Here is a 144,179-nt window from a genome sequence, read left to right on the forward strand (position 1 = left end):
TCTTTTACATGCAAAAAGCCCTGAACTTTTCTCTAGGCTAACACAATTTTATTTGCTAAATTGTTATGTTTGAAGGAAGACAGAGCCCTGAGATGGAGTGACTAGAGACTCTGTATAGGTTTAATTACCCCTCTAAGCATAAAAATATTAAGTGCACCTGAATACTGATAAGTGCAAATAAGTAATTTTGTCAATGAAAATGTCTAAAGGAGACTTGTTTCCTGCAGGATAAACAGCTTCATTGAGCTTCTCATACATTTATACTGCCCAGTAGCAGAGACAGGTGCTTTAACTTACCTTTTTGGTGGTCAGTTTTTTGGGGTGAAGGGAAAGTGGGGGGAGTTTGTTGTGGGGTTTTTTTTGGCAACAATTTTCTTTCCTTTTGGGCAGGGCTTTGTCTCTACTATTGTCTCTCAAAGCAGCTGGGAGACAAAACTTGCCCCTGTAGTTTGGGACCAGGATCACTGGGTACCCCTAAGTCTTCCAAGATGTCTATGCAGGACTGAGACTCTCTGATAGCCTCCTCTGGTTCAAATCCCTGGAAATGCATGGAAGTAAACGGTTCAATGGCAACAAAGGCTTATTCCATACTTGGGTAGGAAGGATAATTACAGATATTTTAAGAACTGCCTGAATGTTTCAGAGTAGTGACTCATCCCCAGGTTCTTCTGTGCAACTGGTACATTTTTCTGTCACAGCTATATTGCAACCGGGAAGAAAATTTAATTCTGTTTATATTTGTGGGTGTCTATCCCTGTAAGGCTTAGCCTGCCTTAACAGTGTGTAAATACTGCTGAGTAAATAACAAATGAAAGGTGAGCCTGGAAAGACAGTGTTCTATTAGTCATTAAAAAGCTCAGACACCTGGGATAGAATTTTCATGAATTGATTTTCTGAGACACTTTCAGTGAATGTCAGTCATCCAGAATGCTGATTTGATAATAGTTTGGATCTATTTCAGATACCTGTCTGCAAATCAGACTGAAAAACTTGGATTTGGAAGGAGAGGGAAATGAATTATTTCAGAATGTTCATCTAGTTATATTTTGGTTTAATATTAACTGGAATCAGTCTTTTCTTTTAACAATATGATGACTCCCCTCTACTCCTCTCTTGTCCACACCCACAGATATATTGGAGGTGAAAAGAAAAGGGAATCAACAAAATATTTTGATCTTTCTGTAAGGATTTTGCCATTAAAGAAAAAAGAAGATACCAAAAAAAGGTGACAGTGTGTGTATGTATCTGTTCTCCCCTCTTCTTTTATGATCCCATTTCTCTGAATATATGTCCAACCCAATCCTAGAATGGTTTGAGTTGGAATGGACTATAAAGATCATTTTGTTCCAACCCTCCTTCCTTGAGCAGGAACATCTCCCACTAGATTAGGTTGCTCAGACCTTCATCCAACCTGCCCTTGAGCATTTTCAGAGATGCGGCATCCACAGCTTTGCTGGGCAATATGTTCCAATGCCACATCACCCTCACAGTACAGAATTTCTTGCTGATCTAAACCTACCTTCCTTCAGCTTAGGGCCATTCCCCCTTGTCCTATCACTACATGCCCTTGTGAAAAGCTCCTCTCCAGGTTTCTTGTAGCCTCTTTGAGTACTGGAAGCTGCTGTAAGGTTTCCCTTTGGAGCTTTCTCTGGTGAGGTCTCAAAGGGCAGAACCCCCTCCTTCACCCCGCTGGCCACGCTGCTCTTGATGCAGACCAGGGAGAAGTCGGCTTTCTGGGCTCTGAGAACACACCGTCAGCTCATGCTGAGGTTCTGCTTCACCAACACCCCCAAGTCCTTGTCCTCAGGGCTGCTCTTTTTACATCTTCTGCCCAGCCTCTACTTAGTGTGCCCCCCACACTTGCTGTTTCAGATTTTTTTGCAGTGTAATCTTTGCAGCTTTGTTTAGTATCCAGTTACAATTTCAGGCAGCTTTACTCCTATCTGAGATTAGTTGAATCTATATTTTCTTATTGTGGATTTCTCTTTTCCCTAGTTTTGGAACAAAATTGAGGCCCCTGAGCAAAATGGTCTGTGAGGAGCAGCTTGCTGCTCTCAAAGAAATCATTTGATAAATGGAGTGATAGAAGGCTTCAGGGGAGTGCTCTGTCAATTTCAAGAGGAATAAAGTGTGTTTAATTAAAGCAATCTCTGTTTAGATTAAAATAAATCATTTGGTGCCAAGGGTGGATTTTTTAAATGACTATGGGATGCCATTCAAAGGAGATGCAGGAAGCTGATATAGTACTTAAAACTCTATTTCCTCAGCTCATGATCGATGACTTAGATGATATACTCTGCCAAGAAAATGTTTATTAAACAGTATTCGACAGCACACCAGTAATTGGTAGGAGATGTGGTACTGAGGAAAGAGCAACAATTCTGGAACAGGGAAGTTCAGGGGACAGAGACTTTGCAATGCATCAGAGGACTGACTATTTTAAAGTGACAACCCATGGACTGTAGGCTGCCAAGTTCTGTCAGCACTGTAATAGTTGCCAAGAGAAGTGTCCTGCAGTTAGACAGCTTCAAAATATTAGGTCTACAGATAAAATTTAGGAGTATAACTACTCTTAATGAGCTTGGAAAAAATTAATGATCCTGCCTCCAGTTGTGAAGGCACTTTTATTGGTGCTTCAGTCTCTCACTTTTAATTTCTTTTCTTCTCTGAGTTTTGCTTTTTTCTTTTTTTTTTTTCCTTTTAGCCAATAACTTGGCTCAAACCCATTTTGATATCCCAAATTATTTCTATATCTTGAGCTGCACAGCAGAACCTAAAACTATCTGAGCTCTGCAGTGGTGGGAGCACCTGCTGTCTCAGAGCTTTCTCCCACATACAGCTGAACATTCCCCATGATGAAATGCAGTGGGGAAACAGCTGAACAGCTCTCCAGAACTGATGAGGTGATATGTGATGCTGGCGATCAGGGAGAGTAGAACAATTTGTAGCAGAAACAAGCTTTGAGGGACAGAGCTCTCATGTTGGTGCATGCCTCCATGCCATGTAATGAGGAGCAAAAACTAAAATTTCTACACAACCTGGAGTTAGACATCTTGGCTCTCCATGTTCAAGGAACGTAGGCAACAAAATAAATGAGGATAGTCACGATAATACTTTTTACGGCTTATCAGGAAGACACAACTTTTGGTTTTGTGACTGGATGTCTCCTTTCTTCTCCTTGACACTAGGTTAGACTTAATCCATTGCTCTTTGTAACATGTATATCCTGAAATGGCTCATCTGGCTGTTGAACTAAAGGTTTTCTTCATCCAGAGAACATGACTGATGAGGCTGGCTCTAATATAGTTTTGCACTGCTTCTGTGAAATAAACACGGAGCTGCTGTTGCTGCTTCCTGTGTACTACGCAGAACTACTAGGATAGATACAATTTTGTCAAGGTTCTACAGCTCTCCTTGGCTTCATTCAGCACTGAAGAAGCCTTTTTCTTGTTGGCATGTAGCATCCTCTGGCAAAATGAACAGTGAACAAAGCTGAACCACTAGGGTGAATGTTGTCTGCTCAAGGTGCAGTTAATTTTCAATCCCAGATTTGAAGGTGAAACACTAACCTGAGTTTGGCTAGATTCCTGATGTGCTCAGTACCTTTGAGAATTGAGTTATTACACTTCAAATATTTGTGCATGATTTGTCTTTAATGCTCTCCAACCGTGGTTTAGTTTCTGAGGGTAATTATAGTGGAAATCAGGTGCTTTTTAATGAAAAATACAGGACAGTGGTGCTGTGGATTATTTTTTGTATAGAGACTTCCTTGGTTATGCTGTTTAATCCCTCTCGTAGTTTAGGAGTAGTAATCCCTAATTTAATTCTCCTGCCAAGATTCTCTAAACCACGCTGCTGCCTGTTCACTCTCCTCCTTCTCTGCTCCTGTGGAGAGGAGGCCTGGAGACACAGAAGGAAAAGATCACAGGCTGAGATAAGAACCATTTATTGGAAATAGCAATGACAAAAAGAAATGAACAGTAACAGCAGCAGTATTAACAAGCGCATGCATGGATCCTTCCTCAACCAGCGAAGAGCTGTGAAGTTTAGTGATCACCCCACTGATTTTGATTATGCAATTATCTGTGCATTTTAGACTCTTCATTTTCTTATATAGGAATAGTGCTCTTATAATTTTACAGTAAAATCATTTTTTATGGAGACATTGTAGGAATAGTTTATCCCCTGAAATTCTTTTAAACTTTAGTATTAAACATTTGTAGGACTGACATTCTAATATTGAAACCAAAATGGCAAATATGATGGCAAACTGCTTTCTTCTGACTCTCTCTGGTTTTGACTTCCCAGTCAAGCCCTCCAAGATGATCAATTCGCTGTAATTTGTTTTCTACAGATTGGTCCATTCTTTTCCACAGAAGTTTCTTGAGTTTTGGGTTAAAAAGAGTGTGTACTGTGTATTTCTATATTAGTGCCCTCAGGAGGTTACTTGGTAGCAGGAAACAAGTGTCATGGCAACTGAAAGAAATGCCTCTCTCAAAGCTGCTAGCCCAGCATGGTTCTCCGTGCGTGGCTCTTGCCACTCTGAACTGCCATTAAGAAAAGTGCTCCTTGGGGTTTTGTTCATTGTTTTGGGTTTTTTTTCCTCCCCTGCAGCAGTCTTCAGTAACTTTCTTCAATTCTTGCTGCTCACTCACTCGCTCACTTTAAAATTAGGAAAAAAAAAAATCTTGAAGTTAAAAAATGATGGTGAAATAAGAGATGTAAGCAAATAAAAGCTGTGCTGGCCTGGTAGGGAAAAAAAAAAAAAAGAAACAAGGATTATCTGGAAACCAGTAGGAAATATTGATTTTTCAATTAGGCAAAAATAATTTTAGTCCATCTAAAAAAATCTATAAATTAACTCTTTCCCCTTTGCCCAGGCAGAAATTGAACCAGCAGGAATTCTCTCAAATTTCCTAAAGCTTTCCTTTAGTGTGTGTCCTACCTACATGTTTGATTTCCAACTCCTTCATCTATGGGTTTCTTAGTGATTTTGCAAGAAAATATTCAAATGCATATTTAAAATATTTAAAAGCAAGGCTGCAAAGCAAATCAACACAGACAATCTTAACTAGTCCTTTCATTGGTACAGAGATAGTATGTTGTTAACCCTTTCTATCACTCTCTGGGTCAGTCTGCATTGTGGTGTTTGAATTAAATAACTGAGGTCCAGAGCAGAAGAGTGTTTGAATGGGCTATTTACATCTACTAAATATAAACCATTACCTTTGTGGCAACTTGCTCATTAACTGATGGCTCAAAGATTAAGAGGAAGGCATAGCTGAAGAAGTCCTGATGTTAACCTAAGTGCAGTGAATTCTGAGTTGAATTAATACATAATCAAGCAGGCTAGAATCACAATGAAAAATCATTGCTTGATCATGCAATTCTACCAAGTTTAAGCCATGTTAGAGTGCTGCTTACAGTCACAGGAGACAGATGGAAAATGTTTGGTTCAGCATGGCTGGAAGCAGCTGTGAACACTTCACAGAATTGACTACTGAGTTGGAGGGTCTTTGTCTTGTCAGCAAAAATTATGGATGCTTCTACAACTTCAAGATCTGCCTGGTGCAAGCATTTGCAAATCCATTCACTTTTGGTCAAATACTTTTGCAATGGAGAGCAGGGTTAGGATGAACTGACTATCTGTTTTGATGTTCTGTTTTGAGCAACTGGATGTCTGCAGACTATCCTGTCTGCCCATCCTATGGTTTTTCACAGGGTGAGTTACAGATTCACAGAGGTGGAACATGCTTCTGGAAATCATCTGGTCCATAATCCATAATCCACTCCTCCCATGCCAACTGGATCAGAGAGGGGTGTTCAACTACAGGAGGCTGCTCGGAACTGTGTCCAATCTAATTTCAAATATCTGCAAGGACAGACATTTCATAACTTGTTCTCATGTTTGGTCATCTTCAATGTAAAGATGTGTTTTCTTAGGTTCAAAAAGGTTTTCCTGTATTTCAGTTTGTGCCAGTTGTCTCTTCTCCTGTCACTGGGAGCTACAAATAAGAGTCTGGATCTGCCTTCTTATTTCCCCCTCAGGTATTTATTATACATTCATCAGATCCCCCTCAGCCTTCTCTTCTCCAGACTGAACAGTCCCAATTCTTCCAGGCTCTACTCATATATAAAACAGAATGGAATAATCTGCCTGTTGAAAGGGACCTACAGTGACCACCTAATCCAGCTGCCTGACCAATTCTGGGCTGACCAAAAGTGCAAAGCATGTTATGAAGGTCATTGTCCAAAGGTCTCTTCAACACTTTCAGGCTTGGGGCACCTCCCATGTGAAAGAATGGATAGATTCCAGTCAGTGGGGATGCCCCTAGACTCTCGAGAATTTTGATAGATGATCAAGAGAGGTCCTGCTATATAATCTGCTTGTTCTTGCATTACTTTGGAGGGAACTCTATTAGGCCAAATAGACTTGTAGATATTCTCTGACAGAGCTGATGACCCCTGACAATTTCAATGTCACTGTCCCGTGGTCCTCTGGTTCAGGGGCAACCCAAACTCTATGGGTATGAAAAATTTAGCCAAAGATTTCATCTAATGCTTGCACTTTTTCTTCATCCCTTTAAATCAGATACCTGTCTTCAAGAAGTACTTGTCCAATGTTTTCTTACTATTAACACACTTTAAAAAGCCTTTCTTATTATCTGATACAACACTGTCCAGCTTCAATTCTAACTAAACTTCAGCCTTTTGCACCTTCTCCCTGTATAATCAAACTACAGGTCTGTACTCATCCTGTGAAGCCTGACCTTGTTTTTGGAGATGACTGCTTCTTTTCCTCTTGAGCTATGGGAGGAGCACCCTGTTCAGCCAATCTGGCAGCTTCTCCTACTTGCTTGACTTCTAAAGTGGAATTGCCTGCTCTTGTGCTTCTGACTGGTTCTGAAAAGCCGACTAGCCCTCAAAGACCCCTAGGACCTAAAAGGAGATTCCCAGGGTACGCTGCTAAACAGCTCTCTGAATAGCTTATAGTTTGTTGTTGTGATGTCCAGGGTAGAAACTCTGCTGTCCTTTTTTTCTCACTGAAAATTCAGAGCTCAACAAGTTCATGATTACTGTGAGCTGGGTAGGCAACCACCTACCATCACATCCCTCATGAATCCTTCTCTATTTACAAATAGCAAGTCTAGGAGGGTATCTTGCCTAGTTCGCCTACAAAGTACATGTGGCAAAAAGTTATCTCAAACAAACTACAAGAATTTACAACACCTGCTTGTCACATTAGGGTGATGTTCCCATTTGATGTCTTGGAATTTGAAATCACCTCTAGGGACAAGGGCTACAGAGCTGAAATTTCTCCTAATTGCTTACAGAGTTACTCATGCTCCAAGACTGAGCAATCTTCATGGCTATTCACTAGTCTCAGTGCTCCAAACTTGCCTCCAAAGTAGAGAGGAAGGAACACCTACCTTGACCTGGTAATGTTCCCCTAATGCAGCTCAGGGTACTGCTAGCCTTCTTTTCTGCAGGGGCACATTGCTGCAGTGTGTTCTACTTGTCCTTCATTACACCTAGGGTCCAGCACGTGCTCGTGAATGGGTTTGCTCCTGCATAATAGCAAAACAGCCTGATTTATCAACCACTCCTCCTAATTCAATATAATCTGAAAACTTGCTAAAGTTGCACTCTTTCCCATTATTAATGAGACTTGTCATGAAGAAGTTCAATTGTATTGATCTCAGAACACGTCTCTTGGGAGCACCAAGCACTCTCTCCAACTGGACTTAAGTGCCACTGATGACAATCTTGTGAGTCCAGCAGTTCAGGCAGCTTTCAGTCTACTTCTTGGTCTATTTACCTACCCCATAATTAATCAGCTGTCTATGATGTCATGGGAGACAGTGTTAAAGCCTTACTAAATTTGTTGCAGGCAACATCCATTATATCCCATTATCCCTGCTTCCTTATCCAGCAAGCCAGTCCCATGACCTTGCAATGATGATTGGAGTTCATCATACAGCGATGTTTGCCTACTCCTTCAGCAACCATGAGTACTTCCCATCAAGTCAACATATGTTCAACTTGTGTAAACATTCCCAAACTTGATCCTTCCACATCAAAGAGATGTCTTCTCTGTCCTTATGAATTTGTTGGTAATACTGGAATTTCGGAGAAATTGCAATGCTTTGCCTTTTCACTGATATCCAGTTCTAATGTCCATTTAACTGATGAGATTCCTGCTGTTTGTATCAAGCAGTGCTCATCAGAATGCTCTGAAATTTTAGAAATCTATTTAAACAAAGGAAATAATGGATGCATTCCCCACCCTCCTTTGCAGAAAACGCTCCAAAGCAATGAGTTTTAGGTCCACTCCATTTAATTTGGGTTAGGTTTTTTGGGCAAGTGTGGCAGTGGTGAGTTGATGCTTGAATTCAAGGCTGAAGGAGTTTAAATACAGCTAAACTAAGGCACTAGAAGAACCAAATTTTGAGGAAAAAAATTAAGTGGGGGGATATGTGAAATCTAAGTCCTACCAGTTACAAAAGTGGAGAAAACTGCTCAATCAATATGGTGGAAAAGAAATTAAATCCTCTGCTAATCCTCTGGTCATCTACATCTTACTAGATTATTTTGTTTGTTTTTTTCTTTGCCATTACTGTTTAGTTGGGGAGCAAAGAGTTAAATGTATGTGCTGGGAAGTCCAATAAAGCTCTTTCTGCAGAATTAGCAGTGTAATTCTGTTAAATCTGCAGTTTACTGTGAAAAGTGGCACTTCTGCATGCTAAACTCTAAATCCAGATTAGAAGGTGCTCTTGAATAGTGAACAAATCCTGTTAGAATCATCCTACCCTGCTTTACTTTTATGGAATTGAGTGGGTAAATTCATCTCAAAATCTTATGTAACTTTGCTTCTGTGAATGAAAGGCAGCTTGAACAATGGTAAAACATTGCAATTGTTCTGGGGTTTTTTAGTGTGTTATATTGGTACTGATTGTACCTTTATTCATCTACTATGATCTTGAGTTTTCTGCTGTCAATATTTATTTGGTTCTGCGTGTAGTGGTGGATCTCTACAGGGTTTGAGAGTGTGTTTGTGTTTTATTTATCAGGATAATTATCATGATTGTGTTTTGGGGCTTTGGTTTAGGTTTTTTTGGTCATAATAATATACTTCCTTGTAATGACATTAGTAAATTGCACTTACCAACTGGTCTATTTGATTATAAATATTTATCTACATTTGCTAAATCTGCTATGATTTTTCTGGCTATGGCAAACCTGTTTGAGCTGCTATTAAAATTTTGAAAAACCTGTATGGAATGCAGTAGCAATAACAAGCTCTATGGTGAACTAGCAACTGACAGGCTATCTGTCTACATTTTCTGTGTGTAGTTAGTTTCTTCCCTCCTTTTTACTTTATTCTTTAGTCTAATTGTCTGTGTCAGAAATAGTTTAGACTGCTGGCTGTAACATGGAAATGGAAGAACTGTAGATGGACTTTTGACACTGTTGTAATATTTCTGGTGTGTCTTTGAGGCTACTGTTTGACTGGAAATTTTCTTTGCAAAAAATGATACCTTTTTAATTCTAGATGCTTGTTTAGCATATGATAACTAGTGTGCCTCTTGTTCAACTTTTTCTCTTAGGTCGGAGGAGAAGATTCTCAGGGCAACCTTATTGCTCTCTATAACTATGTGAAAGGTTGTAGTTCTGTGGAGATTCAGTCTCATCTAACAGATGACAAGATCACGGGAAATGGCCTCAAGTTGCACCTGGGGAGGTTTAGACAGGATATTAGAAAAAAATTGTTCACTGGAAGGATTTTCAGGCATTGGGACAAAATGCATAGGAAAGTGATGGAATTGCCATCTCTGGAATTGTTCAAAAAGCATCCACAATGTGGCACTTGGGGACATGATTTAGTGATGAACACTGGGATCCTGGGGTTAGCTGTTGGACCTCATGATCTTAGAGACATTTTTCAACCTTAATGATCCTGTGATTCCACTACAGGCATGTTATTCTTATTTTAAAAAAAGGCCTACACTTAAATCTTGCTAGGAAAAAATCCATTTAGGAAGAGGGGTGATTAGTGGTCCATTCCTCAGGCAGCCTTATGTAGAGATACACTTCTCTTCACCTCCTTCAGGAGGCCAGTGAGATGAGACTGACTAAATGTCATTCAGCTAAAGGCTGCTGTGCTGTAATGTGTCAGTCACAAGCTTCACATGAGGCACTGAGTGTCCATTTGCATCCACAAACAAAGACAAAGATTTTTTCTTCTCTACCACATGCTAAACTTGTCTTCATCTCTCACCTGAGCTAGTTAGTACTGTTTTCCTTCTCCCCTGGTGATTTTCAAAGTTCTTCCCAACCTCTGTTTAATAGTTTATTTTTAACCAGTTCAAGAGTGTTGTTCAGGCTCCAGACACAGCTTTCTACCTAAAATGATCATTGAGACAGCTGAGGGTAAGAGCACGTTGATTTATAATTTACAGGAAGTGTGTATTTGTAGGTGTGCTGATGAATAGCTCTTTGGAGAGAATAGAAAAGTATTAAGTTTCAAACAGAGTGCTGCCTTTGCTAATATAAGTACAAATACAAGGCTTCAGGAAGTATGATTTTGTATTCTTTCCTTAATTAAAAGTGGAAAAAAAATTCCCTTGGGAAGAGAAAAATATTGGTAGATTCAGTTAAGAGAGTTTCTTTACTTAGAGCACATCTAAATTATTCCTAGATACCAAGGTGATGTCTGAATTTTACTTCACTTCATATATATGACTTTATAATAATTACAGGAGCTGGGAGTATGGAAACTGCAGCATGTATTGTAAAGCAGCTGATGTAAAAACAATAAAATCTCCTTAAAATTAAAATATGCCTTTCTCATGGGCCACATGAAATAGTGTATTCAGCTGCGGTATTTCTCCATCTCAAAGTCTGGAGGAGCAAACAGATGAATAATAATTATTAAGAATTTCTTGAAGCTTAAGTTGAGAAAAACTGAATGTAGGCATATGGAGATATGGGGCAAGGCATGATAGGAGAAGGATGAAATCTCTTCCTCAATCATTTGACTCAAGTGAGGGCTCCTTCACTTTGCTGGTGCCAGTTTGGGATCCTGCCACCCACCTAATTAGGTCTGCTCTATTCCTTTTTTCCTGGTGATCTGTAATGATGCTGGGCTGGGCCAAAGGGCAGTCTCCAAATTCTGTCCCTTTGTTTTGCGCCTCAATGAGACAATCCTTTTTCTGTGGCTGACAATGGAAATAAGCAGCATATTAAGTGGCATGGCATGGCTTTGCTGTGCTGCTGTCTTTCTGCAACGTATTTGGTATTTGTAACAGAGTTGCAGTCAACATAAAGGGCTCTGAATCATGAACAATTAAAACCACATTATACTTCAGCCACAATTTCTGACTATGAAATTGTTCATGACAGGTTGCAATGGGCATTCCTCTTGTGCTCCAGTAAATGCATCTACTTTCCTCTTTTTTTTTTACCCCACAGTAACTGGAATGGGATTATCTGAGAGTCAGATGCTGCTGCACAGGGCTTCACTTTACTCTCATAATCCCCATCATCCTCTAATAAGATTGCTTCAAAACTAATGAGAACCTTTGACTGCAAGTCTCATTAACCCACTCTGCCTCAGGTGCTTATTAAGCTTTCTCATCTTGTTTGTTTGACTCTTGAGATACAGAAGTGAGGAGTGGAAAATGGTGTAAAAATGCTGTAGTGAACTTTTTTAAAATGCCCTGGCTGTGGGAAAAATAACAGATGTCTCATCTCATTGCATCTTTCAAAACAGAGGAGCTGTCAGTGCCCTGATTTATTTTAAAAAGGAGGAAATTACCTGAGCTACAGAAATGGGCTGCTGACACCAGCTACACTCAGACTAGACTACCATGGGACAAATTAATGAAAATAATGCTGTGGGACAATTTACAGTATAGCCCTGATCTAAAAAATAAAATTAGACAAGGAAGAACTGGTGCAGGATGGAACAGGAATACATGCAATTTTGTGGCTTAAGAAGAGAACAACTTCAAACATCAGTGTCCCACGCTGGGAGAGGGAGGTGTGGGGTGGTGGAACAGAACAGAACAGAACAAAAACTCGTGATCCCTGGGAAAGCAGGATATCAGTATTCTCCGTGCTTGATGTGCTATCAGTATCTGCCATGCTTGTATTCTTACTTTTGTCAGCTTTACCAAGATATCGTACAGTGATGATGGACCCTTTACAGCCTCGTACATTATGTGTAAGGCTCTACTAAACAATTAGTTGGGATATTAAGTGGTACTACAAACATTTGAGGCCAGGAATTTGATATTCTACAGAGTATTTAATCAGTTTTCTTTGGCTAGCAATGGCATTATCCTTTGTCCGCTGCCTATATGTCTCTTACAAAATTTACTAAGTGTTTTCTGCATTAGCTATATCTTATTTACATATTATATGAGAAAAAGTGAAAGTTTAATTCTGTCAAATATGTGGGGGACAAATATTTGAACTCTGAAGATAAAAAGCAAAATCCCAGTAGGACCAGAGTTAAAAAGTGAAGTGTCCCCTGATTTTATAATGCCGTCCTTTCTGTTGAATATTGATGGTTTTCCCCACACTTCTCATTGAAACCTGTGGTTTCCTGTATTATTGATATCACTGTTGGAACCTATGCTATGTTAGGGTCTATGTCTTCTCTGGCCTGTGAGGACACAGACTGATCCTGTGCAATTGTTTTTGTTTCTAGATGAGGTGAAGATGTATCACCCACACAGTCATGTAAGAAGTTTTAAATATGTGTTTTCTCACCTGTGAAAATGGGTGCAACTCTTAGCAAGAATATTGTGGAAGTAAATGTCTACCACGTAGTACACTAATAAGAGGAGTGAAACACTGAGCCCTGAGTGTTATGACAGGTCTTTCAAAAATATTATTTCAGTTTTGTAGCTTGTAGTTCCACAAGTTTTCCTTGATCAGCCTCCACAGTTTTTGTATTATGTCCTTTTTAGTTTATTTATAAGCATTTCTTTATGCTCATCACCATTAATTAGACAGCAACTACTTGTAGCCAAGAATCAATTTATCTAGCCGCAATTTATCCTGACTAAAGCAAAAAAAAATTAGAAGTGGAAGTTGTATTTTTAAGCACCAGATGATTTAGTTTCAGAGGTCTTGATCAAATTAAATGGAGGATCAAATTAAGTGCCAACTAGTGACTAAATTATACTGTAGACACTGTACTTGCAACAACTAGTTTTCCCATGCAAATGCTTATGAGGTGAAAATGGGTAGTTATTTAGAGCTGTAGCAGCTGTGTCCCATATTTTTGACTCTCTTTTATTCATCTGTCCCTCAGTCACTTCAGAGGAAATGCTGCTCCTCCAAGAGACACATTCAAACTGCCCTAATGCAGCAGTTTGATCTCTTTCCAAGAAATGCCATACAAGTAACGCAGTCACTGATTCCTAACTGAGGCAGTGACTAAGAAAAGCAAGCACATCAGAGCTGCTGGTATGTGAGCTATACAAGTGGCAGGAATAGAAAACATAGACAGCTCAGCAGAAGCATTGTATAGCTTTTCCTATCAAATACAGCAAGAATCTCTTGTTCACAGACTTAATATATATAGTTTTAAAGCAATGCAAATTTTGTCAAATAGCTCAACATTCTTCACTGCAAAGTGTAATTGATTTAAGTGCAGTATGGAGTTCTGTGCCTTTGCTGGGAGACGGAATAAGCAGAAGAAAATGAAGTATGGTCTTGTAATGTGAGATATTAAAACCAAAACTGCAAATGGAGAATAAAATGTTTAATTGAGAAGTACATTAATGTCCACAGTGCTCTTTTTCTGCTCTAGTTGCGCATGAGGCACCTCAGGCCAAATGCCATCCATGGTGTGCCTGCCTCTCTTTATGCAGTCATGTGGGGTCAGGCAGAGTCAGTAATTAACAGCTGGTAGAATGAAGTCTAATCAGTAAGTCCTGACAGCCATTTTGCACCAAGCACTTGAGACAACTCTATGCTCTGTAAAACCCTACTGAAGAAAACTGAGTGCTTCTCTCTGACTCCAGTGGCAGATTTGTGTCCAGAGATATAAGGAATGTGAAATCTTCCTTTTAATCTCCCATGCCTTCTCATTTTTCTGTTCAAGTGGAAAATCCTGTGAATCAGCTGAGTCAGTGTTTTCAGTCTCCAAAGGTGTCTTTTGTCACCTACTCTGCTGGTTACTTATGGAAGAGTATCTTTCTTGTGAGTCAGCTGAGATGGAAATTCCATTGCCATGTTGGCGTGGCCCTCTCTTTTAGCTGTCTGTTAGAAAGTCAAAGGGATGATAACATGACATACCTATAAAGAAACTTTGAATAAATCAGTCTTGCTGTGAGGGCTAAATGTAGCATATTAGAGTGAGATTGACCAAGAAGTTTTCATACAAGATGGGAATCCAATGGCCAGTGACTCTCTCTCCTAGTCCTGTGAGATCTCAGATTTGGGTTGAGCATTATTTGGGGTTCATCATCTACACAGAGGGTTCCAGTGATCACCAAGTTCTCCTTCCCTTCACCCACCCTTTCTTGACTGTCCTGGATTGTAGACAGTGCTGTTATAATAAGCAGCCAGCCTGCATGAGATGGTCTGTGTCTGATAAAGGAGGTTTCAGATAGGAGCAGCTGTTCCTTTCTGACATATGTGTGTTGTTTGGAACCCACACGTGATGTTTCACAAGTGCTCAGCAGAGAACGGCAATTAGGGTAAATGGAGAACAAGGCAGAATCACTGTGGATTTGCAGCTGATGTGTATTGATTTAGGGAAAATAATGTTGAATTTATTGCAAGAGATGACAGTATAAAAGCAGGATAGCAAAGTTAGCAGAACTAATGGCATGTGTAATGGGTTAGGAAAGAAAACGGTGAGAAGGGAGAGGTGTGATAATCTTTCATGTTCAGAGTAACTTGATAATGTTCCTCTCAGTTTACTTTGATAGTTAATCATAGTTTAGAATGTTCTTGGCTTATTTGTGATGAACCTTACAGTAATTGCTCAGGAAAATTGTAAAATATAAAAGGGACAACATTTAAAAAAGTATATGACAACTCTTACGCCCTTCTGGAATTTGGATTCTTGTTATTAGGAGAATATGTATGGTAGTCAGTAAACTTATTTAATGGACACATTTTTATTTACTGAGTTTTTCCAATGCTTTTCTTAGCTCTGTGATGTAAGTTATACATGCAGTGCTGGTACCTAAAGTGTGATGCAGACATTTACTTTCTCAAGTGATAGAAAGAAGGGGACAATGCCTTTCACATGTGGAGAGCTGCTGTTTTATAGTAGCTTTCACTGACCTGTAGTACAGCTGTGAAAACTTTTTGGTCATTTTCTTTGGCAGAGAAATCAAGTACATGTGGGTTTTCATGTCTGTCACCAAAATCTGAGTGCAACCACTAAGAGACAGCCAAATTTCACTCTTATGCTTTGTCACTGTATTGCTGACTTAATGAACATTGCCACTCTCTCCAGGCACCTGGGATAGCCAGAGGGTTAAATCCTAGCAAAGACATTTTTCCCCTAATTTCTTAGATTTTTGGCATTGCTTCTGAAATGTTGGCAATAGACAGCCTATGGTTTTTCAAATTGCCCACTCTCAGCAGACATCCTGATTTAAGGTGACCAGCTGTTCAACATTACTCAGGGTCCTCATTAAAGCCCAAATCTGCTGGACTCATCATTACACTCAAGTTATGGAGTAATGTTATTAGTAATGCAAATTGGAGTTGAATCCAAATGCTTAAACTTTTGTTCAGGGTCTTAAATTTTAATCACACTTCTCCTCAGCTGAAATATCATTTTCATAATGTTAAGGTTTATGCAAAGTAACCTATTATTTATTGTGATTTTACTGAAGATTGACATCAAATTAACTCTTAGTTAACAGTCAGTTGTTTTAATATGGTTATTCAATTGCAGTTACTTGAGAGATAATAGTGAAAGGAGTGTGTATGCTGCTGCTTATATTGCTGATCATAGGTTTTTTAATAGTAAAAAATCAGCAAAATCTTAGCCTATGGATTAATACCCCTATATTAGCCCAGACATTATGGAAGTGCTACTGGTATGTCTGTGATATTGTTGTTAAAGCTAAGGATTGTGATTATTTGTCATGCAATTAGTAAAAGTACAAACTGTCTAGCTAAGATTGCAGCAGCGGGACAAGGCAGTCAGCAACTTGCTGCTCTGGGGACATCAGGGTATGTTGATTAATGCTGGACTGCAGAGAGAAGTGGGTATGAATTAGTCTCAATTCACTGTTTTACCACAGCAGTATCAGGATGGCACTAATGTATAAGGATTGTTTTGCGGAGAAAAGAAGAAACCTCACAACTTGTAAAAGTTGTAAAGCCCGGTATGTTTTTATTACGACGCGCGCCGGACGCAAGACTCCCCAAAAGGGCATGCGTACCCTGAAGATTTCAGACCTCCTTTTATCCCCCTTCCAAATGCATATGCATACAGTTTCACAATAAGTTCATACATATTCATCTTGCATGACACTTAGCACTAATTCTTCTTTATCGGAGGAATTCCTAGGTCGGGGCAGATTGACCTCGTGGTTTTTCTGTTTTTCTTTCTCTGTCTCTTCGCTGTCTCTGGAACGCGGCCTCTCCTTCAGCTTTAGCTCCACAGACCCTTCACCTCTCCCAGACACTTCACCTACTCTGTCTCATTCCCCCCTTTCCTAGGAAATAAGTAAATTCTTTTACTTAAGGAAAATTTCCACGACAATAAGTGTCTTTTAGCGCTTTACCATGTACATTCGACAAAGAGGTTAGTACAGCTATTCGTTGTAGCATCCTACAGTTCTAAATTAACAATATAATAGACAATCTTAAGCTTATCTCAACTAATATTAGTAAAACTACAATGGGGTGACACAACTTATCAAAGATTCCATTTTGCAGTTGGTGATCACCCAAAGATCACATCTCACCAGTGATTATCCGTATTTTATTCTTTGTAGAACTCTGGTTATTTCTTTTGTACCATGTTGGACAGTAATTAAGGTTTTCTTTCCACTTTCTCGGATTTCTTTCAAGACTTCTAATAGGTCTTGGTGCTTAATTAATTGTTTTACCAATGTAAGGTTCGCCCCGATAGGGGTAGGTGGTAGTCTGTGATACATTGTGTAATTGGCTGTAATCAGCTGGTGGGATGTTACTGGTACCAAATACGAAAAATCACACCCAATAATCTTAACAAAATTACAAATACAAATACAGAGATTAGAATGGTTTCTACTAGACAGAATAACATCATTGCTATTAATTTGTACAGCAGCACAAGCAGTTCTCAAACATACACCCTTTTCCAGTATATACGAGCACAGTTTTCTGGTCAGTGACTGGATGAATTTCAAAGTGACAAATACTCTGTTCAATGTCCAAACACATCCTGGGCATTAGCAGTATTGCTTTCACAAATGAATCCCATTTGTTCTCTAGTAATGCAGGATTCTAAGTTTACTACCTGCCACTTTTCATTCATCTTTTTGTGCCCACACTCTATGTTCTGAAGGATAGAGTGTTGTTTCTTCATGGTTTAATCTTAGGGCAATGATGGGATGGATAACATAAACAGTGGCATTACATAATGTAAGCACAAAGGCAGTGGCCACATTAGAAATAGGATCATAGGTGAAATTCACCATAATCCACCAGGATTAAAACTTCCTTTCAAAATCAATTGCATTATCCCATTCAATTTTCTGAATTTCAGCTGGAAAATTACTTTCACCCCTTTCCTATATGATCAGAGCTGCTGTTGCTTGTATCCATAACTGTGCTTGTATACAACTGAAAGCTAAAGACACATTATCTTGAACTATACTAAGTGCTTCTACTATCAATTTGTGGTCTTGGTCCCCGGCCTGTTCATACTTCTTTACTTTGGCAGTACTTTTGAAATCTGTCACTGGCTAGTTCCTAATGCCAGTAGAGATTACTATAAAGGCTGCTTCAATTTTGTTAGGCTACCTGCTGCAGCAGCCAGTTTATTCATCAGTATTTCTGAATCAATTCTATTTAAAACTCTTAATCTTGTCCCTAATATGCCAGTTAGATGTTTGTTATGGGGAACAGGAACTGTTTTCTGTCCATGATCATCCCTCCCTGCCAGAGGGATGTGCTGGGCTCCTACTACAAATTCAGACACACTTCACAAGTGTATCTGACAGAGGTTTAGGTCATACTTGAGACAGATGTTTGTTCTGAAATGTAGAGACTTCAGGGAATCTTAACTTCTTTCTCTCCCTCCAAAGCACCTGATTTCCAGATGTGTGGCAAGCAGGAATGTCTCTCCTGCTCACCCACTTTGCCCTTAGCTAAGATCAAGCTGTGGACTGTGTTCAGGGCAGAAGATAATGGAGGGGAAATCTTGAGAGAAAAGCCTAAATTCATTGCAGTGCCTCAGAAGAAACTGGGATCAGGTTTCTGCTATTTGAAACACTCAGCACAAAAGTGATGCTCAAAATCCTACAGCCTGCTGCTGAGCTCTGAGGGGGTCTCTCTCTCTCTACCTCTTTTAAGCAGAATCCAACCACCTCAGACTGGGACAATCACTGATCAAATCTCAGTAGGAAAAGGGATAGCTATAAATAAGGAAAATCACCTTATAAGGCCCCGCTGTGGTAAAAAGTGCAGTGTCCACTTTGAATTCAAATGAAAATCTGACAGTAACTTGAGCTCAAAGGCAGGTCACTTCTACAGGCTGTGTCAGGGTGAAATTACACCAACAGTCTGATTCACTTAGGTCATCACAGACTTCCTGGTGCTCATATACACCAGGGGAGGTTCAGACACTAATTACATCTGGTCTCTCATAAGCCATCTTATTGATGACTAAGCACTTTACTTTGATTTCTTCTCTTCAGATTCCTTGAAGTGTTTACAGCTCCTGTTCTTGCTATTTTTACTGCTCACATACTTGATTCTGTGGATTACTACAGTAGATATGTTTAATATAAACCTTCTTTATCTCAAAAGGTTTTCCTATGGATCCAGTATACTGATTAAATGCCAGGGACCAAGGCCATTCAGCATTGCTTTGGGTAGAGGTACTCTCTAGTTCTAAAACTTCAGTTATAATTCCATACAAAACAATTCTGTACACTAAAGTATGAGCTACTCCCGACCGCAATATACTCATTTTGCCCGAATAAGTTTTAGTCTCAGTTCATTGTCTCCTGGTGTCACTCCTGAAGGGGCTTCTGGGCCTTCTTCACTCGAGAGTGATGGATCCAGCATTCTGCTCCTTGATTTTGATTGCAGTGAAGGTGGTGAGAGGTACTTGCAGTGGTCTCTCCCACTGTGGTTCCGAAGTCTTCTCTGTAAGAGACTTAACATATACATCAACCCCAGGCTATCCAACTCCCTGCTCCGAGTTCCAGCCACAAGTTTCTCAATTACTCTGAGCTGTTTGCTTAATGCCACCATGTAAGTGGACATTCTGGACATTCCCCTTGTATTCTATTGTCTTCTATAAGGCATTCCAAAAGGATTCAGCATTCCTTTAGCTCAAAAGGTTTAGTTTGAATTTGCAATAGTGCTAGTGGAAGAGCTTCTTGCCCCAGTCTTACGATTTGCTGCTTAATCAAATGATTCATTCTCTCCCCCTGGCCGCTTGATTGGGGGCAGTATGGGGTGTGAAGTTCTTAATCTATGCCCAGATGGCTACTAATCTGTTGCACTATTTTGGAAATGAAAGGTGATTCTTTATCTGAGGATATTGTGGCTGGAACTCTGAAGCGTGGTATTATCTCTTGTAAAAATGATCTGGTCACCTCTTGAGCTTTGACAGTTCTGGTGGGGAATGTTTCTGGCCACCCTGAAAATGTATCCATTAATACCAGTAAATACTGATACCCCCCTTTCCTTGGGAGTTCTGAAAAGTTGATTTGCCACTGCTATACAGGCCCATGGCCTCTCCCAGTCTGACCAAGTTTTGGCCCGGGGGTATTTTGAGGTTAGTCTGGAGGCAAGGATCACATTATCAGCTCTCTTGAGTGATAGTGGCATATAGATTCCTGACAATGATACAACAGTCTTTTCAATCAGATGTGTGTTCTAGAAAGCTTGTGGGAATTACTACTTCAAGGTCAACACTTCATTCCAGTGCATTCTGTATCACTCGCAGCCTCGGTCATTTCGAGAAAGGAGCTACACTCTATAAAAGGCTTTAAGTAATTAGGCCCTAGTGTGTTTTCTAGTGCCCTTCCTTCACTAGTAACTACGAAAATGGGAAGGGATTACTAGCTCTCTTTCAATGGTAGCCCACCCCTTGCAGTTGTACGTCTCTTTTGATTAGTATTATTGTATTATGGCTTACTTTCGAAGAAAATCTGTACTTCACTCTTTGCTGCTTTCTTTGCCTCTCCATCCGCCAGCTCATTTCTTTCCTCAATTTTAAGCTCACTCTCTGGTGTGCCTTAATATGCCTTTTCAGGTAGCTGAACTGCTTCCAGCAGCTGGATTGTCTCTTCTTTCCCTGTGAGGTCAGCAGTCCCCTCTTCTTCTAGATGGCTCCATGTGCATGCACAACTCTGAATGCCTTTTGCTGTTTCTAAGGCATGGGTCCATGCATTTATTTCAGCATCCTGTGCAGAGGTACCTGTTGGTAAGGGTCCACACTCTATTACCTCTCTGCAGGTAGTCACTGTGAACTTTGCAATGTCGCTTTCTTGTCAGTGAACCAGGTCTCTGCATCGTCCGGAGGAGTGTCCTTTAAGTCTGGGCGGCTGGAGTAGGTAGCTTCAGTGGTCTCTAGGCAATCATGGTGTACTGCTTCTCCTTGATTCCACTGAGAAAAGAAGCTGGGTTGACAATATTAGTCACCTCATCTTGCTCTACCATGATGGCCTGGTATTTCAGAAACCTCTCTAGTGAAAAGCCAGTGGCCACCCTTTACTTCCAGTACTACAGACACTGTGTGGGACACTAGCACAGTCATTTTTGTCCCAGGATAAACTTGTGTGCCTCTTGAATGTTCAGCACAACTGCTGCTACAGCTCTGAGGCAACCTGGCTATCCTTTGGCTGTTGCATCTAGTTGCTTAGAGAGGTAAGCAACTGCCCTCCGGTATGGACCCAAGTCCTGAGCCAATATTCCCAGAGCAATTCCTTGCATGGAAATATAGAAAGAATGCTTTACTTACATCTGGAAGTTTCAAAGCTGGAGCCGACATGAGGGGACTCTCTAGCTGGCGAAAGGCCCGTGTGGTGTCTCTTGTCCACTGGAGATCTCAGTTCCCATTGGCAATAAGAGCATAGAGGGGTCTGGAGAACAGTCCACAATCATGAACCCACAGCTGGCACTACACTGCCATGCCTAAGAAGGTTTGGAGTTCTTTCGTTGTCTGGTGTTCAGGGTTTGGCATAGGGCTTCCCTGCCTTAAAGTCTACTGCTCAGCACTCACTTCTTACTCCAGGTAGATTACCTTCTGTTTCACTACCTGTGCCTTTTTCTTTGAGACTCTGCATCCTTGGAGTCCTAGGAAATTCAAAAGGCTTACCGTCCAGGCTTCTCTTGCTTCCCTCGTCCGAGTGGCTACTAGAAGACCATCTATGTACTGCAACAGCCTCCTTTCCTCTTGTGGAGCTTCCTGGGACTCTGGGTCCTTGCAAGCTGTTCTCCAATCGGAGTGGAGAATTTTGAAGCCTTCAGGCACATGGACTGTGTGAGCTTGTGTTTGAATGCAAAAATGTTCTGGCTGGCTTCATGGATAGGGAGGCAAAAGAAGGCATCTCTTAGGCCTAAAACAGTGAACCAGGTTAGCTCAGGTGTTAAACAAGTTAGTAAGGTCTATGGATTTGCTACCACAGGGTACAAATTCTGTGTTATCTTATTGACAGCCCTTAATCCAGTACTACCAGTTATTGGACTGATTCCTTCCTTACCTTCCTTTTGAGGGTACTACTCAGTTCTCACTGGTTGTGTTCTTTCATTAAGCTTGATGGGGGAGCATCCCATGGGGGAGCATCTTTCACTCTCCCTGGTGCAGCAGAGGCCCATACCCTTGAAAACACTTATTTACTTATTCTAATATCTCCTTACTAATGTCTTTCTTAATTTCAGTGTCTGTTAATATTAAGCCTAACATCTTTATATTATTTGCCTCCAGAGTAACCTTTCTCATTTGAGAATGTTTAGCAAATTGAGCGAATTGTACAAAAGCTTTTAGGTACACATAGTACACATGTTACTTTAAAGGTTTGCAAAAGTATGCCTTTTCAGACTGGCCAGTTGTTCATTCCCCACACTACAACATAAACATTCTCCACAGGTACTAAAGCTTTATTTAAAACTGAACACATGACCCTTGTGCTGACAAAAATTCTTCCCTTTTGGGAAGGTTACCTTTACCCCTCCTCCCTTACCTTGGGAGGAAGCCTTTACAAATCATATGTACTCATTTTGCGAACTGTGATTGCTTCGCATTTCAGCGTGATAACCCTTGCCTGATTTCATACGTTGCTGTCTTATGCTGCATGCTGAACAACATGTTTGATTTGCTTTCTCTTTGCCTTGTTTTCCTTTTCAGGGGCCAAGACCAGAGAGCAGTCTGATCTCACAGTCTCTTTGTCATTCTGGGTGATTTCTTAAAACAAAAGACATTTCAGCATACAAAAACTATCCCATTTATCTTCCTATTATAAAACAGTACTAACAGCAATGAAGCACTATAAATCTTTTTATTATCTGAGCTGCTCTTACTGGCAACCTCCTCCCAATGAGCCCCTCCCAAAAGGGGCTAATTTAGGAACCTGTTTGCTCTGGTCAGTTCTTATTATTTATTTCTCCTTGCCCTATCCCGTTTCTATTCAAACCTTTTTACAGACCTTCACAGTAGTTTCTCAGTTTTCCTCCTATACACACAGCTCCAGGTGGCAGGTATCAGATGTGATTCCCACACACAAGCTCTAAGACCTTAGGTTCTGAATCCGCTTGACCAGAAACCTTTAATTTACACTCGGGGCGTGTACCCTGACACTTATTGGAACAGCAAAACAGCAATACCAGTGTTTCTCATAAACACCGCACTGCAATAATACCTGCACATCCAGCTTTTGCCCACAGGCCATTCCCGTGTTCCCTGGGGAGACAGGGCAGCCAGAGCTGTCCCTGTGCCCAGGGCGCAGCCACTGTCACCTCACACAGCCTGCTAGCCTCTTGATGTACCAAAGGCTCCCCAAAATTGCCCGCAAAGGCTGGCTATTCTGTTTATTACAGAGAACTTTAAATCCTTTCAGCAGATTGTTTCCAGTAAAGACTTACTGCAGTACCAACCGAAGTCTCATAAATCTCATAAGTCTCATTAACTAATTCATCTCATTCATCCCTTCTATATAAACTCTGTTTTACAAAATATCAGTCTTTTCTAGTTCTCTTCTTGCACAATCTAATTAAGCATTGTGTCTACTTACACTTGTTTTGCTGCTTTGCAAAAGGGCTGTGCTAGTCACAGCCAAAACTCTGATATACCTGCAGACACAGACACACGCACTCACTCCCCCCCCCCCGCCTTATCTCAAATTCACTAGAGCCAAGGCTTGAATTGCTGTGAGGGGGAGAATTCTTGGAATTCTTTTAACTCACTTTATCGAAGTTAAACATAAATCACCGTACTATAGCTCTCCTATGTAAAATGCTACTCTTGTTGCAACAAAATCTTAAAATCTCCACAAACACCACTATACAATCTGAGAATCAAATTACCACAATGCAGCGGAAGAAAATCACCACACAAAATCACTGGGGAAGGGCATATTTCTCAAAGTGCTCACTTTTCTCAACACAACACAGCACACCATAATTCGGCATTTACTCAAATCAATTTTTCCTGGACACAATCAAAATAACAGCACACAGTCTAGAGATCAAGTCCAAACATCCAAGGCAAAGGAACTCTCTAAGCTCATACTCACGGTTAAAATGTACCAAATCTACACAAATCACTACATTCAAACACGATAAATACCATCACTGACATTCCTCCACTCACTTCTCTGCGGGGCACTTCTCTCCCTGCCCCCGCAGCCTGCTGCAGCCGGCGCCTCTGGCCTCACTCGGCTGCTTCAAACACGGGGAGTACTGACCCCCCCGCACTGTAGGGCACTGTACATTTACTCTCTTTTATACACCATACACATATCACCTGCACGATCACAAACACAGTGCACTGGCCACACACATTAACCATACAGCAACACAGTGTCCGGACATCACACACACACACAAACAAAACACACGGGCTCACCAGTTCTGCTCCATCAGAACTATGAATCCTCAATACACACATACACGGGTTCACCCGGCTTACCCCCAAAGCCGCTAGCGGTCTGCTCCATCAGAACGACGAACCCGGCCTCTAATACAGCTGCTCTATCAGCTGAACCCCGTTTCTAATACAGCTGCTCTATCAGCTGAACCCCATCTCTAATACAGCTGCTCTATCAGCTGAACCCATGAACCCAGACGTCTCTGGGTGGTTTACTCCCTTTCTCTCCTTCCTCCCCCCCCTGGGGCCCCATACATACCGTATTCTCCTCCGCAGGCCAGCGGGTCGTTGTCTGTCCTCGCAGGTGGCAAGTTGAGACAAGCGGAGCCCACACCAGGAAAAAATCCTGGGGCGCGCCATGGAGGTCCGTCTATCCCCCCTGCCCCGCGGGGACAGAGAACTCCTGCCTTGGCTCGCCAAAATGTTTTGCGGAGAAAAGAAGAAACCTCACAACTTGTAAAAGTTGTAAAGCCCGGTATGTTTTTATTACGACGCGCGCCGGACGCAAGACTCCCCAAAAGGGCATGCGTACCCCTGAAGATTTCAGACCTCCTTTTATCCCCCTTCCAAATGCATATGCATACAGTTTCACAATAAGTTCATACATATTCATCTTGCATGACACTTAGCACTAATTCTTCTTTATCGGAGGAATTCCTAGGTCGGGGGCAGATTGACCTCGTGGTTTTTCTGTTTTTCTTTCTCTGTCTCTTCGCTGTCTCTGGAACGCGGCCTCTCCTTCAGCTTTAGCTCCACAGACCCTTCACCTCTCCCAGACACTTCACCTACTCTGTCTCAGGATGGTGTTAGAGTTTGGCCTGAATCTGCTACTTTTTCAGGATTTTGTGAAGTGCAGCCAAAACTTATATTAGAAAAGTATTTAATTGACATTTTGCATTAAAAACAAAAAATCTGAACAAACTAAAACTAGAAAAGGTTTCGTGTTCCAAACCCACAGACGTATATACCAGAAGTATAACACGTGTAGAGGTGGAAGGACCTTAGTGGGATCAAAGGTGCAGTTTGGCTAGGTTTGTTGGACGGGGTGGTTTTGTTTTTTTAATGTTCGCACTGCATAAACAGTCAGTAGGAAAGAAATGGTATTAAAAACAGTGTTTTTAATGATTTTGGTTTCTATGCTGTTTAAAGTAACTCTTCACTTATCTTCATTGTTCCCCAAATACATCTCTTGTTCCAGTCTGAACATAGCCAGACAAAACTTTAAGGTGCTGTGAATTTAATATTTTTGGTCTACTAAATTGAAATGCCTTCTGTCAAATTTTTATTCTGTGTGTGTGTTGATCTACAGTCAAAACAAACTTTAATATTCTCTCTGACAGCTAAATACCCTGAGCTTTTCTGACTGTTCATTACACAGCGTGTTTTCCAAGTCTTCCATAATTCTTTAGGCTATTTTTTTTATAGAGTCATATATTGCCAGATTATTTTTTGGTAAGTGCATCAGATCTGAATTCTTATATAATGCTTATTACATAAGGCACATAGGGCTTGGGTCTTTCCTCTGTGCTTCAGAATAGATCCTGTAAAGCATCTCCTTTGACAGCAAGTTTAATGAAAGCTTCTTCTGGAATACTTAGATGTCCAGAACTCTGCAGCAAAGGACTTTGGATGATAAGCCTGGAAATAGAGATTGTGTGGTTGTATCTAATACCTAGCCAGAAGTCTTTTTTTAGAATATGAATTATTTTATTCTTGAAGACATGGGAATATTTAAAATCTATTTAGGATGATCCAAATGTGTTGCTTTCCATTCTCTGTTTATCTGTAAATTTATTGCCTAGAATCTGGGATGCCTTTCCCTTCCCCTGAGTAGTGGATTTAATATCTAGGAAGTATGTTAGGTCTTAGAACACATCTCCAGAAATGCTGCTGTTCAACCGTGGCTCCACATTTAAGACAACATTTTAAGGGCTATTACTTTGGAAGATTTGAAATTGTGTAATGCATGGCATGAAGATCTTGCATAATTATAATTCATTAATTAAGGTCAAATCAAATCCTTTACAGAGATCTATTACGTTAACAAGTCTACCACCTATCAGCAAAAGCTCATTTGAAAACAAGATTTAGAATTCATAAGCCCATGTTCATTGTCTTTGATTGCATTGCATTCCTTTTAATACCTAACAGTGCCATAAATTAGTCATTTCATTATTTATTGGGATTGGTGCCAGGTCTACTGATTGCTGATGCTTAACTAGTCAGCCCATTTGCCTTTGTGAAGTATTGTTCCATCACTGCTTTATTTTCTTGTACTGTTAAACTTTCCATGTCTCCAGAAGCTACTAAAAATCTAGTTCTGTACTTCAGGTTACTTCTCAGCCAGCTGTTTTTTGTATGACTGCATACATTTTGTAGCTTCTCTTTTTTTTTTGCTTTCCTGAGAAGTTTATATTTGAAATGTTAAACTGGAATTTACATTTCAACAATAACTGAAGATGATGCAGAAGTATTTGGTTTTCTTTAAGGGATGCAAATACTTTTCACTATTCCTTCACAATATTCAGGAGAAAAATATTGAATACTTATGCCCTTTTTTATATTATCATCCATAACTTGTAATCCATAGGCACTATTACTGAGAAAATTTGCGTACTTGTTGTGTTTAGAAAGTCTTTGAGTGCTAGTCAGAGAGGTACTTTTATGTCTATTATTTGCTACATAAAATTTCTGTTCTTTCCAGCTTTTAATTCATATTCAATGTTATAACGCTGTCATCTTCTTTGTGTGAGTGTGTGTGTATTGACAGATTTTTCTAGTCTCTTTAAAAGTGACTTCTTATTCCAAGTGGTTTTCATTCAGAACAGATGGATTGTGACTTTTGGGGACATCTCCTAGTTGTTTTAAATCATCTTTAGCTATCTTACTATAAGTTGCATTTTTTTGCCCCTTTAGGGTGAGTAGACTGATATTTATAGGCTTGACAAAAGGACACATTACAAATGTTACACTTAGGTTATTAAGTTTCCCTTTTACACCTGTATGCAACAAAATAGTGACATCTGACTTTAAGAAATGGTTAATTCTCTTGTTTTGGGAGTTTTTCATCCACCCAGATGATGGCTGATGTAGAATGACCATGTATGGGATGTGAAATATTTGTGAGTCAGATATTTTTTCAAGTAAAATAAGTAAAAATTGCAGAATGTTTTAGTTCTAATATTCTAATACCTCTATAAATTGAGGTTTAGTTTGTTCTTCTTTGCAACACCTTACAGGAGAACTTTATGCTGTACTCCGGTCTACAGTGGTGGTCTGTAGACAGGCCACCTACTATCTTAGATGGTGGTCATTTATCTGTAAATGTTTGGGAGCACTAGGTGCAGAGGTGAGATGGACTTGGAGAGGAGCAGTACTCCCCACTTTCCCTTAACAGCAGATTCCTATTGGTTGCTTTTAAATAATTAGATTTTAAAAACATTCTACTTTTAATTCACTGATTTTTGATGCTAACTAGTTGTGTTGATGTACATAAGGCTCTCTTGTTTCTGTAAATGAATCCTCACTGGCAGTGTAGCCATAATTTCCTCTTTTTCACGCCATATCATTGGTACAGTGTACCACTGTGGCCAATTTCTGAAACATCTTATGACACTTACTTTTCTTCAAGAAGTTCCCTTAAGAGCATATCTGTATTTCTTGAGTACACATAGACTCAAAGAGGAAAGAAAGTTAATCCTGAGGGCAAAAAGCCCCACTGATGTAATGAAGAGAGTGGATTTATGAGCTATCAGTATGCTCTTGTCCTTGCAAGTTTTCTGTGTGTAAATAAGAAGAGGAAATTCAGGAGATTATATTTGTTCAAGTAGATGCTGATTCAGACAAGAACTTAAGTGTGTGTCTCATCCTCAGAATGCAAGAAGGCTCATCTCTATTCAACAAAGCTTTTATGTCACCACTTAGAGACAGGCACATGCTCAAGTGCTTCCCCAAAATAGAAATGTAATTATTTTCAGTGCTTTGACTTAAAACACTTTGCTTAGGCTGGCACTTGTCATGTCCTCAGTAATCTATTCCCGATTACTAAGCAAACCCCTCTGTCCTTTCCAGTGAAGGGTTTAAGGCTGAGTTTTACAATGCACATACCTGTCTGTGCCTCTGTTTACAGTAGTGAACTTCAATGATAGATGGAGAGCTCAGGTGGGGAATTGCAAGCTATGGTTAGCAAAACCCCTGCTTGCTTTCCCTTTACCTGTTTAATCAAATCTATTACCAGACCTGATGGATTTTTTTTATATCAGTGCTTGGAAATAGCCTTTTTACATATTAAAAGTGCTGCCTTTGGAAAATTTTTTCTGTTGTTTGTGTTTTTTTTTCCCTTTTGTTCATTTCCCTTTTTATTGTGTTTGGGTTTTATTGTTTTGTTTGGGGCTTTTTGTTTGTTTGCTTCTTTGTTTTATTTTTCTAGTTGGGTTTGATATAATATTTATGTTGTTGTCCTCAGCTGGATTATTCTGGAAGAATGGAACTCAGCTTAATTGCTGAGGCTTGTATGCAACAGGGCAGCGCTTCTATTCATTCCCGTGGCAAATTAAATTTAGTAATGTGGTATTTTTCAAAGCCAGCTAAGGTGATCTGAGTAGCTTTTCCCTCAAAAGTGTCCAAAATAATTGGATTCTAGAAACAGTCCTTGTGGATTTTTTGGGGGTTTTTTCCTTTTTTTTTTTTTTGAGGTTTCAATCTGTCAGAAGTCATGTCAACATCAAAAAAATTCTAGGTTGCAATAGGGGTAGAGACTCCTTGGACAAGATTCTGCTTCTGGAAAAAAAAAATCTATATACAGCTACTTCTTGTAACGTAGAAATAGAGAAAGAATGTGGAAGAGCATTTTGCTCCTACAACAGTTTTTTTAAAAAAATCAGTGTCTTATGAAACGTAGTCCCCTAAGACAATAGCAATGCTGTAGTTCATATGTTATATTACAGAGATAATGTGTCCTCTCCTCTCAATGTTATCTGGGCAATTAGGGATTCATTAAGTTTTGTTGTTTTTCAGCATATAGTCCTTAGTGAATGCATAGCTCCCATTATTTTTAGGGTGAGTTCATACGCTTAATCCCATGTGCTCCACATGTTTCTCTGCTCTTTACATTTTTAAACAAATAGGTTGACTTGTTCTTTATACACGTATGCTGCTCTGTGCCCCTGTGAATGCTGTGTGTCTCTATGGTCTCTCGCAGACCACACAAAGTATTTCTAGCACTGTCATGATTGAGTGGTAACACACTTGTAGCCTTTAGCTTGTAAGCCTCACCCAAAGGCAAGTCCATCAACTCCTGTTTGATGTGAGCCAGTATATGTCTGTATGATCTCAAGTGGCTCCACAAAAAATGTTTGTATTTTGTTGAATTCCTGCTAATATTTGCACATGTTCTTGCAGTATATGGCCTTGTCTGCACTAACACCAGCACTTTGTGCAGGCTGCAGAAGCATCCAAATTTGAGGAACTTGACCATGGAGTAGCCTGGAAGAAAGGCGATGACAGCAGTAAAGCCATGAAATAGTGCTGAGGATCTGAGATTAATTGTGTCTTACCTTTGCCTTCCCCTGTGCTGATCTTTATTTAAGTCTGTTTAGGAGAGATGAGTGCAAATGCTTGGTGTGCAGTGCCACTATTGAAGGTATCCTAACCCAATTTTCCGTTGATAGTTCACTGCCAGATTTTGGAGGTCCCAAAAAACAACTAGGAAAATCAGGCCACAAAATATTATTTGGCTTAGCAGCAGAATTAAAATAATATTACTTTTGAGGTATTAAGTTGATATATTTGTCTTCTGCTTCAGGGTGTTCACCCATCTCCCTGCTTGAGTTCTTTGCTTAGTTTTTCAATGACTTCTATTTCTTTGATATGTGCAAAGAACGGTCTGGGAAGATTGTCCTTTTGGGATAGAAATTCTTCTGATTGTGAAAGGAGATGATGGATGTTCCATTGCCTACCCATTACCAGTGAGAGAGGAAGAAATTACTAGAAGCACAAGTGTTTTTCTTTCCCCAATCTCCCTCCAACCTCATCCTGCTGGATTTCTGAAGGTGTTTTCTCCTCCAGAGGCCTTGGATTGGGTCAATGGGCAAGTGGGTACTTGCCAATACAGGGAAATGGAAATCCATGTTACTGGAGGTGCCTGTCAGGCTCACCCACCTGACAGCAAACACCTTTGTTCAGATTACCTTATTACTGCTGGACTATATAATTTCCAGCCTGCTTTTCACTACATAACAATGCTTTATAAGGCATTTTGGGTGAGTAAGAGTGGGATGAAGGACACAGAGGACAAATGACACATCCAGTTCTTTTACTGGAAAGGAGCCTCAGTCTCAGGGTTGCTGAGACTGTTTTTTTCTCTTAATTCTGGTTACTGTACTGTTTAGAGACTGCAGGTTCTCCTTAGCCTTTATGCTCACATCCTGACAAACCACCAACAGTGCAGAATGAGGAAAAATTCCCTTCTTTCTCTTGGCCATGTTTCCTCTGAAAAAGACTTGATTTTTAGGTTATTGTTATGATACCATGTTGCCATTTGTTTGGTTTTGGCTTATTTTTGCTCTTTTTTTTTTTGTTTGCCTGTTTTGGGGGTTGTGACTCTAAGCTCTAAGAAAAATCAACTTGAATTTAGGTTTTTATGCCTAGGGCCCAAAACATGTTCTTGTTTATACCTGCAGAAGAGCATACACAAGGAGTGGAGTACTTAGCTCATTAGTCAGGTGTTTAGTTCCATATCACAGCAGGTGAGACTTGGACCCAGACTTTTGTTTTTGCTTAAAGCATTATTTTTGCCAGCCAAACCCTCCTTCTGCATCAGTCAGTGAGACAAAGGGTTTGAATTTGTTGAGGAAAAAAATAATATTTAACATATTTTCAAATCAAATAATGGGAAACCCAGCAATTTTCACTGAATTTGGTTTTAGCAAAGTTGTAATTTGACCATGGGCATTAAAAATAATTTCTCAAGCATCAAAGGCTTGAAATCAAAATATGTTACACAGTGCTTTCCTTTTAGCTCCACATAGTAAGGTTGCAGCTATTTCTGCCAATGCAGAACTTCTCTCCTGAGGTCTCTGATGTACATGAAGATTGAAGAGAAGGCATTCAGATATTTCCTTGTGAAATGTCATCATTGCAGCAGGTTCTAGCTCGGATTATTGGCCTGGAGAGATGATCAGTGTGGATCCTTATTTCACAGTCATTTGAGACTTAAAATACTGTGCAGATTATAAATTAGTTGGAAGGGTGAATGGAATAGACATTCCATTCACCCACTCCAAATCTAGATGTCTGTGGTCATGCTAACACAGCAATTCACAAATTACACCATGCAGGATGCAAGGCTAGATGGGCCATAAATTTCAAAGGCCCTCAGTGGGATCTGTTTGTTTTAGATTCTTAATTATGGCAATTTTTTTTTTTTTTTATGATACAGTGAGTTTTTTTTGACTCACTGATGATAGACTGAGTTTAGAAATACAGACAGTTATGTGTGCTTGGTGTCCTGGATGGGAACACACTCTGTAGCTATCCAAAATGAGAGATAGTTTGATGTCGGAATTGGAAAATAGATATTGCAGGCATGAGATATGTTCCAAATGAGAATCAATGATTCTCAACTAAGCACAGGCTCACAGGCACAGTTAGGACAATAAACATCTATGAAAATCTGGAGGGTGTCCACGTCAAGCAGAAACAAAGTGCTATCTAGGGTAGTCCACAAAATATAATGAAATAAAATTTGGCAAAGCAAAAAAAGTCAAACTGAAAATTGTAGAGGATAAAGGGACATTCACTTAAAGAAACTAGCACCACTTTTCACTTACTTTGAGGTATTTGATACTGGGCTATCTAGTTCATCAGAAAGAATCTAGCACTGAGTACTTCTGAACAGGTATACGTTTAGCATTCTGTCCTCTCAGACACAGACCTTCTAACTGAGGAATATATTCTTTCCTTTAATGTGAGACAGCTTGGGTGAACAGGGGAACCTTTTGATTGTGGAGATTTTTAAACCCAAGTTCTGAAAGATTTCACTGTTTCTCTATTTTTGGTAGGCTTGTAGTTAGCAGATAAGTACATAGTTGCAGAAAGGAAAACCTGCTGAGGAGAGAATAAGAGGATGCTGACAGCTCTTTACTGCTCCTTGAGCACTCTGCAAGGTCCAATGTGGCCTGAAGAGAGGTTTTTTGCTAAAATGTCAAGCCCTACTCCTGCTCCTTTTCTTCCTGGCTCTCGGCCTCTTGCCCAGGTCTTCAGCCACACATCAGAAGGCTGAGAACAGGTGTTGTGCTGAGAGAAAAAACTGCTGCTTCCCACTCTGCCTCTTGTAGCCCTCTGTTCCCAGAGGGAGCTTGCATGCAAGTGATGCATAAATAAAACCATTGAAGCTTGGGCTGCAGGTTACCTGCTTGTTTTTCACATCCTGCTGAAATTCTGGAGCTCCTCCTTTTCATCTTTGCTCTCTTGGGATGGGAATGTTAAGTCTTGAAGACATGAGGCTGCTACTGCTAGTTGTTGCTAAAACAAAAAGCGAGAAAATTGTTTCTGCCTTCCATATTTATCAGGCACCAGACCCTTAATAAGATAGAGCCAAACACAAAGACCTTTTCTGCTTGAATTCAAGGGATCCTCTCTGAAAGTTGCAACAGATTTGAGTTTTTTCTGTGCATGGAGGAAAAACAAGGTGTACACGATAAGCTGTGCTTATACCTTAGCTTGTCAGAAAAAGATAAGGTCATTCTGGCTGTTGTTAAAGGTCAAGAAATGTAACATGGGTAAGCATAAAATGTTTAGTGTGACTTCAGTCTGGGACAAAGAAATGAAGCAACTGAAAGAGGTCCCCTTTTGTGAAGAATTAAATGCTGGAATACATATTCTGTAAACTGATGTTTACAGAGTTGGCAGCGCACACAGAGGGAATTTCTTTTTCTAGGAGACCCAAAGAGGATGCATCAGATCTGTACTTGTCAGGCATCAGCAGACTTATAAAAAAATTTTATGAAATTTGACAACTATTGCTAAGAGTGGGGAGTAGTGGGATGTAAGTAGAGTGATTTAGTACCAAGTGGAAAATTATACAGGGCCTTAGAAATGCAGTCATATGCAACTTGTGAACCGGTAAACTGACAGATACCAAAATACCCAGCAAGGGGCACCATTACTGAAGAGATGCTTTTTAAATGAAGCTGTGAAAATGCCAGTATTCAGTCCAGATCTGCCTGTTCAGCACTTTTATTGGTGATCTAGAAGGTAAACACAAGGCTGCTACTGAATTGAGGAGCAGTCAGAAATGCACACTGGGAGAGACAGATGAAAGACTTCGGTTTATCAGAAAGCTGTCTAGGGAACATATGCAGTGTAGTGTATAAACACAGAGGGGGAAAAATGAGTTCTGAAATGTGTTTAGTGTAGTGAGGGAAAAGGTAAAGATAGATCTAGTGGCTGAAAGATAAAGGCCAACAAATTTAAAGAGGAAAAATAAGTGTGCACACAAAAATTCTAGCAAGGGGTTGACCGCTGGAACAAATTAACATGAGTAAAAAGAGCATTCTGTCTCTCTTTACATCAAAACTGTCTGTAAGATATATTTTTAACCAAACAGAATTCATTGGTCCTAGGGTATATGTGGACAGACTGTAATATTATTAGATATAAAGGTGGACAGGGTGCATAATTCTAAAACTTCTTTGGAACAGTAACTGAAACAATAAACCACTGCCTGCAGTGGTTTAAATTCAGCATAAGTCTTTACTATTCACTTTGTGCCTTCCCACAGCAGTCTGAAGTGGTTATGCATTGCAGGAGAATCCCATCAATTTAAATGGCACAGCAGTGCTGAGTAAGAAGGAGGAGTAACACAAAATATGGAGCTTTCTTACCCTTGCCCTGGTGTCTGCATTTATGCCTGCCATTGTGGGGTTTGGTTTCGAGTCAACAGGTAGTTTGTAGTTCCTGAGGCCAGATTTTCTAGCTCTAACGACACTCATGTGCCTTTGGTAGTTTGAAGCAGACTCTTGCAGAGTGTTCTCAGCTTTCCATGAGAAGAACTGGAGCTGTAATGATGTAGCATTAATGTAAGAAGCTCTGTTTTTCTTTTTCCTTCTGTTATCCTTACAGAAAAATCAGTCTGCTATAAGGCAATGAAGCTTTAATCACTCTTTAATTACAATGATGCATCAAGAACTTGTTGAATACCATCACATAATGCTTCATTAGAATGAGGATTAGTTGTTCCTCAAACAATAAGGAGCTTAAATATCCTTTTCTACAGGAAGCTTTGTCTTTAGGAGGGATGTTGTAATAAGTAGAATATATTTGGTATGCAATGATGTTTTTCTGACTAATAATAAATGTCTCATTTTCTTCACCTTTTCTGGGTCATGGTTGTATTTTACAAATAATTCAGTTTACAGCATGTTATTGCTTGTAAAATGCAATAGTTTGTCTCTCAATGTCTAGAAGAGAAGACAAACCAGTAAAGTCTCTGTTTGGAAACTTGTCTTTTGCAAGCCGGAGAGCTTATTTGGTGAGCTTAAAATGCCTTGCAAAAATGGGCTGCCTTCAGGAGACGCAAAAAACCTCAAAGTCCAGGGATGATTGGAAGGAGAGTCCTGTATTTGCCAATTAAAGCCTTCTCACAGCCTTGGGAAGAAGAGAAAGAAGTAGATAAGAACATATGCACTTGCATGTCTGTCTCTCTGCTGCCATAAAGGCTTTGACAGAATTAAGTGAACCATAGTGAATGTATACCATGGAAGCATCTGCTCTGTGGTTTCAGCTGAATGCCCTTCATTTCATTGCCTGTTTGCTTGTGTGCTATGATTTCATGGACTGGCTCGGGTTGTTCACCCTCCCTTGCAGGCAAAGGATGCTTCCCTCAGCACAGCACTCAATGCCCTTCACAACAGATTGACTCCCCTGGAGAAACACAAGGGCCATTCAAGCACAGGTGATACAATGGAAATCTCATTCTCATGGTTTTCTGAATTGAAACAAATTGCCCCATTTCTAGTACAAGCGAGCATTCCAAATAAAAATATTACATGGAGAGGCCCAGTCAAGAATAGATTATGTTCTTGAATTACGCAACTTGTAAGAAAACGAAAGGAGGCTGGCTGGGAATGTTGCTGTAATCCTTGAAAGAATGAAAGTGAAACTTTCTCTCTTTTCTCTCTCTAAGTATCATACTAGCTTTGATATCTGAATGTCAAGAGGGAAAAAAAAAAAAACACCATGAAACTAAAGAGGAATGAAAAAAATAGAAAAAATTAAGATGAAATCCTGACTTTTCAAAAATCTCTAATGTAAGTAACACTAAACTTCTATTGTTTCTCTCTGTGTGGTCAGTCCTCCAGTTATATTTAATTGAAACCCTCTGAGAAGCTCTTGTTGTTTTGAACATGTTTTTGATTGCATCTTCTGTGAAAAAGGAGTATCATGAGCAGAACAAACATGAATCTAGAGGAAACAAAAGTGCCATTAGGGCTCCGTAAGAAACGACAGCTCTCTGAAGTTTCTCTGGTCATTTCTCTCTCTTCCTATCAACTAAGGAGAAAATTCATTTATCTTGGCAAAGGAAACACTTCATCCCTTCTGTTTTGTGTAAAGAATATAAATAACAAAAACTTTTGAGGAAAGTGGAGCAGCAGTTGTAAAACTGTCATTAGACCCTGGCGCAGCTATTTGTACCCTGGTGGGCCACTTCTCAAGGTCCCCCAATCTACTGTAGAAAAGACAGACAATGGAAACTGCAAATACAGGGAGGTGAGTTTGTGCATACAAGGTAATTCAGTCAAAGCAATTAGACAGTCTCTGCCTGGGACAGGAAGCTATAAACATATAAACAATTAAAGATACTGTGAGCTTTGTGGCTGTTATTTTGTGCAGTTTAGCAAACATGCTTTAAGTCTATGTGTGTGAAAAATATTCAGTTAAGTGTTTTTATTCTTCATATTTGTCTGTTCTTTATAGGCCAAAGCAGTTTCTTTTCCTTAAAAGAAAAATATTAATTGAAAAGCTCTGTTACACCTGTGTGGGTTAAAGGAACACAAGTGTTCTTAACCTCAAAAGTTCAAAAAGTGTTTCTATGTTGTGGTTAATTTTAACTCACCATTGCTCTTGAGACATTGCTCTCGAGTATATTGTTGATGGCCCATATCAAAACAGACAGACAGATTTTGAGTATAGAGAACTTGAAATGTCAAGGAGAAGAACTAAGGATAATTGTTTGTTCCTATGACTCAGGCAGATTCTTTGTGGAATACAAGCAGGTATCCATCCATGCCTGAATATGCTGCAAATGCTATTGCTGAATAATTATCCTTGTGGCTTCTTTTACACACTAAATATAGAAGAATGGAGCATAATACAAATTATTTAAAAAGCTGCTCCATTTCCGTTTGGGAGATTCTTTCCTGCTAGTTAGTAGAAGCAGGAGGAAAGGTAAGTCTTGTTGAACCCAGGAGAAAATGTACGACCAGTCAATATTGGTGTCTTTGAGGTGGTTGGAATGTGATTTTTTACATGGAATTCTAACAGTGAAATCTACCCTTGACCACATGTTCCATGTGTGCATGGATGTGCCTTCATGAGCACAAGTATGAAAATGCCCAGTCTAGATTAGATTTCCCTGTCAGGAGAACTGGGTTTTAGGAATCCATCCAGATCTTTTCTTCACCTTCACAAAATCAATTTCATTTTGATGGCGACAAGACACGTCTTCCTCATCCATGTAGATTTTCCATTTTGCAATCTGGGATATATCCTTTCCTGATATGTAAAATATTACTCTTAGGTTTAGACTAAATCTTTCTTGAAAGATTCCCAATACTCAAGTAGTCAGTTATCTTTCCCCTACTCTCCTGAGAATATTTTCTTTTTTATTATTTTCAGGTAGGAGAGAGACAATTTCCTTCTTTTCCAAACTGTATTTCCTTTATCTGACAATATGGAGGAATTCTGTAGAGAAAACTTAATTTAAAAGAATTGTCTGCACATGAATTTAAAAAGATGTAGTAAATAAACTTTCAAAATAATTTTACATATACCAAAAAATAGTAATGAACTTTGATTCGCAGAGTTTTATAGTAAAAAAATTGCATACACACAGACATAAAAAATGTGTCTTATTTTGTCAAATAAGCACACACATTAGCAGATGAAGTTTGTTGTAGACTACTAGTAGTGAGCAATAGATGAATTATCTTTTCTCGATGTACTTTAAAACTACACAGGGGAACCTGCTTTATAAACTAGTTCACTGTAATAATGAAAACTCATAAACAATAAAGACATTGTGAAGCAAATCTTTACTTTTCTTGGAATGAAATGCCCATTTTTGAAGACTTTATTTTTTTCCTTATTTGAAATCCCAATAAACTTTATGAGAATGTTGTTTCTGAAATTCTAGTTCTGCAAGAGAAATGAGAGTACACATTCAGGTACGATTTATGTGATCTAAAACCACATGCACTTCTTTTTTCACACTTTGAAAGTTATTTTTAATCTGCAGATAATAGGAATGCTAGAAACAACCTCCAGAAAATGGAGACAGAACAATATTTTAGTTTCCTTTGTAAAAAATGGTTTAGAAATAAATTGTTCAGTAAAATCTGTGCACTGAAAACAGATTTTTTTTTTTTCCCCCTCTGATATGAATAGAAAGATGCCTTCAGTGTATGGCTTAGAATGGGACCCTTACTGCAGTCTTCATAATGGACTTGTTGTCAAGGACCTCTATTATGAAGTTGGATGCTTTCACAGCTAAAATGTCTCCTTTCTTTATTATATTTCAGGTCTTAATATGTGATTCATAGCAATATTTTCATCACGTTAGTATTTAAATACAAGGAGACTTTTAACTTACACTTTGATTTCAATGCTTACAAAGAGTTAGGCTGTATTTTCCTCTTGAGTCCTTGTGTCAGATAAAGACTTACCCTAAACAGAGGAGTGGCAGATTGAAGAGATATTCTGTCATTGATGTTTTGGGCTTTTATAGCTGTTCTCCATTCTGTCCTCCTTTTCCCCTGCACTCTTCAGGAGTCTCCAATGGTGCTTTTCCTTGTGGCTGGCTACATGTGACCATGCACATCATGTGCTCTGGTCAGTGCTCTGTGCTGGACTTGCAAGGCTTAAATATCTTGTGAGAAGAAATTGTGAGTGGCAAGTGGATTTTACTATCATAATCTCTAATTTTCAGGATCTTAAGTAATCATTTCCCCTTAAAATTGAGGCTTTAAGAATTAAAGTGTTTAATAGAGAAACAGAACACTCAGTTCAGAATATGTGCTCTTCTGAACAACTCATGACAGATTTATTTAAAAACACTCAGGAGCACTGCATATCCAACCTATGGCTATAGGGTTTGCTGCTTCTTAATAGGAAAAATGGGTTTTCTTAAGATTCATTTAAAATATAGATATAAATGCAATTGCTATAGATTCTTCTAAAATTTTTTTATTGCAAATTCTTGTCCTTCAAAATTTTGTTTTTTTACAAATGTTTCCATTTCAGACTAAAATAAATACACAACCTGTAATGTTGCCAATGTGTTAAAACTATGATTAACCTTGGTACTAATTATCATAGTATCATAGAAATGTTTTGCCCCCTTGGAAAGGGGCCTCTATATCTTGTGAACACACCTCCCTCCCATCCTCCTCACCATGGGCAGGGGTGTCTTTCACTAGGTATGGCTGCTTAAAGCCCCAGTTCTTCCAGCTCTGGTAATTTCTCTAGCTAATGCAATCCACTATCTCACCACCCTCAAAATAAAAAAGACTAAAAAAACCCAAAAAAACTCCTCCTTATATCCTATCTAAACCTAGGACCTTACAGTTTAAATTCCCTTGTCCTGTCACTGCAGGCTTTGGTAAAAAGTCTATCTCTTAAAAACCCTCTTTATATGGGGGTCAATGTGAAACAATTTTTCTAATGTTAGGAAAAAATGAAAAGGAGCAAACTCAAGCAGCCAAATTTCAGGATAGGAAGATAGGAAACATTTAGCAAGTCTGATGCATAAAATACAAAGCCTAGCTACACTAATACTTTTGACCCTGTTTCTCAAAAATCTGTTGGTAGAATTTTTTGACTGCTGAAGATGATACATCACCAGATTTTTTGCTATAATCAAATATCTTAAGTTCTTGGCCACGAATTTGAGTAAATTAATAAATTAATTTCTTTAATTATATATAATGTTTACAATTGTCTTTAGTTATGTATACCTGAATAAAGAGAAAAAAATATCAAGGTTTCTGCTGAAAAGTATTCTGCTTCTAGCAAGGTTACCTGGAAGCTTTTGACTTAGTCTTATTCTGTTTCAGTCTAGTAATATTGCCAGGGTACTGAAAAAAATGTCATACTGTGACATTACTAGTGGTTTATATTTCTAGCTGTGCTCCTATTTTCATCATTCCTTCACCTTCATCCTTCTGAGGACTTCAAGGAATGAAAGAAAATCTATAATTGGTTCTGTATCCATTAGCATAATTATACAGAGCAGACTGTGTAGTTGTCTTAATATGCTGTCCATACTGCAGCAACTGCATTTCAACTATAAAATGACTACTCTGATCTTTTAAACCTTTGATAAGAGGAAGCATAATTACTGAAGTATTTCTCTGTGATCTGGTCCCTCAGCTGTCTTTGTTCTCCAGGAGACATGGTTAGGGTTTTTGTGTTAGAAGATGGTCATACTTCTGTTATAGTAGCCCCTAAAATAAATACTTCCATGTTTCTAGTAGTTTTCCAGTAGTTCTTCCCTAAATATTTCACTTTTTCTCCCCCTAAATGTGTTTTATCCAGAATTTTGACCTCAGGTATTATATTAGACCAAATTCTTACTTGCTGCAAATTGTGTGGAGAATAGTCCAACAGTCTCATTTACTGTTCATTGCATTGAGAGAGACAAGATTGCAGATTTCAAAGTAAAAGGAGAATCCAAAATGTTGTGACAAGCAGCAAACATGTCCATCAATGTGGATATGGCAGCTCATGTTCTGCTTGCTGGATAGTCAGGACCCAGGCTGGGCACAAAGGAAAAAAGGTGTGCTCAGGAGAATTCAGCTTCTTAACTGGCCTGCAGTTTGGTGGGCTATTATTTGATTCCTTCAGAAAATTTTGCCCAGATGTGTTGATATTGTGCTGTCTTGTTTTGTTTTTCAGGTTTTTGTTGGATTTTGTGTTCCCCTGGCGCCCCTGTGCACCCCAGTTTGCCTCCACAAGTCATAGGACTTTAACATGACAGTGAAGCAATGAGGGCTTTGGCTGCAGTGGTCTGCTTTGTAATTTTACATAAGTGTGCATCACCATTCCTTTCTTAATTTTTTTTTTTCATTTAGGGATGCAGTAATGACACCACCATATACCTTTTTATAACCTCACAACTCTTGCAAAATTTAATTGTGGAGTACCTCTGGTGCGCTGCCAGAATTCCCTGAGAAGTTGGCTCAATGATGTTTTTGTCATATTTCCTGTAAACTCCATACCTAGTGCATTTCAAAAGTTCCAAAATGAACATAAGAAAATGGTACTCGGTGCAGCTAAATTAATGTTTTCCTCCATTACTGTGCAAAGTTTGTCGTTTGCTGTATCTGAATACAGAAAATATATTCAGAAACTAATATGTAAAAAACATTATTTCAGAACTGGGTTGCTGAAAAGCAAGACAAAGGAAATAAAGTGCTAAATGGAGAAGAGTTAGTGGATCAAAACTTCTTTTACCTGCTGAAATGGTCTCCAGTTCTTATCTTAGGTGGGGAGAGTTTCAGTTATAAAGAATGGCTTCATCCTAGCACCAGTCATCTGTGGTACTTTGGTGATAACGGCAGTGTCTGCATGATACATGATCTTTATCAACTTTGTGCCTTTTCTAACATTAAGTTACATTCTCAAGAGTAATTTCATGCCATTAATATCATCACTATCACCAGCAGATCTTTATTTGTGAATGAACTGAAATTGAAGCAAGTGCTTGTATAATTCCATACTTTTTCTATTTGTAGGTCACAGGATTTTTTTGTTGTTGCTCACTGCTTGCTTTCAGGCAATGAATCTTGTTTTGCAGGGGTGGATCTGGTCTTGCGTGAAGTTCTTTCAGCTTTGCAGTTTGCAGTAGTTCCTGAGTGAAGCAAAAAAATGTTTCCCTTTTCTGCATTGCCTTTTAGGATTCAGGTAAACTGGAGCTCTAGGACTAATTCCCTATCTAACCTCTGTCTTGTAGGAAACTCTCGCTTTATATATAGACTTGATGCATCGCTGTATTTTGATAACTCTTGTTTCAGTAGCTGGGACACTGAATTAATGCAGTATATAGCTGTTAATTCTCAAAAATATCTCATTAGTAGCTAAAAAAAAATGTTTTAATTCAGACACAGTACAGGCAAAACATAAGCAAGAAAGATAGCTCATATGCAGTGGTGTTGCAGCATTGACTCAATTGTTTTCTTTTCCTCTTAAATCTGTTATTCATCACTACTGACATTCTGAAAAATGAGAAAATTATGGCATAAATAATGCTGCCTCAGTTAGTACTCCCTTACCTATACAGTTAATAAACATTATTTTTTAAATATTAAGCTTATACATTAAATACTTTATATGTTACATAAAGTGTCAAAGAAGGAAGGAGGTAAAATTAATTTTTCATTATAGAATAAAACAAGGACCAAATTAACGTTGCCTGAAAATACAGTGGGTGATGGAGTATTATTTAGCATTGGGAGATCAGGAAAGCTTTCGTAAGAAACTCATTTGCTGACTTTTTTTGTAAAAGAGTTGTTTTGAAAAGTAGCTCTGCAAAAAAAAAAGGGAGCAATTTCTTCTTAAAATAACTGATAATTGGAAAAAGATGAGAAATTGACTTGACTCCCTTATTAAGGATTACTTGTTATATACTGGCTAGAAACTGCAAACTGTATATCCAACCTCAATTCTTCATCTATAAGTGGTTTTTTTGATGTGTTTGAGAATAAGCAGTACCTGTATTAACATTTTCATGGGGAATTTTCATTGGGATGTGAGATGACTTTTACTCTGTGTTTCATGAAGCTTTTAATTTTTGTGCATGCTAATGATGCATTTTGTTAGATTTCTTTGGTTATTTTCCATATTGCACACAGAGAAGGAAGGTTTTAGTTCCATGCTGATGTTCCCAGCTAAAACCTGAGGACTCCTAACATGCTGCTGTTTATCACGTCACTTAGTGTCACTTTCAATGTGACAGAAGAGTACAGTCCCTGAAGGACCTTCCCACACTTCATTAACATCCACTAAAAACCATTAAAAATATTAATGAGAATTGATTTCTTCAATAAAAAGAGTGATAAAGATTAAATGTGGACCATCAGATAAATGCCATGAACAACCAGCAGTATCAGGGATGAATCTGTGCAAACTATCACCTTTGAACATTAGTGTTAAGTAGGAAGGCTTTGAGCTAGCCATAAATTTCAATCCAGATGAAAGCCTACACTTACAAACTAACTCAAGCAAATGTGTAGTTTAGAAAAGACTCAGACGTTTATACTTCCAGTCACAAAATTGCAGTTTTAAGTTTTTTCTGCCTTTTAATAGATGTGTTTGTTTGTTTGTTTGGGTTTGGGTTTTTTTTTTTGTTTTGTTTTGTTTGGGGGTTTTTTGTGCTTTGGTTTGGTTTTTTTTTCCCAAGTATGAGCATTTTATAGCTTTTTGTATTAGAAATCCTGAGTTTTTTATAAAGAAAGAGGAAGTCTTATCCCCTGTTCTTGCAGAGCCACCAGCACACAGTGTTGGGCTCCTTACCTGGTATTTTCTGTCTCTCTTGTATCTGAAACAAAAGATGGTTGTAACATGAGGTGGACTTGTTGCTCCTGAATGAGAATAGAAGTTGGGTAGCACCAGGTGGCTGCTTTGTTCACTCGCTTTGCTGTTGCTGTTCTTTAACCATCTGACTCAACACGTTGCTCTGTTGGAAATACTGGATCTTGACTCTCATAAATCATACACAGAGATATTTTGTAAATTTTTAAGAGGTTTGTTCATGTGCTAAACTTGCATTCTCTTTCACCCTTTATGTGGTGTACCTGGAAAAGCATGTTCTCTCTTCTGTAATCAAAATGTCATCTTCATGCAAAGGAGTCAAATGTAGAGAAAGTTGGTGGGATTTGGCTGTACCATTCTTTCGGTTTGCTGCCTGTCTTGCTGAACACTGTGGCCAGAAACCACTGGCTAATAGCCACAGATCCTAATGTCTGCCCTTTGTGTTCAGGAACTTGGACAGAGACAACCACTTCTGTTGCATTGAGTACCAGTCCCACAGGAAACAGAAAACCATACTGACCTGAGAGGGGAAGATTCTGTGATTCAGAAGTTGTGCTGATTCCTTAATTTTCCCCAAAAGTAGGAAATTCAGTAGTGTACAACCCTCTTCTGAAACAAGACAAATCAGCCAGGTAGGCTTTCTCTCCTGAGGCTGTGAATGTTGTTTCTGAAACACTCATGTCCTCTGCTGTCCTGTATAACTCTTTGTTCATGTATGCTGCTAAATGAAAAACAAGAAACACCTAGTAAATTGTTGGCCCTCTGTGATCAATTAATAATCGTTACTTCTTTCCAAAGTGGCTGCAGACTGTACATCAGGGATCTGCATCGATAGCAAAGAAATCCGTCAGTGCTACTTACAGTTTGAAAGCTCTTTGCTGTTCATTTGTTGAGCTCCTGGAGTGCTTGTTCCTTTGCATTCCTCAAGTTTGTAAGATTCCTTTAGAAAAACAGAGCAGTCTGGCTTAGGTGCTTGTAATGGTTTGTGCGCTATGTCTGATTTATACATACAGCATTCCTGGAGGGGTCTATTATCTTATGACTATTAATGATCTTACTATCTTTTGGCTATTAATGATGTTATTATCTTACATACAAGCCTGTCCAAGATAAGAAAATGAATAACTAGGTAACTCCCAGTGCAAATAATTTTGAACATCTGTCTGCCCTGAACATCCAACAGCCATGGTTGAAGTAGGACGTGAGCTGGCCCAAGGGAACTGGGACCAGTGGCAGGAGTTTCAGCAATGTAGAGTCTTGCCTGTGTTTTGAACAGCTTGCTGAAAACTATGGATAGTGTTGGTCTGGTACCAGCCCTAACAAATTAATTGTTGTATTGCAGCTGTTTGTATTCATTATATGTCCATGTGTTTTGTATTTAGAAGGTGGCAACCTTAAAAAGACCTTGAAAAATTTCCTAGTCCATGCTTCGGTCCCTGAGGCAGATCAGCTATGCCTCAATCTTCTCTAATGATGTCTGTTTGTCAGGCCTGTTGTCAAAAACCCCTCCAGTGGTGGTTCTGCCAATGAACCCACACAACCTTTTCAGTGTTTTTCTCTCCCTACTGCTGGAAAGATTGTCCTGAATTTGACAGCAAGAGAGGTTCATGTTGAGCGTAACTATTGCTGTTCATTGGCAGCAATGGAAAATTATATATAAATTTTTGGAAAATATATATATATAAATTATTGGAAAATAATATATTTTCTTGTTCTTTGCAGCAGTATGTAATCAACCTGGTAGATGTTACCAGCCTTCCCTTCCTTATATTGGGCAACAACAAGTCCTTCCTTGGGGGGAAGGCTTTGCAGCTGGCTGGCTTTTTTTTACCTTTCATACAAACTGTCTTCTCCTTCTTGAAAGATGGTAGCCAAACACACAAAGAGCCTTCTCAGTCCTGAGCAAAAGGATAATTTTCTGGTTTTCAGGCTCTCTTTCTATTTTCAAGTCGAGATGAAGACACTCTTTTTCAAGAACAGAATGAATTTTGTACTCATGGGCATGCTGTAATCCTCAGATCCCTTTCCAGAGAACTGCTGCACTGAGACATACTCCATCCCATATACTCCTTTGGGTTACAATTGTCTTGGATGTATGGCATTCTCTGTTTCCAGATCAATTTATGCACCTTGATCTCTAATGCTGTCTTTTGAAGCTTCTCCACCCTTGATGCTATTTGCTAAGTAAATTCTGGAACAGAATTAAAGAAGATAACATGAGTTTCAAGGCACACATAACAAAGCAGCAAAGTGATCTCATTGCAAATAATTCCAAATATTTCCAGTAGAGCCTGCTACTGATCTAGAAGCCCCAGTGTTACAAACCAAAATTTTAACTTAATGTATTTTAGTTCTGTGGTACAACAGGACCCAAGAGAGCTCATTTTAACACTTTGCTAAGCTCTTGATGATAAGTTGTGGGAAGCAAAGATGTTCTTTTTTCCAGCATGAAAATTCCCCCATGTACACTTTGTGACAGTAATGGGCTTCCCTTGTCTGATGTATAAACATGCTCCTTTTGGGTGGATGGTTTATAAATATATGAAAGCCATATCCATACAGAGATTGATTTTATTTAGTTTCCTGGTTAAACTCCTTGCCATGCTCAGCTGTGCTGCTGACTACCTTTTCCAAGAGGATAAACTATAAACAGAGAATTTACTTCAAAAAAAAAAGAGTTGCAAGTGAAAAAAATTTTCTTATATCTGATATGTGGAGAAAGATATGTTTCCCTTTGAAATTAGGATGTGGGAAAGACATATATCTAGTAGAATATCTGAAAACAATCAGCTCTTTGTTTTTAATTGAATTACAATTTTCAGTCATCAGGGGAAGAACTTTCATACTGATCTTGATTTCTTACTGCAAAAAAACAATCGACTTTGTAACCCGTGTGAAAGGTTCAAAGCTGAGCTGACATTTACTATTGTCTTACTGTACTAAAGAAACTTTTAAGCTTGTATTGGGACATCATTTTTAGTCGAACAGTGATAGACATCTCAAAAGAGTGATGGATGTGTACTTAAACTACTGGAGAGCAACTATCTTCCATGAATTTTACATTCAGTGAGTCATTTAGATGACCAAAGAATGGCACCTTGGCTGGATGGTCTCTACTGTATAAAAGGAGTAAAGAAAGCTTCTTTGTAGTAATTATTGTAATTAAGATTGGGTATTTTTACTAGGAGGATAAACAACTTGACATCTTAAGGAACCTGGGTTTTTCCTTTGGCAAAAAAATTGTCCCTGTGTAACTCGCATGGCCAACATCCTAATACCTTAGTGGCTGAAGTGCTACTCAGAAATCACCAGAAAAATTAGAGTACCTCTTCAACATACAGCAAGTTGCAATGTACTTTTTTAACTCTCAAAGTTTAGCAGTCCTTTAGTGTAATATGTACTACAGCTTTTTTTGTCTGGACTCCGATAGGTAAAAAAATCATTTGTTTATTTGCTTCTTGGAATTTTATGATGGCATGGGAATGGCTAGTTGACAGAATATAAAAACAGAGTTCTGTGTGTCCAAGCATTTGGATCTCGTTATTTCTGCTCAGTATTAAAATTATTATCCATGGTAACTAGCTTCTGCTTCTCTATGCAGGCAATAGGTAGGCTGAGGTAGAATCGAATCGATCTCTGAAAATGGTGGTAGGCAAGAGACAAAAGTGCTTGCTTGGAGTAGGCATGTACTATGACTCATTGAAGCTGTCACTGGTGGGAAGAAAATTAAAAGTGTATTCCCTCTGCAGAGTTGACTAAGTTGAAGAAATACACAGAAGACTAGAAAGAAAGTTTTAAAGCTGCTTCCCTCCTCCTCCTCCTTTTCTTGCTTCACTGAAGCAGTGTGGTATAAGTGCCTTCTATTTCTTGGTATTTGAGTTTACCTTAGAGAATTGAAAGAAATAAAGCAAACCTTGGGTTTAATAGAACTCTCCTTAATTCTTCCACATATTATAGACTAATAGTACTTTAAAATAGTCACTTGGAATGTTAACGGTCTTAATAACCCATTAAAGAAAAAAGTCCTAAACTACCTCCTGAGAAAGATGAGTTTTACTATCAGTATACAAATATCCATCTTCTGAAGAATTTTACTTTTAAAATTAAGGTCCTAAACAGGTGGATGAAATTTAATAAAAAGTAGATATCTAGCTATAGTGCTTAAAAAACCAAACAAGCAAAACCTTTCTAGTTTAAACAATGTAGTCAGTATCTCAGGAAACAACAGCCTCTCATCTTCAGAATCTGAGAATGGACAAGAGCTTTTACACCATCTACTTCCCTTCAGTAGAGGTGCTGTGAAGTCATTCCTTGCTGCTAGAAGCTCTCAGTGGGCAGGGTGCTCTGCCTGTGATCACAGACACAGCTGGGCCCAGTTTGACTTAGCAGATGAGACTAATGCCCAATATCCTCATCATGGTAGATGCCCTTCTTCTCTTCGTGCCCATAAGAACTTGGGGGTCCCAAAGTGTTCATCAGTGTTTTTTCTTCCAGTCTTAAGAGCTCAGTTTTCTATTTTGGATCCTATAAGGAGGTCATGAGGAGCTTTGACTTGGAAAGACTTGTCTCTCACCTTGACAGGTCTGCATTATAGATGGGAGCAGCGACTTGCATCTGCAGTGTTCAATGGGCTGATAACTCACTGAGGCTCTTCCTGGCTTAGGAGTTTAACAGCTGCTGCAGATCAATTGCTGGACTATTTGTTTTACTAAATTGCCCTTCTGTCTTCCATATCACCCAGTATCACAGCGAAATGCCATGTTATTATAAACTGGCAGAAGACTGTAAAGCAAAGAGTGAAAATGTATGTGTATGTAGTTTCTTTGGTTTTACACAATAATTTCAAATGAATGTGAAGAGAGCACAAGAGGTTGGAGTTGAAAGCCTGTTATGGAGAAAATATACAGAATGTGCTTGTGACTCTGGACATAGCTTTGTTCTGCTGGCTCAGTTCTTGGAGAAAACAACAACTTTTTATTGCTGTATTAACAGCATTAGCTGTTACCCTGAGCAAATCTTTATTCCTGACACACCTGGCCAGTGGCTGAAGCAATATTTTTATACTTAGTCACAAAGAATTATTTGTTTGTCCAAAAAAAAAATCCCTCCTGTGGTGATTTACTATTTGTTGTTTTGGTTTTGCTGCCTTTTTTTTTTCTTGTACTCTTGGGTAAATAGTAAGCTTCTAAGGAAAACCACAAACTACCACCACCAAAACGTTTTTCCTTTATTCAGGGAAAATATTAGATTCTTATATATCTGACCCTTTATTTTGATGCCGAATTTTGCCCCAAAAGGCGAGAATAACTGCCTAAGAGACTCAAGTAAGTCAACATAGACAGGAGGTATTTTATTACGACGCGTCGGAGAAATCACAAAGGGATTTCTAGCTATCTCATGACAGAAGCAAGCTTTTATACAGTCTTGGGTGCAGGGTTACATCATATTCATAAGAGGCGTGGTGTGGGCGGAGCGTGGGCGGAGACATCTATTTTGAGGATTATTCTTGGTGGTCCTTCCGGTCCTTCATCGCGGGCAAGGGTCTTCTGATGAGTCTTCCTCTTTAAACTTTTGAACTCCTATCCTAATATGGTCAATTCCCAGTGTACTTGGCTTGGTTCCCATGGCTTGGCACGGCTCTTAGGGTCAGTTTGACATTATTAGCTCTGATCATGCTTAGCTTGTCAATTCCCTTATCCCTATCTCTCTTTATTGTTTGCCCTGCTTACCAAACTTCAAACAGAAGGATCCACCAGGATTGCTTCTGGATTAATGAATAACCTATCATACAGCATTATCAATAATTCCAGGATTGCTTCTGGATTAATGAATAACCTACCATACAGCATCATAAGCAATTCCTGAGTGTGGATGGGGGCGAATCCCCTTGTACCTAACATGAGACCACCCGCCGGTGATATGGGATATGGCTCTAGTGTTAGGGGTCGCGTGAGTAGCTAATGGGATGGGAATGGGATAGGACTGCTCAGGGTTGATTTTCAGTCTGTGGCTCTGCCTAAGCATTTTGATAACAAAATTATGTTCTTGTGCAGTAGTAAAATGCTGATCGGATGGGCAGTTTGGGGCTTCAATTTTAGAGGTAAAATGCAAAGGAGAGAAGTGAAAAAAAAAACTCTCTAAACCTTGAAAACATGAATGTATTTTGCATATAATGAAATCTGCAAACCTTTAGAAAAAAAAAATTTGATTTAAAACTTAGACAAAGATATTTCACCTAACTATACCAGCAAACAGAACAAAGATTATTATTATTTTTTTTTTGATGGAAAAGGAGGCATGGCCAGCAGGTTGAGGGAGATGATTCTCCCCCTCTGCTCTGTTCTCATAAACCCACCTTGGAGTAATGGGTATTATTCTGGGGCTCCCAGTATAAGAAGAGTGGGGACGTGTTGGAGGGAGCCCAGAGGAGGGCTAGGAGGATGATCAAGAGCTGGAGTTTCTCTACTATGAAGAGGACAGCCTAAGAGGTTCAGCCTGGAGAGGAGTAGAGTCAGGGAAAACCTTGTGGCAGCTTTCCAGTGTCTGAAGGGGCCCTGCAGGAAGGCTGGAGAGGGACTTTTCACAAGGGTGTGCAGTGATAGACAAGGGTAAGTGGCATTAAACTGAGAGTAGAGTTCAGTTAGATTTTAGGAAGAAATTCTTTACTGTAAGTGTCGTAAGGCACTGGATCAGGTTGCCCAGAGAAGCTGTGCATGCCAAGACCAGGTTGGATGCAGATTTGAGCAATCTGATCTAGCAGAAGCTGTCCCTTCCCATGGCAGGGTTGTTGGAACTAGATGAACTTAAAGATTTCTTCCAACTCAAACTATTCTGCCATTTTAATTTACTGTATCTGGCTATGCTACTGACTAAAGGTGTTCTCATTGTCTGTTTCTGCCCCTATGTCCAATAGACCATACTGATCCAGTGGTTCTGTCATCAGCACTCTTTTGTGCCTTTGTGCTGCTGGAAAACTTGTCATTTTACCACTGCCTCTGATGCTGTTGGCTGATGAGATTTCTGGCCCAAAGTGTATCAACATGAGGAATCAATGCCCAGAAGCAACTACCTCCTTGTCTTTAGCTCTGCTCTTCAGTGATGGCACAATAGAAAGCCATTAGACCTTCTATGATGTAGTGTTACATAATCACATATTTGCCTATTTTTGGGTCTTCTTTCCTTTTGACTTTGTGAGTTCTTGCACAGAGTGACAGGAGTACTTTCTGTGAAGATAAGGGCCTTTTCCAGTACAAAGCTGTGTTACTGTCAAAGATGGAAGTGTACAACCACACAAGGACTTTGAAGGTGCTAGAAGAAGAAACGGATGTGAATTCTGTTTTGTTAAATGCTTGGAACTGATGTTGCTATTTTGTTATGGACTCCCTCCTGAATCAGTGTATAAAATTTTGTGATCATTAGGGTCCATTTTAAAATTAGAGCCTTACAAGGAAAACGGACACTGGAAATGTCGGCTGTGTTTTTGCTTTTTCTATGCTAGAAGGTAGGGACAGTGGGTATCAAGATAATTTTACATCATGCAATCAAGAAAAAGAAAAATTAAAAAGAAAAAGGTGCTCATCAGTTTTGTTTTCAAAGGAACCTATTTCACGTTGAATTGTCTTTGAGTTATACAATGCAAAGAGGGTGAGCTGGGGACATGCATGAAAGGAGGAATCAGCTGCTATACGATACAGTTGGCTGTTTCCTAATGTTTCTTAATGAACAAGAGAATGAGACCGGGCCTTAAAATAGAATTTGGGGGAGGGAGGAGAGAATAAAGTTCCCTAAAGTATAATTAACTAGAGAGACACTTTTCTATACTCATTTATATTAATCTTCAAAAGTAAGACTAAAAGTAGGAGAAAAATACAAAGGAACTAGGGTGAAGTAATTTTCTCTACTTTCTTAACACTTACAAATTAAGTCTTGCTTAAAAATAGGAAAAGAAAAGAAAATGTTGACTTCAAGGAAGGGCCTTCAGGGCAACAATATAAAATTATATGGATATTTAACTGCTCTGTATCATGGTGCCATAATTAAGACAAAGTACCTTACAATTATTCTTCCTATGAGGTTAATGCATACAGTGAGTTTGAATTAAAAATTAATATATATTAATTTTAAAGATTAAGAAGAACCTGAAATCACAAAAAAAACAACTCTCAAAGGCATATATTATAAATAGATTAACAGTATCAGCCTAAAGATGAAGAACCTTGTTAAACACTGTCTCACACTATAGATAGTCTGACAATTTGTTTGCATATCTCCTTCTGTGAAGACAGTTAGCAATTTTTGTAATACTAGACCTTTTATCAAAGCATTAATATACTTACAAAACAGTGAACTCTCTGTATGTTTTTGTACAAATTTCTGAAATGAAGATGCTGAGTGAGGTAACACAGAGCTTGCCATGAAATGAGAATTTTGTTATAGCTGTCTAACTCCAGCGTATGTAAAACATTTTCTGAAGGCTCAGCATTAGGTTTTGTGATGAACCATGCACCTCTGATTGTGTGTCCTCACCATGTGCTCCTGTGTTTCAGAGCGGTTACGCCACTGGGTGTGAGCACACAATTTGTTCAGGGGTCTCTGGTTTCTGTGTGATCCTGGAGCTCTTACACAGGTGAGCTCAACTCCCCAGTCTGCCACACTTGCTTGAAGAACTTCGGTGCTAAAAACTTCAGTCAGCCTGACGCTCACATCTACTGTTAGCAGAGGGCAACAGCATCAAATCAGTTCTGACAAATCTAAATGTAGGTTGTTGAACTCTTATCAGGTCATGTCTGGTTTTGAACATCCTATATAGGAAGAATGTGTGTGCCTGTTTTGGAAGACTTAGTGCTAAGTATCTTCACTTAAATCCTCCTCCACTGGCAATAATCTCCTTCACTTGGGAGTTGGCTGGCATCACTGTGCCAGCTCTTTGTCATTTTTCACCAACTCATGCCTATGAATTTGGGGGCTGCTGGAACTAGACAGCCTGGGGTGTTAGACAGCTGGCAAATTATGATTTCTGAGTGTGTTGGAAGAACCTAAATGGTAGAATTATATCTATAAAAAAGTAAAGAAGTGTGAAAACTTTGGAGAACTTGGGCCAAGTGCTCCAAGTGCTCTACTGAATCAAAACTTTGGCATTCACTTAAAATTTTGTCCCCCAAGTTTTTAGTCAAAGATTATGGCTTCCTTCCCCAGCCTGACATCTTTCTAAACTTAGAAAACTGTTTCTAATGATCGAATGTATGCCTAATAGGACAAAATTAAAGTTCAGGTTGGAAGTGGTGTATCTGCTCTCCTATATCTCAGTTTGGTCTGTTGCACTTCCAATTGAAAACATTTAGAATAAGATTCCTGAAACTATTTCTGTGCTAAGAGTTTGTCACTTCTAGAGATTCTGGTGACACTGTCTTATAGTGAATATCACCCAGATAATACTATGAAGATAGATGAAAGAAAGAAAGAAAGGAAGAAAAAAATACAGGGTTCTCCCACTTGTTTTGCTGGAAAGATGAGTGCTTGTCTCAGTGTGGGTGAGCAGAGAACTTCATGGAAGTTTCTGTCATCGCTATCTGCAGTGATGAATGACAATCTTTGTTAAGTGTGCTCTCTGAACTAACTGAAGGGAATCAGCCCTACCATGACAAGACCCTTCTTAACAAGGAGCTACAATTATAGTGAATATGGGATAACTTTTCACTTGGGTGTAGCTAGTTGAGGTCAACCCTGTCACCTTCATCTCTGGAGGATTTGATGCAGCTAGGGAAGATAAGCTCTGGTGTGAGAGACGTATGAGTGTAACATTTCACTCTTGTTAATGACACAAAAGTGGGAAATTGGGGTATGCCTTAAGTGCATCTTGATTTAGGGACCCTAGCTTAAAGAAACCGAACGCTAAAAAAAGCATGACTCTGGATTTGGTCCATACATTCATTCCTTTTAAATACAGCTTGCCTCAGTTGGTGGGGAAGAAGAGCTGCCTCTTTTCTCCCTGCTCAGTAGGTTGCTCTAGAAGCTGTGAAACTGTTCAGCGCTGCCCTGGGGGAGTGTTATCTTGCTATGGAAATGAATTCATAAATTTGACATTTTGCTGGCAGCGACAGGTGGTGTCTGTGAGAGCCTGACTGGCTGCCATCACTTTGCCTGATGGATTGACTCCCATCACTGCTGAGCCAAAATTCATTGATTTTGTTCTTGCCCTTCCTTGGGATGACCTTCTCAAGAGGGAGACTGTACTGATTTTATACTTCACCCATCCACACCTTTCAACTCATCCCTGATCCCTTTTGTTTATTTCCTTTTGCAATAAGTCAGCTTCTTTAATCTCTTCTAATTATAGATTGAAGATAAGGGAGGTAAGTCAATGGGCTGAATAGAAGAGCAACGTGTACAAACAGAAGCTCTTAGACAGAAGAATCAGAGGTTGTTCCAGCTTCCCATAGTGTGGCACTGATGCATTGTCAGAAACGTTGTCCCCATAAAAATCCTTATGAAGAGGAGAAGGTGGGGCTGGGCAGGACAGGGTAGAAGCAAAAACCTTTAGAGTGAATTCAAGATCGAGTCAATTCAAATGTTGGTGTGTGGTGCTGGGGGGACTGTTACTTCCATTAAAAACAGCAAGAAAAAGTCGATTTAGAAAAAGGGCAGTGCTAAAAACATTGCTTGCAGTTTTAATCAAGGCTTTTGCCTTTCAGGGTCACCTAGTGGGGATGGTGCAAGAGGGCTTTGCTACCCTCCACAGTAGATACCATGCTACCTTGAACAATTTTAGTCTGGTAGCCTGACTTTAACCTAAATCAAGGTAAGGAGATGGTCTGAAAGCAGGAAGCATCTGGTGTCTGGGTGCTGACTTGGCAGGAGTACATACAGTGGGAACTGCAACTCTTTCTCAAGTTTTTCTGGTAGTAGTATGTCTGCTGCTGTGACAGAATCCACGTTTTACCTAGAGACAAATGAATGCTTATAAGAAGGGAGGGTAAAAAACATGTGAATTAAAAAAGAAATCTATTTTGTCTTTATTTTTTTCCTATTTCTTTAAAAAACACTCAGATTTAGGCAAGTTGTAGCTTAAGTTTTACCATCTGTTAAGTGAAAGTAGTGATGCCTGCCAAATCAAGGCTTTAGGTCCTGTGTCTGCCAGGGATCTGAGAACTGACAACGTGCAACTACTATAGCTGTTGTAACTACACTACAAATAATTTTTAACATATTTTTAAGCACCATATAAAATGTGTTGAGTTTAAGCCTGCCCCAGTCTGGTAAAGTTGCTATTTTGTCATATGTCAGAAATTTTTGAAGCAACTTCTTCATGGAACAAGAGGGGTAAGGGAGGAGGCCTGGAATGGAGGCTGGGGGGGGGGGGGGAAACCTGGTCAGGGAGGGGAAGGCAGCACAAGACAGAAGAGAATGAGAGATATAAAACAGAGGGAAAAGGGATCTCTTTCACTCCCCGATGATGGGTTCCTAGTCCTTGACTTTGGTTAAAAGGAGTTTGTGTGTGCCCTGTAATGGTGCATAGAGAAATATTCGCAAGTCTGGATATGAAGAGCACTGAAGGATGGTGTGTGGGCAAGGAACTTTGGGGTGCTGTTACCAGGGAGGAGAGTGCAGCTCCACCTCTTACCATTGAGTTGTAATTGGGGGGATATGGGGGAAGGTGCATGCTTCAATGTGTGTCCAGAAGGGACAGACAGGGCAGTATGGAGCCTCTCTTCTGCACAGTGTCAGGAAAAATGTTTGTAAGCACACTGTGGGAGAATGGGTGGATGAGAGGAGTCCTGAGGCTGATGCACCAGAGGGGTTAGGACTCCCAAGGCTCCACTGCCTGTGCTGCTTGTTATTCTGATCTCTGCCAGATGCAGAGGTGCCAAAATCCCCTGACCAAGGATGTTCTCCTGGGACTGCCAGTTCATTGTTGCACAGTGAGGAGGTGCAAGATGAGACACCTACAGTCAGGAATGCTTTTCCTCACTGAACACCCACTGACTGGTCATTTCTGTCACATACTTGCATCCACTGCTGCTTCTTGGTTTGAATCCAGAGCAAAAGGCTGTAGCTCACTTTTTAGTATCTACTGAGTCTTGCTGACTCAATGATGGTGTAGAGCTGGGAGAGGGATTTCTGTAATCAACTACTTCATTTCAGCACATGGTGGTAATATTTTTCATGTGGCAGTAGTTTCAGAATTCAAACCCTGCTGATATTCTGCTTTTTCTATTTTTTTTTCTTTTTTTGTTTTTCTTTTTAAAATAATGGCCTGAATCCTTTAATTCTTTGCTGATAGGATGCTTAGTATGGTACAAAACCAATTTGTTAATGACCAAAGTGTGGTTAGCCAGTTCTTTCAAATCCCCAGCATAGTTCAAGGAGAGCCTAATGTTCTACTCAGTAAAATGCTCTGGCTGTATCAGCTTTACCTTCGTTGAAAACCTGTAAACACCATATTGCAGATGTTACATTCAATTCAACACAGTCTGAAATGATTGACAGCATCTGCTTCACAGAGGCCCAGGACAGAGCTAGCATAAACACTGTGTTACCTTGTGCTCAAAAAACCTCCAGCATGTCACTGGGAACATCATTTGAGGGAGCCCATACGGTGTGGAGACTTTGATTGTGTTGTAGCTGCCTTCAGAATGTACTTTTTGTAGCTAAGGGACACAGCATTTCCAGTCTTGGGGTTTCATTAGATTTCTTGAGCAGCCTGTCTCCTCCCAGCCCAAATATAAAAAGTTCCTCTGACAGCAAAGTTGATAAAACTGGAGAAAGTATATTTCAGTTTGTGCATTAGAGACAATGAATAACTAGTCAGTTATTTATAATTTATGGTACTTTCTAAAGGAAAAGAGAGAGAAACCTAACTTTTAATTAGAAACTTTCCAAGGAGAGAAATAGTTGCCTGTTTGCTGGAAGAAAAAAAATTCTGGCTTGTCTACATGGGCAACTGCTAGCAAAGTTTTTCTTTTTTGTGAGAAAAAGCAATGTAAAATCCTAACTAACAAGCTGATATGGCATTTCAGTATAATGAAACCTGGTGGTTGATGTGCTTGGGTCATCCATACCTGATATTGTTTTTCTATTCCATACAAAACCATGGTTAAAAAGTAAAATTATTTGTGTTTGTATGTGGGGCAGTGGGAAAGTTGCAAGGAGGTTGCCTACTTGTCTTCTTGCTTTTGATGGGGAGAAGAAGGTAGCAGGGGGGGACACAGGAGTTCCTACCACATTCTTCATGGAAGAGTAGAGAAGCCTGGATGTCATGACCCCATCAGCTTGAATAGGGGGGATGTGGGATTGGATGGGTGAGTGACTAGCTACATATTCAACAACAGGAGGGGATATTTGAGAGAATTTTTTTTTATAGATGAGATTTTTTTTTGTTGTAATTATAATTAAAAAAAAAAACCTTTGACCTAGAGAGATGTTTGCCTCCCTGGACATGGGAATAAAGGAGGATAGAGTCCTGCTGGTAGAGGTCTTCTGCAGAATACTTGTTTTGAAAGAAGAGTCTAGCAGATCCAGTGGATTTTTTGAGTGACTCTGAGCTTTAAAAGAGAGCATTTGCCTTGTGATTCTCTTGATCATACAGTTCAGCTGAAAATGAATTACCACAGCAAGCTGTAAAGTAGCATGAGCAAACTGGCTGAATGGTATTTGCTGATTTTCCTAAACAAGTAGAATAGAAATTGTTAGAGCTATGTGTGAGCTGACCTGGAAATACACTGAATGTGGTATGTGGAGGTAAAGTTTGGAAATGAGGAAGAAATTTAATACTTGACTGGGGGAAAATAAAGATCTTTAATTACCCAAATTGTTTAGGTAGAAAACTTATTCCCAGATAAAACAAAATGTATAGGTCTTCCTGGCTTCATGGTTAAAACTGCTGTAAAAAAACAGTTTTACAGCTTCAAGTAAGGGAGTTGAGGGACCATCGGGCCAGGCACTGTGATGCGGGATACTCTGGGTGAAAGAGAGGGAGAAATGCTCCAGGTCTGATCTGATGATGCTGTATCTGCTGAAATCTTTGGTGCTGATAGCTGAGTGCTTTGATGCAGTTTGAAAGCCCAGCTCCTGCAGCTCACATGTGCTCCTGGTCATAAGGCGGTTGTGCTCCCTGGGGTGCTGAGAGCCGATTCAGAGAGCTCCAGTGACCTGCACTACTGTGGGAGCACAGCCAAAATGTGTCTGATAGGGCGCAGAGGGGAAGGAGTCCCCTTGCAGGGTCAGCAGTGCTCCTCATGGGCATGCCTGCATAACCAAAATACATGGCTAGGCACACACAGGGTTTCCCTGGGCAAGACAAAAATGCCGTGGGGGCCCCTGTATGGTTGTTGAAATAAATGCTGTTCAGCACCCTGTGAAGACAGAATACCTTCTCTGGGTCTCAGAAAATTGTCACCAGCCATCACTACTTAGGTGATGCATTGCTTCCTCTCTCTCTCCATCACAGAGCATTTTGGCTTTTTAGAGCAGAGATTGCACTTTGTGTCAGCCTGATGGAAAGGTGAGCTGTTTATCAGAGGAACTAATTCTCGAGATTTCATTCTGTCCTGTGTGAGACAGTAAACTTAAGAGTGTAGAAATCAGGTAGGCTTTTGCTAGAGGAAGAATCCCTAGTTTCAGCTCTGTGGGTTGAGTTTTGTTTGTTTTGCCCAGTGGTTTTTTGTTATCTTTATTGCATTGCCTCAGTGGAATACACCTATAGGCTCTGCGTGTGCAGGAATATCTGTATATGCTTGCAGCAAGATTCATGACAGGCATTCTAATAATTTTAGGGTGCTCTGGTCATTTAGATCCATTTGAGGTAGTCAAGAATGTGTTATTTGTCACTTGGAAAAATTCTCCTCTGTGAAAAGTTATCTTGCTGGCAGGTGAGGTTGCCAGAGTAAACATACATCCTAACTTGCTCATCTTTTTTCCCCCCCGAAAAACCAACCCTGAGTGGCACATAAAAGGTACTTGAAACTTCAAAGACCTCATCTGCATAGTTAAACTGACCTTTGTTTTGCTTTATGATGCTAAAGCAGGGAAGGCAGAAGAATTTTACATGGAGAATCTGTCCTGCAAAGTTTTAAATTAATCCAGACTGCTCAGAGGCAGGATAAACAACCAATTGTTTTGTATACAATAGATGCATTCAACAGGATGTAATTAACAGCATTTTGAGGGGAAGAAAATAAAATCTTCAAAACTATATAAGTCACCTATTACATTAGGTTGATCATTGGAAGATTGTGTAATACTTGGATTTTTGCTTTGTTTCTCTAACAGCAGTTTTCTGGCTAGAAAATGGACAAAAATAACCATGAGGATAACATCAACTCTGAATTTGCATGTGTAAATTGAGACTTTCCTCACCTCTGTCTCAGCTCCCCAAATATATATACATCCACTGTCTCTCTCCTTGCCCCCAGCTGTATTTGTCTGGAGGTACCAGTTGCAAAGAAGCTATGGGAATCCATTTCTAATTCTGCCAGGCAGCAGGAGGAGAATTAGCATAGTGACTTTCGTTATGGGAAGCAGGAGGCACTGAGGATCTGGATCCAGAATTAGACGTTTCAGTGAACCTGTATAACAAATGGAGGGCCCCAGAGATTTACAGCTGTCTAGTGATAAATTGCTCTCCCAGTTTTTTTCTCAGCAGTTTTGGACTGTAGTTTCAATCTAACACAACAAAATAAGTTAGCTGGAGTCAAGCAGATGCCTTTGAGTTAGGCATGCAGGGATGTGGGAAGGGCTGCAGAAGCTGGGCAGTGTGACCCTGGAGCAGCTGCAGCCATGGATGTGTGCCCTGGGAGGGTGCTGAGCACAGGCAGCTGTGACTGAGGTGAGGTCAGTCTGTGAGTCCTTCTGCCAGCAAGAACATGAGGTCTGTCAGAATGAGGTCTTGCTTTGCCCATCTGGGGACCTGCAGCTCTAAGCATTGCTCCCACTTCTCTCTCTGGTCACAGATAATTCCCAAGGTCTTTGTTCCCCTTTCACCAGCTGCAAAGTGAGGAAAATATCATTAGCTTGTCTCACAGGCCTGGAAGATAAATTCATTAATATTTGTGAAACGTCAGATACCATAGTGATGAGTGCCACACAAAAGCCCATGAGGAAATTAATGATTAGGTATTCAGAGCAGGGAATGGATGTTATGCAGTAAATAAGGTGAGACTACAGGTTGAATGAAGAGGATGAAAAGAAATATTGAATAGCAAATTTAGTCCCAGAGCAACATCCAGCTTGTGCACTGATTGAAGGAAGGGTTGTTAGAAACTTCCTATTTATAATTGCATAATAAAAATGGTATTGTTCACATGTATACCAGAGGTCTAAAGTAAGGTCACATGTAGAGCATTAAATGTAACATTTTCCTAATATTTGATAGTTTATTCTGTATCCAAACTTTGTTTTAATGCATCTCTTCAGTTTTTAACCTAGTTCATTTTGGGAAAGTAATAATATTTCCTGAACAAAATATATTAGGAACTGATATTTCATTCCATATGTATTTTGGGATGAAAAACATGGTACATGGAGAAAACATGTTGCCCTATAACAGTAGTGAAAATTGATTTGAATATGTAGTGAAGTGAAAATTATGTCATCACATGCCCTTCCAGTAACAAGGAACAGGATAATCTGTCAAAGAACCAGACTATTTAAACAGACTAGAAGTAAATTCCCTGCTGGTAACCACAACCTTGAATTTAGCACCAAAGGAGTTTAATTGCTGTAATCTGAGTGTCAAAAGTTGACACTTACTAGGCAAAGATTATTCTTATTACACAAGAGGAAAATCAGCTATTCATGCATGTTATAAAGAAAGAAAAACCTGGTTATGTTCTGTTTGCTGGGTAGGATAGATAATTGTGGTGCTGCCAGTTTCCATCTCTTATTCCTATGGATGGGATCCATATGTACATCCACTACAAACGGCTAACCTCTCTTTGTCACAACAGTCATTCCAGTTAACAAATTTAACAAGCCAGCTTCCTTTTGGAAAGGGTATTATATCTAGATAAATAGCGTCTGGATGCACTATTGAATTACTTTCCTTAATGTTTTTTAACAGTATGTTTGCTGGAGAGTACTTGACCAGCTATGGCAGCAAATATTTTTTGTTGAATAAATTTGACAAATAGTGGTGAAATGTGCCTAATATTTGATGAATGTAGTTTGGCAGGCCCCTCTTCCTTAGTAGATTTTTAAAGCCTTTTAATTCACTTGGAATGATTCCATTCTCTTTATTCCTTTTCTGATAAGTGCATTTATAGGTTATAATAAATAAATCAATCAAGCAATCCTAGCTTTATTCCTTCATCTTTACCATAATTGTCTTCTGAACCTGTTTCTTCTTCCCCACTTGTGCTTTCCTCTCTGAACTCCATGCCATGTTTGCTCTCTCCTCTTGTATTTTTAATATTCTTCATTTCTTCCCTTTTTTCAAATTCTTCGTCCCTTTGTAAAACCAGTGACTCTTATCTCTGATGAGCTTATTTTGGAAAGGTGCCATGTACTTCAAAAGTGTTAACCACTAGGAAATAATGGTGTTGGCAGTAGTCAGGAGCTGTATTTAGATGTGAAATCACTCCTTTCACTGCAGGCTTCTGGTGAAGAAGGACAGTGAGGTCTTCATGATGGTCATGAGCTTCTTGGATATGTTACAATACTGCTTTGACTGGGTGAAATCACAACCAAATTCTCTGTTTTGGTTTATATACATACAGTGTATTTTCCAGTCTCCACACCCATCTGCTTCCAATCCCTCTTGAGTGGGAAGCTACAAGTAGTTGTCAGTTTGTGCCCTAATGTGATGGGGACAGCTCCAGTTTTACCTCCTCCTCATATTTAAGTGTGTTTTGCTGTCCCTTTAAATGCTCAGTGTTCCTTACTCCTGCTCAGCAGGGAGCTTCCTCAAGCTACAGCGCTGTTTCAACACCATTGGATCCTTGCCTTGGTGGTCTGGAAAACACCGGCAGCAAGTGATAAAACCCCAAGTGGTCTCCACTTGGTGGCTTGACTTGAGAAACATCTGAACAGCAAGACAAGTCCTGAAGCACTCCTGCCAGAAATGCTGGGGAAACGAGAGGGCTTTGTTTTCATGCCAGTATGGTTTTCTTGCCAGTGACAAAAAGTTAGAAATGTTTCTTCTAGTTGGTTCATTTTTAATTGGCAAACTTAGTCTCTGCAAAAATCAGAAGCAATTGTCCAGGTAAAATGTGTATCTAATTTGCTACATGGGTCTTCAAGCTGTGTTGCCCTTTACTTTAATCCTGTGTTTAAAAAGTGTTTTCAGCTCTTTTGTTTCACTCTATCTTTTGCAGGTAATTAGCGATTGCTTTTATTCCCACAGAGGTGAGGAAAGAGGTCAAAGCTGGTGCCATTGAGCTGAGTAAATTCTCTTGCTGAGATTAGGGTAGAGCTGGGATCGAGCTGCTCTAAGTCCCCAGGTGCCAAGTCAGTCTTTTGCTCACAACCTTGTTTTCTTGCCAGGGGTGAGACACTTCATGGGTCAGGCCCATCTCTAGGATTTGTCTTTAGTGCTGGCAGCTATTGCTGCTGACAGCGGGACAGGAGCTGCCCTGCTGCTGCTGCCAGTGCAGAGTGGATGTAAAAAAAACCTGTGCTTCAGCGTAGCCTCCTTCCAGAAAAACAGCATCTATAAAGATTTGGTAAAGTTTAAGCCCTGTCAGTGCCTCACCTTAAAAACTTTGTGAGAGAGCTAGCATGGTGTTCGTGGGAAAAATTTTCTGGATGAGGAATCTGAATTTTTTTCATTTCACTTCCTTAGTTGAGCATAAGCCCTGTACAGTGCTGGGCAGCTGACAGGCACCCAATTGCTCATATCCATGATTGCCCTGTGCAGGGGATAGTGATTTTTTTTTTTTTCAGCTGGTTTTCTTTTATTATTCACTTAGTAGCTGTAGTTATTCCCCTAGGCTGATGCATCCTTGTAATTTATGAAAGAGTGAATAAGAAAGAAAACACTTTCTGTTGTCTGAAGACATATTGATATCCACTGACTGACTCAAGTTTAGGCTGCAATCAAAACAAAAGCTTGTTGTTTTGGTTTGATTTCTTTGTAAAACTAAGGTTGTTAGATTTAGACACAGCTCCTACTGTTCTTGCTTTGTAGAAGTATGGCAAAGGCTTTCTTCTTTTCTTTTTCTTTTTTCCTCACACTGTTATACTGATAATTTTCTGTAGAGCAGAGAAATAGCTAGTCTGGTTATTTTAATATTTTTTTCTGCCTGGACTGATTGGGTGTTGATTTTATATAGTTAGTCATTACTAATACATGCAATCCATATCTAATATTGTTAACACAAATTTGCACAAAGTGAAATAGAAAATATAGTTTTGCATTGATTTAAAACTTGCTATATAAAGGGAGCTACTTTTATCTGATATTTAAGAATGATGTGAGAAAACTGCCAAGTTTGAAATCAAGACAAACATATTAAGGTAAACACTTCTTTCCCCTAATCTCTATGGCCTCTAAGAAACAGGAGGAGAGTACGATTTTATTTGTGGGTGAAAGTGAAAAATTTCTAGGAAGCTGAACATGACAAGAGCACACACAGTGGACAGTCTGAAACCTGCAGTTATCTGCCTATAGTTATCGTAAGTGTCATGTATGTGTGATAAAGGTCCATAACATTTTGCAGAAGTGCCTATTATGCACCTGTTATGATTTTGCTGTTTATAGTGCCGATTCCTCATATGGTGCTTAGGCCTTTAAAGATAATATGGATGAAATCAGTTTTCTGTGTTGAAACACACCATCACTTCAAGTGAGTTGCTAGGCATGGTCTCTACAGACAAATCATGAGTTTCAGAAGGTTTTTTGGTTTTTTTCTTTTAAATATTAGCATTTTCTTTCAGATACAAAATCAATCTCCTGATTATTCTTTCTTTACAACTAAGTAGTCTAGAATTTTTGTTGGTAGTGTTTTATTTCCGAAACTTTCATTACAGTAGAGCACACAGCACACAGACTTGACTGGTGCACAGAACAAAAAATATACTATAGCCCTTTGTGCTCTAACACCAATGTTTTAGGTGTTTGCTGCAGGGGAATCTACAAAAATCTCTTACCAAAGGCTTTTATGCTCTGGAGATGATCCAGTAGTGACAATTTTGTTTTATACGTTTTGGGAGGTGGGACAAAAATTCAACATTTCTTCCTTTGCTTACAAATAACTTTACCATTTTTGGAATTCTCTAAGTAGAATTGGTTTTGATAGTAATACTCTCTAAAAGAGTAATGGAAATGCAATAGTGCAAAAGTCACTCCTTTAAAAAACAAACAAAAACCCAACAATAACCTCCCCAAAAACAGACCCTGAAAAGGAATTTGGGGTCCTTTGCTTTGTACTTGAAGATCAGGCAGCAGTATGAGTGGGGAAGGGGAAAGTTCAGACTCATGATGTGCCTTGGGGTCGTGAACCCACGTCCTATTCTCTTAAGAGAGTCCTAATACCTTGGCTATAAATTATTCTGGGTCATTATAATTTGCTAACAATATCTTCAGATTCTGGGGTCCACAGAAGAGCTATTCTCCCAGAGGGTTCATTTCAGTCACTACCCTGCTCCATGAATATTTGTTGCATATCACAAAGGTGAAGTGCTTTGCAGAGGAGTTCCATAGGCAGTTTCTAGACCCTTTGTGACTCAAAAAGTCTCTCTAATGATCTATCAAGTGGAATTTTCATACAATTTGTTATTTTATCATTTAGGTCAAATCTTGGCTTTAAAAATCTTTGATTATGCACATTATCCAGCTGGTTGAGTGGAAGTGGATGAACAACACTGGAATCAACCATCTTGGGGAGCGAGTGCTGTTTTTAATTGAAAGAATGAAACTGCAAATGAATCTCCATAACTATGATTTTTGGAGTACTTTAACTATTGATTGAAGTACAAAAGAGATGACATGCTGAAGTGCTGTGTCTCTCCTCTGCCCTTTTCATTTTGAAGGAAGGTGGCAGTCAGCACTGTAGGCTTGCAAGAATCAATCTGATGGTGTTGCAAAGGAAGTGTGCTCAAGACTGAATCCCTCCATTCTCCATCTGCTTTTCCTCTTGATTGACTCCAAGATGGTAAAAAATTAACCACATACTGAGTCACTTGGTCTTGCCAAAAATGGCATCCTCTGCACAAAGAAATGCAACTCTTAGGTCTCTGGGGAACTTTGATGTGGAAAAGAGTTGTACCTCTAAAGTTGATGACAGCAAGATAAGTAATCCAAGGACTTCGGTTCTGGACTTTTAAATCCCACTTTAATCCTACTTCCAAATATAGAATCCTTTTGTGGATTTGGGCTTAAGTAATTTCTACCAGGAAGGACAGTTCAACACTGAAATTGATTTTATTTAACAAGGTTGTGTAATTTCAATTATCAGATGTTTTTTAACTTGTATTAGAGGTCTGTCATGATGGATTTATATAAAGTAGACTGTCTTGGAGCAGGGGTTGAACAAGACAGGAACTTAAAGTCACTTCTAGCCCTACTTTCTGGAATCTACACTTAGAAAAATTATAAGCTGTTCTTCTGTTCTGGCATGAATGCCCTGTGGTTGGCATGTTTCTGTGGAATGTAAGTTGAAAATGAAGAAAATCTGCTGAGCATTAGTGTTGGTCTCTCAAGATTTGAAGTCATAAAGTAAGCATGCAAGGCTGTCATAAAATTGATCTGAAGACTCTATTTCACTGTTTACTGCAGGACACATGTTCCATCCTGATTTATATGCTATGAAGTTATGCTTAGGTGTATTCCATCCTCTGGAGCAAAGCCACTGAGACCAATTAAGTTCTTTGGAATAATGAAGGCACAAATGGGAGTGGTATTTGACTCATTGACTTCTCCAGGACTGCATAAATATGAATTGGGAATGGTTTTGTTCATACAAATGTGGTTGGATCCAATACTTAAGTGCATATGTAGCTGAATACAAAAATACTGTGTGAGATCAGTAGGCTAGGAGTGACTACTGTAGAACTAACAAAAAATACTGTTACAGTGCCCATTGTCTGGAGAAAAAGCTTATCAGGTTTGCTTGCTTTTTGTCCTGCAATATATGGTCTTAACTAAATATTATGGAGTTAATTTCAAATGTGTCTCCCTCAGCATACTTCCTTAAAATGCTGTGAAAGAAAATCTTTTATTTAATAAGTGGCTGTGGTCCACAAGTTCTTTAGAGTGAGAATGAAAGTACAAAAATTTTGGACTACCTGTCCAAGAGAAGAGTTGAAAGGCAAACTGTTGGTAATGGTATAGTCAGCACTAATTAGATTGGAGTATTGCCTACTGTCCTTAAACTGTAGCACTGCTGCCTTGTTTTTGCCAGGTATCAGAAACTGAGAAGTGTTTAGCCTGGTCAGCAACTGATTTGATAGATAAAGGTGCATTTGTGACTTAGTAGGCAGTACTCTAAATTAGAAAATGTGATTTGGGTCATTTGAATTCTGCTGCTAGTTACTAATAAGGAAAGAACTTGTTTGTGACCATTTTAGTTGCTAGAAATTCATGCCAGTCTTTGTAAAGTTGTTTTGTTGTCTTGAAAATTTAGAGAACTGATTAAAAATTAGTTCATACACAAATACACACATTTTAAAACAGGGACATAGATGACTCTTTTTGTATACCAGTGAGCTAACATAGGTGTTTGAGTTGCTGTGAGATATGCTTCTGCTATCATTCCCTATCTTGTACAGGGCAAGATTGAGACTATTAACAGCTTTAAAATTTCAGGATGTGTTTCCTAAAGATAAATTCTTGAGATATGCTGACTATTATTGCCTTCCATTTTAATTGACTATAAAAAGTAATATAATTATTTAAAAGTGGAACCATTTTTCTCCTACAGTGGAATTCAAATAGCTAAATAGTCTTCCCATCTCTCTGTGGCAGATTGATCCTGGCTGGGCAATAGATGCCCACCAGAGCTGCTCTATCACTTATCTGGATTAAAGGTGTGACTATTACTCCTTTCTTCTTAGGCAAATTGTATCCACTTCCCAAGATTGCACAAAATCTGTTACTGGGTTACAGAGACGATGCTGAAAATGATGTGCGTTCTTGCACAGAAAAGCCAACAGGAGACTGAGAGGTTGAAGCAGGGAAATAGATTTATTTGTTATCCAGAGAGCCTCCTGGCCAATGCAAGGTAATCCACTACTCATTTTCTTATACTTTGTTTCATCTAAATTTAGCCACCCCCAAACCATGGGATTTCTGCCGTTTTGCTGGAGGACTATAACAGGTTAATACATCTCGCATAGAAGTTTTTCATGGTGTTCAGTGTAAATTATTTCACAGATGAAATATACCTTGCTGTCAGGGAGCAGCCTAAATTTTCACTTTCTTAATTTCATCCCATTACTCCTCGTTATATCCCTTGTACCAATCTAAATAATTCATCAACCCTTCCTAATGTTTATACCCTTCAAATATTTATAGGCAGTTATCACATCTCCCTTTAGTCAGAGCTTAGTTGAGCTGTTCGTATTTAGACCTTTTAATCTTTCTTCATAAGAAAATCCTCCTACACGAGACTGAGGGCCTGATCCTCAAAGGTATGTAGGTGCCTGTCATTGACTTGGCAGAATTGTGGCCTAGATATTAGTGCCATTAGGCAGCAGGTTTTTTCTTTTTTCTTCTGTCTGAATTACTACTTATTTGTCAGCCTTAGATTCCAAGGGGTACAGAAGTGAATGTGATATTCTGGGACCATTCCGTGGCCAGTCCTCCCTGGTTTGCTGGCTCGTGTATCACCTCCGTATGCACATCCCCCAGGGTGTGTTGTGCCTCTTGCTCTCACACAGAATTGGAAATTTGTATCTATGATAGTGTTCAGTATTGCCCTTACTTGCCTTCTGTACCTCTATATTCCAGATTTCTTACTACTGAATTCCCTATTCTGTGTATGTGAGTACATATATTTATTATAGATGCATACATATATAAAAAAATGGTACTTACTGCCCATTGTCTGAACATAGATGAAAATTAAGGGGTTCTGCTGAACATTAATCTCTATATCACCACATTATATAGTTTTCCAGCTTCATGTGGTGGCATTAATCACTACTCTTTGTTTACAGATTTTTTTCAAACAATTTATTGTCCATGTAACTCTGCTCATATCCAAGCCAATTGAATTAAGATTGTAAGGCAGAATCCCTATATCAAATGCTTTACTAAAATCCAGCTACAGTAAATTTAGTGCAGGACATATTTCGCTGTTTCCAGTGGTCTCTTAGGTCCCTTGGGTATGAATTTTTCTTTGAATCTTCCATTTTTGTCTTGTGCAGTATGAATTATTACTGGTGATTATGGTTTCTGGGCTACCACAACTGGAAAAACTCTCTTATTCCAGTTAGAAATGAAAATAGTCATCTCATGTTTGGACTCAGGATTGACTGAAATTTTTTTTAAATATCAATTTATGCCATCACAGAAGAGTTTAGACACACAGGTGTAGGTATGGAACCAGTCAGAGCTGGATAGATCAGCACACTAGTGGTAATGACTGAATTTTTGTGGGCTTAATATGAAATATTTTTAGGTTTTATTCCTTTAGTCCTTTTTGTCTAAATTAAGGAAATAGTTAAAGCAAATATTTTGAAATTAAAATCAAGTACTATGTAAATGTGTAAAAGCAACTTTGTTTTTGAGAGGATAAAACTAATAACCATATTTGAATGAACTTTGAGAGATTTCTTGGCTACATCAAAGTTTTGTCTGAGTAAATAGCTTTTGCATAACTCTACTTCCATTTTGTGTCTGGCAAATGTGAAATCAAGTCTTGGAACTTGATAGTGCTATTTTAGATGCCATAGTCCTGGTGCACAGTGACGCTACGTCAAAGCCTGTATATCACCCACAAGCCTGCCAGACTGAACTGTCTCTCCTTTGCTTGTTTTTCTGACAGTGTTTGGGTGGTGAATTTGGATTATTTTTTTCCTGAAAGGGCTTGATGCTTGTCAAGTCTGTAAAAAAAACAGACTTCAAAATATTACATGGTAGTAGCACCAAGTTTGAATGACTTTCCTAAGGCTGACTTAGCTCATCTATGCTATTTTTCTGGATGACCTTGTTTTATTGCAGGGAGCACATTTCTGTTTTTAGTATTCAATACAATGCATTTATCATCTTTCATCTCTCACTATTTCACATTTGCTTATTCTGAATCTCATGATAGATTGTCATCTACAGCAAAACTATTTTACTGAAGACCCATTTCAATATTCTACAGAGCTGCTGTGCATTATTTTGAGTCTTATGTACCATTGCCTTACAGAGGTATAGAATTTCAGCTTCCATCTTGCAAAGCTGGCTTGTTGTTAGTTTTGTGATTTTCTGGCATGACATGAATTCGTGTCAATTCATTACATAAATTTTTCTGTTGTTTAAACTACTACCCAAAAAGTTGTATGCCTATGTGATGCAACTATGCATAAATGTGTCCTACCAGAGAGACTCGTACTCTGCCTCTTTCTTTGCAAGGAGTGCCATGTGAGGGACTATTTTAGGTTACGTTATCAAAAGAAAGCTTTTGATGGTGTAAAATCTGTTTTTCCCTCCCAGTGTTGGCCCATATATATTGTGAACAATACAGAAGACAAAACTCAGAATTTTCTATGGGAGAGTGAGCAGTTAGATGGGCTTCATGCTGGCTTGGACCAAGATGGATCATTCAGACATGGGAAATGAGGAATTTCATTTTTTTGGGTTTCTAAACAGTAAGCAAAGCAAACAGAAAAGGTATAACACCTCCTAAGACCGATGGTCTACTACTTAAAATCTATTTTTTTCTATTATAATTTTATACCTCTGCAAATGTGTAGTGCTGGGGAATCAGGTCCATAGTGTTCCTCTGACTGTCTGTAATGATTAAAAAAATACCAACAGAGATGAAGTGTTCAGGAATTAAGGGAATAAAAATGATCTCACACATTTACAACATTAAAAATCACTAAGATAAACTTTTTGTAAAAGCCAGTTTATTTCAATGTTATATTCTAAACTCTGAAGAAAGTACTATATCTTTCCAAAATGTGATTAATCAAGTGGTCATTTCAGTTTTATATAGGAATAGAATATTAGGGGTTTGATTTCATTAGCAATTTTCTTTTACTGATTTAAATTCAAAACTTTCAATTTTAATAAAATAGGAATGGCAGGAAGTTGATACACTTTCTACTCTCTTATTAGAATAATAGTGTTAGTTTCTTTAGTTCTAGGAAATGAATAATGACACCAATTATCGATCTTGTGACAGGTTAAGAAGAATATTATCTCAATACATACTAGTCAGCTTCACCTTTTATTGACTTGACCTTCAGCTCCTCTGAGAAACAAAATTAGGACACCTACATAACTTTGTGCTGTGATTTTGAAATTCTAATGTGGTTTGGATTATAATTTTGAAATTGGTAAAAGAGTAATCTCTCAAATGGTTAATCTGCACTGGTAACACAAGCAGATAGAGTTGAGACAGGCTTTGATCAATAACCAATGATAACATAGCTGTTGGAGATTTGGGATAGGGTTTTTTGGTTGATTTTGTATTATTTTTGTTAAGTTTCACCTTTCTTTATTTGCCTTTTTTTTAAGGGAAAAAAATCCTTTAACAAAAGGGACCTGAACAAAGGAATAAGCAGGCCTTCCAGTCCAGCAAACAGTGTGAGTTGGTTAATATTGTCTGAATTTCAATCCTCACTTCGACTATACTGCAAAATATTTTTCTTGCTTTCTTGGGGAAAAGACAATTCTAATTTGGCTTTTGCTGCAGAAAATCTACTAAAAATTCAGCTTAATAAAAATGAGTTCTATATGATGAAGATGAAAGTCTGCAAATAGTGGAGTGTAAACTAGTACAATCTAAAATATTTTGTCATGAAAAAGGTACCTTGGCTCCCTGTAGGTCTTGTGGTAGCACCAAGGTCATCCATCCATCTATCATCTATCTATCTATCTATCTATCTATCTATCTATCTATCTATCTATCTATCTATCTATCTATCTATCTATCCATCATCTATCTATCTATCTATCTATCTATCTATCTATCTATCTATCTATCTATCCTATATATCTCCATTTTTCTGCTATCAGAGAAGGAGATAGACATGAAAAAGAGACTTGCTAGAGGAAGTAACATATCTCCTTATGTAGGAAAACAGAGGTTTATGAAGATGAGCGCATACGCCCTGGTTGGAGGTGCACATCTCCTTGAGAACACCTGAAGGTGTTTTCTAGTAAGAGAATGCCTACAAAAATGAAGTATGAAATTGCTGCAAATTGAACCTTGCCTAGATTTGGGGTAAAACATATTGATCAAGATTGTTTTTCATGAAACATGTAGACTTTCCTCTACAATATTCATAACAGTCACACAATCTTGTTGACCTCTAAGCCTGATCTGTGTTAACAATGAAAGGTTATTCCTTCTATCAGTCTCCCATCTGAAGCAGCAGAGGTTCCTGTGACTGATACGAAGGTTACAACCCTACTGACGAGCAGTCGGATGCCTTGGGATAAATCCTCTTTTGTAGTTTGCCCTCTTAAAAACCATGGCAACCTCACACATGCACAACTCCAAGCAAATCAACAAATATATCCATGTGAAAAGACAGTGAATTTGCAAAAAATCCTTGAGATGTGCGAATACTAGAAAATGTCAGAATTAATCTGTTAGTACAACTTTTGTGTGCTCCAGTGCACACATGCTTAATATAGTGGCCTACTTGTGTGTTCAAATCCTTTTCTTAGGATTTCTGATTGTTTTATTTAAAATGGGCCTATCTAAAAGAGCAGTGAGAAAAATGTAACAAAGGACATCATTCCCCAGAAGTGCTTTACCAGTTGTATATGTTCTTTTAAGTGGGCTTAGTGAATCAGATAGACAGTTGTAAGGAGAAAAATTATAGTTTCTTGGGTTCTATCCTTGAGTATCAGGCTGTAGAAATGCACTTTCTTGCTCTTTCTGCCATGGAAATCCTGTATGTTGTTAGGTGTGAGGATTTCAGATCATTCTTGTCACAGCTAGCAAGGAATTTTCCACCACTGTTTCTTGCATGCCCCTAACTGTCTACGATGGGAGCATCTTCAGCTGAATTTCTTGGAGTTGTGCTATGAACACAAGTGGAGTGTTGGGCACACTAGAAAAAAGCGTTCACCTGTGGAGTCCAAAGTCAGGTAACTTTTGTTCTTATAAATTTGTGTCATCGTTGCTCATCTTCAGAATGGAAGGAAAGTTTCTGCCTCACTTGCAGGCTGTGAATATTAACTCCTTTTCAGGCCCTGCCATGGGCAGTGCCATAGAAAAGGCAAGGAAAAAATTAATCATTCTGTTTTAGGAGCAAAGAGACAGACCACATTCTGTGAACACACACCAGAGTAATGAATGAATGATTGTTCAAACTGTCCCCACATTGACCAAAACATGGATCCTGCAGAAATATTAAAGCCAATGTCACTGAGAAATGTAGCAAAAGAGCTAAGGAACAGAAAGCTGAATGAAGCCACATATAATCATATTTCTGCCAGATAACTATATTTTATACCATTTTCATGGTTTTCCCTGCAACCTTTTCCTTACAATTTTTTGCTGGCTATAGGCAATGCAGCAGGACTTCCTTTGAAGACCTGCCTTCCCCAGGGCTTCTTGTAAGCTGTAACTGAGACTGGGATAACTCAAAGTTTTCAATTTTTAGACATTCAAATTGGATCCAGTGATAGAGTTAGAAAAATGAAATATTATGGATTAGCAGAGCCTAGCCCTGGGTATTCCATAGGAATCACCAAAGGCCTTTTGTGTTATTTCAGCTAAAGCTAGAAAATCTTTTCTTGGGAAAGTTCATTTTGGTACTGAGAGATGTTGTTTCAGGCTTTTTGCAAACAGTGGAAGGAAACTTAAGACTATTTCACTTTTTCATCTCACATGCATAACCAAAATCCACCACTAAAATTATGTGATGAGAGGAACTTTTGGAACTGTATGTGTAGCAGGGTTAAAGACCTCATACGACCTACTCACACAAGTGCTTCTCTGAGTGGTTTTTAATACATCTGAGCATGCTACGATTTGTTTAAAAGAAATAACATTATATGCCACAGTCAGGAGCATTCTGGACTTGATTGCTTCTGTTTCATGGTGAGAAATTTCAAAGTGGCCAATTTCAGCCGGAAAAAAATGCAACCCATTTCTTATGTAATGCAGTTGCTTCCATACCTGTTGACTCTTTTTTTGGGATCTTCCAATCGTGATAGCTTATCAGCAGGAGTACCCACCAACCCAGGCTACTTAAACACTGTATGGATTATTTGAGCTATGCTTAGCCTATTGTGTCCTTATTCTTACATGGCAACATTTTACTCTGCCAGTAGTGCTATGGAGTTTTGTTGACATTCTCAGACTCTGCAGTATTGCTCTGGGTCAACAGTCTGCTCACCAATTCTTCCATTATTTATGTCCCATCTTTTTTTAACCTTGGGCATCATTTAATCAAAACCAACACAACAAAATAAGGTAATAGTGTGTTTCTGCAGTAAATTGTGCTTTTAAACTGTTCTAAGTTTGGCAATTGTGTTTTATTCATGGCATGTTACCATAGGAAGGGAGAAAGTTACAGAGATAGAACAAAATATAATGCAGTAGTATCTTTCTACATGGTTTTGTATTCAATGGAGATTCAGTGTTTTGAATGGTAGGCTTTTGGAAGTTTTGCAATTAGACAAAAATAATTTAATAATTGTGTTTTTTGGATGATTTCTTGGATGATTTTTAATTTAATTAGCCTTGGAGGAAGAAAAGTGTTGACAAGTCAGAGTTTACTTTGATGAAGTGCAGGACCTGCCTGTAACAAGAGCTGTGATTCTATTGTTAACTACAGAACAGGCAGGAGAAGGAGGAAGATAAATTTTGGTATTGTGGCAGAGATGCTGCTGCAGCAAGAGTGGCAAAGAATTTTCCTAAGGTGTTCTTGACAATTGGTGTCAGGAGTAAAGCAATCTAAAATGATGGGTATCAAGTAATATCAAATAAGATTCCTGTGGAAATACACACAAAATCTTTCACGTGGGAATAAGCAGTTTGTATGTGCAGGGTGCAAATGATGGAGGGTGGTTCTAATGGTTAGATTTTTGTTCAGGCAGCTTGCTTTTAACAGGGTTTGTGCAAAGATCTGTGTAGTGTAGATCAGCAGACTGTCATAATCTTGGCCTTGGCTCTTCAGTGAGAAGCTAAGAATGTTGGAAGTGCCAAGTGATGAATACAGAAACAATCTCAGCATTTACGAATATCCCAGTGTTTGGATCCTTTTATGTGGGAATTAGACACCAAAAATAAAGGTTTGATACTTACTCTGTCACTTACTGGCTTATCTTCCTAAGTAATAAAATCCCAGCTAAGCCTTTTTAGCACTCCTGTCCCATGATGCATGTTCAGTGTTGCTGCTTTGATCCACGCCATTTTGGGTTTTGATCTCTTCTCCTTCCTGCCTCTTTCTCTCTGTCCATCATCAGTAAAAAGCTGCTTTGCAGAATTTAGAAGCACACTGAACTTTTGAACTTGCATCAATGGTTAGTTATCCAAATTTCTAGGAGGGCAATTGCTATTTAAAATATTCCTATTGTTCCTTTTGCAGTCTTAGCCCAGATAAAGCAACCATTGGTAGTGATGTGAATCTCTTTGGTACTTTCCTTTGAATGTATTGGGAAATACATATTAAATACATTGCTTCCACATGTGTAATGTGAATTTAATCTCCAAGTCACTAACTCCCAGGTCTACTTCCTGCTTCCCATGAGGTGGGAAGCCTTGTAAGCTAATTAGTGATAGCACATAAGCTTCAGCCCTCAAGAATACTGTTCATTTTATTACTTGTACTGTGTTAAAAACTGGAGGATGCTGCTGGATGGCAAAATTCATGGAAGCAAATGAAACACTTGGCAATGGAAGAAAGCTTCAGGAATGCTCAGACATGCTAGTGCAAGGCCATCCTGCAATCACACATGTGCCCAGTCAGCCCACAGCTGAATGAACTTGGGAAACAATCACAAGACAAATTTTAATATATAAATAAATATACATGTAGGGAGAGATGTGTGAGAGCTCTAATTGCCTTCATGGGGCTCATTGGAGGGTTCTCAAGGGATTGTGCTATGGCTGCCCCCTGGCCCTGAGCCAGTACATTGAAAAATTATATCTGCCTGGTCTCAGTGATCTAGGCAATGAAACGTTGATTGTTCCTTTTCCTTTAAATGCACTCCTGATAATGTTTGGTCTACTTACAAAGAGATTCATCATTTGTATATCTTTGTCAAAATGAAGGGGCTTGCCCTATTGCATACCTTAGCATTCTGCTGAGGCTTTAGCACTGTTGGCAGCTGGCTACTGAAAGATTTTCCTTAGAATAGAGTAGAGCAATAAAATATATTTTGTGAATGGGGGAGGGGGCAGTGATATCCACAGCAGAGAGAGATATTCTAAATTGCAGAAATTAGAAATAAATTATCCAAAAACAGTAGTACTTTTATGGCACTGTAACCTCTACTCCTGTTGGGGCTTCTTAGAAAAGCCTAGAAGCAACAAAAGATGTGGGATGCAAAATGACAAAGGTCAGACACAATGTTCACTACTGAGTTGAAAAGCTAGGCTTGGGGAGGAACTTGCTCTTTGAAACCTCTTCTTACAGAAATAGCAGTAGCATAGGCTCAGTGGCCCTTACCCTTAGTGAAACCAAGTGAGTTAGAGCACATCAAGTGTCCGGTTATCTCGGCTGTTTAGGGGCCTGGAAAGGCCCGGGGTGGCCTTGGGGCAGCCCGCGTATTGAAGGACGAGAAGAGGCTTCAGTTCTTCTTTCGGTTTTTATGTTTATTAATTGTTTATCTAAAAGATGTTCTTTCAGCTGAACAAAGATCTGCTCAGCAGTCAGCCATGGGCACACTGTCTGCCCTCCCGGGCAGCCACGATCTTTATACCCATTGTTACGTGTACAATATTTATCATTTTTCCCCAATACCATCTATTCTTATAACTCGGTGTACTCTCAGTAATAACCAATCCAAAGGTGCCACCGTGGCCAAAGAAGATGGAGAGAGAAGAGGAAGAAGAAGGAGGACAGGACACACCCCAATTCCTCCATCTTACTCCTCCAAACCCCCCTGTATATAAATCCTAAACCCTGTTTCTCACCCTCTAATTAGCTAATCTTTTCATCATTCATCCCGGTGAAGCCTCATCCTTGTCGTCTCCTGTGTAGGACTAAAGTCCAGCCACCAGACACTTCTGGCAACATCCAGGACTCCCGAGCCCCCCAGGTGGTCTCGGAGGCTCAGCATCTCAGGACTGAGATCTTGAGATCCGACATTCAAGGACCCTCAGTAACTTTCCAAGCACACCCATGTCAATACAAATTAGCCACTAATTACTCCAAAACCCTGACTTTCTATATCAAAAGCTGTGTGGGAGTTCAGTTAATTCATGCCCCCTGTGATTGTAGTAATGATGTCTCAATTACATGTGTGTGTGTGTCTGAGAGATGTGTGAACACCCATTAATGTGCCTACGCACTTTGCTTGTGTTTATATACAAACAGCACACATTTTTTCCTGCACTTGTCAGTGGTTCATTTGTTAGCTGGTCATTATACCTTCTCCTGTGTCAGAATTCAAGGGATATTTCAACTGGAGTCTGTGGGGTGTTTTTGATCTGTTACAAATGTAAAGCCAAGGGCTTGGATATGTGAAATGCGCTGGGACTCTTTAGGTATGACATGAAATGCTACACTTGATATTTTACATTATTCGCAGCAGAAAGTCTCCAGATGCCAGTGGTGTGGGCAACTTCAAGTGAAATTATTTCACTCTTTCTTGGGACAGGATTTTTGGGTTGCCCTTGAACAAGCCAGTAGAGATAATAATGGAGTAGATTCTCATCCTATATCTCCAGCGTAACAGATTGTAAGTAGAAAGATGGACATGTGCTTGATGTGAAAAAGAAGTGCTTGTGAGGGTGCTTGGTTGACTTTCCCAAACTTCCAACCCTGATCACTTCACAAACCTATGATCAAGCACAGCCACATTGGTCTAGTTCCCAACTCTCTGGATCTGATCTATATTTAATAGGGTCTGGAGTGTTTTCCCAGACTCTGTGTTGCATTATGTTGCTGTGTGGAATTGAGCACCCTCACATCTAAAGACTCCAGTGAAAAAGCTTTTTAAAGTGGGGGGTTTCTTCATGCAAAGTTATGTAAAAGGCCAAGAAGCCCAAACAGAGATGGTGAGACTGTGCAGATGTTGGGTGTATTCCAATACGCTGTCCTGGGACAATTTCAGTCCTATAGTGCATGATTGCATTCTTCTTTGAAAACTAAAGACATATTTTGACTTTCTTCTTGCATACTGGATGAGAAAAGGCTGGTATGGTTGTTGTGAAGTGTAGTAATCCAACCTTGTTCTGCAATAGAAGGAATAGTTTGTAGGATGTAGGATAAGCTTGATGTCTGTTTTTGTGTAACACTAAGCTCTGCTAAAATTAACGCACTTCTATGGCTTTAAAATGTGCTTGAGTTTGGTTGCAAAATCTGTCAAAGTTGGATTGCTGAACAGCAACAAATTTTGAAATTTAAAACAATTAAATTAAAAATAGTAGATACCTATACAGATGTTTTCATTTTCTTTAAGTGCCATAAGGCTATAAAACTCAGTCCTTTTTTTTTTCTTGGTAGTAGAAATTATTCAATTATCAATATTCACTACTTTTTTTGTAGTGCATATGGTAGCAAAATAATTCTCGAGACAAAATACCAGGTGTAAGGCATTTCTCTAGTACTATGTGAAAGAAATAAGGGAGTTTTACATTATTATGAGTTGTTTAAATTTAGTGGTAAAATTTAACTTGTGTTAAGGCTCTAGTAGGTGCATTGAAATGTGCCTTCACCCAGTCACATTCCTAACAAATTGTTCTTTTCTACATTATCCTTTATGACTCGGAGTCCCTAAGATGTGGTTTCGGGTGGTGCCTCTCATTGCTCTGCTGATACCTTCCTTAAAATGAGGAAATTAAAAAAAAAAATCATCTCCATACCTAGATATCTTAGTATTTTTAATATATTTGAATTAAAAGTCCATTCCCAATGTTAATTTTAGATTAATTATTGTATAGTGACAGACAGCTGAGGGGTCCTGCACTTGGCTATATTCCATTTAGACTGTATGACTTGTAATTAGAAATGAGTTCATGCCAAAGCTGATCTTTTCTGCAGTCTAAGTATGTTCAGAGAGGAAGACTGTTTTAATTAAGAATAGAGTGGCCAGTAGCAAAGTTCAGGTTCTCTATGTAGTGAAGCAGCATACCACTCAGCAAAATCATAAAATAGAATTAAGTTTTACCATCCTGACCATGGCAATTTATGAGATCTTAAGCAGATTTTGAATTTAGTGGGCTCTAAAAATATACTTACAGTTAAGAAATAAAAATATTTTTGCTGACTTTGGATATTAGATTTTACAACTTTGGTTGTACTTTTTATTAAGCATAATTTTAGATGATGTAATATTGAAACTTTTTTTCCTAGGATTTAATAATACCCAACATTTTCATTAGGTTTTAACAAAGTCTTTAGAATTCCTTATCCTCCTTTTTTAAAACTGAACCACCTGATACTTTTCCAGCAATGAATTTCATAGATTAGGAGCAGTAAATAGCACATGAGTTGTCTATTGTAAGACTGTGAATTAAAACTCTTGTGATTTTGAGTGCCTATGGATAGTGGAAGTGGGAGACACACAAATCATTCTTATATCAAGGATTACAATGAGAGTAGAAGGTGGTGATGCTGATAAACTCCTTATGTCTCCTGAATGCATATTTATTCTTGTTGCTTTTCAGGTAAATGCCATTATAATAAGCCCTTTTGTTTACAACCTCTCTTCCAATCCAGAAAGCTTGTGAATGCATTCAGCATACTGTAGAGAGGGACATAGTCATCTATTCATCTGTCACTGAAGTGCAATCACCTCTGAGGTGAAACATGGCACTGGTTCTTACATTAGAGTACTGTCTGAACACTTCCTTTTTTTTTTTTTTTTTTTTTTTTTTTTTTCTAATATCTCAAGATTAAACCTCACCATAAATCAAGAGCTACTTTTCCCCTTTTTCTTTCTTCCTATGACTTCTTATACTGGAACCAGAGTAGTTCTCTGTCCTTTATCAGTGCCTATTTTTGAAAAGAGACTTGGAGTTAATAGTGAACATGTTGTTTTGAACTCCTGCAAAGGATCTGAGTTTGCCATTAAATTTGTGCTAACGGTAGACACAAAGGGGCAGCAAAAATGCCAGACAGTCCAGACCTTAATATGTTTTTCACGGCTGGAGGTGGCGTGACAGTCCTCTAGTCATTTGACCATGAATTTAAAAATATTTGCCTGGAGCCAAAAGCCACCACCATATAGATTTCTCACTGTGCTGCAAGATTTAGGCCACCAAGGCTATAATTTTATTAAGGTGTCTTAGAGAGAAGCATTCCGTTGTAAACAGCCCTTGTCTTTTGAAAAGACCTTTCTCAACTTCTATAATTTTTTTGTGCACTGATGACAGAGCAGCCATTAAATCTGGGCAGAGATAATGCCAGGTGATACATTCTTTTTCTCCTGACCTCGTAAATCAATTGGCAAAACTATACACTGCTTGGTGTTACAGTGTGCCATTTTTAATTTGTTACCTCTGCAGCACAAACTAATTTTAGTACTCTAATGCTTGCTCTCTGATCCAGTTTGCAAAACAACTCCTGGGTAAAAGCAATGCAATAGGTGGCTATATTTATTGGCCTTATACCAACAGCTGACAACAAGAAAATCACAACTGATGCCAGTATTAGTGCTATTACATCTAGGTACTTGTGAAAAAGGTAGTTGTGTTTATAGCAAGATTTGTATCAATTCACAGTATGTTATTCATATTTAGTTTGATTCTCATAAGTTCCTTGCTGATACTTAGGGAAGAGAGGCAGAGATACCTTAAGTTTTAGTAGTCCTAGTTTGCCCAGGGCAAAGAAATATGATTTTCAACTGGCATAGTTGTAGGTCAGGTTTCAAGAGGTCTACATGATCTCATTCTCTTGAGGAGTTTGTGGAAGAAAATTTCGGTGATCTATTTTCAGAGTTCTTCCCACATTTTTCTCTTAGTATTTGGAAAGGGCCAATGAAAGTTTCTGAGTGGCAGAATTTGTTTTTCTGTACGTAAGGAGTTCAAAAAGGTGTCATTTGGCTGAGTTTGCCACCTTACTTCTGCCTCCTGGGAGTAACTTATAATATTTTCATAGTAGCTCAATCCCTTCAGCTCCTCGACCTGTTTGCATGGTGGTTGCAGGGTCAGTAGGATTAGCTGTAAGAATGGATCATGGATATATTTGAAGTCCAGTGTGGAAGGATGGCCAAAGCAGACTTAACAGAAGAGCCAGACTTCCATTGCAAGAGGATGAGGCTTTAAACCAGATGAGAATCCAAAAGCAAAGAAAATTAAAAAGAGGAGACATTAATATTCATCCATGTCATATTTATTCTTTCAATTTTTTAAAGAAAAGTTCTGGTATAATTTTTGTCTTTCAAATGAAGTGCTTGTGAAAGCACCATGGGAAACTTCAGCTTAATGCAAGAAAATGAGAGGAGAAATTAAGGAGTCTGGGCAACCCAGGAATGATAAGCTTTGGGATGCAGTGGACAGTCAGCAATCTGAAGCTAGAAAGGAGAGCAGTTGAACAGTGTGCAGGTCCTGAAGAATGTATTGTATTCATGCAGAAGCAGGCAAGATTATATAAATAAATAGATAAATAATTCCCTTCACATGAGGAGTGAAGGCATAGGGAGAGATAGCCTTGAACTGAGCTGAAGAGAGTCAGCTTTGAGGAGGTCAGTTTGAGGCAGATCCCCAAAGGAACCATCACTGTAAGAAAAACATCTTAAGCTCTTAGTGTCAAAACAAAAATGTTACTGTATGCACAATTGTGCAAGCAGTTACATTTTGTCATCTTTGAAACTGATACTAGCTCTCACATATATATACAAGTTGTATCTTCCTATGGATTAACATTAAAGTTAATTAACCATGAAGCACAACCTGTTATGTTAACAAAACGCTGGAGTGATGTCCCACTTCTGGCTTTGGGGATATCTTTGAATTTACAAAAACATCAGGTTTATTACATCACCTATGTCTGCTTATACAATTTTAGTTGTATGAGAGAGAAAAAAATAAATGGCTGAGTGTTTTGCATTCGTAGGTTCCATACGATAAATTTTAGATGTAGAATTATTTGGTTGAACAGAGTCTGTGGCTCATTTCTCCATCTGAAAATACATTTTAGGGTTTTAACAAAGAGGCCAGAGTCTACCTTCAGTGTCTACAGGGTGAGCCCATGCAGCCCTCTGAGATGCTTTAGTTCTCCTCTTTCCTGTGCTTTAGTGTATATCTCTCTATATAATATCTCTCTCTATGTTCAGTCATATAACTTTATTCTGATTATATATAAATGTTTATATTGTGTCTAGGTATATAACGTATAATTGGTATTTATCTATATAAAATCTCTATGTAGATTATCTCAATATATGGATTGCACATAAATTACCCTGGTTTTCTTTATGTCATATAGTATAGGTAGTGTATATATAAATACATGCATACATAGTATCTGAATATAGTACTGGGCAACGAGCTTTGGAGGACCCTGCGTGAGCAGGGAAATTGGACCAGACAACTCAGATAAAATTCATCTCTTCTACCTTGACCTGTCATTCTGTGGCTAAAGGAAACTTTTGTTTTTCAGTTAGTAGTGGACTGATGCCCTAAAGGAAGGAGATGAGTGTAAACTAAAATTAAAAATCACACTATTTTTGAAGATGTTTTTAAGAAAGGGGTAATTTTCTTGTTATTTTTGCTCAACTCAGTATTCATTTTTACAGTTTTGGACTCCTATTTAGTTTTGTTTTCTGGCATATCTTTTTCTATCAGCAATCCTTTTCTGTTCCAAATTCCTAGAGGTGGGTGGAAGAAGGAAAGGAGAAAACAGAACAGTTTGCTGTAGCATCAATGTTAGTGAATCCCTCCTCTCAGCAGATGTTTTTGTAGGCCTTACAAGAAGTGTTTTGCTGTGCTAACACTTAGGAGAACAGACAAACTGCAGCTAAAATATTCTTTAGCAGGAAATCGGGGAAAGTAGAACTGAGACAGTATCATTTCTATGCCAGGGACATAATTGCTCCATCATTTTCTTTCCCCATCTATCCGTGTATTTCAGGCACAATGAAGAATGAAAATTCTACAGCTCATGCATTCTTCTACTGATTCACAAAAGCTGTTTCTCTTTACTCACACTCCTTTTAATATGAAAGGAAATACCTGTCTTTTCCTACATTTCATTTCTTTTAGAGTAGGTTTTTATTGTTGACTTAAATACCAAGAGTGGCTGGCCTTTAGATAGATGTTTGACTATGTAAAGCCACAGTCTGGTCTGGATCCACTAGGTGAGCTCACAACACTCTTGTTATAGAAATGACCCTCTAAGAAAGAAAATACAAAGAGATGGAGATGGAGGGTAGGAGTACTGTTGTTAGGTTAAGTATGTGTTTGGGGTTTTGAAGTGTCCCACAGGAGAAAAACCTGGATGGTGAAAAAAGCAATGGAGCTAGTGGGAAGATAGGTGGCCATTACAAACCCCAAAACTGTAGTACAGGTGAAGCTAAAGACCTACTTGGCATTATGGTTCAGCATGGAGGTGGGTCTCATAAACCTCCTTGTTCATTATCCTGCTGTGTGTCTAATCAGTCATATTGGTCAAAGAAATGATCTGTCTTTACCATCTCTGGCAAGAGAGACAAAAAGCTGTAGGTAAATTGCTAATATTTAATTCCAGTATGAACTTGCTTTCACAAGAAATACACAGGAAGCGCTGGGATGTTTGAAAGTGTCAACATGTGTTCTGTTTTGTCAGTTTAATCGTGTATTCGCTGTTATTTTAAATCTTTAATGTGATCTGTAATTCCAAAAGATGTTGATGGAGGGGGGCAAATAGTGATGAACAATTAAGGGTCATTAACACAGAGTGACTTTGCCTTTGTCAGGTTTGTATCTTTAGTCATTGCTAAAGTTTAGAAAACCCGTTTTTCTGTCCTGGTTTTCAGACAGGTGGCAGACTGATTGGTTTCCTTGGGAATTTAACTCAGAGAATGGCTTAGGACAGGGCAGAGGAAATTCAGGAAGGACAAAATCTGCTTCAGGTTACTTGCAAGAAAGGACTGAGGAAAACAATGAATATGCTGAAGGAAATCATTGGCAAATAAAACCTCTGAAAGCACCAACATGCCCAGTGCAGAAGGGAAGAAACTGCTTGTTCGCTGTATTTTGTGTGTTGCCTTTCAAGTGCAGTAGCTCCAGAACAAATTTAGGGGATACTTCCTAAAAATAGTTATCAAGAGTAGAACTTGTGTCCTGAGAGTGTAGATAGAATGTATTTTACAAAAAAGAGTCTAAAAGCATGTGGATCTCTTGTATTAGTCCCCATACAGCTGTCTGTACAGTTCCCAAATGAAAGATCACAACCTACACCAGGACTAAATCACAGGCTGGTTTGTTTTTTGGTTTTTTTTAAATAGAAATCTGTTTAATAGCAGCAATTTACTGTCAATGGCAAGTAGGAGTAAATTTGAAGATAATTTCCTGAAATAGGCTCTTACAGATGACACAGTTTCATATACAAGAGCCATTGCAATTTGTAAGAACATCCTTAAAATGTTCTGTAAAGTATCTTAAAATATCAGCATACATTGTAAGGTCCATTGCACACTTCCACAATGCTCTTATAAAAGCCTTTATCTACCATAATCTTCTTAGTCCTTCACACATATGATTCTTACTGTCAGAAGATGAATACCTAGGGCTTTATCTCATTATCTTGTATAGCTGGGTTAAAGAAATCCAAACAACAACAACAAAACCCTATTTTTTTTTTCTGTTGGGTAGCCATAGCCATGTACCTCACCTTTGTGTTGCATCAGTACTCTTAATTATCAGCCTGTGCTTCCCAAAGATAAGTCCTGAAAGAGGCTAGTGTGAGCTGATTCTACTGCTCCTTACAATTCTTTTGTCCCATGCTGCTTTACTGTTGATTTTTCAGCACTGAAGTTACTTCATATGTGTAGGGGATAGAATATAAATGAATGAAGGTAGTATAGAAAGTAACCTTACTCCCTAAAGAGTTGCAGCTGGGCTAATTATTAAAGATTAGGAGCAGGCCTGACTTTAACAGGCCACAGCTGTAGCCAATAAGAAGAAGAGTGCTATAAGAGTGGGTTGTTTGGGGAACTGGAGTCAGTTGGCTGCTGTGAGGAGAAGGAAGAGTCAGTGCCTAGAGGAGCTGGCTGTGAGTAACATCAAGGAGGTGTGAAACTCTAGCAATATGGAACCCTTGCAATGTACTGACAATAGAACTCTTGCACTATAGTGATAGCACGTATGATTTAAAGTAAACTTGCAAAGTAGGGCCTGTGAATCTTTCCTTTGCATCAGGGTTTCTAGTTTCACTGTTTTCAAGGGGAAAATAGTTTGGACTCTTGTGTTCTTTCAGGTTCCGAATCTCTGAAGTTCAGCTAACACACATTCCCGCAATGTGCTTACTGGCTAAGGATGTTGAGGATGTTTTGATGGTACAGTGATCAAGAGAATAACACATACCTGCATCAATTAAGAGTGAAATTCTATGAAAACACCTTGTCCAGAAGACTAGGGAACCTATAAGTTGTTGTAGAAACAGTGAGAGAGAGACAGCAATTGTAATATAAGACAAATACTGTGTTTTTCATTTTCATATGGGGTAACACTAGAAATAATATGCCTGGTCAATGCAAGCTTGAAATCCAAGGGCAGTGGATAAATACACACTGATTGGACTGATAGTGAATTTATTTTAAAATAGGAAGGGGAAATTTAAAATTAGAAGAGAGCTGGAAATAGTAAGTAGCAAAAAATGTGTTTAATTTGAGGGCCTAGATCCTGCAAATCATTAAAAAAATGTACCAGGAAGGAAGTTTAGAGCATGCTCCTTTAAAGTAAGAGTAGAAAAGTTTACTAATGGCAGAAATAGAAGCTGCAGCTGTGAACATATTCTAAAGAGTGTTAGATAAGCACTTGAGGGGAAAAGCACTACAGGTTACAAATGTTAGACTTAATTGGCTATATGCCTTCTTCCATCCTGAAATGTCACTATGCAACCAATGTCAGCTTCTCCACTCATCTTCTCTCCAGGGGATAATAAACACAGTCTTTGTACATGTCAAAATTGTGCTCCTTACATTGCTGTTCAGAAGAAATCTGCACATTTAGTTTCATTTTTCTTTCCCATTTGCTTTTGTTAAGCACCCATGTAACCCTTCTGTTCCAGGAATGTCAAATGCCTGGTGGGCTTTTTTTAGATCCTACATGTAAAATAAGGACATGTTTTCAGATGACATGAATATGCCTCCTGAGGTCTGTCACCTCTCTCTACCTTCTCAAAAGCACAAGGTCAAGGACATCTGATTATCTCAGATCCACAACATACACTTCATTCGTGGCATATCACTACTGTGATTACAATCCTTGAGGTATCACAAAAGAATCAAACTAAAAAGGTGTGTTACCTAACTCCTTAGCTCTGTGAGATGAAGCCATCAACCTACGTGTAAGCAATATTTTTCTTTTAAGAAGACTATTAGTGGCATTAGGGATAATGTTGAAGTGAGCTACATCTAATGTGCATTGGGTTTTTTAGACACTGGAAGCGAGAGCTGTCTGTATTTTTTAATGAACAATGGTAAGTGAGAGCATCAGTACACAAAAGAACACAAACTCACCCATATAAGGACAAGTTTCCAAGGGGAATTCACTTAGATATCTGTGAGAACCCTAGAAGAGAAAGTTTATTACTTAGGAAGAGTATGGCCACTTAGCCAAGAAGTTTGGATTGTTTTCCCACTGACTCACTGTCACTGTTGAGTCAGGAACAGCTAAAGTGACATGGACTCTAGATCAGAAGGTGAAGAGGCTGAAAATGCCAGTTTATTGGAACCCCTTCTTTTATACCCTGGTCCACTACATGTGGACCTGATTGGTTATTTAACCAACATATTTCACATGACTGGCTAATTAGGAAGACACCCTCTGGGATAAATATCTTATGAGGAAAATAGCTTATTACAAACACCACATGCAGATAGTTTACAATTCTTTCTCTCCAGCTCCCTATAGCTTCCCAGACCAATTCATGGGAAAGTTTATCTCACTTTCTCTCTCTCTGACCAGGTTGGCATATCCACAACTGACCCTGCTTTTGTCAGCAGGGAATAACTTCCTCAGGGTCACTGTACGTGTCCAGTTGCTTAAACGTGCAGCTACACTCCTGGTGTCTCTGAAATTATGCTTCACATGGGCAGGGTTCATTGTCAGGCAATAATTCTTTTCAGTACTACTGCTTCCTTCCTTCTCTGGCGGTCTAGTTGGCACTTTGACTTTCATGCTGCTGAATGCTTAAAATATTTGTGTTGTTAGTTTACAAAGCATCAAACTCTTATTACCATATAAAGGTTGCCAGCAACACTCTTGAAGTATTTTAGCAGCTGGATTTCAGACCTCATCCTTTATCCATAATTGCTGTGGTGACAGCTTTATACAGACTCTTTTTTCTCCTTGTACAAAGCCCAGAGTATTTTTCAAGGATCCTCTGCACCTGGGCTTTCTCAGATAGAGTTCTTAGAGAGGATGTGGTGGGTTACAGTTACAACAGGGGTAACGCCACCTTTACAAAATCAAGTTTGCCTAATGTTCCAAGATACTAACAACGTACTTTTGAAAAGTGCTTTGGGCACTATCTATTATTGTGAAGTCTGCACATTAAGTTTCATTGTAATGATCAGAGGCTGCCTTTCATCTTTTAAAAGCTAGATAAATACTGTGGTTTGCAATCAAACACTTTGAGCATGGGACTGCCTCAGCTCTGCCTCTCTGAAACTTGTGATAAACCTTGCTGTGGAGTGGGAAGGGCACCCGAGCATCTCAGAAGGAGTTTAGGAGGGAGATTTGTGAGATACAGTTCTTCACTGTCCCCCCTCATTCTTACCCTTGTGACTTGACAGGAACCTTTGGAGGCAACGGGAAACCAATGCTCTTTCCTAATCTAAGGGTGATTGTTGCCCTTTTTCTTCTGGAATAAAGGTTCTCTTTAAGAGTCTGAGGAGTTCTAGCATTTGAAGTCAAACTGAGTCTTCCCATGCCATAGCAACTCAGAGCCAGGCTGAGGCTGTATGGCTATGGTCCTCAAAGCAGCATAACTGCAGTGGTTGCTGTGGCATTGACAAAATGAGAATCTGGATTCAAGGTTGTGTTTTTGATCCTCGTGGATGCTTGCCTACACAGCAGTTATTTAAACATAATTCTCATAACTTATTTGTGTATAATTAATGTAATAATATATTAAGGACAACTTTTATGGTTTATTTAAAAAAAATGTCCTCAGTTAAGACATCTTAGTATATACTATTTCATTTACATGCATATTTCTGTATTCAAAGCCTTCTGCAGTTCTAACTGATCAAAAACAATAAAAAATTTATAAAGTAAAAACACTCCCTTGGCCTTAACTTACACTAGTTTTAATTCAATTTTAATTATTAATATTATAGTTGCTTTTTTCATTTTTGCGTTTTAGACTTTGTGGAAACTAGACTTGGCCTTGGTTTTCTGTCCTGGATCAAAAAGTACAGCATTTTCAGTTGTTCTTTTACTCTTATTTTACCATTTTCCCTTGTGCTGGATTAGAAAGTATAACTTGAAGCAGAGAAAATAACAATGCCTGAGGGGAAGGTATTTCCTGTTAGGGATTCTAAAGGTACTATCCTTATTTTTGAGCTGTGGTTTTGTGCAGGGTGTGAGAGTGACAGAAATGAACCAATGTTTTGGATTACTAATTTTTTAATCAGTCATTTCATTACCTATTTATTCAGCTTTTGAGCAAGGCATACCTTTTAGAATGCAGTCATCATCTGTTGCACCTTACTGCTGAGTGGTCAGGATTGCCACACTAGTAATGCTTCTCTGAAAGGAAACACCATCCGCTGAGCAATGAGGCTTTTTTGACTGGCTTAGAAGCCTTTTGAATTTTATTTGGCCCCCTGACATTTTGAAAGGGAAAGAATTCAAGACTAAACAACAGATAACTGTAAAAGATATGACACGTGGAAATGTATTTTCTGTAGTTACGTGGGCACTATTTTTAACTTATCGCCCAGCCAAAGATACTGAATTTCACCCTTTACTTGGTTTTGTCAGGGTACTTGAAGCATGCCCTTAGTACATTTCTGGCTCTGGCTGGAGGAGAGATGTAGGTACACACACATATGTACACAGTCTGCATTTCCAGAGCTTCTGGTTATTCCTTTTGTCTAATTACAAATAGATCAAGCAAGCTGCCTGAGAATAAAAAGGAGGGCACAAAAAGTAATGTAAAGAGGCTATTCTATTTTAACACTTAGAGTTCTCACTAGATCACCTAGTTTAAGCTTTGAAGTGCAGGCCAAATAATTGTGTTCAGTTTCTTTTTTCTTGGGGCTAAATGCTTGAATGAGGTGGGTCTGGACCAGAAAGGCTGGTGTTCACATGACTTACAGATTTTTCTGTCTCTTTTCTGGGGAAACTAGGGTAACTGCAGTTCCTTAAGATCTTTTATAGAGTACTAAGTTCTCTTCAGAGAGCTTCTATCTGCTTGAAGTGGATACTGTTAAAATCTATGAGCTCTTCTGCTTTTCTGCCTTACATTTTTTTCTCTGTGGAAAGTTTATTACTTCTTTTATTGGAAACTGTTTATTTAAAAAAATAAAAATTGAGATTGTGCAAAAAGCACTGTCGGGAAAATATCTGATCAGTCTGACTACTCTTCTTATTTACTGTTTGTAGTGGTACTTTTCATGAAAAGCAGTATTGTGCAGCAAAAATTCTGACAGACCCTGACTTTCTCTGCATCACTTTGGCAAGGCAAAGGAATGATATCTTTACGTCCCATTCACAGTATGAAATAATATCACACACACATACATACAGACAAGAAAAAATGCAGTAAAAAGTAATAATGTACCACAGGAACCACAAAGGAAAAAGATATTTAGTAATGGTCAATCTGCATTTGTTTTTTGAAATATGTTTTTGCTGAAATTTCTTACATCAGTGGTTTCCTTGGAACTCAATACCCTGGGAAATATCTAGCAGCAAATTCTTCACTGCTTGTGTATTATAACCCATATATAATAATATATGGGGAGAGAATAGTGCAGTAAAACTCATGGCATAGATAATTTTAAATGGTGTCCTGTGTTACTTTTAAGAATTGTAAGTAAACAGCAATAAGTAATAGACAATAAAAATAAATAATGCTGGATTTTGGTCATCTAATATCTCCTTGTTTACTGATGGGCACCATAGTGAGTCCAGAAAAAGATGAACTATAAAATATGCAGATAATACAGCTTCTTTTCTGTGCTGTATTCTAGTGACATAAATAGTCTATTCCTATCTGAGTTACTATTTAAACAGGGAAAGCAAAAGAAACAGAAAAATCACCTTCTATCTACTTACTATATGTGAAATTTCTGTGCTGCAATGATCTAGAGAAAACTGAAATGCCACTAGCACTCAGGAAAATCCACTTGCTTTTTGCCATTAGTAATCATGATCCTATATATATACATATACACACTATAATAAATGTGTGTTTTATAATTTGGCTACTTTCTTCTCTGTGTCATTTCTACACCAACCTCTGTATGCTCCCTATGTAGGAAAAAAAATACTATCAGATGACTGCTTGTCCCCTTCTGTTTAGAAGCGTCACGTTACTCAGCTGAGTCCTCTGAGGATTTTGTAGTTCTCTGAGGAAATTGGGCGTATGAAACAGCATTTTTTTCTAGAAGGAGAATGATAGAAAAATATCTGATTTTTTTTTTCTGCCCCTTTTGAGGAATGAACTAATGAAAATAAGTAGAACCTCTCTGTTATTACACCACGCAGTATTTTCTCTCTGGTCTGGAAGGGAGCCTTTGTCTTGATTTCAGCTGGTGCGGGTCTGAGCTGATGGCTACCAGCCCCCAAGGTTTCACTTGTCTCTGACATCAGCACTACTGATGACAACATGTCGTCATGAATGTCCCCCTTAGAGCTTAAATTTAGAGCTGTTTATTAGCAGTGTGACAATTGTTGATTTTGTATGTGTAGTAAATGGTTCAATATGCAATTACTAAGTCAAAAAAAAGACTGCTATGAAGTTCTCAATTATATACACTCAAGATGGAGACATAGATGCAGCTAAGAAAAAACAAAGGGAGAGAGAGAGAAATAAGAGCTTTCTGCAATGTCAACAGTCACTAGAAGCATTTTATATATCACAGCCATCTTGCCCAAGGCACAACAGGAGGCATTGACCCATTACCAATGAGATCATGTGTACAGCATTCAAGAATTCATGATGGAAAATGTCTTTGCTTCCCTCATGCTGCTTTATTTCCTAGTTTCTCCTTAAAAATAACAGAAAAACAAAAAAGGACAAAAAAGCCTCCTGGTTTTATATCTTTGCTTTTCATTTTTATTTGTGCCTCAGTCCTCTGTGGGAAGTAGCTAATTTTATTTACTTTATTACCAGTCCTTTATGGTAATCTGGGGCTCAGCAGTGCAAATATCCCAAAGGGTGAGGAGGTTGGAACTGCTCTTCTGAGGACAGATCAGGAGAGGTTCTGCAGAAGGCAGAACATCATCTGGAGGTTGCAGGCACCATTTGTTTCCCTCCCACAAGTCAAACTGAGCTGCTGGTTTTGACTCAGTGATAAACCCAGCTCCTCCCATCCTTGTTCAGCATTATATGTTCTGCCAGGGCAATTAACACTTAACCAATGAAGGCATTCTTGATTCTTCACTCTGTGGCTTAATCCTGTTGCCATTTAAATGTTTCTGAGGACAGGGCTAGATCCCTTATTAGCTTCATTGTCACTCAGCTCCCCTCAGAGGAAATCATTCACACTTTTGGAAAAGTTATTTGATCTTTGTTCTTACTAGACTGCAAATCTTAAAATTATATAGCTTCTTCACATTTGGGCAGATCATGAAATTAGGCAATGGGAACTGTACAGGACTCATATCCTTAAAACAAAGCTTCTACGACAATTTGAATCCCAAAGCCTCTGTCCTTTTCTATCACCTTAAGGCTTTCAAAGGTCGTGAATGAACATTGAAAAATTAACAAAAACAAAGAAGAGGAGAAACTTGCTTTTCTTCATATATTTGAAATAATAGTTTAATGTTTATCCATTTGTTACATATAAGCCTTAAAGAATATGTAGCAATTAAAAATTAGTTTGGCTGTGTGCTACCAAACACTGCACTATTTAGCCTTTCATTTAGGCTGGAGGAGTTCAAAACAACTTACATTATTTATAATGGTTCATTTTTCCTAAACTCTTTCATCCTCTTTTATACTGTGCATGAAGTCCTGTTCTGTGAACCACAGCCCTAATTCATCTGAATATGTCAGTTCTTCAAATAAAGTGCCAGGTCCTGAGCAGAAAGGGTCAGAAACTGGCCATGTGAGTAATGCCTTGATACCACTATCTGGCCCTGATTTTCTGTTGGTGAACTCATTCAACAGGCAAAATATTTGCTATGAAAAAAGCATATAAATAGAAATATATATATACATGTGTATGTATATGAACATGTTATATATATATAAAACCATGTTATCCAAGTTGTTTATCCACATGTCTTGATGAGACACATAGACCTGATGAGTCCCTTCCAGCTCAGCATATTCTGTGATTAATTATTAATGTCCTGAACCCTTAAGATTTCAGCTTTAGCCCATCCTGCAAAGAGGTGACCACTGTCACCAGCATGGGCCATGCACTGGGATTGCCCAGGTAGCCATGTGCAGAAGCAGGGCTGCTGTGTCTGCTCTGCTGCTCTATCTGGGGAATGGATCACTGTGAGGCAGGAAGCTCAGAAAGGCTGGTGGATGTCATTTCATTCTCTTCTCTTCTTCTCAAGCCACCCCCCAGCCTGTGCTTCCCCTCTCAGCCCCAGGTACAGACACTGCAGTTCACAGAGCACAGCCTGCTGCCCCCAGTTGTGGCTTCTCTCAAAGGGCTGGGCTGTAAGCTCTGGCTCCTGCTTGGAGGTGGAGATTGACTCTTCCCACTACTCTGCTTGTTCATCTTCTGCAGGGACCTCCACAGCCCTTGGTTTGATTTCAGGCCCATTCAAAAAAGTAGTGTTTTTTCTTGAGAAGGATAAATCTTTTAATAACCTGAAAAATCCAATACAAATCAGAAGCAGTTTGAGAAGAGATAAAAGTATATCCCCCAAACACCACAAATTGGGCCACCCTTTAGTGTAGCTATTTTTTGTTCATTTTATAAAAGCTTCTTGAAGATTGAGTTTCATCCATTTCGTGGGGCTTTTTAATGTAAAATTGTGCATCCCTTTGGAATTCTGAGGCATATATTTTTAAATTTCTAATTTATTTGGACTATATTTTTTAAATATAAAATTCTAACCATCGTAGGTTTTTGTGATCGCATTAGCGGTGTAAACTGGCAGTTTTACAAAATGCTCACCTGTGTGTGCAGTTAAAATGTTTTCCTGCGGAAACAAGCCTGTGTGTGTTCAGTGGCACTCATTGCTGTGCTGATTGATCTGTGAGGTGCTCAAGGTGTTTCTTCATCAGTGCTGACTCAGGGGCTCTTGGGCAGTGGCACCTCTTCCTCCCTCTGTCCACTGAGAGCCAGTGAAGGCTGTTCTGCCCTTCCCTGTCTTCCTGAGCTGCTGTCTGACTGCAGGCACCTGAAACTCTGAGCCAGTGTGAGAGTAGGGGTAGTTTCTGGCCCCTGAGGCTGAGCAGTGGGATGTTTTATATGTTCCTTGGGCTGACTGGCAATGTCTGTGGCTCTTCTCCTCCTCTTCCTCTTTGTACTTGCATGGGCTGGGAGATGGGACTGCCAGGGTTTGCCTCATGGGGCTGGCTGAGCCATAAGACAGATTGTGCTGTAGGAAATAAGAAATAGGCCTAAAGAAATGAATTGAGGTTTTACCAGAGCACTTGTTAAGTGGGTCATGAATCAAACACAACAGGCTGTACTGGCCATCCTTTTTTTCCCTTGTGGTTAGAGGCTGCCATTCAGTTCTTCAAGTAAATTACATATCAGAGGCTGAGCAGGTGGGGAGGGTGAGACAGAAAGACCTTATCCAAATTCTTTATTTAACACCTGAAGCTTAAACTATCAGTTACCAAAGAGAGATGACTGTGGTCAGAGGCTGAATCTAAGAAAACAAGTGCTGAAAGCCGTGTGTACTGAGAAAATCTTCATTTCAGCATGGACTAGACTGAAAATGAAGCAGTCAAGCAAAGCTTTGGAGCTACTTCCAGGGATGAAAATGGTCACTGGCAATGTAGTGTTGTAGCCTCATGAGAGCAGACCTGGCATCCTCTCATTGCCAGTCTGTTATCTAGGTAGCACTTCCACTGCAGGTCTAACTTTAGGTCTCCATCAGACAAACCAAACTATTTAGTAACTTGAGGCCAGAATGGTCAAGCTCTGCAATGAGCTTAAAAAATCTATCAAAAATTTAGAGCGTTGTGGTTTGATTTTGCTTGATTTTTATTTTTTCCCTTGTTCAGTATGTTACCTGTCAGTCTATTGACTTCATCTGGAATCAGAGGACACCCCCATAATTCAAGGCTAAAAGATGAGGCTGGACCTTCTTTGCAGCTTTCTTCCCACTTTCCCAGGAAACATTCTTTCAAGTGTGAAATTTCTCAGTCACCCTGTTTAAAAAGATAGTAGTCCTTTAATTTTGGAAAATGTGTGTGCTTCACCAAAGAAAAGCGTTCAGAATTATGTATTGTTTCGGGAAGGAAGTATTAAGTGATTAATTTTATAATCTAAAAGTGAGCTCAGCCTTTCATAAAGAAAGCTGTGTTTGAAGTAGGTGTGGATTTAAAGCAAAAAGAAAAGTTCATTCTTCTATTTTTCTCTTTCTTTGAAGCTGGAAGAAAAAGCCACTTCTTGAAATGTGGTCACATCATATCAACCAGCGAAAAGTATTTGCTGGATGACACTAAATATGTAAATTAATCTTGTGTCTCAGTCTTTTCTGTTCTTATCTGATACCAAAAACTTTTTCTCTGTATCAGTTTAAAAGGGGGTTCTGAATTTTATCTGACATTTCTTATTTCATTCTGCATAAAGAAAAGATTTTTAAAAAATGGCCAAATAGCAAAGATAATACTTCCAAAGTTCTCTTTCAAGTATGACAAATTTAACTGCTCTGCTACAGAATACAGTGGATGCAAGACATTTCAGAAGCCAGTGCTTAATGAGGTAACCAGCAGCAAACCTTAGATAAAAGCCAGTGACACTGAACAGAGATTGTGCCTTTCCGTGGCAAGTGAAAAAGTCTACAGGCTGTCTATTTAGAACTAATTCTTCATTGTTATTTATAGATTAAGCAAATGTGGCAATGTTTCTACCTTATTTAAAACCTAGGACTCTGTGTTTATGGGTAAAACAGTGTACCAGAGATGTGTGTTTGACCATTACTGAACTGCCACATGTGATTTCTTTCTTGGTTAGATTTGATCTGGCTGGTCTGTCTTTTCATCTCTGTAAGAAACTATTGATGTCTTGCTTCTCAGTCCCTGCTTCCCTAAATCTTTGGTTTTCTTTTGTGTTCCCATAGTTACAGATATTAAGTGGGAAATGATGAGAAGAAAACAGCTGTAGAAATATTTGAAGTGTCTTTTTCCAATGCAGGTATTTGACACGAGTGTCCTTGCCCTCTCCCTAGCCCAGACAGTGCTGTGGTAGGACTCATTATTTATCTGCATCTGCTGTCATTGCTGTGATTTTTCTTTTGACTTCTGTTTTCATCCTAAGTGCAAGCGGCTGTAGTTCATTGCATGCAGTTTCTGGAGTTTGGAAGGAGAGAGGTTTCCTAGAGGCAAGGTCTGCTGTTGATCTTTGCACTGCTCTCTGCATTTTCCGTTGTTCTTCTCATTTGCAAGTTGTTGACTGCATCATGATGTGGCTTTGTGCTTACCTGAATATATCTGGGACTGGGAGAGAAAGTAAGACAGAAAAAAATTACTTTTCTGACTCATCTGAGTTATTTCCGACTTATGTTTTTACAGTTTTCTGGAGCTGATTTGGGGGTGGGGGCAGGGAAAGTATGTGTGTTGACATTACTGCTTTGATGGCTACTGCTTAACCTTTTTGTTTGGCTCATGAGAAACAGTGATGTTTTCTTGAATTTGTTTTCAGTTATTTGCTATGCCTCTCCCTTGTGGTCAGCTATATATCATATCACTTAAAGAAAAAAAAGAATCAATGATGTTGGAAGTGCTGGAATGGTTTCTGTATAACTGTAACTCTCACTGGAATGAAGGACGAGATCTAGAAGATCCTTTTATTTCCTAATGTTGCTAAATCCTTCCATCTTTGAAGATGCTAGTGAAGATACTATACTTTCTTGACATGATAGCTGAAGACCTCCTCTCCATTCCTTGAGGAGTAATCCAATCACAGAAAATTGGACAGTGAATAAAAGCAGTGAGAGGAGGATTTGGCCAGCTATAAAACACTGAGGCAAATTGTCGAGTGATCTGTGCAGTGTTCTTAGGAAAGCATTTAACACACAGTTTAATCCCATTCCAGGATGGTTAACATGTATCTTTATATGCAAAATTTGTGGGAAAAAAGTTCATATATCTCACAAAACAGGAGGGGCTTTGACTACAATAACAAAAATAATAATAGAATAATATGTTTGCTGATTTTGTTTTATTATTTGGTGTATTACAGCTACAGTTATCTTAGAACAGTGTAGTTCACTCAAGTCATTAGGTCTACAATGCTATGTTTAGTGTGATTCACTTCCAAACCTGCTATACAGCAGTTCCAGCACCATTATTGAAGTGTGTGCAAGTGACATGTGTGTTACTGGATGAGAAATTGCTTACCTTTTTCTAATCCTTGTATCAATTCACAGATTTATCCAAGGGGTAGGTGAGGGAAGAACCATCAAAAAGTCTTATCATATGGATGGCATCTGCAGTCTTAAGGATTCTACAGCCTGGCTGTGATCATGCAGCTCCCATCAGAGGCTGCTAGGCTCAATGACCTTGACGATTTGGCATAGCTGTACTCACCTGCTGAACACACTGAGCTGGCTGCTTGTTGTACCCAGCTTTCAGAAAGGAAATGGAGCTTGAAACTGGTAGTTTGCGATGAAATGGCATGGACTAATATAGCACTCTGGATCAGAGTCACTGTGGTGGGTTAGAATTTTCCTGGATGATGACAGCTAGATGTCACTGCCTTTCTCACTTTCTCTCCTGATGCTGGTATAGTAGTACAATGCCCAAACAAAGGTATTGGCTCCTCCCATGCCTGTGCTTCCTGCAGCATTACAGGGCAGACTAAGGATGCCCTGGGCAGTCCCAGGGGAGAGTGTGCAACTCCCCACAGAAATGATTTTGAGTTGGTATGGAAGCCTGTTTTGTCCTTTAAGAAGCACTATAAGTATTTCATAAATTGCAGCATAGCAGTGGTTTTGGCAGCCAGCTGGGTGGGTTGGAAGGTGCTTGCTGGTGTCTGCTGAAATGGCAGCTAGGAAAAAGGGCCTTGTTCAGAGATGTCAGAATCAGAGCATGCTCTGGCTCTGCTTTGGAATATGTGCAGCCCAAGATTCAGTGACTAAGATTGAAAAGACTATTAAAATAAACAGGAAGCACCTCTGGGCTATTATTATGTCATAAATCAGTAAAGAGTTTTCAGCCTTTTCCTGTGGTTTATTCATTGTGTAGCCATTACTACGTACATTGTGAGAATGCATTTACTTTCTCAAGGTATTAATTGTCCTGTGCTGGAAGGTCAACACAAAAATCCATCTGTAGTAGGTTGCTAGCAGCTGAAAGGTACATTTTTATGCTGGACACTCAGATTTCAGCTTTTCAGAATGATGGAGAAGAGGATGCCAACGAATGGTTATGGCTAATGTCTGTGACTGTGTGAAGATGCAAGGTAGGGAAGTCAGCAACCTGTAATTACCTTACTGTTTAATGAAAAAATTGGAGTTTTGATTAAATATCCTTTGAGGTGTGAACTTTTGCCACTCTGCTTTTTCCTTAAGTTTCATCCTCTAAAACAGAACGTCCTTATGCTCTTTTGCCATTAGCTTGTGAACAGTATAATTATGCAGTTATGTATGTTCAAGCCTGTAGTTTCCTTACAATAATATCTTGTTTTAAAAGCATGAAGAATCCACACTGTAGAGTTACCAATGGAAATCCAAAATGATGAAGAGCCTGCTGAAGAAGCATATTTGAGCTTATGGAAAAAAATGATGTGCAAATTCAAAACTAGAATTTTTCTCCTAAAATTCTGTTCTCCTGCCTGAATTTGAAGAATCAATCTAATCTGGAAAGATGTATAATATTATTTATATCCTTTTGATAAACCACCAAAATAACCTTTTAAATTCAGATGGCTTGTGCCTTTAAAAGTCTTCTGAGACTTACCCTAAAAATAGTTTACAAAGCAACAGAGTAAAATTGTTGGGGAATTGCACTCAAATGCATTAGAGAGTCTATTCCTGTGGCACTTAAACCAGTCAAAGTAATAAATATAAAATGGTAATTTTTCTCCATGAGCTGTGCTTGCTGCTCCCACATGATTTCATTCCCACCCCAGAGTAATATAACACTGCCTGCTCAAACAATCTCCTGGATTCATGGAATAAGGCAGCATGTGGCTGCTACTTTAAGTGTGCTCAGAAAAATCGACAATTACAATTAATCCCTGTTTGCCTCAGAGCATTCCATTATTATTTCCATACCCCATGTGTCAGTGATTTTTCTAAATTGTAAGGAAATTTAGACCAAGCAATGGATTAGAAGGATATATTGGTGTATTAAACAAGAACTGAAAACATAGCAAAGTAGGATATAGCTCTGTTTTGATCCTTAGCTGTATCTTAACCTAGTTGCTAAATACATGGGAGCAATAAGCAAAGTATTATAGGTAACCATTCAATAAAGTGTTGTAGTTAATTTTTTTTTTGTCTGATGAATTAATCACCCACTTCTTCCCAATACATGTAAACCACTAAAATTTCTGTTAATTTGGGGATTTGTTCTGTGCTATGAAAATTCTGTTAGCTTGCTCAACTTGTGGGTTAGTCTGCTCTGCTTAGGGTTTTCTTCATCAAGATTTTGGCTTTGTCCTGAGGGTGGCCACAGGTGCACAGAGTCCTGTGTTGACCAAATCATCTGTGCAGATGGCACGTTGTCACAACTGGTACACTATTTGAATACTAAATTTAGTTTTAACACGACTCCAAAATTCTTGAGAACTGTTTTCAGCATTCATCTCACTGATTAATTATTGGCCTGTTTCAAGGTATTTGGCTATATTTGCCAGTATATATGAAGTGCATATGTTTGTGGGTTAATTTTTCTGCCAGGGATAATCATGAGCCAGTCTTTTAAAGTCAGGGATGACTGCAAATGACTACCATAATTCGGTTAAGGTACTTAAGAGAGCTCCTGGCATACTCTTTTCTATTATTTTTTCTACATTCAACCAGACTACATGTGTTTTGAAGTTCTTTCAGGTGGAATTTATCATAGGAGACCCACATCCAGCACCTCATGTGAAATGCAGTCCAGCTGGGAAGACTGGTATGTGCATAATGAGTACATACATTTTAATTTTTTAGTTTAAGCTTACATAGTTCAGGGTTGCAAATGAAACATTCTGACCATAGATGAAACAAAGGGGAAATACAGGAAAGACACTGGGGACAGTAACTCTGAGTTTTGGTCACCTGTAATATTAAGTTGAATTCCTTGTCTTAGTTTGGTATCTTTTCAATAAGTGGATTTTATTTGTTTGTTTGCATGTTCTGGGTATACTATGTTGTCGGATCTCAAGATCTCAGTCCTGAGATGCTGAGCCTCCGAGACCACCTTGGGGGCTCGGAAGTCCTGGAATGTTGCCAGAAGTGTCTGGTGGCAGGACTTTGACCCTACACGGGAGACGACACCTTTATGAAGATAAGAGGACTTCACCGGGGTGAATGGCGAAAAGATTAGCTAATTAGAGGGTGAGAAACAGGGTTTAGGATTTATGTACAGGGGGTTTGGAGGAGTAAGATGGAGGAATTGGGGTGTGTCCTGTCCTCCTTCTTCTTCCTCTTCTCCTCCATCTTCTTTGGCCACGGTGGCACCTTTGGATTGGTTATTACTGAGAGTACACCGAGTTATAAGAATAGATGGTATTGGGGAAAAATGATAAATATTGTACACGTAACAATGGGTATAAAGATACGTGGCGGTCCGGGGACGGCACAGTGTGCCCATGGCTGACTGCTGAGCAGATCTTTGTTCGGCTGAAAGAACATCTTTTAGATAAACAATTAATAAACATAAAAACCGAAAGAAGAACTGAAGCCTCTTCTCGTCCTTCGATACGCGGGCTCCCCAAGGCCACCTCGGGCCTTTCCAGGCCCCTCAAACAGCCGAGATAAACCGGACACTATGTCTGAAAATTTACTTTGAAGGCATTCTGACTTTTTTCTGTTTCTCAAATCTAGTAAAAAATTTCAAATTATGGTGAGGCTGTCTAGGGTAACCAAGCATTCTTCCTTGTTTATTATCTTCATTGTGGTTAAGGGCACAGTATCTTCCAAAAATCTGCCAATCAGCTAGATGAGCCCATGAAATATAATACCTTTCTTGGATTGCATTGTGGAAAAATGAACTGAATGTCTGAAGGATAAGATACCTGATGCATGCCATCTACACAAGGAGACCTATTCCTTATCTTGCTGCTTGGAACTGAGCATAGTTGCAAGACTGAACAACTGTTGAATTTGAGTTCTGGTTCATGTTAGAGGTAGATTTAATCATAATTCAATGTGATTACACTATATCTCTAAAAATCTACCAGGAACAGGAATGGCTAACTTTGGGAATGTTAGCTCATGTGCCATTCTGTTTCTCAGTTCAGCACATTACCAAAGATGTGATTGGTGATGGTTCATATCCATTCAGCAGGCTGAAAATTTCAGCAGGGCATGAGTCGGATTTGTGTCCTATTTGGCCATCTTGGTTCAAGTATATATACCTTGGATTTTGGTGGGCAAAGAATTGCAAAGTATAAGCTTGTCATCCAACCTATCTACTGAATGTCTGAAATCATCCTTTATTTTGCTGTGTGGGCCAAGGACGTGGCACCTTCTTTCAAAAACATCTTACATAAATTCAAAAGTTAATGTGATGTTTTGATACACAGTTTATTCCAGCTAGAGTGGCAGGAAGAGGTGAATTTAAAAAGTATCATATTGCATTATGATTCTTCATGAAGTATCTCACAACTGAACCACTTGTTATTGTCTGCGCTGCTTTCTAGAAAGAGGGGCTTCCAAAGTGCTTGTGGAGGAAGTCTACTATTACTTACAAGAGCAGTAAATTCATGCTTTTTCTTTGGGTTCTTGGTATTTCTTGGGAAGTTCCTGTCAAGTTTTTGGGCATTATCCCCATTGCTCAAACATATTTGCCTCTTCACTGCAGACAAATTTTTCTCAGCCTGCCCAAAAGAGGGACTGGCCCAAAGAGCTGCATTTTATTGTCTTTTTTTCAGATAGATGTCATCTTGAAGGCTTTCTGCATCACCTCAAGGGAGCACCTTGAGCCACCTGGTTTATGGATCTTGTTAAAGACCTCATCTTCTTCCTTAGGATGATCCAGATTTTTTCTGTTTCTGTCAAATCTTATTTTCCTACCTTAATCAGTATAGTCAAAGTGCCTGCAGATTTTATATGCCACAACTTGTACATGTAATTTTTTTTTTATTGTTTTTGCCCTGGGCATCAAGTGTTGTTTTTTCCCTTTTGCTTATCAATTATGTGTGCCTGAGGGTTGCTGGGGTGATAATGGGCCATTCTGAAGAGCTCTGCATGCTTTTCACCTGCTTTGTCACTTGGAGCTGCTATTTTTCTTTGCTGGCAAATAGGAAATAGCCTAAAAAGTCTCTCCTCAGTTTACTTTAGCTAGGATTTTCCATGATGCTTTGAACTACTCTTTGCTGTGCACTTTTACGTCTGTATGATGCTTCATGCCTACTGCATACTAGTGCATATTTTAAATATCTATAGATGTGTATTTGTTTGCAAGTTTCATTACTGTTTTTCTTCATGAAACCACGAGAAAGTTGATTAGAAAAGAGGATCAAGTGCCCGTTAAACCCCAAAGCCCAAGAAATGTTGTGGCCTTAATTCACCGATGGTTAATTTTTAATTTTGCGTGTTAACCTTATAGCCCTGTGGAGTTTGCCTTGAGTGACTAAGCTGTTTGCATGACATGCTCTTTGCTGACTTTCTCAGTTTCCTCTCCTTGTCTACTGGCAAAGCTATACCTCTAAAATACTCCTTGGAACAAAGGTTGAACTATAATATATTGTCCCCCAAGTAAGGAGGAGTCTATGATAAGGCTGCTCAAAAAGCAGATGTGGGAGTGTTTTTCACTTCTTAGACAGGAAAGAAACCTTGTCTCTAGTCCTTCCATAAATGTGTGAGGACAGCAGCTTTGGGAGGACTGCCTCCTACCATGGAGAGTCAGTGCAGCTTCCTACATAGGAGGCAAAAACTCTGCATCTGCATGGTCACCTGTGTGAGCAAAGGGCATGTGCCAATTCACCTATGTACTAGCAAAAACAACTCATTTGTCTTGCATAACAAAACTGGTTTACCTTTGAGGTGGCTTGGATAGCCCCCAGGCGACCTCTCAGAAAAATGAATGAGTGATCAAAGAAAAACTTTTGGGATCCATGAAGTCCTTAATTTTCAAGGAGGGGTCAGTCTAGTAATCGCCTTGTGTCTTCTGAGGAATTCTGCAAAGTTGAATGGAAATTTTTTCTTTTCCTAAAAAAGTTCTGAGGAAAATTACAAATTGTTTGATTTAGAGAGGTATGTATTTTGTACATACATACATTTTCCCCCTCTCCTTACAACAGAAAGGAAACGCTTTCAAAATATGATGGCAATTCTCAGCTGTACAAACAACAGTCTTCCAGCAGCTAATATGCTCTAATGTTTCCACTGAATGCTCCAGGACCTGGATGTACTTCTACTTACCTGTTTTCTGTCATTGGAGTGCAAAATGGGAGGTGGGTTATACCAGAGTTTTATTCTGCCGAGGGGAAATAGACCTAATTCTATTGGCTCTAAACTCCCACAAAGCCTCAGTATAACTTAAGATGCTCTCAAGACTCCAGGTTATTTGACTGATTAAGTTAAAGACACAGTTTCTTCAGTAATCTGTCAGTTTTGAGAAAGCTGCATGTTTCCTGTGGCATGTGGTGTTGTTTCATTAGAAGTGCTGGGTTGCCAGAAGAGCTTTGCCTGTGGGAAATAGCTGAAGTGCAAAGAAGTTGCCATGTCTGATCTGACACTTGTAGATTGGTTCACTGACTTTTTTTAATGGGCTTGGAATTTCAAGTGATCAGAACAAAACATTGGTAATATCAAGTAATTAAAAAACAAACAACACCAAAATATCTCCATGCATCAACATTTTTATTGGCCTGCTTTGCCGTATTTGATTTCAAATTCGGCTGTTTGCTCCCAGAGACAGCTGATACCATCTGTAGAGATGGAAGAGATGTCAGCAGTCTTGCCCTCAGGATGCACTCTATGCATCCTAACAAGTCCATAAAGAGTGTAATAAAAACTTTGAGGTATTCATTGTGTTTTACCTGATGAGAATTTTCATAGAAATGACTTCTGTAAAACTCTCGTCTTTCATCAAAGAATGGATTTATGGTTGTCCCATAAGAATTCCAGGTTAAAAGGATGATGCTCATGCACAATACACATTTTTAAAATGTTCTTGAACTCATTAATATCAGTGGATAATAACATATATTACAGCACTTCTACTCCAAGAGAGCAATGCCAAAGTTAACTTACTAAATACCATTCAGCTGGAACTGAGCTTGGTGTCAAGTCCTTTCTCCACTTTGGTTTGCTTCACAGTAATTTACGGCAATTGCTTTGCTTTCTTATAACCTTTGTTCTCTGCAAATAGTGTCCATAGGGAAATGAAACCAGGAATACCTGTAAACCTGCTCTTTGATACTGAATTTGTCTTCTGTCCTCTTTCTGCTTTCTTTTATCTAGAGCCTAAATCCAGCCTTGGTTAGGGATTACAAGTTTTATCTTATACCCCTGCACTTGGGTGTGAATGGGTTGTTGAGCTGCTTTTTTAGCAATTTGCATTGTGCCAGGTTGCACTTCAAGCTAGATTTGTAAAGATGTGTAAAGGAGCTGCTTAATAAAGTAGTTCCTTGATAATGGGCTTTTACATAGAACCTGTCAACACCATTCTTTCAGAAAAGCCTGAAAGGAATCTTATGTAAATTCCAGTGTATTAATTCAGCTTAAAATTTCTGTTGTTTTGCCCTAACCTCTCCAACCTGTGTGCATTGACATTGTCTTTCATCTTCATTTTCCGTGCTGTAAGTGGTCAAATAGAGAAAAAGATCGGGACCGTAGGTCTTCATGATCACTTTGGTTCAGACCTTGCCTCCTGCCTTTTAGCTTTATGTGGTCCCTGGGTTTCTATATGTGTTGTGAGAGTGCTAGTACAAATATCAGTCCCTGGGAGAAGGATCTTCTGAAATTCAAATCAGCTACACAGACACAAAACTTCTATGTTATAAAATGGGAGGGTGTGAAAATGTACATTGCTCCTTCACTCCTTATCATATAGCTTTCTGTCATACTTCCTCAAGAAAAGTGTCTACACATTGGCCTCTATCAGCACAGGCTCTACTCAGTCTTACATTGTTTTAATCACTTTTACCTGTTGAGAGTTCCATTTGTTAGTAGCTTACTCAGTTCCATTTTTAACAGGACTTTCACCCTCATGAAGAAGGGAACGATTACAGAGAAGCATACAAATATTTAGATGACTTTTTCAATGTTGTTTGGAATTACACTGTTGATCTGCTGTTATGCACTGGGACAGAAGAGGCCTCTGCACAGGTTATTGTAAGGTTGTCACTTGTTGGGTTTTTTTTCCCCTCCTCCTTGGTGGCTCTGTTATTTGTCTCAGAGTGAATTGTCAGTTGATACCCAGTGCTCTATAAAAACTCTGTAAAGAAGCTCTTACCATTACATACTGTTCTAAGTACAGGCTGCTTTTTTTACAGAGGGCAACTATTTAAGGTGGGCCATAAAATCGTCAAGAAATATAAATCTCTGGAGTTAGTACTGTAGAACATTTAATCTCCAGAGAGCCAGCAATATCTGTAATAGCCATATTCCATAGAGACTGCATGCAACATTATACGTGGGATAAGCATCCACTTGTAGCAGGGTTCAGACAACAATTTACTCTGTAAAGCCCACCCAGCTTCACTCGTGTTCTTGGGCAAACAGAATCAATAACCTCATTGGAATTTAGATTAGAACATAACCAGATGTGAGCCTGCAGGTACCTAAACTCGTCAACTCCAGCCCAGTCAGATAAACATAGACTGCATCTTTTAGAGACAAATATGACTGTCTCAATCTCTGTCAATTCCAATAATGTTGTTTTAGTGACTCACTTGTCATTTTCTCTGTCATCATGCTCTATGGCGTAAGCAGCCAGAGGGGAAAAGAAATTGCTGCATTTCATTGAAGCTTACTCTTCATCCCTCGTTTAGTCTAAAACAGGTTGTTTACAATGTAAAAAACATGATGCCTCACTTGTAGTATTTCACAGCACCTTTTTATTCTGGCTGAGTTGTGGGACACCTACAATGACAGGTGGTTTTTAACTGTGAATCCACAAAAATCCTGGGGAAATAAACTGACAGCAACAATTGTGTACAAAAATATAATATGGATTATTAAATGAGTCAGCTTTAAAAAATCTCTTTCAGGTTTTTGCTGCATCCTTAGTTGTCAGTGGTTTTCTCCCCACTTCTTGCCCTATGGTCCATATGTCTAAAATCAAGCACCTGTATCTTGGCAGGATCACAGCTCAACCTTTTTTTTTTTCCTCTGGGCTGTTCTCATGTTTCTCTTTAAATCTATTATCATCACATTGGGAATGAGCTGAAACCATAAAGCAACCTTGATGTTCCTTTTGCTGATAACCCCATTAGAAGGGTCGGAAGTTCCAACTGCCCTGCTACTTGAGGGAAGAGATATTTGGTTTTTTTATAGGCCTCGAGAGAGCATCATGGATCACACTCTAATGATTAACAGAGCAAAAACCTAGATGAGGGCAACACCCCAAACACAAAGTGGAGCTATTTAACGAATTCTTCAAAAAGCCAAGGAAGAGGGGAAGGTACCTGGGTGGTGACTCTATAGATTATCCTGTGCTCCTGGACATTTGTATAGCATACCTCTGCTCTGATACACCACGTGATGGCTGTCAACAGAGGCTGGGGCTTGTTCCTGTGTGCCAGATTCTGTGCTGTAGCTGATAGCAAAGCACAGAACATCCCTGCCAAGGACAGGTTTCCATTGGGCTGAGTACGGATTCATGATGCGTACCTGCCTTCTGCAAAACACCACAAGATGCAATTTTCTGGGACTTGCTTCTCTACCCATCAGTCCTCATTGTAATCAACTGAAAAAGAAAGAGTCTTAAAATGTTGTTGAGATGGGAAAAGATATATGGTTTTACTCTTTCACACAGAGTCACTAAAGAAAAATTCTTCTGAAAATCTCCCAGTTTTCATAAACTAGGAATATCATGACAGACTGGGACTGACTTTACTGGGTGGAGGAATCTGCTCTTATAGTTGTTGCAGTTGAAAATGCTAGTGAAAAAGATGTACAGCCTAATTATGAATGTTCTGCTAAAATGAAAAAAAAATATAAACTTATTAAACTTACAGCTTCATTAGGACACTTTTAATTACAAGGTCTTTTTGTGTCTGAAAGAACTTGCTTCAGGGAAACATTCACAACTGGTCAGGTATTTCTACCAAGCAAATTGTTTTTGTTAATCAAATAAATAAAGAGCAGAGAGAAGTTGGGCAATGGACAATACTTGGCCATTGCCAATAAATATTATCATAGCCTCAGCACTGTGCTGGTCCATGAGGAATTTGCAATGTCTCCTAACTCTAATTAACAATCCTCTAACTCCAGCCTCTTTGCTGCTTGTAGGACAACTTGCATAATTTTTTTAATGTAATTTTTATAATCTTTAAGATTAAAGCTATATTTCTAAGAAATGTCAAAGTGTATTCTTGCCAGTAAGGACTGGAGCCATTCTCTGGATACTGCAATGTGAAAATACCATTATAATGTTGTGATAGGGAAAACTTTATTTTAATTATGTTTTTAAGAGGTCGAAGTTGAGTCTGATTAGGATGAGTAACACTAGGTAAATTCCAATTTCTGTTAATGATGTTTTTTGCAATAAATGCCTATGTACTTAAGCATAGTTTCCTTCTGTACAAAGGGAAAAACAAGTTGAACTTCACTTTTGTTTCACATTGTGTTGCCCTGTTTTTGGTGAATGGACTCTATGTTCTTTGTTTCATGTTTTCAGGTGTATATATACTAGATAGACGAGGTTGTGATTATAACATGTTTTCCGTGTTCTATTTAATTCAAGTAGGTTGCATTTAATGACTGGTTTGTCCCACCCTTATAACCAATAGAAGGCAACAATTGCATTCCTCAGTCTGTGTCATAAGCTAATATGAAAAAGTTCACTTACTTTTCTGGATCTTCATATGCAAGCAAGCTCTGATTCTGCTTTCCAAACTTACATAAAGAGTGACAATGACTTTCGTTTTATGTCAGATACTATCCCTCTGCCTGGATGGCCTTGCTATCTTCAGAATGACTACACAGTTTTAAAACTGGAGAAGAATTTAGTATGTTTTTAAGAAATGACAAAGATCAAAAGGAATTAGAATGTCAGCTTCCAGCAACATCCTCTACTGCAACATTTTTTGTATGAGAGTTGTGCTTTTCCTTGATATTTTCTACCTTTACATACTTGTTTGTGAAGTTATTTTGTTGAAAGGTAATTTTTCATCTTGTGTAAGAACTAGTCTCTCAAAAAGAAGAAATGGACAATATACTATTTTTCCATTAGGATAATGAAAAAAAGATTGTGGGGGTTTGTGATTTTTGTAGTTCTTTATTTTTTATGGTTTTATAAATCTGTTTTTGTTTTTTTTAAAGCAAGATATTTCCTATGCTTATATAGACACTAAAAGTCTGAAATGAGAAAAGAAAATTACAAACATTAATTTTTTTCAATCTGTGGCTAAGAAGGAATGAAAAACAGCCCATAATGCTTTTTGAACAAATAAGGTCATCTTTACCCTCTCATTTCACTTTCTTCTCTACTGTGGTGCTGTTTTCCCCCTGTATTCAACTTTGCTCTTTCATCCATTACTGCTCCTAGTTCAAAACCATTTCTTTAAGATATAAACATAATACCAGTAAAGATGAAAAGTCTGCTATAATAACTCCATTTGCCTGGAGGTGATTACAGTCAGCATCAAGGAAAGGAAAGGAAAAGTAGATGGAAAGGCAAACAGTTTGTCGCCATGATGTAGAGAATTATTGTGAAAGAGACAGAAATTAGTATGCTCCCCTAAATAAGATTCTGTAGTAATGTGATTCTTACCTTACATGTCCTACAGGCTTTTTCCTCATCCTTTTGGTGAACATTTGAGACAACATTGCTCTCCCTTTGGCTGAAAATTGGAGGCTCAGGTATAATTTGAACATACAGCATGGTGGTAAGTAGATACCACTGGTTGTTAACAGAGAAAACTTACCCAAACCACTACCCTAATAGTTCTCCTTCCACTCAGAGGTTATTAATATACATGCATCTCATCTGTTTGGAGAATACAATTTTAGTTTCTTAGGTCCTGTTACAGTTTTCCTTGAGTTTCTTCTTCCTTTGTTTTCCCTTACTAGCAGACTTTTTACCTTCTCTCTTTGTGAGTACCTTTGTTCTGTTTCCTGACTTTTCTAATCTCTTTCTGCACTAATCTGGAATCTAGAACTGGCTTCCAAAACCCTTCTAAATTTTTCAAGTAGTAACTTTTGCATTTTAACTTTGTTGGGCTTTACATGAATCAAAATCAAGAATCCACTTTAGCTTTTCTGGCTCTTCATTTCTTCTTTGCCATATTTAGAATATTGTATTATGTACTGAATTGATTTGTGTTCTGTGGCCCCACCAGACAGGGGAATGGCAGCATTTTCAGTCATGAAAAGATCCATTGCATGTAGGAGGTCTGCGTGTACATCTCCTCAGGCAGCAGGCAGAGAAACTCTAAATAGTGGTACTATATGTGTACTATATATTACACATACTTGTGTATTCAGAAGACACCTTTTTTATCCCCTTCTGAAATATTCTTCTTGGCTTTGCTTTTAATTAGCTCCCGAAATGCAATTACTGAATTCATAAATCTCAAAGTATATTTAGTTTTCCAGTTACCAGCACTCACCTCTATTAAGACATATGAAAATAATAACCTTGAAAACTGCTATTTTATACAGACAAATGTATCACACGGATTTTTCTTATACTTCATATGGTATCTAAATTATTAACTTTCCTGATCAGGCTTGAAGAAATTCTTTAAATAAGTTGCTATGATATTAACCTCTTGTGTAATATAAAAAATTGTATTTAATGATATAATTAGGTTTAAATGAAACTATTTTAAATTTCTCTGGTTTTAATTTGATGTTGCTGTACTCTAGCTTTGAACTGTAGAAATGGTGAAATGTGTTTGTGACCACAGTTCTGACTCTACAAACAAAACAGACAAACTCACCTTTTAAGATGTGAACTTGTTTTCCTCTTGTGGACAAGAGTTCTCAGCCCTCTCTGTCCTTTTGTCTTTTGTAGTGACACATAAAAATATTTACTTTAGAACAGCGGATATGATAACAGTCATTTCAGGAATTTCATATCCAACTGCCTCCTACACTGGGTCTCTTTATGCATATGGTCAAAGGATATTTTACTTTTATTTCTATGTGAAGAAAGGATGATTAGCACAGTGCTCTGCATGCCACAATGTCCCTGGATTCTCAGCTTTGTGCAACTTGAAAAACAGCTGCACAAACTCCTGGGATAAAAGATTACAGAGAACTGTGGAAGGCAAAGATGCCACACTGGCTTTAAAGTCCTGACCCTTAGTTCACTGGTGAATGAGAGTTTATTGTGGACCTGAAATACTTATGTGCCTCTGATGTTTCCTGGGCTTATGCTGCTGACCACTACCTGAAAGAGGCCAGTGGCCTAAGTGACCCTTTGCTATGACCCAGTGTGCTCATTCTGTCTAACAAAGTGTCTGGCATAGAAACCATGTCCTTCAAACACCAGCTAAGGTATTTCTGTGTGGCACTTGGCCAAGTAAAGAGGCATTAAATGAATCACTCAGCTTGCTAAATCAGGTCACAGGAGGTGTAGTAATGAGGAGAGACCTCTCTTGCTTGTGGGTCCACCTTGTCCTTCAGTGAGATGCGAGTGAAAGGCCATCCTTTTATGAAACTTAATCCTAAAACAAAGGATTTTTGGTCTTTGTCCCATGCTATCTGGCATCTAGCACAATTCTGCTTGAGGAGCAGGTTTAGAAAGTAAAACAAATATTTGAAGTTTTCCGTCATGTTTTTTATGAGTCTGGGTGTATTTTAGTTTCAGTTCTTTTCTTAGGCAATTGCCAATTATATCCATATTCTTTAGAGACGTGTGTGAACTGGCATATTAAAATCTGTGTAGCATTTAGTATCTCTGCTGTGTGAGAGACTGAAAACAAGGAAGGATGGATGATTTCCAGGTTGCCTGGGGCATCCAGACTCCTTAGAGGCCAGTATACTGTCCTAGTTCTTTATATGCAGTTTCTATTGACTTCTGCCTCAAAAAAAAGGAGAATATATAGCCCAGGACTTGAAACAGAATGCACAGAAGGAATCTTTAGTAAAATATTTTACTGTCCTCTGTATCAATTTGTACTGATATAGTTTTAATTTATTTACTAATTTTAGGAAAATTACTGCTTCTTAGTAAAAGTTATCATGGGAGCAATTATTTCCTAGGTGTCTGAAAATCACAATTCATTTAACAGCATTTTTTTGGATGTAACTGATAGAGAGATTTCAAAGCATAGGCACTTAATGGTTATGGAATCTGCAGTAAGGATTTTTATTCTGGAAGCCCTTAGGGATGACCTACCCTTAAGTGTAATTTTTCACAGTTTTGCAAAGATGTTACGAGTAGACCTGAAATTTTCATTTCTTCCACTATATTTTTGAATTACATAAAACAATGGTGCTTTTATGTAAAAATTAAAAAGGTTCAATACATGAAAAATGAACCCTGTTTGTTTTTAGAGAGTGAACTTTAAAGAAAAATAATTCAATTATGAAGTGATAGAAAACACTTCTGTAATTTTTTGGGAAACTGAACTACCTCTCCACTTCATGTCAGAAATATTATCTTATTTGAGTCAGATAATATTCTCATGGAAATCTAGCTATATCTAACAGTCCAAAAGAGAAAAGAACCCATGTTTCCTTGGTGGAAGAATCTGAATGGCAGGCAAGAAAAAGTCCAGACACACTGGACTCGTGCTTTGACCATAGTTTTTTCTGTGCATCTGCTCCTTCTGCTTGGAGAAGCATCCAGGACCCCTGGTACCGGATCTCAGGCGAGTAGTTCTCCAATAATCTTCCCATTGTCCAGACATCTGGTGAGCAAGGAAGCCATTTCTGATAAGGAGAGAGGAAGTGCAGTATTTCTTTGGCCAGAAATTTTCTGTCCAAAACAGAGAAAGATCAGATACTCAAGGCAAAGTCAGCATTCTTGAGGGCAGCAGCAGAAGTTTGTAATCCAGGAGAAACCTTTGGCTTAAGACCATCACTTTCAATTTAAAAAAGTGCTGAGATTCTTTATTAATTATTAATACAGAAAAAAATTTTAACTTTTTACCTCTAAACAAGGATGAAGGAAGAAGAATTCATAGACTTTATCTCAGTATTGATTCCTCACCCTTTTTTCTAAATTAGGTATTCTGTGGGAGTGTTGTATTAAAGACTATTCTCAAAGTGAACTAGGTTAGGGACATGCTAAGTGAGTGAATACTTGTTTATCAAAACTAGACTTCTAGCCCCTCCTTGAAAAGATGTTGAAAGAAAAGATGTTGAAAGAAACACACACAAAAAAAAATCCTTCTGCCTCCCAAGAAACAGGTGCTATGTATGCAGAATTAGAGTGCCACAGGTACAGCTAACTTGCTAGTTCACACTGCTGCTTATAAATACTTGGAAAAAAAACCCCAGACCTGGTAGGTGAGTTCAAATTGCTTACAGAATAAACATGGAATCACTTGCACTGAGGTCTAACAGTGTTAAGTGTGTATAACACTAAGTAGCAGAATAAGGGGCTGATTATTCTCCACAGGTGGAGACAATTGTGTAAGACACAAGAAATAATAAAAGCATAAGAAATTTTCAAAGCACTGCTCTCCACTGAAGGAGCCAATGCACTCTTTGATGACCTATAGTAGCTATTAATACCTGGGGGTTTTTTTCAGTGAGAATAAACTCAAAGCAATTGCAAGAACGTTTCTACATGTCCTTTAGTTGGAAATTAAACAGAAAAGTGAGTACCTTCTGAGGAACAAAGAGTTAAGATTCAATGGTCTGAACAAAATCTGTCTGAAAAGCTAAATGGAGAAATTGTGTGTCCATTAATCTATGGCTGTCATGAGAACACAGATAAATAATAGTTTTAGTTTGAGCCATTTCCTTAGGTTTGTTATCTAGTTTTCCTCCTTGTCTCAGGGCATGTGGCAAAATGTCATGAAGGTCATGGAAACCATGATTATGTGCAATGCAGTGGAAAACCAGAGGTCTTTGTGGGAACTGCCAGTGTTCCTGATTGTTGGCAAGGTACCCGTGAATCTTAGTTGGGGTATGATCAATTATAAAGAAGAAACCAACAGAACTGTCAAAGGGGATGCTGCAACAAGTTCTGCAACCCACATGAGATGAAGTGAAAAATATTATTACACTTTGTGTTAAGTTATTGTTACTATTAGATGTACAGAAATGAAGCGGTACTATATAAAAAAAAATAGATTACTTCATACATAAAAGAAGATCAAACTGCTTTAAAAGGTTTTATGATGCAAAGTTTTTGAAATCATCTGAGTTAGGAAAGGCATGCTCTTGATACAATATTTAATTTTACATAGTTGCCAGCATGGGGCAAGGTTAATTCATTGCTCCAGTAGCATAAAACAGTTGACAGCAGCCAGATGTATAATTCCATGCCTGTTAAAGGAAAATTAATATCTTCGCTGCATAATTGTTGATACTTAAGAGATAACAGAGATCTCAGTTTGTCTGCTCAGAAAAGAACAATAGGTATTCTTCTGTTTGTGCCTTGGAGTTGATTATACACTATGATTTCCAATGCAATTGTTCAGTGCTGCTATTGATTGCAAAATGCAGGCTATTTTTGCAGAAGTAAATCTCTTTGGCTGAAAAAGGAAGAAAAAAAAATCTGCCTGTTACTGGCTACTGTTACTGTCTACTGTCTTAAACTAGAAATCATCGCTATGCACAAAATGTAACCAAAAATTCATATTAATGTTACTGGAACACTGAAAAATACGTCAGGTTTTCAGGTTTGGCAGTGATGCTGGCTATCTGGGTTTTTAGCTTTATGAGCTTTATTTTTCTGTTTCTCAGAAATTACTGTCTGTTGTATTTTTACAAGGCTTCAAAACTGTGGAAAATTGCCAATAGATGTGGAAGTAGAGTTGCTAAATAAAATTGGATACCAAGGTAATTGCCTATGGTCTTTGAACAGGTGGGCTTCAAGAAGACACAGAGGTGTCTCGTAGATTATCATTGAGCCCTGAAATACTATGGGGCTTGTATCTTCTAGATGATTGTCTTGCACTTCCAGGAAGTCAATATTTGTCTTGCAAGAAAAGACAACAAGTCGAGAATTTTGTCTTGAAAAGATTTGTCTCCACCACTGCCTTGGTGAAATGGAACTGGTACATTTGGAACGGTGCTTTTATGTAATCTTCTGCAGCTAGCAAGTAGCTGGTAGAAATTCAGAAATCCTATAATGCCCTTAATTATTCTATACTACCATCTATTATTCTATAATGCCATGTTATTTTTTGTATGCATTGCTTTTGAAGAATTTGTAACCAATTTTTTTTTCCATGCTTTTTTAAATATATCAAGGGTATCAACAATGCTTAAACAAAGTCTTTGTAAGTGCCCCAGATTGGAGACAGGGAGAACTAGCAGCGTTTCAAAATATCATCTGAGGTCGCTCAAGATTAATGCATTGTTATGGTCTAATAAGAGTGAAAGATGTACATAGACATTATTTTTTTGAAGCTGCACAATGTCAACAATTTTTCTCTAAAACTTCAGAAAAAAGGCAAGTCTTCATGAGATAAAGACAATAAACTGTTGGGATTTCTGCCTGTCTTGGCATCCAGCTCAAGATTTCCTCATTCTTTTAAAGAGAGTGCTAATTTTGAAGCCGGTTGTTTTGAAGACATATAATTTTGTTCCAGAATTGTGTGGTGTGGAGTCACAAAGAGCTCTGACTTCTATTGTTTCAGACTTGCTGTAATAGGATTTTGGCAGTGGGTGAAAAATGTGCAGGCTTCTTCAAGAGCAGTTAAAGTGATGCTATTCAGAGCTGTGAGACAGAAATAAGGTAGTGGCCTTTTATAAGACAATGGGTCATGTAAGGAAGGATATCTGACTGTTTGAATTGTTGCAAATGGCTCTTCAGTGAGTGTAGAGCCATAAACATCCTGGTTCTCAAAGAGCAGTGGTTCTCCTGCATGGAGGAATGGCACGTGGTTTTTTTGCCTATGTTGTGAATTGGCAAATTGTCCCTACCACTGTTCCCATCACACTGCCCATGAGGTACAAACTACTGACAGATATAATGTGACCTTATACAAGAGTCTGTTTAGTAGCTTCTGGAATTCTATTTCAATATGAATCACTGAGTTTTGCACTGCTTTAGATTTTTAATCTGGAAGATTTTTTATTATGCTCTATTCACAATTTTTAATCTCCCAGGTTTGGCTGACGTTATTCCAATGGTAATCATTATCTGTGCCTGTCTTTATCTTCTTTTTGTATTCTAATCCCCTCATGCTTTATTTTCCCTTTTTTTCTGTGACTTTTTTTTTCTTTGCTGGATTTATTGCATGCTTTCCCCTGGCAGCCTCTGTAAATATGTGCATTACTATTAGTTTCATCTCAATGTGTATGGGATTTATGCCTATACAGCTTGCCCTCCACTTAATTTAATCACAGGTTAATTAGATCCTCCACTTAATTTGATCAAAACCTTCCTTGAGCCAAATCACTTACATTAAGAAGAGTAGTGGTACTTTCTACCCTTTAGTTTGATCAATATCGATCTTTTTAAGCAGGTACTTTGGGGTAATTCAATCACTGGCTGTGGATGTTTTTAATTTAATTAATAATAAAGAACAACATCCTTAATGAGAGGAGAAAATAAACATAGAAAATATCTGCAGACATGTGAAAGACAGTAATTTTTTTGGCATTTTTGAAGGGGAGCAGTTTATGTTCTGTTTTTGCTTCTGTTCTGAAGCAGTTCTTTTGTTAGCAACATGGTCCATTCTCCTGTGTGCAATGGGGTGGGTGGGGTTGTACTGGTGGCAGTGTTAATGAATAGACAGGAATAACAGTAAGGAATTTTCAAACATTATTGATACATTCCAGTGTAGCACAAGTTCACTGGGAGTCCTGGTATATTGTATTTGGGTGATTACTAATAAAACATTCATTCTAAATGCCAGGGAGCAGGATGTCAATGAAATAATTTATATATCTGTTATGTGTGTATAAGAATATTAGTATTGAATGAAATTACAGAGAGTACAATTCTTTTCTGAAGCATGGTGCTTGCTGTATTTAAAAAAAAAAAAATTCTATGCTTAATTTAATTTCTCTAGAGAGGTCATTTACAGACCTTAAAATAACCATGGAAACTGAAGGAAAACTAAATGCTCAACCTTGCCTTTTTCAGGAGCTCTGACTGATAGGAGGCAACCTTCAAGTATCACACTGTGGATTACTTACTTTAGTGAGTATTTGTTGACATTACTACTGCTACTGGTTTTAGGAAGAGTATTTGCATTATTTCTTATAAGTTTGTGCTGTCCAATCTGTCTCAGAAAAGTGTGCTCAGATATGTATTATGAGATACTTGTGAAATACATCTACTTGAGCTAGACTTTCAGAGGCATGTGGTTAGCATGTTAACACCACCACTGATGTAGAAATTCCAGTTCTCCAGATGAACATGTTGTTCTCTCCTTGTCTCTATCAGCCACTAAATCAATCCCTGAGTCTATTCGAGCAGATTCTTAAAGGCTGTAATTCCTAAACCAATGCTGCTGCCTACCATACTGGTGAAAGTAACATAGGATTCACAAGAGTTGCTAACATTTGAAATATGGTTGGGGAGAATGACAGAAAAGGGTTCATTTCACCTGATTTTATCCATCAAAAAATCAGGTGTCTAGTCACCTATGCTCCTCTAAAGCTTGTGTGCTCCCAAGTGCACTTGGTTTTGTTTTATTTATGTGGGATTCTTTCTCTGTGTTGATATTACAGGAATCCTATATTTCTAGCTTTAATAAGCCATTAAACTATGAAGCAGCTGAAATTGGGTGACAGGAATTTAATCCTTCTTATCAGTTGTTAATACCAAGAACTGTTGTAGCCTGTATTAAAAAATATTTTAAAAGATCTGCTGAAGATCTCTTTAATGTTGATGAATTGTTCTTTCTCACAAATATCCCAAAACATGCAAGTCTTATGAGTCTTGTATTAGTGATCAGAAATCAGAGCAGAGAAAAACAACAGATTTTAATTCTTGAGGTCAAGATTTCATGAATGGTTTTTAACATTTAGAACTAAACTGGATTAAAATGAAGCTGCCATCTGTGTTTGCTTACCCTAATGCTTATAAAAGGAGCAAGAAATGTAGCTTGTACCAAGCTACAATGTACCAAGTCCCACTTGGTACTCTGGTAAATTCAAGTTTTTCTCAATATGAATTCCAAAGTTCCATAGGTAAAAATAAAATTATTTCAAATTATTATGTACAAATTCAGAGACTACTCAGAGTAACAGCCATTTTAATGAGTATATATGATGGGGGTTTTTTAAATTTTTTTTTCTTTTTATGTTTTGGTAAAGCTTGTTCCAGGTCTGAAAATCCTTGCTAGCAACAAATGGTGATTTTCATGGAGAATTATATCCTTTTCCCCTGTTTTGACTGAGCCTCAATTAGGGTTGTAGTTGTTCCATACTCCCTTTACAGTCAGTAGATGTATGTGATCATGATGGAAGGCTGATCCTTTCCACCTAACTGGTGACCAGTGGAGACACCAGCTCTCCCTCTCTGATCTAGGGTATAATGCTCAGTGCAGAAGTCTACTGAGATGCCAGAAGCACATGGGACTCAGGTTGTTTTTTTCCAGGTGCAACTTTATATATGCATTTCCTTCTTGATGATGGGAATTTTTGCATGTATAAATTTAAACTACTTTTGTCATGTCAAACGTATGATATAGCTTCTTCATAAAGACTACTTCTGTAGAAAATGCCCTCACTTTCAAATATCTGCTGACCTCCTGTGACAGTGCTTTAAAAGAGTTAAGGAAGAAGAAACAGCAAAATAACTGTGTTTGTGCTTTTGTTTGGGATGAAGTTGAAGTAATTTTTAAAAAGTACTTATTAATGCTCAAGTGTGTGTGTTGTGATGGCTTCTTACATAACAAATGTAAGAAATATGTGACTGTGAGTAAAAGTAAAGATTTAGAATATGAAGAATTTTGGCAGATCTTGTGATTTTTTCATGTTTCTGTTGGTCCATGGCTAAGCAATGGTCTTGGATTTCAGAAGACTTTGCCATCATTTCCATTTCCTTTGAAGTCAAAGCAGGTTTTGTTCTGCTGGAAATATGTTTTTGCATATCTATGGAGAAAACATATGTGATTCCTATGTTAACAGCTCTGATTTATGATTTTCTGGTTTCTATAGAAACATTAAAAGCATTTGTAAATCTTTCATTTTTTAGGTAAACGTATTCCATTTTATAACAAAACAGATGCTCAGACTGTTACCCTTTTTATTTTTAACATTGTTAAAGATTATGAAAAATGGTACCGGTAATGTATACTGAGACAAGAAGTAAATGATCATGTTTCAGGCAGTACCTTTCAAACTGTTCTACTTTTGTAGTTATAAAGTTAAACTTCGAAAAACTTATGTTATCAAAAACTCCTCTAGGTCTTGTGTATAGAAAAACAGACTAGGATGAAAGCACTCCTGTGTGGATAGGAAACAGATTTAACATATATAAACCAGGTACTAAGGAGACCAGGTTTATATACCCAGATCTACTACTATCCTTCTGGTTTTGTCAGAGCAGTTCTCTCATCTTTCATGTGGTATCTCAAAGACTGATCTAAGTGACATTTAACCATTTTTCTGGAGTGCTTATTTATGTGTTGATAAAAGCGATACAAGCTGCTATATATGTGATCACCATCAGCATCTTACTGTTTGAGTGACCTTCTGCTGTTTTACCCAAAACACCCTCATTAAGAGTACAAACCTCTGATCTGGTCAGTGGAAGAGTTTGTGCTCACCAGAGAGAAGGATTTAGTTGGTGTGAGGTGCATGATCTGGCTCCTGGCAAGAATAATATTGAAAACTCTGAAGAGGCAGGAAGGCTGGGTGAGGAAATGTTACCAGGGATGCTGATGGGTCTCAGCAGTTTCCACACAGACAATGAATGTAGATAAGTGCAATTCAGACAAAGTATAATTCAGTTTTTTCAAAGCAGATAAAATTATATATATATTTTTTTATTTCTCCTCTTACTACCTTTTACCACAACTGAATTATTTCCCCCCTCTCACTTTAGTTCAGAGAGGATAGCAATGAAAGGTGAGGTGTCCCAGAAAACTGATATGGGATGTAGGAATTGGACATTCAGTGGCTTTCTGTTAGGTGTTGTATAAGTCTGATACGTTTTTGTAGCTGAATCTGTTAGGCTAGCAAGGTCTCTTGGTTCAGTAAGGTGCCCCAATAAAGCCACTTAAATCTAAATGCGTTTACCTTTCTTTTGGCTTCATAGGCATATTTTCATGTCAATCACAGCTCTTTGTTGTTAATGAGAGCTGTCTCCCTCCCAGCTCATCTCCTCCAGCTATTACCATTCTTCATGCAGAGCAGATATAGTGACATAGCAATATTTTTCATTGTACAAGTCATTAAGGGTGTCAAGAGCAATTTGAAATTTGTAAATATTCTGACAAGTTGATTGCCCCCTGCCCATTTTATGCCCATAATCTGCCACGGTAGACCTGCCAGTGCAGACAACATTATCACTAACCCAGCATGGGCCATCATAGAGTGCTATCTGGCAGTATGTTAATAAAAGACCAGAAGAACAGCAACTAAAATGCATCTCAAAATTATAACTATAAACAATCTGCCAGTTGCAATAAAAACTGTTGCCGCTAGGAAATTAAAAATTGTACACCACAGTGGTCATAGCCAATGCATCACTACCCCAATGCATGGCATAAACATAAGATTAGGACTTGTCTACAGATGAATCAGAGTCTGAGGTGTAGCAGAGATACTTCTTTTTCTCAAAAATGTAGAACAAATGCAAATGTGCAATATTCTTGACAGATTTTTTTGTTTTCTCCTCATGTTTTGTTTTATATTTTCAAGTTTGTTTTGGAAGAATCTCACTCAAATGAATGTGCAGAAAGACAAATTTAAAAATACAGTGATATTATTATTAGGTACATTCTTGGTTCTTTGAGTAAAGAGAAAGCAGAGCAGATGCTGTTTGATGTAATCAAAACAAATTACAATCCTAAAAGATCATAAACATACACTGTGTTTTGGTATTATTCCATTATCTCACTGTTGGAAAAATATATTTAGTGAAATCTTGAATTTAAAGTACTATGAATAATACAATCTTTGCCCTGGAACTCATCCTGCATGTTTACATGTTTAGCTAATGATTTTAAACTAATTTTTATCTTCCCTCAAAACTTATGACAAACTGAAATCTCCCATCCTGTTTCATACAGTGGGGGAATTGAAGTTCCCACTTTCCTTGAGATAGAGGATATGGCCTTGCCTGTGCCCAGAGTGCTCTCTCTGCTTGGAGGGTCCCCTGGCTTCCCAAAAGCCTGTTGTCATTGCTGACAAGTACTCAATGTGCTTCTTAGATTGGAGCCATGGACTGGGACAGTGAGTAGATGTTGGATTATTTAATCTCCACCCTGTAAGAATTTTGTAGGGGAACACTGATATTGTGTGCTTTGTGGTTTTGGTTTTTTATCTTCCTGCTTAAATCTCATGTTCTGACCAAAACTCAGGCAATGAGAAATAACTTCTCCTTGAATGCTGGAACAGTAGTGGCATCACTTTTGTTTCTGACAGATTAATATCCTACCAGATTATTCATGGGCAAGAGATTGGTTTTCTGACATCTTCATCACCCGGTGCCTTGGATGGTTCACAGTGGGGATGGCTCTTTCTCCGGACTATTGAAGTGAGCTTTTTGATGGCTCTAAGTGGTATTTACCAGTTTTGAGGAGCTTATGTAGAGTTTCTGTCCCATTTCTGTAGTATTTAGGTATGGGCAGGGCTCTTATTGGAGCAAGGCTGAGGCTGAAATCAGCCACTGATTTATATGGTGAGTTATGGGCTGTCCCAGTTGCTGGCTGCACAAGACTGAATGGCAGCACAAGCAGAGGTCCCAGACCTTGGGTACAGCTGCTTAAGAGGACAGGAGGGACAAATGCTGAGTGATTAAGTGCTGCTCATGTTCTGAACATGCCTGTGTTTCTGAGCCCTGGTGTTTGAGTAATATTCCTGTCTCTTCAGATTTTGGACAGTGCACAATGTATTCAACATATACAATGTGAATTTGCAGTAAAATTTAGCCCAGGTGCAGTTTTACAATAGATTTTTATCACTATACTTGCTGGAATACCAACTCTTACTTCACTCTGGTGGGCAGACACTTCTAAATCGAGACCCACTGGGTTGGGTCTTGTTCAAAGGTGGTGTTGTGAGGGATTTTCTGCTATAACATCAGTTCTGTGTTCTGTGGGTGTCTCCATTCAGATTTGGGTGGTTACAACAGAGTGTAGGCATTTCTTTTGAAAGGGATACAGCGTTCATTCTGCTAGCAGTCCAAGAAATTGAAGCAGCTGGAAACTGCCTAGATTCGGTTAGCATCTGAATTAGTGAGTCCTTAGCTTTACTGTGGAGATATATTTCAATACATGATATCACTGCTCCACATCTCTTAAAAAGTAGTATTTTCCCATGGATAAGGCCATTGATTTAAATCCAACTATGCTGGGCAGTTTTTGCCAGTTCAGTTCGAATATGAATCAAACCCTGTAATTATCATGTGGGCATTGTTTTGCCTCAAACTGATTTAAAGAAAAAAATGATTTATTCTATTTCTGGGTTAGGTATTTATTTATGGAACTACACCAGTACTATTTCACTGTACTAGAAAACTACCCATGAAGACCAACTTTCTGACTGAGGAGATCTACTTTGAATTTCCACCTCAGCTTTGGGGACTCATTTACAAATAAACAAGAAAAAATTTCAGTGGCTTGGCATCACAGGTGGAAGCATCAAACTACATCAGTCAGGACCCTAGTGAACAACAATCAGAGAAGAATCCAGAGACTGCTTCATCTTCTCTCACTTTCATCATTCATGTAGAGAAAGTACAGGTTCCTATCTTCCTGGTTTAGGAAGATTAGTTACATGTTTCAGCTTAAGAGTGAAGCATCAGTATCTTAATCGTTGTGCTTTAATTCTTTATTTCTTTTATCTGCTGTTGCATATACACAGAGGGCTGGTGCACCCTCACTCTAAGTACAGTAGCACAGGGAAGCTGTGTTTTCCATTTGTCAAGAAATCCTGGTAATTATGAATGAGTAGTCAATGCCATTTAATAGTCAAATATTGTTATTTTCTACACCTATGTGATTTTTTTCCCCTTCTTTTGTTCGTGCATCTACAGGATTGTCACACTCCCTGCTTTTCACATCCAGATTCAAGGTGATGTGAGCTTTTAATCAGCAGGCTCCCAAACAATAGCTCCTGAGTTCTGTGGCCATCAATCGAGTGCCAAAAACTGTCTTAAAATGGAAAAGTTAAAATTTTAAATATTTTCCATTGTTCAATCACCCTTTGTGGGAACAGGTAGCAAGATTTACCCTCTTTGCAAAGGGATTTTTGAAGCTTTTTTAGAAGTAAACATGGAGTTTTTCTTGCCAAAAATCATTCATATAAATAGAAATGGCAATTTTATTCTGAACATTTAATCTCTGCTTGAGTAATTTTATGATTGTCACACTGCCAGATTTAATGGCTGACGTCTCTGCTATCACTGCAGAAGAAACTACAAGCAGGGAGTGTCTTAATCATAGCTGGTGAATAAAAACCTCAGTTGTGTGCCTAAAGACTCAGGAACTCAAGGTACTGGTACAATGGTTGCCTTTGCCAAAGGAAAGCCGTGGCTATTGTGAAGTGATTTACCTGCCTCCTGTTCCTCAGGACAGGTGTGTTGGAGGTGGCCTGAACACCAAACAGAGCCAAGACTGGTGTTTGTGTCTCTCCTTCCCATTCCCATTTACCTCCTGAGTAACCTTGGGCAGGATGATTCATGTACAGGCTCTGTGCCTTCCTGACCAGTGTGTACAATGGCATAGGGGAATTCACTGATCATGAAGGTGTCTTATGTTTTTTCAAATAATGTTTTTGAACTGCTTGGACCTTTGCATGCTCTGTTTGTGCCATATTCCATAATCTTTCAAATTTCTAATGTTGTCCACTTATGGGATTTATAGTATTGTTTAATTATATATTTAAAGACATTTTTTAAAGCTATAGAGTCTTTAGACTAACACCACAAGAAATTAATTGGATCTCTGATTAACTGTGATATCAGCTGTTATGTAGAAGACAAAAAAACACCTCCCAAAAAAACAGATTCTACTTTTTCCAGCAAGGGATGCTGGAAAAGTTAAATCTTTCTGAAGAGTGATGGCTGCTTTAACCAGGCCAAAAAAAGGGTGTTCCTAGGAAGACAGGAAAAAACACAAACTGCCTCTAGCATCTAGATCAATAATTATCAAGTAAAAAATGCAGGCAGAATCACTAGTAGGAAGAACAGAAATTAATTTATGTGAATTTAAGGTTGGCTGAAGTTTGTTTTATCCCAGTGTGTCAAGAAACGTCATGATATGAATACAAGGAATGTGGTGAATGAATGCAGCTATGGGGAGAGGTTGTTGTAGGTTTCAAGTTTAGGTTAAGGAAAATCAATTACATCTGAGCAAAAACTAGACCAGTCTGTGTCCAGACTATCTTTCATTTTGGAATAGGTGTTTGAATTTCTTATTCTAGTGGTATGTGATATAGGAAGTTGTGCCTTTTTATCTCTTTATTGCTAGGCATAAGTTCAGTGGAGTCTGTTGGTGGTCTGACTAAATTTATTTGCGGTTTGTTTGTTGGTTTATTTCTTTTCATTTCCCCTTTTTAGAAAGGGATACTTTCTCATTTAGCATTGTACTTACTGTGGTCTTCACCAGGATGTCCAGGAAATCCAGAGTATCTATAATTATGGAATGTCTTAGAGAGTCTCCATTTGTACTGGTGCAGTCACAGGTCCATTAGCCCAGCTGAGTGTGAGGAGTGTTTTTATTTTATTTATTTTTATCAAAACAAAAATGAACCCTCTCACAGGTATCATTTCTGGCAGAAAATCTCCTAAGGGAATGATGAGACAAAAAGAATCAGAAGCCTTGTGCTTCACTTATGTTTTCAGAGCTGAGAGCCCAATGAACCTTGATTGAAAGACAGGCAACAAGGTGAAGCTCACAGAGTAGATGTGGGAGATTTCTCTTTTCTAAGGGAATTATACAAGCTAGCTGGAAACTTACAAGATCTCCAATGGCATTGTCATAGAGTTTTCACAGCAACTGAGATGTTGAAACATTTTAATGAATTATATTTTTGATGGAAGCAATTTTACCGTAAGAATTTTGGTCCATTTTAATTGTATCTGCTTCCAAATTTCTACTAAAATCCAGAAAGATTTCATTTACTTTGTTTACAAGGCTATAGCTTCCATCTAGCAGCTTCAGTGTAGATGGTTTGCAGAAAGAGTCTGCTTTGTTCTGAGTGCTGAGTGATCTGAATTACCATAAGAAATACAATTCTAATACCAAGTTTTGGGTCTCTTGATCGTAAGGCATTTTTTGTGTAATGAAATGCCACAGGGCAGGATGACAGCATGTGTGTGAGAGGCAAGACAAGTGATGCAGAACTCCTCATTTTCACAGCTGGAGCCTTGGACTGACGTTAGAACAAGTGACTTGGCATATAAGTAACAATTCTGTACTCTTAAATAGCAGAACATAACCTCCATAAACTGCACATTCACAAGAATGGTCTATAACAAAATTATTTGCTGATTCTAATAGATAAATGGCTGTTAAGCTTGGAATTGATCTCTGGAAGGCCTTGTAAAAGAATTCCTGCATTGACACCCAGTTTCACCTAGTTCTGCAACACCTAAATATCTTGCTAAAATTTAAACAGATGTGATATTTACATTGTGAGGTTTTCAACCTAGCTCAATAGGTGAAGAAGCTGGCTGAGCCATAAGTAACTCTCTAATACACTTTGGTCTTTCTGAAATTATTCTGATTTGCACAAAGTAATGCAAAGCTATTTAGAGCACACTGAGGTGTAGCTGCCCTAGTGAAGCTACTTGGAGACAGAGGGTAAAAATCCCTGAAAGCCTGAACCTGTTTACAACAGCTTTCAACATGCTCTGGAGGTATCTGGCTCCAGCAGAACTCTGCACTTTGGCTCTATCCTTTCTGTCCTGTTCCATTAATTAATTCAGAAGATGACCCAGGTCTGATTTGTTCCCTCTTGGCAGTTCTTCTGCTCTGAGCACAATAGAAAGTGGCTTTTTATTCTGCATTTCACCTGTGATGAGGAAAATTACGTTTGTTGTTATCTGTTTCTGAAGTCAGGTGATAGGAAAGCAAAAAATATTGTGGAAGCTGTTAATCCCAGCTATTGCTCTAAGTTATTGAATGAAGAGCTTCAAAGCATGGTTGTTATTGCTCTTGCTTTCAATCTTAAGACTGAAAAAGAGGAGGAATTCAGATTATTGATAAAAGCAGATGCTCCTAACTCATCTGCAGGAGGCAACCTAGGCTGATGAAATTCTGCTTTTGAGATGTCAAAGCAAAAGAAAGGCTTTGCCAATAGCAGCATAATGTTCTTGCTTAAACCAAGCTGAAATAAATCCATTACCTAATGTAGCAGAATTGAAATAAAGAGTGACTGGAGTACTTATTGTATAAAAAAATTGACTCAAATTAAAGAACAGTGGGTACAGATACACTTGGATCTTCTCCTCAGATAATTTATTTTTCCTGTACCAACTGAAATGAGGAGGATGCTAATTCTGTTGAGTAAAACTGAAATACGCTATGTGTCTGTGATGACTAAATGATTTTTTTCTTGGATGAGTTTTGTTTAATCTGGCAGAGCTAAGACTTGTTCTACTTTGGTTATAACGTCTGGTACCACAACTGTTGATTTGTCCAGAGTCTCTTAACCTGTACAGATTTATAAAAATGTTTATTGGACAGAAGAATTGCAATTCTCAGGTGATTCAGTAAAGAAGAAAATATGAGTGTACGCATGCACATGAGATAGTTTGATTCCGTAAGCATATTATGGATATAACATCAAGTGAAGATACATGATGTGGGAGGGATTACACCAGTGAAAGATATAAAAAAAATGACATATCAGGCTAATTTTTTCATCAAAGAGCTATTTCATTGGGATTTGAAATATCTAGGTGGGATTTTTGGGGTGGATCCATGGAGACCTTTCTAAGTCTGTGCGCTCAAGCTATGGCACAGCAAGCCCTGAAAAAGTCCATAATGAATTGAAACCAAAATTGCCCTGGTGTTAAAATTGAATGGAACATGGGGAAACTGCCTTTGCCTAAATATAGTGTGATATAGTCTTCCTTCATTTTATTACACAGTAATGTTTGTTTGTATTTTTTTTCTCCCATTTTCTTGAATTGTGATGAACATAATAAGAGCAGACCAACCTCCTTAGGGACATGGGGAAAAAAGCCAGACAGACAATAAAATCAAAGGGTAGTAATAGAACTAATAAAAGAATTACTTTTTTTTGACTAATGCATAGTCACTCTGTCGTGAAAATCAGAGCCCTAGGAGGTCAGCCAGACAAATCTCATAGATGCATTTGATAAAGTTAGAATCATAAATAATTTTTGCAGTTATGCAAGCTAAGACTCCAACTCAAGCTTGAAGCTCTTCATTGAATGAGGGAAATTCTCATTGAGGGAGCAGGAATTTTCCTATACATATATATGCATATAGTATTTCCAGTTACTGGTCAATCTGTTAAGGGCCATTTGTCTTTGAAAACTCTGCTAATCTTCTGCTAACTCTGTGAAATCCAAAGGCCAAATGGAGTAATAACCTGATCACATGTGGAAGCCCTGGTACAGCTGTCATGTGTCTATCTGCTGTTGTGAATGATACCTTGCAAGAATCTGCTAAATGAAAGGACTCCCTGCTCTGTGTCTGACTTTGGAACCTCTTGAATTTTACAGAGTTCTACAGCAACAGAAGCATCCAAATCCAAAATTGTTCTTTCTTTTTCTCCCTACATCCCTTCCTGGTTCTCCTACTCATGTTAGTAGTAATGCTAATATGTCCAAGAGAAGTGACAAATTACAGAGCTGCTCACAAGGAGAAATTCAAACTTAAAACTCCATCCCTGCACCAACACACACATCCTGTTGCAAAACACTGCATTTTACATTATAACTACATTAATCCTCTAACTGTTGGTGCAAAGGGTTTTGTCCTTCCTCCATCCTCGTGACTTGCAGTGGCTCTGGCCCAAATATGGGTGTGACATATGACTGAGTGGTATGACAGTTCAGGAAGCTAAACTGGCAGAGAATGCCATTAAGATAATTTAGCTATATGATGAAACTGCACTCTGCAGGCTTATTTTGTGTTTCTTCCTCACATCCCTCAAATTAAGATGTATAAAGTGGTTGGTCTAAGGTACATATCAGTCGTTGAGGGCCTTTATACTTGCTGATAGATGCTTGACAGTTCTGGGAAGTGGGGGAAGATGGGAAGGGGAAGATAGTAGAAAAGTACAGGGAGAATGAAGAAGAAATAATTCAAAATCATTTTAACCCACTCATCTAGTCTTAACAGTCTGTACCTTACATCAGCTTAGAAATCTTTGCTTCCAATTCCCAATATACAACATCACTGTCTTACTTAAATACCTTCAATTTTGTTCTGCATCTGCCTTGTCAGCTTTGAGAAATGATGAAATGAGGCATTATAACTCCCCTTATAAGAGGCTATTGTTCCCCTTCTTATGTACCAGAAAAGCCATTTCAACCTGTTTAGCTATATCTTATTGTGAATTCATTATGAAAGGCATTTCTGGTATTCTTTATAAATTTTGCTATATTTTCCTTCATTTTATCTCAGATTTTCCTGTTATTAACCATATTTTTTCTTAGCACCATCCCCTTGGTGCTTTGTCCTTTCTACGATATGCATTGCCTCATCATTACTGAATTTAAGTATGAGTAATTTTTACTTTTCCTCAAGTCACTTCTCAGTTAAGCTCCAAAAAGGTCAGAGCATCTTCTAGAGTTTAAGTTCTTAATCACATTCAAGCAACTTAAAAGAAAAAGTAATTCATCTAAAAGCTTCCCATTATAGTGTTTGCACTCACTAGTAAAATGTTTCAGTCACTAATGAGATGCACTTAATAAGGAGGCTTTATTATACAGATAATGGAAATTTAATTTATTGTAACTTTTTTTTTTTGCAATGGTATATTTGTGGCTGACAGTCCCAATGTCTTACTGCAAATGCTATTAAGATTGGATGGCCTATGTACTCTGTTAGTACATTCAGATTACTGTCTCTCTTCAGAACAATGACAATCCCTTGGGAAGAACCACAAACACTTGAGATATAATTTGGAATGAGGAGGAGTCTACTGAGAACAGCATTAAGTTACACCTTAAAGCTACTTATTTCTCATTACCTGTAAGACTTGGTTTGTACACTCTCCCAGAGACTCTGATAGCTTTATGTCTATATGGAGGTGAGCTTAACAAAGTTTATTTGAAAAAAAAAAAATCTAATCTCATAAATGTTTGCCAGAGTTAGAACCTGTGTTGTTGCCATCTGCACTGTTTGTAAACCAGCAAACACAGGGGCTTTACAACAATGTGTACTGATTGTGATACTGCAAATTCTTCCTCTTGCAGCCTGGATTACTGCACTTTATTCATCCTAATGCTGCATAGCTCGTCTGACATTTCTTATGTGTAGGTGGAACTTGGAAGATATTACAAAGCACCAGTCAATTCTGAATCTGTCTGAAGGTTGTGAAAATCAGAACTTTGTGCTAAGGATCAGGCATATAAATACAGAGCAGCAAAGCCTCTATTGTAGTTATCTGGTAATGTTGCATAAAGAAGACAAATTACAGGGATCCACTTCAAAAGTCCTGGAAATTGGGAAAATATAAAGAATGAATGCATAGAATATTTAGTTTTAACTGAAGGGAGCCTTTCTCTGCACAGAAGAAGCTACTAACTATCTGCAGCAGTTAAAAGTTTCCTGTTACCCACTGTGCCAGCCAGTAATTCCCAGCAGTCCAGAATCAATGTACTGCGTTTATTTGATAATATCACACCAGAAGCTCCAAGGGGTGAAAAGGATGATGTGCTACCTAAGAAATTATGTGGGAAGAAAAAAACAGAAAAACACAAAAAACCTGAGTAGTTCTGAAAGTCTTGTAATGGCAACTACCTCACTTCAGCAAGGAAAACAACCCAAAAACAACCCAAAAACAACCCAAAAACCCAAAGACAGAACAGACAGCAAAGGGTTTGGTCTGGCCAAGCATGTTATTGGATACTGTCTGCATTACATTTCTTTGCTTTGAACTTTTCATAGTCTGAACTGAGAATTTTGCTTTATAATTCTGTGTTTTCACGGTAGTAATAGAACTGCTGTAGCTGAGATAAAAGCTGTGTCTAAAGCTTTGTGCTTTTTCTTTTCTAGTTGAGTTGGCCTTGCAAATGATAAATAGACTAGACTAGAGTACTTAAGATGGAAGGAACCTACAGTGATCATGTAGTCTATGTGCCTGAACAATTTTGGTCTCAGTAGAAGTTGAAGCATGTTTTTGTTAAAGGCTTCAGGGTTGCCCCTTGTGTTCCTAATGGAGAAGATATAGTGTTGAATGATCTTTATTCTGGAAAACCTTTTACTTCTGTTGCTGTTCTGAAAAGTACAAATTAGATCTACCCCTATAAAATGGGGGTGGGGATGTGTACTCAGGGGCAGTTTGGCTATTATTGGGTTCAGCAGAAGCAAATTTAATTTGGGAATTTTCTGTAATATTGAGCATTTTCTTTTAACTTTTATCATTCTACTAACTGTGTGGTGCATTTAGCTTCTATAAATTATCACAAAATATCTGTGGAAAAAACATCTGCTCACTATTGACCCAACTCATCTCTAGAGGTAACACTGGCCAAAGCCCCTGCTGACTGGCACATTCTGTGGGTGAGCCATGCAAGGGCTGTGGCTGCTTGCAGAGGGAGAGAGGAGGCTTGAACTCACCATCTCCCTTCCATGCATTGAAGTGTGCTTTAATGGACAAAAATCCTCCTTCAGCCTGCTTGACTCCTCTCTACACAGTCTCATCTGCCTTGCCTTCCAGTTTTGTTACCTTTCCTGGCCAGTTCTGGAGCTCCACCTGTATCCATCATTTTGGTAAGAAAATTTACCTCGTCATCTTCTTGGGTTGTCTACATCCACTCCTGAGTTCTTTCTCTGCCTTTTCCCAGGTTCTTTTGTTTGGCATGACCTTCAGAATTTACTTTTTCTTCCAGTAGACTCTGCTCTTCATCCAGTTAATTGGCTCAATCAGGCTTGGTCTTGCACATTGGGGTCTTATTTAGTACATCTCCCCTGCAGCACTGGCTCCCATTTCCCATTTGTCTTGTATAGGTGATCTCAATTACCTCTCAAAACACCCTTGGCCTGAAATGCACAAAATCTATGTCCTTTCCTCTAAATCTTTCAGCCTTATTTAGCCAGTGACCAGATCTCTTCGGCATAGTCCAAGTCATAATTCTTCCAGTCCATGTCTCCTCCCCACATTTATTTGTAACACTGGATGCTCTCCTATCCAGTTCTCGGGAAGCTTCTGGGCTCTGACAGTGGTGGAAAGAGAAATGCTCTTATTTCAGATGCTTGTAATTGAAGGAAAACTCCACTTGACCTAACATAGAAAATCCCATGTAAGGAGTGAAAAATTTATGGGTTTTTTTTTCTTCTATGAGGAAGAGTGTTATTTTTAAATAGTGATCTTCTACCATATCAACTGGAACTTTTAAAGTTACAGTTAAGCTTTTTAAGTTACAGCTAAGCTTTGACTGACTTCCTGCAAGAAAAAGGCTCAGCACTTGACACTGGGAGCCCAACACCAACTAACTTGTAATTGCAAAAGTGGTGTCCACAGGAGTAAAGCAGTCTTTCCGATTAGATTATTGTGTGGTTGGTGTTCTGTTTAAACAGTTCATTTTTAAGCCAGTGGAGGTAAACTTTAGCAAACCAGTGAGCAGTGAAAAGCAATATCCATAAAAGGAGATGTTAAGACATTTCAGTCGCTGTATTTTTCATACAGGCAGGATTTTGTAGCTAGGCAATTGCTCCGTTGTAATTTTCCAAGCCTGGAGTACCTAGTAGTGGTTATTGCACGTAGCCCTCAGGATTTGTAATGCTCAAGAGGTGAGTGTATCCTGGGCTAGGTAAGTTTCATGTGAGTGGAGCTTGGGCAGGGTGTTAGTTACCTTACCTTTGACAGAGCAGTCTTAGGGAGGCGCCTTTCCCTGAGGATTCTTTGTTTATTTCAGAGGTAGAGGAACAAAAATGCAGTCATGCTGAGAATAGGTTGTTCAAGTAAGCGCACAAATTGCACCAGTCCAATACTTTATGTTCCTATATTTTGTTTTATTTTTAACATTTGAGGTTCATCATGGCCTATGCTGTGTAACCCTCTGCGCTGTGCCATCCCACATCATTGCATAACCCTGGCTTGCAGAAGGAATTTATTTTAGTGACAGGCACCAAGCTTCATAAACTTAGGTGTATACAGTCAGAGCACAGATGATGAGGGGCACAAACCAGCTATTTGCAGTTCAGATGCACATGTTGATATTTTTTATTTTTTCTCCTAAGGTTCTGTTCATAGTCTTTCTTACTCTGCTGTGGCTCATACAGCCATTTGTAGCTTCTGTTGAGGAGATCAGAATCTTCTTTTTCTCAGCAAAATTTGATTTCCCATCTGCTTCTGACAGATTTATCTATTCAGCAGACTCTGAGAAAGTCTTGTCATTCTTGACACATGGGAAGTTATGAGCATGACTCATGCCCTTTTAATGTTCATGGGTGTTATCTGAATAAATCACTGACATTAAATTCTTAACCCTTCTTAGTCTAAAAATTGACATTTTCAGAGCTTAATCTCTTTCTAGCTAATGTTTCTCTTGTTCTGCCAGATGCATGCAATGTCACTCATTTCAAAACTGTTTGCACTGTGCCTTGGAAGCTGTAACATCTTTAAATGGAAGTAATTACAGCCTTATTCAGGGGCTGTCATGATCCCTTTGCATCTTTCATTACTGTTACCAGTGACACAAGGAAGCCAAGTAGAGAATGTTCTTTTGCTAGTTTTGCTTGCTTCTTCCTAGATCAGAGAGAGCCACTCTTAATATTGTCCTGGAGGCCAAGGTCATGAAGTGCAGGTGAATCAGCCAATGCATTACCTCTGAATATCACTGTGTTATGTTTCCTTTCCTCAACCCTCAGGAGATATCACTGTTAAGATGAACTCTCTCTAATCAGTTTCTCTCACTGTACTTGCTGCTTCAGTTCCCCATCACTCTTGATTATTTTAAACTGAAGAAGAGCCATTGGATGACTGGATAAAGCTTATTCTTTTTATTTTGTTTTGTTCAATTGCTTTTTTGCCATTCAAATTTATATCCTAAATTTTTGTATTCCCTCTACCTCTTTCCCCATAAATATAGATGGTACTTGCTGTAAGAATTATTCTGCTAAATGAATTTTATTCATTAAAAGTGATTAATTTAAATGAGTTAAGAGTCAACCAAGTTAAATGAACAAGCTTCTTTGCTATTGATTCTTGTCAGAGCTGTCTATGAATATGATGCAGCATGATAAGAATTAACTAACCAATGATTTTGATGGGTAAGGAAGTGAGCTGTGGGAGTGAGCAGCATTTAGATCTCCATATATTGTTAGCAGAGATTACTTATGGAGTGCTTGCTCTCTAACTCTTTAGTATTCTTCATCATCATCATCATCATCACTTTAGGCTGAAGTTGCCTCATGCTTCTGTGACTACTAAGTTCAGTAAAAAAAAAAAAAAGCCTATTGCTGTGGAGCAGCACCAGTGGGAGGCCTTAACTAGCAGTAAAGGTTTTGTTTTTCACTTCTTTCTCAAGAATATGGCCTCACTGCCCACTTTTCTCTCTGCTGGCTTAATGTCATCTTGTAATACAAAAAAAAGATTATTCAGAAGGTAAGGTATCTTCAGTCTGGGGTTAGGGTAATCTGCATTTAGTTCCCTGACATGAAAACTGTCCAAAATTATTTTTGAAGTTTGTGATGCAGATAGGATATTTGGTCTCTTTCCAGTCAGTGAGACCTGTGCTACTACAGTTTCCTTAAAATGAAACAGGCAATAAAAGAACTCATTAGTGTTTAAAAACAGCATTGAATAATCTGTTAAACGTGCATAACATCATTTCCAGAGGCTTGTGGAAATGAAGACATTAAATAATTTAAAGCACTTAGGTGTTAAAGTAGCTGGTGACACATCAGTTCTGAAAGAGAGGACTTATTTTCTCAGAATGAGAAGGCAGGAGTTTATTTTTCCAAGAAAAAAAACTTACCTGCACACTAGTGTTGGCTTGTTCTTTGGAGACCATAATAAGTAATATAATAAGGAGCATACATAATTTAACTGTGCCATCTTCTACTTATACACTTTCATATGTAAGTCAATATAATATTTCCCTCTCTTTTTACCACTTTATCTTTCCCATTCTGCTGATACAATATGAAATGCTTTCTTGAAATCCATATAAAATTCTGAATACTCATATATTTTTATTATGCAGTCATTCTGGGTTATATATTCCATGCAACCTAAAGTCTTTTATTGGCAACATTTGATGCTTGGATGATGTAAGGAGCTCTGCATTGGCACTCAGATTTGTTGGCTATAGCACTGCTGAATTTATGTTGCTCTAAACTGTTCTGTCACTTTAGTTCTCAATTAATGGTTCTAAGTTCCATTTTAGTATATTTTGTGCCAGAATCTTGCATAATTTTAAAATCTAAATAAAAAGAAACCTTAAAAATGAATGTTTAGAGTAAGTTTTACAATTCTTCTTGTTCCATTGCTCTCTGAGCCATTTGTTTGTTTAAATTTTAGAGAACATTTTAATTGTTTAAATTTTAGATAACATTTATCTTTTTTTTTTTCTTTGCACTTGTGCTGAGTAGGTCATATTTCATAGATGCCATGTCTATGTTCTTTTCTCATCCAAAACATGCTTCATTTTACTTCAGGAAGAAACATCCCTGCATAGCAAAACTGGAGGAGAGAATGTAGCAAGCACACCACAAGTAGTCACAACTCTCAGGAATTCTTGATGTCCGTGTAGGATTGGTGCTATGCTAGCCCAGGAGGAGGCAAGTGCTCACACCTTTTCACAGGTTTTGATGCCTGCACAGTCCTAGGTACCTTGTCATTTGCTCCTGTGCTGGCTCTTTTTCACACTTGGTTGTGAGCTTTTGGCAGAGCTTAACACTGTTCTGAAAAATGTTGCTGCTTTAAGCAAGAGTTGCTCACCTTTTTGAAAGCAGGGCTTTGCATCATTTTAATAGCTGCAAGAAAGAAAAAGAAACACATGGGTTACAGTTTAAGAGTTATTTGAAATACTGGGGTGGCAGTGAAACTACCTGGTGAATTATGAATTTTGTAACTGAGGGTTTGATCTGTAGTAGTTAAAATGAGGCAAAAAAGAAACTGCATTGGCTTGGTAGTCCATTATTGGGATATAGGTAAAGTTCTGTACCCAGAAACGAACCTTGTTAATGCAAATGTTTCCAAATGCCATCCTCAGATGGATTTATGTTCTCTTTTTGGGCTTTTTCTCCTGTACTATTTCATGTTGGTCTGGTGTTGTCCTGAATAAGCTGCAGCTGGCTCATCCTCAGTACCCTTCCTAACCAGAATCATCTGTACTTTATCTCCAGCTGGGCATTTGGATATCTCCATAGCTTACTGATAATCATACCTTGTTTGCTTCCAAAATGTCATCCTTACCTAGGGCTGTCAGAGAGTTCAGGAGTGTGAAAGGGGTCACAGAGGGAGGAAATGAAGACAAGGAATCATGGAATTCCTGCTTCCTTGCTGGAGGCCTGCAGGGTGAGTGGAAACAATGCCAGGAGTCAGGATATTGGAAGACAGGAAACTCCAGCGTGACCTTCCTCAGAACTTCCTATTCTGGTATGAGCTGTTGTTTGGGATCGAGGTGAAGGCCTGGCAGGACACTACAGCCTAGTTGGTAAACAGATTCTTCATTGGGCTTGACTCTAAACTAAACACTTTCTAGGACTTTTAAGCACAGTGCTGTATCTACAAACATCTCTCAGGACTTGGACAACATTTAACAAGACACTGCATCTGGTCTTGTGTTGTTACAGTTTTATAGAAAACTGTCATACCATTTACTGGAGAATGCTCATAAATCATACTCAGTAATTTGATCAATAGAACATTGCAACACAGCTACAGTCCTTTATTGAATAACACAGGTTCATTACAATTTCTGTAACAGACATGTCATTCATTTTCAGAAGCTTCTTTAATTCCAAGGGAACCTTTTGCTTTCCTCCCTATTATTCCTTATAGACTTTTTTTAAAGAACAGTTTCTGCTTAGCTAGGTGTTGGTGGTGCTCTAGTCTCTGGCTCTTTATGAGGCCAGGAATATCAGCAGCACTCTCCAAGTACTGTGGACCAGATCCAAAGTACACTCCGCAGTCAGTGAAAGTATTTTCATTTATTCATTCATTTATTTTAAAGAAATGTTGGCTCAGGCCCTGTAATAGCAGCCAACTTTTTCTCAGTCATAATGGTCATGATAGTGCTTTTAAGAAGCCTGTCTTTTTCTTTCTTGGTAAATGGACCATATGCCAGCGTCATAATTGGTTCAGAAAACACTGTGTATATGTTCAAAGGGCACTGAATTGATCTGTGTATGGAGAGCTATCAGACGTAGGAGGATGTTTCTGCTGAGCCATTTAGGCACACATTTATAGTTGGTATTCCTGTCTCTTCTGGCTGTGGTGATAAGTGCACTAATATATAATTTTTCTTCTCCAATGTTGCTGCTTTTTTAAAGTTATTTCTGGTTTGGGGTCCAAAATAGCATATCTAAGATTATATATATAGAATGTTGCATCTGTGAATAATATATGAAGAATTAGCTACCATCTTCATTATTTTTCCAGTATTTATACTGAACACAGTTGTTTAGTCACTTCCAATATCATATTTAATTTATCAAAAGGAAAATGCAGTAAAATTGTAATGTAAAATCTCTAAGTAGGAGCATGAAGCTGAAGGCTTGGAGTTTTTATTTGTTCTCATGATTTTTACCCTGAAAATGAACTCATCTGTTATTCTCTGAGCTTTCTTCTAGAGTCTGTGCAAAACATTCTAATGTCCGTTCACCTGGTGGGTGAAACCCTGCTCTCTAAGCAACTGTGTGGTTCAAGTACAGCATTTCTTCTGTACTGCCCATGTTATTCACTGCTAGACCCACGGAAGTAAAAATGTAACAGTACCTCAACCAGCTTCAGTATCTGGACCTCACTAGTCTCAGTTAGCTTCACTTCCCATGGATGCAAATCTTGATGAATCCCTCTTAACCACAGAAAAGGGAGGACTGAAATAGCCAGGTGTATTGAAATAAATTAATAACACCTAATTCATGATACAGGAGGCAGTCTGACTTGGCACGGATGGAAAGCTCCCCAGTTATTTCTTGGGTCCAAACTTTGGACAGCTTGACGCTTTTTGCCCTTAAATAGAATTGGGTTAAAAATATGGATTTGAGGCAGTGTGATGATAAAATATGATGGGTAAGGAAGTGTGCAGCTTATATCTACCTGGATTTACCTTTTCATATTGTGACACATATGCTCATGGTTAATTAAATTACTGTGTGCCACGTTGGTGATGTGCTCTGTCTCAGCTAATTCCCCTTAACAAACCTTTGATGAGCAGCTCACCCCAAACAACAACCTGTGGGGAAGATGAAGGGTACTTTTTTGAATGTTTAGTAGAGAGGCACTGAGGATAGATACTAGGTATACATCAGAAGCAGGTATTTTAGTTAACAATAAAAGAAAAAAAGTAGGCAGAATATAGGAGACAGTGCCCTTCTGATACCACGTAGCATGTTGTCCCCCATGCAGCTGGTGACAGGGAAGAGCTCTTGCAAGCAATTTTTTTTCCTCCAGCAAGAGTTTTCCATCCAGTGTTGCTGGTCTCTCCAGCAAAGTGGCCATTCATGTGCATGAGACTTGGATGGAGGCTTATTGTCTTTTGAGTATGACAAGGAAGAACAAGGCAGAGAGTAAAAACAAATCAATTAAAAGTTAGAAAAGTTAGAAACTGAACTGTTGTTTTTCCACCAAAAAAAAAAACCCACAACAAATAAAACCAAAGCAGAATGCAAAATAAGAAGAACATTATTTGAGTTTGAGTTTTTTTACAGAATTGAGCAATCCCTAGACATAAACTCTTCTCATTATGTGTAAAGGGTCCACTTTGATGCTAAAGGGCATCTGACTCTGTGTGGGTTTTAGGTAATTTAACTGGGAAATACTAAGGACAAGCTCAGTTTCAGGGTCGTTTACTGATACTGGGAGAATGAAGCATATTTGTTCACAGGCAGTGACATGCAGGGCATCCTGTTTTCCTGAACACTAGAAGTAGACTGACTTAATGGTAAATGAAATTTTTTTTCCCGAGATCATAACAAATTTATCATATCTTGGTTAAAATATCTGACACTGAAATACATCATAGGACAACATATCTTATCCTGGTTCTATTATTAAAAAACTGTTAAAAAATTTCAAAACCTTATTTCCAGATAAATACAGATATTAAAAAAATCCGTTGTTCAAGGGTCCCCCACACTTTTTTATGAGTAGATGGAAGCAAGAATGGATATGAATACAAAATTAGCTTCTGATTACAATCTCAAGAAAGGTATTTTGCTGGTCTTTTCCTTACATTTGGCTCTCTAATTTAGCCTCATAATAAAAGCTGATATTTAGGGGAAAAGTTATCTATGTAGCACTCTTATCAAGTAAAGATTTAGACTGGGGTTAGGTTGAAATCATAATATTTGCTGCTGTTACCCCAAGTTTATAGAAAAAGGTTAGACGAGAATGTATAAGTACTGACAGTGCTCCTAGACAGTGTTTCACAGTAGAGTTTATTGCTCAGAAGTATCATCCTTGTTTTGCACCAAGTGTTACTCGTAAGTGCTCAGCTTGAGTGTGTTACTGTAAAAGAAGGAAAAAGAGGCATCTGAAAAGGAGCAGGTTCTATCTCAGCACACACTGACCGAGGCAGTGTGATAACCCCTTTAATCTTTTAAAGGTCATATGCTTCCTCCATCCCTTCTTTCTCTTCACTTACAGATTTTCCTCAAATGTTAATACAAGACCATCGCATGCCTGCTGCCTCTACCTGATCAGAGGCATCACATATAATTACAATTATCATATGAGGAGCCATGTGGGGGTTCTGCAATAACCCTGCTAAATGCCATGTGCCGCAGTAGCAATAAGACAATTTCTCACTTCAGGATAAGTTGATTAATGCAGAAAGGATTCAGCTCCTCACTTCGCCTACCGACACCTCCATACCTACTGTGTGTGGCTTGTTTTCAGGTTTTGGGGCTCTTTTAGAAAGCTCCAGGAGTGGCCTAAGAAAGCTCTGAGCTCACAGTCTTCACTGATCTGATACAAAAAAAGTGCTGTGTACGTGCACCCTACAGCTGATGAACGTAGAGAACCAAAACTGCTTGGAAGATGGTATAAATTAAGTTGCTGTCTTATGTTTGCACAAAAATAGCACCACACTTATATGCTTTTAGTCAACACATAGCATGGGTCAGTGCCGGCTATCTGCATCTGTCTTCTCTAAATTTGGCCCATTAGACATGAAATACATGACCTCTCTAGAGCATGAATGAATGTTTGGATGAGAGTTTTTCACTGACAGCTTTTACAAAAGTAGATTTTTTTTTTCCCCCTACATTGAACCAGAACAGCAGTGGTGGTTGACGCATTTTGCCCTCAACTGAGAGAGATTTTTATTGCATCTTGGATCAGCAGGGTGCAAAAGTTTGATAGTTTCTTTTCACTGAATGCACAGAGGAGCAAGAAAGCTGCTTTTTATCTCCTCTGTTTATTTGTTCAAGCTTTGGAGCTGAGAATTTCACTTCAACCTTTTCTCATATAATACTTTATGGTTTCTCCAATTTCCACTTTTTTAGGTTCTGAGACTTCCTTGAGAGGATAAACACAATTTGCAATCCAAATACCCAGAAATCTCCTAATTAATGATAATGAACTGGTCCTGGAAAAAGAAAAAATTCCCAGTCTATAATATCTTCTGAAAGAGTGACATTTACAGGATTCTTGGAGCATGACAGATGGTTCTTAGAGTGAGAACTGAGAATATTCAGGTAGTGAGTCCACTACATTTTCATCTGGCTTAGATTTTTTCCTATCAAGAAGTACCACATACTTCAGGCAAGGCTTAGCAAAGAAATCATGGCGTGACCAAAGCTTTTCTGCAGAAAGTCAAGGAAGGTCTTGTAAACTCCTCCTGAACTAGACTCTCTAGACTTTTCATGAATAGTCTCTCAAATTTTATCCATACATTCTCTGCATTTTTGCATGCTCTCACCCTTCTTTTTGATAATTACTTTCTGATGTAGCATTCTTATAATTTCCTTTTATTTGAAGTACCCCAGGTGAAGAATGATTTAAGAAGTTTTTATTTATGTATCTTGTGTTTGGCCAAATTTTCTTTTGGATTTCTTCTTTTTCCAGAAGCACCATCCATACCCAGACCGGTGGGTTTTTCTCAAATGGTGGCAGTTTTTGCATAAGCTGTTACTCTGTCTCAAGGTAAAATTTCTTCAAAGTGTTTAAAAGTTGAACCAAAGTCCCTGTTGGCTTCAGAAAGAGCAGATCTGGACCTTGATATTCAAAGGATTACAGGACTATATGGTTTTGTCATATTTGTTCTTTATTGACTAAGTAACAGTGATAGTGACATTTCCCTTCCAAGAGACTCTCAATCTATAATCATGTATCTTAAAAAATGGGGTCATCCATTTCCCATCACAAGATGAAACCACCTTATCTGCAGGCTGCTGAGGTCTCATTACCAAGTCCTATCCCTACCTTAGGCCCATCAGCTTACAAAGTCACAGGTTTAAAATGTGAATGTTGGCAGAAGTTGCACAGAAAACTATGAGGCAGAGTTTCAGTAGGCATCTGGGTGATTCCATAAAGGTTATAGAGAAAAACTCTTTCTAAGCCTCTAAAACTCATTGTGATAAGACAATGCTGAGGCCAAAACCAGAAACGTAATACACAAAAAACCCCCAAATTTTGTTTCAGAACCCCTTGCCCGTTTCAATTTGTACTGAGTATCATGACTTAATGATTTTAATACATTTAAAATGTATTTAGATTCAACTATTTTAAAATTATACTGGTATTTTAGTAAAACTGTTAACAATGTGAATACAGAAAAAGAAAAAAATAAAAATAAAAAGGAAAATTAAAATATTTAGAAAGTCATTAGAGAAAAAATATTGAGTCTTTGCAATGCAGTTTGTGCTCTACAGATTCTTAGTTGTCATCCTAAAGTAATGCTAGTAGTTTAAAAACAGTGTATTATTAAATATTTCTGGAGTTCCAAATTGAAATAATGTATTTCTTTAAAAGCAAGACAAATCTTAGCAGGAAAAAAAAAAATCATTTTGTAAAAATACCCATTGATTCTATTCAGTGAAAAACTAGTTTTGATATGATTGTCTTAGGTTGGAAATGTTATGGGGAGGCTCCGGCTTTCCTTGGCAGACACCTGTCTTTTCAAACCAAGACAATGATCAAAGAAATTTGCCCAATGCTGCTCTGCCTAGACATTTTTTTAACTTTTTCCTAAATGGAAAATTTTCTACTCAAATCTTTGGGGTACCAGTACAGAATATTTGGCTTCACTTCAACCCATTCTTAGAAATCTGCGGCTTAAATTTTGCATGTCTGCATTAACACATCTACCACATATCCACAGGTGAGAAATTATTAACCTGCTGCTGTCAGACCAGCAGCATGAAAGCAGGAAGGCCAAGTGATTAAATGCAGAGCTAGTCCCCATCTGGGGGAGTGGGAGCTTGAGGCTGAAGTGATCATCCTGTTCTTTCATAATGATACGAAAGAAGGAGATAATATAAAGAGGGAACCAAGAAAGGCATCCTTCATATGACTTCTTGCACTTTCAGCCTCATCACTAGAAATAAAATTTCTTCGTTTGTTTTTGATTTATTTTAACTATCAGGTCACACATTCCTCTAATAGACTTTTAGCACAAGTGTGTAATTGTAATTGATCTGTTTTTGGGGTGGATTGCCATAGGGGAGAATTAACTAAGAGTAAAATTGACTGACTTGTATTCCAGATGTCACGGCATCACTATGAAAATACAATAGCGAGGCTGCTTTTCTCTAAATTTTAATTCAGTAGCCCTCAAAGACAAAATATGGAACCATCAGTTGTGGGCATCTGCTTCACCATCAGCCAGTAAATAAATTTATAATACTGAGATGTCCTTGACCTGTCACAATATGACGCTGGTGTTACTCATTACAGGTGGATTGTTTTGGAAACTACTGTGGGGCCTGGGTGGCTAAAGAGGGGAAAGAAAAATGTAGTTACTTCCTCTTTTTTTCTAATCAGGATTCTAAATTTGTTATCTCAGGGGAAGCAAAGCACTAAGGACTTATCTCAGGGCTGAGAAAGCAGTAAGATGCTGAGGGTGATGTTAGGCTGCTGGGAGTAATGGCAGAGGCAAAAGGCTGAAGGGGTAACAGAACCAGTGAAAAGCCATGAGCAAGATTCCTGGTGCATGGAAAACTCATTCTGGAAAAGGGAAATTGTTTGGCCAAGGCTGAGGGGTTTGTGCAAAAGATTGAGAGTTCTTTATGTGACTTTGTGCCACACAACCTACCTCAGGCTTTAAAATCTAACAGTTTATGTAAGTCGTATGCACTGTTTGGTTTGGGATTTTTTTTTCACCAGTATAAGCCAGACTGGGTGAACTTGCCATGCTTCTTAAAGCTCTTAAATGTCTTTTGATAGATGTATGTAATATCTTTTATTGTCTGTGAACAAGAGAGTGGAAAGACAGGGGAAATATAGGAACATAAATGAAATAAGACTTTTATGGAAGCATCAACTCAAACCATTTAGAAAGATTTGTGTTATTGCATTTAATTTCCTCCAGATGTTCTTGCAAAGGGAGAATTTGGATTAACCTGGGAAGGTCAGTGGAAAAGCATATTTTCCTGATTTTTAGAATAGGGGAGAAAGGACCCTTATAACATTAATCTGACAGCTTTACAACTACCAGAACAGTCATTTATTTTGCCTACACTGCAGGAAGGGGGAAAATTTTTGGAAGAAGCACCAGCATGACAGCTATTAAAATTCTAGGAACTTTCCTGCTATTCAGAGTCCCTGAAAAGCCAATGGGGACAACGGGCCTCTGTGTTAGCATTGGATTGTTTGCATTTAGTCTGGGTTTCATGTGACTAAATGTTGACACTGACTGAAAGAGAGATGGAACAAAGAGAATAAGAAAATGGTGTCACCAGAAATTAACATCCTGTTTGACAACATCAGCAAAGACTGATGTTTCTTATCACTCTTAATCTACTGTTATGCAAAAGGTTTATCTTATGTGGAAAAGTATGTCATATTTAAAGACTGAGAAGTAATTGCTCTGGATTTAATATGATAAATGTGGTGGGAAACCTAGATGGCTTACAGAAGTTATGTGAACTAATATGGTGTCAGATATGGTTTTGTAGCCTGGGGAACTGGAGACATATTATCTGTGTAAATTGCTCATTTGAGTAGTGAAGATTGAATATATGGGGTTTTCCCCTATCTTGTCTTGCTTGTTACATCTGTATTTAATCTTTGCTAATGATTCTCCTGTTCTTGGAAAGACCAAAAGCTGCTGACAATATAGTGAGGCAGGTATCTGTTTATGTAGCTGCTTTTCTGCTCAACCTTCTCTGAGACAAACTGAATTGTGAAAACCTACAGGCCCAGAAGGGCTAGTAGATAAAAAAAATTACATTGAATGCCATGTATAGAACCTATGTCTCCCAAACCCAGCACTCAGCTACCTTTATACAGAAAATTAAAAATAAATGCCATATCATAACATAGAGTTGAGCTGCTGAAAAAAATAAGTTATTGTCAAATCCATGGTAGTGAGTGGCTTTCCTGTAGAACGGAGATGATTGTCTAGGTTTACATAATTTTTCACTATCTTTTTCAGTGCAGGGAAAGTGCCAAAGTAGAGATGTGGATGTTGCTGGTATGCTAGACAAGCATTTCCCCATGTTCCTTTGTTTCAAAGAAATAACTTTGAAGTCCAAAAGTTCTTTTCATCTATAGTAAAACTAGAATTTCCCAGATCTCAGTTTTCATGTCTGCTATTTTGCTGCCTTGGCCAATTTCAGTGAAGAAGTTTACTCGAAGAAATACACACTAATTAAAACAGAAACTTACTTCCCTCTCTTCCATTCATTAGTTCCTATCTACCACAATCGAAGTAAGAAGTATTAGTCATTATTAAAAAAAATAAAAGGCAAGAAGTTTTCCCATGGTAGTTTAATGAAATTTTTATTTTCCCATTTATTTGTTTGTGCTTCTGCTTCACATAGTTTTATACTGAAAATAAGTACACCCTAAGATTTACTCATTTACTTTCCACTGCCTGTGGCTCTTCTTTCACATATAATAATATCTTGTTTTCTTGGCAATATGCTGCTTTTTGCAACTGTTTCCAAATGGGATGGGAACCATCTTTCTGAGTTTCATTTAGAAGTAAATAGTGATGGATTTTCTTGCTATTTGATGAAAATCACACTATGTGTTTGTGAAAAATCTCAGGCTTAAAAATGTTTTCAAAAATTACTATAAAAATATATAAGAAACCATCATTGTAGTCTGACTAATGACTCTTCAGGAATGTAAAAAAAACACTCAAAACCAAAAAAGGAATGAAATAAGACAAAAATGAGACAAAAATGTATATGTGTCAATTGATTGGAATGGAAACTTCTCTAATCTGTTTAGACTTCAGGGGTTTTAGATTAGAAAAGCCCAGAGGTGAGAGGGCAGAGAGTGTCAGCAGAACTTGGCAGGGTTTCTGGAAGGCAAGATGGAGAGCCATCAGTCACCTCATATTTATCTGCATAATCCTGTCTTCTGTCACTGCAACATGAGGGAGTCAGATTTGTGTTCCAGTGTGATCTGCTCCAAATATAATTTCAACTCTTTTAATTTTTTTAAATTTGCTTCTGTGTATGAAGGTGAATTTAAATGTTCTTTTCCTAAATATTGTTACAGAATCATGGAATTGGGGTTGGAAGGGATCTCTGGAGATCACATAGTCCAAACCCCCAGTAACTTCTCCTTGGTGAATTCAGGCTGACTAGTCCTGATGACCTTATTTTATTCTATGTGCTTGGTGATTACCTCCATACTGATCTGTTCTATCACCTGTCCAGGACTGAAGGTGAGGCTGACTGGCTGGTAGTTTCTCAGGTCCTCCTTCTATTCCCAGGTCCAGAATTGATCAAATCATAAAAATGGTTAAAATTAGTCTCTCTACCATGTGCATCCAGTTGTGGTGAGAATAGATACCTGGGATTATCTAACTCTCTTCTGTGCAATGCAACAAATGCTCACTAGCACACCAGAGAATGTTTTATTCCCTCTGAAAAATAAATCCTCCATATTAATGGATATTTCTTTTACGTCTTAGAGTCAGGATATGGATTACTCTGAGAGGGAAAAGAAATAACACAAACCAACTGTAGAACTTTTTTCCCCTCCTGACTCAGTTTCTATGCGAGCACCCAGTGACTCTTCCAGTCCATCACATCTTCTCCTCTAAGGATCTGCATTACCCAAGTGAAAAGCTATTTTTGCCAGAAATGTAATTAAAGCTCTTGAACACGATTATCAGCTCTTTGCAGCCTTGCAAACTCAGTCTTTGTGTGGTAACCATTCACTACCAAATCTTATTGATGGAAACATTTCCCTGTGGAATCCATTTTTTTTTGTGTGTGTGTCAATGGCTTCTGTGTGAGGACTTCAGTGGGTGTCACTGTGTCAGAATGATTAGGGAAGAAGTAGAAAAGGAAAAGGAAACTGATGAGAATTAAGAAAAAAGAAAGCAAAAAATAAACCTGAATCAAAACACAAAACCTTCTGTGCTGTGCAGAAACCACATCAAGCACATGTGAAATGGAGAGAACTGAGGGTGGTAGAAAGCCTTGGGCTCAATGCTGCTCTTCAACTCTCAAACTGCAGTTTTCCAGCAGGTGCCTTCCTGTTGTTTGTGATGATTTGTGAGATGTGGGTTAAGTGTAGCATTTGGTTTTCCTCAGAGGTGCTATGCATTTTTGTGTGGTTTTAAGCTCCACAGTTGGTCATCAAGGGAAAAATAATGACACTTCTTGTTTTCTACTTGTGTTCTCAGCATAGGAGAATACTATGATGACATAACACAACAGCTTTGTCTTCAGCTGATGTTTTCCCCCATTAATTTACTTTCTATTTTTTTCCTAGAAGTATCTTGGGCAGCAGTAGTCTCCCTTTTTCTTACTACAAGTGTCCTCTGAACCACTTTTGATTAAGAGAACGTATACTGACATGCATAACAATATCAGGCCAGGGACTCAAGCTGAAATTGAGTGCATCCCTTCTACACTTATTTCAATTTGTGACTGTTCAGATGCAGATGGGTAGTGAAAAATTTTTATTTCAGTTTATGTTGTTAGCACAATCCTTATAATGTGAGCATTAACTGAACATGCTCTGTGTTGGTGTGGAGCAATTGTGCATGTCTAATTTTCATAAGTGGGGTTTGGAGGTCAATTTTCTTAGCAGATTCCAAGTGTGCTAGTTACAGAAACATATTTATATTTGATCAGCTACAGTATAAAAGATTTTGTTGCTGGAAATCCAGCACTAAAATAGTAACATAAAAAGTACTTTGGAATAGCAACTTTTGTGTAAAATGGATGATATTTTTAATTTTATGAGTTACGGAGATGTAGATGTGACATGATTTCTTGCTACTGTTCTGTACAATCTTCTTGTTTTCTTAGGTCATCATGCAGATCCTTGTAAACTCAGGATTTTGATTCTAATATTTATTTATAATGAAA

Source organism: Zonotrichia leucophrys, chromosome 3 (assembly GCF_028769735.1).
Source record: "Zonotrichia leucophrys gambelii isolate GWCS_2022_RI chromosome 3, RI_Zleu_2.0, whole genome shotgun sequence".
Classification (NCBI taxonomy): Eukaryota; Metazoa; Chordata; class Aves; order Passeriformes; family Passerellidae; genus Zonotrichia; species Zonotrichia leucophrys.